This window comes from Gambusia affinis, linkage group LG18 (assembly GCF_019740435.1).
Source record: "Gambusia affinis linkage group LG18, SWU_Gaff_1.0, whole genome shotgun sequence".
Taxonomy (NCBI): domain Eukaryota; kingdom Metazoa; phylum Chordata; class Actinopteri; order Cyprinodontiformes; family Poeciliidae; genus Gambusia; species Gambusia affinis.
Window position 1 is genome coordinate 12,541,168 of NC_057885.1, and position 142,905 is coordinate 12,684,072.

General features: G+C 40.1%; 9 protein-coding genes across 10 annotated transcripts in view; 3 read left to right on the top strand and 6 right to left on the bottom strand.

Annotated features, from left to right (window-relative positions):
• Positions 1 to 1,900: 1,900 nt before the first annotated feature.
• Positions 1,901 to 8,555, bottom strand: LOC122820015 (cornifelin homolog B-like). The gene is made up of 4 exons (XM_044097162.1): positions 8,388 to 8,555; positions 6,154 to 6,234; positions 3,352 to 3,497; positions 1,901 to 2,319 (listed from the first exon to the last, which is right to left on the bottom strand). The coding sequence occupies exons 2-4, from the start codon at positions 6,230 to 6,232 to the stop codon at positions 2,182 to 2,184; spliced, it is 363 nt and encodes a 120-aa protein (XP_043953097.1). The 5' UTR covers positions 6,233 to 6,234; positions 8,388 to 8,555; the 3' UTR covers positions 1,901 to 2,181.
• A 5,245-nt stretch (positions 8,556 to 13,800) lies between these two features.
• LOC122819840 (cornifelin homolog B-like) lies at positions 13,801 to 37,287 on the bottom strand. The gene is made up of 4 exons (XM_044096829.1): positions 37,121 to 37,287; positions 29,007 to 29,111; positions 18,665 to 18,810; positions 13,801 to 14,201 (listed from the first exon to the last, which is right to left on the bottom strand). Exons 2-4 carry the CDS (start codon positions 29,107 to 29,109, stop codon positions 14,064 to 14,066), a joined length of 387 nt encoding a protein of 128 aa, XP_043952764.1. The 5' UTR covers positions 29,110 to 29,111; positions 37,121 to 37,287; the 3' UTR covers positions 13,801 to 14,063.
• Positions 37,288 to 42,323: 5,036 nt separating this feature from the next.
• zgc:194312 (uncharacterized protein LOC794943 homolog) lies at positions 42,324 to 50,142 on the top strand. The gene is made up of 2 exons (XM_044096832.1): positions 42,324 to 43,896; positions 47,352 to 50,142. Exons 1-2 carry the CDS (start codon positions 42,971 to 42,973, stop codon positions 47,488 to 47,490), a joined length of 1,065 nt encoding a protein of 354 aa, XP_043952767.1. The 5' UTR covers positions 42,324 to 42,970; the 3' UTR covers positions 47,491 to 50,142.
• Positions 50,143 to 50,291: 149 nt separating this feature from the next.
• acadvl (acyl-CoA dehydrogenase very long chain) lies at positions 50,292 to 64,041 on the bottom strand. Of its 2 annotated transcripts, none has more exons than XM_044096830.1 (21): positions 63,913 to 64,041; positions 63,566 to 63,653; positions 63,398 to 63,467; positions 62,659 to 62,730; positions 62,476 to 62,548; positions 62,324 to 62,388; positions 62,093 to 62,227; positions 61,269 to 61,413; positions 61,002 to 61,131; positions 60,764 to 60,889; positions 59,987 to 60,185; positions 57,884 to 57,988; positions 57,546 to 57,632; positions 57,206 to 57,268; positions 54,241 to 54,342; positions 53,722 to 53,819; positions 53,157 to 53,229; positions 52,779 to 52,851; positions 52,529 to 52,601; positions 52,303 to 52,378; positions 50,292 to 51,476 (listed from the first exon to the last, which is right to left on the bottom strand). In XM_044096830.1, the coding sequence occupies exons 2-21, from the start codon at positions 63,637 to 63,639 to the stop codon at positions 51,339 to 51,341; spliced, it is 1,977 nt and encodes a 658-aa protein (XP_043952765.1). In that variant the 5' UTR covers positions 63,640 to 63,653; positions 63,913 to 64,041; the 3' UTR covers positions 50,292 to 51,338. The 2 variants fall into 2 exon arrangements, with proteins under 2 accessions (XP_043952765.1, XP_043952766.1); XM_044096831.1 differs by having other exon boundaries at positions 63,878 to 64,025.
• Positions 64,042 to 64,832: 791 nt separating this feature from the next.
• dvl2 (dishevelled segment polarity protein 2) lies at positions 64,833 to 85,269 on the bottom strand. The gene is made up of 15 exons (XM_044097711.1): positions 84,737 to 85,269; positions 77,703 to 77,772; positions 76,114 to 76,268; positions 71,037 to 71,146; positions 70,703 to 70,832; positions 70,351 to 70,441; positions 70,161 to 70,230; positions 69,927 to 70,066; positions 69,701 to 69,777; positions 69,545 to 69,612; positions 69,332 to 69,466; positions 68,596 to 68,727; positions 67,374 to 67,550; positions 67,001 to 67,225; positions 64,833 to 66,339 (listed from the first exon to the last, which is right to left on the bottom strand). The coding sequence occupies exons 1-15, from the start codon at positions 84,895 to 84,897 to the stop codon at positions 65,786 to 65,788; spliced, it is 2,295 nt and encodes a 764-aa protein (XP_043953646.1). The 5' UTR covers positions 84,898 to 85,269; the 3' UTR covers positions 64,833 to 65,785.
• Positions 85,270 to 88,431: 3,162 nt separating this feature from the next.
• Positions 88,432 to 96,561, bottom strand: si:ch73-335l21.2 (RING finger domain-containing protein). Its single transcript, XM_044098308.1, has 3 exons — positions 95,860 to 96,561; positions 91,595 to 91,853; positions 88,432 to 89,376 (listed from the first exon to the last, which is right to left on the bottom strand). The coding sequence occupies exon 3, from the start codon at positions 89,300 to 89,302 to the stop codon at positions 88,628 to 88,630; it is 675 nt and encodes a 224-aa protein (XP_043954243.1). The 5' UTR covers positions 89,303 to 89,376; positions 91,595 to 91,853; positions 95,860 to 96,561; the 3' UTR covers positions 88,432 to 88,627.
• Positions 96,562 to 96,679: 118 nt separating this feature from the next.
• si:ch73-335l21.4 (E3 ubiquitin-protein ligase-like) lies at positions 96,680 to 97,904 on the top strand. The gene is made up of 2 exons (XM_044098309.1): positions 96,680 to 97,173; positions 97,559 to 97,904. The coding sequence occupies exons 1-2, from the start codon at positions 96,723 to 96,725 to the stop codon at positions 97,615 to 97,617; spliced, it is 510 nt and encodes a 169-aa protein (XP_043954244.1). The 5' UTR covers positions 96,680 to 96,722; the 3' UTR covers positions 97,618 to 97,904.
• Positions 97,905 to 98,126: 222 nt separating this feature from the next.
• LOC122820726 lies at positions 98,127 to 101,578 on the top strand. The gene is made up of 3 exons (XM_044098307.1): positions 98,127 to 98,304; positions 98,450 to 98,511; positions 99,343 to 101,578. The coding sequence occupies exons 1-3, from the start codon at positions 98,201 to 98,203 to the stop codon at positions 101,514 to 101,516; spliced, it is 2,340 nt and encodes a 779-aa protein (XP_043954242.1). The 5' UTR covers positions 98,127 to 98,200; the 3' UTR covers positions 101,517 to 101,578.
• Positions 101,579 to 115,860: 14,282 nt separating this feature from the next.
• LOC122820335 (insulin receptor substrate 1-B-like) overlaps positions 115,861 to 142,905 on the bottom strand; it is a 50,621-nt gene continuing 23,576 nt past the window's right edge. Inside the window, 1 exon segment of the mRNA XM_044097662.1 lies at positions 115,861 to 116,230. Within this exon segment, the coding sequence (XP_043953597.1) occupies positions 116,223 to 116,230 (8 nt within the window). The 3' untranslated portion in view covers positions 115,861 to 116,222.

Genomic DNA, 142,905 nt, shown 5'->3' on the forward strand with positions numbered 1-142,905 from the left:
TTTTGTCTGATAAAACAAAATCCAACTGGGAATCATTTACAGCTAGACACACATTGGCTCCTTAAAAGGCCTGATTTCTGTGAGGATGTAAAAAAATTTCTAAACTCTTTTTTTTTTTATCTATAAAATGTACCATTTATCTCATGAAATTTTACTCTGAAATATGTTAAAGCTTATTTCTGCCACTCATGAAAAAAAAACTTCCATCTCATGATCATGACTTAGCTAGTAATTAAACTATCTCTAGATAATTCTCCACCAAAGCTGCTTCTTTTGTAGCTTTCTTATTTTCTGACTTTATGGGATTTTTTCAAAACTTGTAAGACGACAATATTAGTAAATCTTCTCCTGCAGTTTTGCTCGGTGATGTGAGCAACATTAATTTGTTTCTATCAAGCCAAACTTGCCTCATCCGTCTGTTTACAGGAAGCCAATTCAAGTCAAAATATAATTATGAGACACAAGCTGGGCTGTTTTCTTCCATCAGAGTGGCGGAAATGGCTGTCCATAAAGATAAACAAATACATTAGATGGAAGAAGAAAAAAAACATTCAAAATGAGCTAGCTAAAATAAACTGGTTGCATAAATGTGCGCACTTATGCACATAGTTTTCAGCTGAAATACTTAGTCAAAGCAAATTCTGATTCAGTTTCAACGCTTTCTTACATTGTAGCAGCATCCAGCGTCTCGGCAGTATCTGCCTGTTCTATCTTGTAGACGTTCATCAGATTGTGGAAACATTTCCCGTCTGCAGCCCTCTTACAGAGTCCCTAGAGGTTTTCTGTCTAGAGTGGCTTCTGGACTCAAGGAGTAGAAATACTTTTCTCAGGCTGAAGCCAATCTTTCACTGAATTTGCTAAATGCTCAGTTTAACCATAACACTGAGGAATTGTTTCTTTCTTAATCTTCTGGTATCTTGGTTAAAATTGAAAGATCTGGATACAAACTGACAGGTATTTGAACCAGTTCATCACCTTGGGGAAAAAAACACGTTTTTCATTTAAAGTAAAGCGTCACACTTGTCTTTTGTTCATTTTCAGAGTTAGAATGCAACCCAAAGTTCAGTTCCTTTAAATCGACACACACACAAAGATTTTAGCGCGGCTTCGGTGCCACAGGCTGATCAGCTCCATGCCACGCTGCACTGATGCATTAACTAATGCACAAAGGAAACCTGATCAAGTTTTAAGTGCTTAAAAATTAATGTTTGTTCATCAAATCATCAAGTCTGGCATTTCTGTTTAAATTGTCTTATTTCAATGTGCTGTGGTGGCGCAGGGGTGTCGGGTGAGGCACACACACTTTTCTTTGCTGTCTAGTGGATGCTGGCATAATTTTGCATGCAATTTCTGAAAATGTCTTGCCAGATGTTTTCCTCTATATGTTTTCCTCATATAGAGGCCTTAGTACTTGATGCAGCCATCGCAGGTTCAAATCCCGGCTTTGCCCCATCTCTCTTTTTCTTACTTTCCTGTCCTGGCCCTTTCAGATAAAGGTCACTAGAGCCAAAAATAAATTATCTTACTTTTATTGACCTTCTGTAACATTCAAGACGATACATTTTGTTTTTTTTCTTTATTAGTCAGAAATAATAATTAAAATGCCAGGAATTAAACTTGAAATATTTTTGTGTAATAAATCTGAGTGAACATAATGTATAACTTCTGACTTTTTGAGCTCTACCCATAGAAACACAACAATCGTGGCTTCGCCAAAGGACACAAATTAGCAGATATCAAGAAAAGCACTCCTGAAGAACTGAACTTTATTTTTTCTCAGGTTAATCAAATTCACCATACGTGTTGGCAGATGTAAATATATTTACAAACAACGTTTGCAAATATATTGCTTAGTCCAAGTATCACAGCTCAGATTCAGATATATGCAATTAAGTCAGGGTGAAGATTTGCAAAAAAGTATTTTATTGAGGAACAAAAGTCAGAAACGTCAACCGTGTTGCTATAAAACTCAGGCTGCTAAACATGCCAGTAAGAAGCATTCGCTTTATAATTCCAAAACCTTAGAAAAGTAGCAAAAGGAAATGTTGGACTGAAAAGCACTAAACTAGCACATGTTTTAAACTGCGTTGGTTTTTCCTGTAATTATAGCTGCGGTTCACCTGAAGTGTTTGCAGAACATTTCAGACAAACTCAACACGCCGCCTCCGAGTCGGCGGCATGTTAATCTCTGCCGACTTGAGCCGTGACCACGTTGTTGCCCGACTGATTGCTGCCCCTGATCTTCAGCTCTCGATTCATCTGGCACCACACGCAGGCGTAGCAGCACGCTATTTTTAAGCAGTCGTCACAGCCTGAGCCCTGCAGAGAGGAAACAGGAAGGATGGAAAAGGCAAAACATTGTTTAAAAAAAAAAAGAAAAAAAAAGTTGATCTGGGATTCTGGACGACTTTATGACGACGCGAACAAGTTGATGCACACTTTCTGATTTGTTGTCACTCTAAAACGTTTTGGATCATCCAACTCATTCTAACATCACAAAGACAAACAGAGCGAACAGAAAAATAAGCTTTTAAAATCCTGATTTCATTTGTTAAGGGATTTATTAAGCCATCCAAAACAACCTGAACCTATCAACGTAGTTATCCTCCGTGTTTTTAGCAGGCTTAGGTTGATTTTACAAACTATACGTAGTGATTTAACTTTTAAAATAGGCTGTTATACAAGTTTTTAGAGTGGTATAGAAAGTGTCATTTCACTGATTCAACAGGAACATAAACTACATTATTGGTGCTCATATATTCTATATGAAAAGATATATATATATATACATATATATATATATATATATATATATTTTGCAGGGTCTAAATCAACTCCGGCGGACATCTGACACACCCTTACCCTAACGCTAACCCTAAATACCTTCAGTGGAAGATGTGTGTCTCTGCTTTCCCACTGCAACAAACCCAGTGGGATTTTCCTATCTTTAGCTGTGATTGAAAGCTCTAAGTTTGGAGCACCTTGAATTGCTCTTCCTCCTCTCAAACCAACATGTGAAAGAGTGAGGATTTGACGAAGTGACGCAGCCCAGCAGAACAAAACCCGCAACGAAAACAGTGACTGGAAGAAATTATTATATGAACTAAAGCGATCAAACACTAAAATAAAAAATGATGTCAACGAAAAAGAAGCACCTTCACAGACAAATAATGTTGTATGACAGAGGCTGAAAAGACCCATCAGCTTAAATCGGGTCTGGAAAACATCTGAATCAAAGCAGTGGTCCAAGACGACAGGCGGAGGAGGAAACACTAAACTGGAACCATCTGAGAGCAACAAAAAGCTGCTCTAAAAATAAATGCAAGTGCCCAAACAACAAAGTGGCCTTACAGGAATGTTGTGGCGGTCTCTGATGTTGGAGCGGAGTATACAGGACACCACGCCGCAGATGTCCAGGAGCGGCATGAGGCAGCACCATCCGTACTCTTTGGCAGTCTGACACTGCATGCAGGGGAAACAGCAAAACCCGAACAAACCTGCAGGGGAGACAGAGAACGTGTCACTGTCTGATGACCTGATCAGGATGATTTAGGCCACAAAACTCATATGTGACAATATAGTGAACTTCGAAAACCAGATGCAACCATTTTGTCTATTTCTTCTTTGACTAGGCCACTCTGATACACGATACATGAAAAAGGTTTGGTCGCATTATTTACCGTCCACTGTGGAGTTTTACCCAAAAGAAGCTTTAATTTCATTGTATTTGAAAAGAAAAAGCAAAAAGCCTTAGTAGTTTAATGTAATGTCAAAAATACCAAACAAAACAAATTTAGTTTTATTGTAATAAAATCGCTCCACGTTGACGTGATATAATCACATCTCGCTTTGTCTAAACAGCCACAGCTGTGTCTTAAAGCACTCCTGTCTGCACTGCATCGACGATCTTCATTTCTGCTGATATTGGAAACCCACCCATCCATCCATTTTCTGTTCACCCTTGTCCCTTAATGGGGTCAGGAGGGTTGCTGGTGCCAATCTCCAGCTACGTTCCGGGCGAGCGGCAGGGTTCACCCTGGACAGGTTGCCAGTTGGAAACCATTATAGTCAAACGTTTCCAGACCACAGTAATCCTATGGTGCATTTCGAGGATGTTGAAATGTCAATTTCACAACACCTCTGCATTTTCTCACAATAGTTTGACGCAGCCTCCCGCTTGACATTCCTTAGAAATCCATGGAAAGCCAAATCATGTGATGAGAACACGCCTACAATCCCCACAGACCGCCGGTCAGCCATTAACTACTCGGATAGGAAGTTTAGAAGCATCAATTTGATCATTACAGAACTACCCGAATCGTTTGAAATCTATCAATGCACCCCGTGTTACCTTTGTTACTCCTGTAGATTTAATGTGACAAATTACAGAAGTACAGACAGAATGTGTTTACTTCTTGAACAAACGTGTGACTTTTTGGAAAACACGAACTTGTGATGAGATACATACTGTATCTCATCACAAGTTCGTCAGTACGGGCCATTTTATCTGATTGTGGTTCGACGTTTCAGCCAGTTTTACTGAAGATATGCTCATCTTTTGAAACCTCTGATGGGTTGAGAGCCATATTTCACAACAGCAGTGCTTAGTTCACCGTCTTATGCTGCAGATTGCTCCATAAAAAGAGCAGAAAAAGAGCCGTCTTTCTTTTTCTGGCATATTGTCTGCAAACAAACACAGCAAAGGTATTTTTGGTTCCTGTTGTCAGACCATGTGTTGTTACTACCTCTGTGTTTTTACATTACTGTGTGAAAACAGAAGCATCACATAGGAAGCATAGTCAGCATGAGGTCAACACAAACCTTCAGATGTTTGTGCAAGAATGAACCGCTAAATTTCCATGCTAGCATGACACAAAAAGTGGTGGCAAACCTGCGGCTCCTTGATACCGAAATTTCCCACCTTAACTGAAAGCAACACTGACAAAAGCAGCGTAATATGCAGCACAGGAGGTGAAACTTTAAGCTAGCGCTACAAGACTGCAGTAGTTGTCGGCGAAGCGGAGAGACTTTAGGTGATAGATGGAAGCTGAGTCATTTAAGAATAAAATCTGTTTCCATGGTAGCGGCTTTCCTCAATAGGTCTCTGTATTTCTGTCGGCTGCGTTATTTCACGTCGTGGCTTTGAGGTGTTTTGGGATTTTTCTACTGCATACAAAAAAAAAGAACAGAACCGAAATGAGAAAAATCTGAAAGAAACAGAGACTCTTATTAGGGTTTAAATTAATAACGATATTTATTATGGTGCATCAGACCTGCTGTGTTTGACCTTTAAGGTTTAATTTGTATTAATGCGTGAATATTAACGTTTATTAAATGTCCTTGTAGAACTATTGAGCAGAGGTGAACTGCTGAGTAAAATATGCAAATATGGTAGAGGTCACCGCAATGCCCTCAAATATGTACAAATCTGCCCACATGTTTCAAAAATGTTCTGCATGAGACACTTCCACATCCGCTGGTTTGGCAGACGGAGCTCAAACGTTTTCTGTATGTCTGTGAATACATTTTTACTGCACTTATCTAATCACTGTCCTGTTTCCACTGACACGTGTGAACGAGTCGCTTTGAGCAGCTTTAACAGAGTACAAACCAAATCTAAAGACCTAAATACTAATTAATTACCTAAATAAATCAATTTACTAATGCAGGCCACGTCTAACCCTGCAGAGGTGGAGAACTGACATTATCTGGAAAACAGGGGTGAGCTTTCCAACGCAACAGGACGAGTCAGAACGTCTCTTTGTTTTAGTGAAAGTCAGATGCACCTGGAGTTGAAAGGTGTGTATGGAGAGAGGTGAGTCCGTACGCACAATAAAATCTTCTGTCATGAGATTTGAGTGGGAGTGACTAGGCAACGTCACGCTGCCGCTACTCCACAATAAATTCCTGGTTTCACTCAGATAAAAATTTTTCCAACCCTGCTGAAAAACTGGATTTATATAAAAAGGTCAGAAATGTCTTAAGATTCAACACAATGTTAATGCAATTTAAAAACAAGAAGACGGCCGCATCTTTTCCAGGAGTGCTAATCAACGTGGAGGCTGCTCTCCGTTACGTCTGAGCTCATCGATTGATGCTTCCGATGTTTCAATTTGAGGGAATATTTCAGGTAAATTTGTTCTGCTAACTTACAGCCGCTGGTGTCTTTGCAGCAGTCGAACAGGCCGGTGCTCCAGCTCCCAGGGCTGGACGAGGGCGGATGGTAAGCCATGTCTGGAGGAGTCAGAGTCAACATGAGCACATCAGGGAATAAAATTCATGAATTTGGAGCTTTGCATCTTATTGCCACCCCACATTCTTTGTTTTTAGACGTTTTAGGCGGATCTATATACAGTCTCTATCTTTTCTGTAGATATCATTCAGAGAGATTTACAGACATGGTAAAAGAGGAACACCACCTGTGAACTGCAGGGTTGTCTGGATGTAAACCACCAAACCACGTGTTTTGTTTCAATATGTGGATACTTTTGATTTACAACTCAAGCAAACAACAGATTTTTTTTTATAACCACACCAGTCATTTAAACATTGATTAAAAGTTTATCTTTTTAGCATTTCCATTAGTCAGTATTTCTAGCATCTCATTTTTAGCTGGCAAAGCTTTTAATGCCTAAATCAGACCCACTTAGAGTGAAAGTGAAAAGCAAAAAAAAAAAACACAAAAAAAAAACAGTGACAAATAATGGCAGTAAAAACTACAGTAAGAGTCCAAAGTCTTTGTGTCGGATCTATGAGAGGTATGAACAAGCATGATCATAACGGAGAGGCGTAATGTAAACAGGCAGCTTGCATTTCGTGCCAAACTTCAACATGAATGCTAAATATTTAATGGAGCATTTCCTGAAGAGGCTGAAATAACACAGAAACATCAGTTTAGGAGAATAAAATCAACTCAGTGCAGTTTAGTTACAAGTCACCAATTCACAAAGACTATTAACGCACAGGAATCCTGTTTATATTCAGAAAACGTAAAGCTGCTCGGCTGAATCCGTCGCCACATCTGTGTTACAACAGGAGAGTCACATCGCAGTTTGGCAGCACATAAATCTACAGCAGCTGCGTGATTTCATGACGTTGATGGGGACCAGAATATTTGAGGGGCATAGCGAAGTGTACAGCGCCAAAACTGACCTAAATGAACGTTGCATTTCCAGATGGTGCCTTAAGCTGAATGATGACTTTTTAATATCTTCAATCTAAAAAGTTGATCAATTTTGGTAACACTTTATTTGAAGGGGTGTGCATATGACATGACACTGTCATGAACATGACAGAGTCTTTATGAATCTCTATGACTGTTGTCATGAAGTGCCGTTTGGTAAAAAATGACATTTTAAAACAAAGTTACTCTAAAAGTTGCATTAACAATCCATTAAAAGCGCCAACTTTGTGTGATTTTGTAAATAATGAAACTTTAATTCAAAGTTGGCGCTTTTAATGGACTTTCAATGCAACATTTAAAGCAAATTAGCATTAAAAGTCTCATTATTTACTGAATGACACTTCATGACAACAATCACAGACATTCATACAGGTTCCTTCATGTTCATGGCGTCATGTCATGATTATGACAGTGTCATGTCATATCCACCACGTCAAATAAAGTGTTACCAAAGTGTCAAAAAGTCAAAGTCACAGCTGTCCTGGTCATATATTTGAATGGTCAAAATATATCGATTAACAGGAAAACAGAAGAAGCCAAAGGCAAATATAAAACATGGAAGAAATAAATAAAGCAAGTATGTCGCTGCTAATATTAACTAATATTCACTCAATTCACTTTGAAGAAAATCATCGACCCATTGGTTCTTCTCATTATTTCACCGCAGCTACACTGAGCTGGTTTTACTCCTTTATCTTATTTGATATGAATCCCTTTACTTTTTTCTTTTTTTTTTACATCAACGTGCAAATATAAAGACTTTCACAGGGGGTCGATTTATCCACAAACAATCAACTTTTCCGGATTTTATTTTAAAAACAACGATTAGTTAACATTCATCATTAGCTTAATTGACTAAAACAGATGGATCAGTTATTTAGGTAATAGCAGACTTAATACTAGTTAAAATGGTTATAATAAACAAAGTATTTACATATGATCTGTAAAATTAGTCGTTAATATTCAAAAAGGAGCCATAGATAATATTTTGGCGAAGTTTGTAGTATTTAAGTTGATGTTTAATGTTTTGTGCGACATTAATGTGTAATGTCGCACAAAAACGTCGCTGAAAACGAAGCACCTTGTTCTGTGAATCCGGTAAAATGAACACATTCAGCGGTTAAAAAAAAACAAACAAACAAAAAAACAACAACAACGAGCTGTTTTGACTTAAACCCAGGTGTTCCGGATCATTTTTTCTTACCTTTTGATGAAACACGACGAAGGGAAACAGCTCTAGGAATAAGGAGCAGTGATATGGACCTGGACTTTCTGCAGAGACAACCCCTTTGTGACCAAAGCTTGTGTTGAGGACACTTTGTCACGCAGCCCCTGCATAACAAGTCGCCTCCGTTGAAAACACACCTCACAATAACTACTTTATAGTTTTATGTCCCTCTTATCTGCCTCCGCCCACACAAAACTCATAAATTGTTTAAAACAATACACAAAAGCTCTTATGTGGAAAAAAAAAATTCTTAGAAAATGGTAAAGCGGAGATTTAAACTCGTTTCTGATGATCTGCTCATGGTTAAAATACATAAAATCATCGCGATGAGCAAAAAGACCTATTTTTATTTTTATTTTTTTTAACCCTCGAAAGCCAGACATGTTCTTCATTCCTGTAGGGGGCGCTGCTTCTTCTCTAGAAATTATATTTTCAGATCGGGTTTCCATCCATCCACTGGTCTGGACCTGCTGGTCCAGGCAGCGTCGTGCTGGTGAGGGATTGCGGTGTAAAATCTGGACAAGTTGCCTGTCCGTCATAGAGACACACAACCATGCACACCATCACACATGATATTCAATTAACCTAACATGTTTTTGGACTATGGGAGGAAGCCAGAGGAAACCACTAGGTCTAAAATCACCAGGCTGCTGTTCAACCCCAGCTCTTTACTATTTTTAATTGTGAAAGCAGCAAAAGGAAGATATCAACAGAAAAAGGACAAAATCAACCTCATTATTTTTGTTAGCAGCGGATGAACCACAACCGCAATGAAAGCTGTTCTTATTCCACTTTTTACACTGATGCTCCTCTGCGGATCTGTGCTTTTGTTCCATGAAAAATTATGAGCTGTATTTTATCTCATGAGCTGCCTAAAAATCTCATTTAACTTAGCCGATGAGATACGTCAACAAAATTATTCTCAGTCCTGCCAAAATAAACGTCACATATTAAATATGAGATCACTTGGGGGCAGCATTTCATACCTGAAGCAAATAGCATATGAGGAATAACACCTGTGCTCTAAATATCAGTTTGTTCTTGTTACATGTGTTACAGCAAAAACAAAAACAAAAAAATGCTTTAAAGTGTTTTCATGTTATACGTTTTTTCGGTGAAGTTTTGAAAGACGATCAACTTGTTTTTGTGATTTTACTAAATCCTATTAAAGTCTAACAGCAACACATGGATCCAGAATGTGGTTATTCCTATTTTCCTTGTTCAGGTTTCAATGAATGTTTTTGCTTAATTTCATTTATTTAAATCAGAACTCGTTTTTATGTGTCCCTTGGATATTTTTCCTGATCCCAAACATACATCTTTTCAAGTCAACATAAAGAATTACATAAAAGCATTGATATATGGTACAGAAACAAAGAAATTGCAATAACTGATTAAATAAATTTTTTTTAAAGCAAAAGTATGATAGAAGTGATTAAACAGGCTTTTTTTAAAACCTAGAGTTAAAAGTAATGTTTTCAGTCCTGCTAGTTTCTGCTTTTTCTTTAGAAACCAATTTTTTTTTTTTTTTTTTTTTTTTTTTGTTCTACAAAACAATCGGTGGAAAAGCTGGAGTTGCGTTTCGCAGGAAAATATACAAAAAAAAAAAACAAACAAAAAAAAAAGTCAATCTGCAAAAAGATCAGAAGAACGTGACAAAGCATAATGGCCGGGTGAACTGGGCGAAGCTGGGCTGATGGGTAATTAGAGGCGTGGCTCCAAACATCCGAACTTCAACACAAATCAGGACAGTGCAGGAAAACCAATCAGTAAGCTTCTCTAAATTGCACCAAGAAACATGGTGGGATATCCAAACAGGATCACGCTGCAAGACTCTTACGGGTTGTGGAGTGTTTGTCGAGCTTGTTAAGAGACGTTTATCCAGATATAGGTGTGCATATTTGATGCAGCAAAATAATTCCCAGTTAAAACACATTCAGGGCAGGGATGTAAAACACATTTATTGAGTTGTTAGAGAAACCATTTTGGGGCGTTTTTTTTTTCTTTTTTTTTTTTTTAAATTAGATGCACAAATATGGGGGAAAATTTCTGCTAAAATTTGAGAGCACATATTTTCAGTCTGAAAGGAGAATTTCATGTCCTTTGTTCTCAATACTTTGAATACTTGTGCTTACTTTTTCATTTTGGAAGCAGGATTTCATGTCTTTCCTCTCAAAACTTGTAAATCTTGTACTCCAAACTTCTGTTCCCTTTCAAATATTCACAGTTTTCTTTCTCAAACCTTTCTCCTTGCGCTCAAAACTGGTTGGAACAGAGAAGTACCGTCGCCTGGCAACCTCTCAGCCAATAGAATGCAAGTGTTAAACTTGGTGCGTTTGTTTCCTTCTAGTGGATGTGCCTGTGTGGCTACTATGTAGTCTAGAGAGACATCTATCTGTCTGTCCTATATAGGGACAATCTAGATACATAGATTAATAGAAAACCCATCAAACCGATAAAAATCAACAACTATTCTTTTGAAAGAAGATATCATGAAAGAAAGATTTCATAAAAATAAAGTAAAAGTGAAGTTGGCCCCCAGCTTCTTCAAATCAGACAACACTGACCATTAATGGCTTTGAAGACATTAATGAAAGTTCGTGCTAGTTTGTGCACTGCTTAGTGAAAATAAGTGTTGACGATGGCTGTTGATCGTGAAATATGGCCAGCACACGTTTTACTCTAGTCTTACTTTCTGTATGTCAAAAGTACGGTTTGTCTAATAGCACCCTCTGGTGATCGGAGAATAAAATACAGGTCAGCGAGTTTGTTTTGGGAGGTGTTGTACCAGTTCATTGTAAATAAGACCTACTTCAAAGTAAATTTCATCCATTTTAAAATTAAATTAATCATGTTCATAGGTCAGCACCTAAGCATTTCTCACTGAAATCCACAGTTCCAATGTGAACAGATTTTCACGGAGTTTTGATGACCTGTTTTGAAAGAATGCCGTGATTCTTTAAAGTGTAACTACCCTCTGAAAGCCAAACCGAAGAGAGGAGGGGTTGTGCAAGAGGGATGGACACACTTCCTGGATCAGTGAAGCGTCAACTTTCACATAGTTTCCCTTCCAGATGTTAGTTTCACTTGGCATGGAAAAGAAAGTTAACGTGGAACTTTATGAAGAAATTGCTGAGGACGTGTTTTTTGTTTATAACCGAAGACAATAAAATCCGATGAGAAGCTTTGCTTTAGATCAAATCACATAAAAGTAAAAAAAAAATGTATTGTTGTTTTAGTGCCTGCAATAATTAGTCAGATTACTGGAAAATTGTCCAACTCAGAACAGAACAGCAACAGAACTCATAATTTATTTTTCTTCCTCAAAAAGCCTTTTTTTTATTATTTCTTTTTGGTTTTGACATTGCAGAATTATGTTTGAGCTCAAGGAGGTTTTATGGGAGAAGAAAACAAAAGAACTCACATCTTGCTTTGATTATGGCTGAAACGCTCCTCCTCATTTCTCCAGTGCAATACTAACTGAGAAACCGAAACCTAAATAAACTACCCCAAGGATTAAAAAGGACGTCAGAGCAGAAATATGTCTCAGTATCAAAGGCTGAAACATCAATTTCCAGTAACACTTAAAAGAGTCAAACAGCAACGCCCAAGTGTCAATACTTGTTTGAGCCTCGATAAAACATGAAAGTGAGGTAAACTCATAATCATTTGCCAACTTTGTTCCTTCGTGCCGTTTTACAATATGCATGTGAGGCAAAGTTCATGTTTTCAAGGTCTCAAGTAAAACACGCCACTACTTTTACTATCTTACTGCTGCATTTTAGTTATAAACCTATAAAGAAACAAGCCTCCGCTCCATGTGCTTCCCTCCGGAGGTACGTGGGTGTGCTCCCTCCTTTTTGTGTGTTTTATAAATCCATACATCCGGAGAGTTGTTCACCAACAGTTTCACAGTAAAATCTTCCCTGCAGCATCTCTGCCAGCTTAAGTGAAAACGTAAGCTGGTATTTGCTCACCATCTCACATCTGTTCATGGAGGAACCTCTTCTTGATAGCTAAAGTTATTTACTCACTATGCCAAACAAGCAGCAGTTCCATCAGCAGAGGTGCGAACTAAAACTTTTTAATAGTAGCACTGTGGAAGAAAACAGAAATGAAAGTAGTAGAGCTAAAAGTGAATCTTCACTTCCTTTTCCTCAATTATTGGCAAGTACTAGCATTGTAGAAACATTAGCAGTTTTAAATACAAGGTGGTTGTCCAGGGTGACATTAGAAAGGGGCACAAACCAGCACAATGCAGAAAATGTGTTTTCTGTGTTGTGTATGATGTATTTTAGATGTGGAAAATGTAGAAAATCTAATTTCCAAAACAAAAAGCAACAGGTGGCAACAGACGGTTTGGTTCTTGCACGTACTTCCGACTTGATTGTTTGAAAAAACATAAATACTTTATTTCTTGCAAAAATATAGACAAAATAAAAATCTCTTACAACTTTCAAGTTCAAAAAGTGCAAGCAAGAACCAAACCACCTGTTGTCACCCACGGCCTTCAATGGAAATTGCTGGCTTTGGAACTTATATGCCCACAACATAGTAAAAAAAATAAAATAAAATGAAAAACATCCCGTCATCACACCGGATATTTCCCAAACAAAAGGACCCCCACCACACACCAAGTGTGTTCTTAATTACTTAAATCAATGGGAGGGTCTAAAAGTTATCAAAGTAATCTAAACAATTTCAAATGCAAAAATGAATTACAGATTTTGGTTCTAAACTAACTTATGTATATTCTAATTGCCCTAAGAAAAACTAAATTGATAGAACTCACGATTTACAAAAATTCAACATTAATGGCCACAACAGGGGCTGAAAATAAATTCATGCCACACTTGTCAGATTCTGATTTGCAGCATAAAGCTTGCTGTGAGTGTAGTGGCAAAACATGGAAAAGCTCAAGAAGTGTGAAGAGATTTGTTAGGAAACAAACTGCTAGGTTTTCAGAAGTGAAATCCTGGGAGCTAAATGGTTAAACTCAAGGTATGATGGAGCAAATGTACCAGTGTGATTCTTAGATCGTCTGAGAATACCGATGTTTTCCATCCTCTTTTTTGTTTTTTCACATTCTGGATAAATGAACTAAAATGATTTCAAAATGCTATAACTTAAGTTTTCAGGACAACGTGGGAAACCTTATCAGACTGTAAGTAGATTAAAATAACAGATAAGAATAAATACTTCAGTGACATTTCTGACTCAAAACCTTGGCTAAAGCCCAAACTCTGATACTCTGGCTGGAGACAGAAAAGCCTATAAATATGCTTTGTCATCAAAACCTCGTTGCTCAACGGCATCATGAGATAAAACCTTCTGACATACGGGGATATCGGTCGTCATCTGACAGGAGGAATAAGGAGTGACAGCATTCTTGAGACTGGAAGGAACTATTTTATTAAGGAACAAAGAGCAGAAAAATATCAAACTTGTTAATGTGACACCTATGAGGTCTTAAACGGACCTGACAAAACAAAGCAAAGTTGACTTGTTACAAATGCATTCACACTAACACACAGCTTAACAGAAAGGCTTCTCTTTGCATCAAATCAAACTCCGATCAATAACTCTGAATGATGGTGAAATGACAAAATATGAAATGTATGAACCACGTGGAGCCACCTCCATGTCTGCAGGCTAAATCCTGCCGACCTGACTGGTGACCACGGTGGTGGCGGATGGATTGCGGGCGCGGATCTTCAGCTCTCGATTCATCTGGCACCAGACGCAGGGGTAGCACCACATCACCTTGCAACAGTCATCGCAGCCTGAGCCCTGCGGACAGAAAACAGGAAGAGTGAAGTCAGCCGAATTCCCAGAACATTCACTTTGTTGACGATATTTAATCTATTAAGATGTGCCTGGTTTTATTTTTTCATATCTATCTGGGAAATATTTAAATCGTTTTCTATGCTTTTTTTTTTTTTTTACCAGCCAGCGTGGTTACATGAGCTAATGTAGCCATGAAGTTTTTATGTCTTAAAGTGAGTTTAGTTGAAATTTTCTTTTTAATTTGAGATGTTTTTCATTTGCCTATTTGTGGAGCTTATCTGGTACTCTAAAGAAAATGAAGCTTGGTCATCTGAAACATCTAGGCAATGCTACTTGGCTGCCTTTTATAATGCAGCCAATCCAGGAGCGCCATTCATTTTCCTGGGAGCTGATTGGCTTTAAGGCCAGAAGCAGAAATAAGGAAGTCAGTAGACAGTTTCCATTGTGCGCATCAATGCACATTAACATAATTTTGGTGATGCTGTTTTAAGAAACTATCGCCTACAGATTTCAAGAGATGAATCATCTTTCACAAGATCTTCCACTCTTTTCTAATTCAAGTTAAATGGGCAGCCTGTCGATGAGTGTAAAGATTTTATTTTGACTTCATTGGAGCCTTTTATAACCAAATTATAATATGTATATTTTTTCTCCAGAAATCTTGAAGACTTTTCAGAGGATTATAAAAAAATGTGGCTCATTTAAAGGAAATCTCAAAGTAAAAAGGAGTGGCTTGCTTTGGTTTCATTTATCTTTTTTTTTTAACAGATCTGTTCATCATGATAGTTTCTGTTTTTTTCACACCTCTCTGCTCTTGTAACGTTCATGTCGATCAGAGAATATCTTATTTGCATGAAATAATACCACAAACCACTGCTAATGTGCCGCCAACTCTCCAAAACCACCTGGCACACAATTGCTTTATTTCTGCTTTCTGTGCATTCACCCAGAAACCTGCCTAGTCTCACTGACTCGTGAGTCTCTATTTTTTTCATAGTTATATATTTCTTTATTATTTATGTCTCAATTTGTGGAGGGGAAAAAATATAATTTCAGTTTTTGCTGCCTTAAAGATCTCTTCTGTCACTTAAATGTTTCAGATATTAAAAAGAAAGAAATGTCAAATAATAATCCTTTTTTTGTTGTTCTTTAACATCCCTGACATTAAAAAGTAATTGCCATCTTGTTCAATCAGAATAATTATAACGCCTAGTTTAAATAGAACCTGTCTGACTACATGAAGTAGGCAAAAAAAAATTAAAAAGGAGTAAAGTTTGACTGGGTTAATTTTTGTGTCAAAGTGTCCAGAGTTGGTTTTTGCCGCAACGCACCTCTTGGCTTTTGCCACATTTGAATGCTTCAGCTCTTTAACCTTATTCTATCTAGTGTGAGACAAAGACAACCTGAATATATTCAAAATACAGTTTTCAATGCGATATTTCATTTATTAAGGGAGTAAAGCCATCCAGAGCACAAGCTAACGCCATGGCTGCCCTCTGGATGCCAGGCTGCAGACGTAGAGGAGAAGAAGTGACACTTCTCTTCCTAAAGCTGAACCTCTGATGAATTCATAACCCAACTCCTAATCTTTGTTTTCAATGCATTTTAGTTGTTGTGTTAACAGTGATTGTGCTACATGTGTTTTAAATAATAATAATAGAATTATTTATAGCGCTGAGAAAATCACAGACAAAACCTGAAGATCCTTGGTATAAGATGCTGCTGAGTGTCTTCAGTCAGAGGCTTATTCAGAGGTGCAGTAATGCAGACTGCTACAGGAGGAGCTTCCTCCTCACAGCCATGAACAGGGTTTCGCCCCGGGGTTTTATGAGCCTGGCGGGTCACCAGGCTAAGAAATGTTCAATTCAGATTAAACGACATGAACCACTTTCTTTTGGTTTCCCTTTTTTAAGACTTTACAGTTGGCGTTTAGGAATGGCAAATAATGTCTTCCAATAAAAACATAATCAGCTAGTCATATTTTCACATTTCCTGTCAACTTTAAACATATTTAACTCAAAAACATGGTGGCTGCCCCAGAGCTCCAACCAACGGGTTTAGCAAGTTTTCTGCGGGAAACTGTGCACGAACACCAACAACTCCTTGAAGAAACTTGGACTGGTATATGAGTAACAACATTGAATTTTCGTTTGGCTTTAATAAAGTATTTCTGAATTTGAGTAAAGCTTTATTGACCTAAACAGAAACCATTTCTATCAGACCTGCCAGAAAAATAAATCACTTCTGCATGACGCACCCCCAAAAGATCTAAAAACAAAGCAACAAATCATGCCTCGATGTAAGGAGACGCAGATATACATCAGTGTGGGAAGGATTGCAAAGTCACTTCTGAAGCTTTGAGATCCCAGAGAACCACAGTGAGAGCTATTATCCATAAATGGAGAAAGCAGCGTTCCACTCTCTCAGGAGTCAAATTTCCTCCAGAAAGATGCAAAAGACTCATTGCCGGTCATTAACACGCCTGACAGACGTTGTAACACGACTTCAGCTAAAGCCGACATGTGGATGGCTCAATTTGACAAAGAGCCAGAAGCCACATGCTAGAAAACAAAACCTGTGGCATTGAGCACTCAGAGGTTGAAACATCAGAGTTATTCAGTTGGAGCCTCTATTTTATGCTAAAAGCTTTTATGTTTGAAGCAATAAAGAACTTAAAAAAAAAAAAAGAACCTCTGAAGAAATCAGTGAACAATATTGATTATCTTTGCATTTCTTCTGATTTTGCTACTTTGTCACGTCTAAATGTTTCAGATCAAAACCAGTTCTAAAATCATTTCATTCACTGACAAAAAAGAATAATATTGAATCGACGTGAGCCTGAGTGAAAAAATAATAATCAACAAGTGACAATGTTTCAAACTTTTAGGTCACAGCAGAAGCAGTTTGGCTCACTCTCTTTTTCAGAAATCATTTTTAATTCAGCCATGTTTAAGGGTTTTTGAGAATATATCTCCTCTGTAAAGGTGACACCACAGCATCTCATCCTGGAGTAATTTGTCCCACTGGGAAATTTTATTCTATTGTTCCATCGTTCCAGGTTTTGTTTTTGTTATCAACACTCACTGTGGTTTGCACTTGTGACTTTATTCCTCATCTGTATGTAAAATTTCTTTAGATCAGGAGATGATGTGTTGCTCTTTTAGCCAACTTTAGGAACATCTACTTGTGACAAAAAGGCAAAAACAAACTAAAAAAAAAAACCAAAAACATCTTTTCACAGCAACATACATGTCAAACATAGTTTAGGATTGTAAGATGACTTGTTTATGATTGTGGAACAGTTGATTCAGCAGGATGTGAGGGTTATCCAACCCGGCGTATTGTTTGCAGGGTGTTCCCTGAAAACAAACGAGATCAGAGCCTGATGAATGTGACGTGTAGCCAATCAGAGGGCGCGGCGATGGAAACATGGAAGGGAATCCGAAATACAGACAAGAAAACACCAGAATTTTTTTGTGGAAATCAGAAACGTCTGCGTAGTATTTTTTTATTTTGTTAAATGTTAAACTGTCTCCGTTACTTCTTCCCTGTCGGCATGTTAGTTTACTATAAACATTTGTCCTAGAGAGGTTTTGTGAGGTTTTTTTGTCTGAGATCTGAATGTTCCTGAGTGAAATTGATTTGTGTGGTGTTTTGGTCCTGGCTGTAAACCACACAGCAAAACATGATTGTTTTCACTGTCATGCGGTCGCTTAGGTTTTGAAAATCAACTGACAATTTGAAAATCTTGCATGAGGATCAAATTAGTGGCCCCTCTACACGTAGATTACAAATTTACTGTTATTGACCAAGTTACTGGAAAACGTGTCAGTCGCTTCACTGACTGACGGATGAATAGAGCTGCATTTTCTTTAACAGCAAAATGAAAAGAATCCAAATCGGAGCAGCTAATTTGAAGAAAAAAATTCAAATTCAAACACTTCTCATGTCAACAAAACATATTAAAGTCTCCAATAGGAATTTTTTATTTTTTTTTGCTTATCCTGACCCGAAGAATAACTAATTGAAATTCAACTCTTGTACAGATTCCATACGAACCCTGACCGTCATAGTTGTTCTGGTTCAATAAAGTGTATTTCGTTGCAGCATTTCGAATAGAAAATCTCCATTTGAAATGCTACAATGCAAATGCTGGCCTTCGATTGACTCTGGAACGTCACGGTCTCTAGGTTTTCCATGCCTAATAAAGTTAACTATGTTTTCTTGCAAGCCCACGCCGGACTCGAGTGAATCTTTAACCGCTACCGTTTCTGTCATCTATTTCTGATAAATGACTCAAGTTAACCCAAACCCGTTGATACGAAGGGAAAAACCTCAGAGTCCTTCAGAGCAGTGGGTCGTGACGCACAGATGAGGACAACAGTTAAGGATCTGAGTGACTCCAAAAATAAAAAATAAAAAAAAGGATTGCAACAACTAAGTATTCCTGAAGTTGTCCGACTTACAGGAATGTTGTGACGCTCTCTGATGTTGGAGCGGAGTATGCAGGACACCACGCCACAGAAGTCCAGACAGGGCATCAGGCAGCACCAGCCGTACTTACTGGCCGTCTCACACTGCAGGCAGGGGAAACACCACAACCCACAGCAACCTGTTGGCGAGACGGAAAATAAAGCTGTTGTGCTGTAGTGTTGTTTACACTACTCGGGTTCAGAATGAAAATGGTGATCGCAGAATGTGCACCGATTAGATGCCCAGATGACCCCGAGCCAATAATGAAGCCAGGTGATGGTTTGACTCTTTAATCAGCCGGTTAAAACTGGTTTACAGGCCGGATGTGGATTGAAGGAAGGCGTATGCATAAGTGTGTGTGTGTGTGGTTCTACAAAGAAAAGAATAAATACAAATTACAATCCACCATGAATACAGATGCTCATTTACAAACATATTATAATCATATTATATGTCTGTTTCATTAATATTAAAGTTAAGTAAAGCAAAGGAAAGCAACTAAACAGAATATGGTTTACCATTTTAGAATATAAATTAGCTTAGCCTAGCCTTCGCTTATTCTAAAGAAAATCTTACAACAGAAAATGTTCGAAGTACTAAAATACACATATAATGCCACTAAAACATAAATACACTGCAACCTACCATTCATATGGGCCTTTTTCGAACAAAATCCCAAAACCACCTTCAAACACCACGTCTACTGGCCTGCACGGCTTCTCAAACAATGTTTTGGTATGAAAAAGAAATACTACTCACAAACGGCCGCGCCACCTAGTGGCGAAGCTCGGAACTACAACATGGCCTTCAGAACAGCCGCCCCCAAACTTGTAACCACAAGTTTGCAGTTTAAAGTTCACTGTCCATCTGATTCTGGTACTGCAGGTAGTCGGATAAGGCGACTCACTGGTCGTATGTACATGCGATCTTTCACCTTGACCTCTGCGGACCGGATCAAGCCATCAGCTCCCGGGAACACTCTGCTGATCTCTCCAATAGGCCATGAGGCTCTGGGGAGTTGGGGATCCACTATCATCACCACAGTGCCCAACTTGATAGGAGAAGTGTCCTTTAGCCACTTCGACCGAGTCTGTAATGTAGGCAGGTAGTGGCGTATGAACTGTGTCCAGAAGCGATCTGATAACACTTGACAGGTCCTCCAATGTCGCTGGCCAATGAGCTCTGAGTCGTGATATAACACTTGGGGTAGGGAAGGGTCTAGCCGCCCCATCAGCAACAAATTTGGGGTAATCGGGTCTGGGTCAGCTAAATCTGAGGACACGTACCCCAAAGGTTTTGAGTTGAGTATTCCCTCAATCTCAATCAACACTGTTTGCAAGATTTCCTCTTGTACAACCTGCGAACCTATTGTAGATTTCAGGGCTGCCTTTATGGATCTGATTTCCCGCTCCCAGGATCCTCCAAAATGGGGAGCACTTGGAGGATTAAATCGAAACGTGATTTGATATTCTGCTAATTGGGATTGTAAGGAGGGGTGTAGAGCATTAAAGGATTCCTGCAGCTCTTTCTCTCCTCCGCGAAAATTAGTTCCTTGGTCGCAGAGTATCTCAGTTGGTTTACCACGACGAGAGACAAATCTTCTTAAGGCCATGAGAAAGGAGTCAGAACTGAGGCCAGACAGCACCTCAATATGAATGGCACGAGTTGTCAAACATTTGAAGAGCAGGCCCCAGCGTTTTTCAATTCGCCGACCAACCTTCACTTGCATCGGACCAAAACAGTCAATTCCCGTTGAAAAGAAGGCTGGCTGATTCAATCGAAGGCGTGCAATGGGAAGGTCTGCCATCTTTGGATTGACAGGTTGAGCTCTCCATTTCTGGCACTCTGGGCAATTGCGCTGTTCACTCCTTATGGCTTCACGGCCCCTAAGAATCCAGTATTTCCTTCTCAACTCGGCAAACAATCTCTCTGCTCCTGGGTGCTTTAAATCTCTGTCAGCCTGTCGGATGAGTAGTTTAGTGACAGGATGTTTCGGGTCCATGACTACTGGATGAGTCATAGCAAGTTCCAAATCATTACAACGTCTAAGTCTGCCACCTACTCTGATGAGTTGGAGTGATTTGTCATATTCTGGTGCCAGGGTGACTAAACGACTGGACGAATGAACTGGTTTCCCAGTGGTCAACCACTGGATCTCATCTGGGAAACTGTCTCTTTGAGCAGATTTCAGGAGAGTAAGTTCAGCCTCTTTGTAGTTCTCTGCTGTGAGATTGTCACCAGTTGACCCCTGAAGACATTTGGCAGTTTCCTTTAAGAGGTCATTAAAACTGGTAAATTTCTGGGCATCTGGGAGCGGACAGGGTTCAGAGGTTACAACCAAGCAAGTGGCTGATCTACGCTGCTCCTCAGAAGTTGGTGCATGGTGTAATCGGGTGCTCTGGCCACCGGCCCTGCGGTAACTGCAGAAATGATGGTCCACATGCCCACCGGGACTGACATGTGAGGTCTCAGTCTTTGCCCCTAGTTAGATCATCTGCGGGTTGTCAGATGTTGTCACATACTGCCAAGCCCAGATCTGTCAGTTCTTGGATTTCAGCTATTCGGGTTCCTCTGAATACCTTGTAGTGGCAGGAATCTGACTGAATCCATGTTAGGACGGTGGTGGAGTCTGTCCACAACACCACTTTGAATAATGGTAGGGTGAGCTCTTTGGTCAACAGGCTGGCGAGCTGAGCTCCAGTCAAGGCTGCACATAGTTCCAGACGTGGCATGGACAGCTGGCGCTTAGGAGCCACTCTGGAACGTGCGGTCAGGAAGGCAACTTCCACCTTTCCAGCAGCATCTTCTGTCCGTAGATATGCAACACTTCCGTATGCCTGTTGTGATGCATCACAAAAGATGTGAACCTCATGCTGACTATCAGATTTGTCCAGCTCAGGGCTTACATAGCAACGCTGCAAACTTATATTATCCAGATGTTGCAGCTCCTCCTCCCATTCTCTCCATGCAGAAAGCAAATCACTTGGTAACAGCGGATCATCCCACTCGCGCTTTCTGTCCCATAACCGCTGGACTAGTACTTTAGCCCTTGTCGTGAAAGGGACCAAAAAGCCTAGTGGGTCGTACTGACTTGCCAGAACCCGATAAATGTTCCTCATAGTAGGTGGATTACTGTTTAAGGGCCTACATTTATACTGCAGAGTGTCAGAGTAGCACATCCACCTCAAGCCTAGAGCTGGTTCTTGAGGGTCCACATCAGTTTGATTCAGCCACTGTTCACTGTTCTCTGATCTTAATTCCTTCGGTAGATGGCCAATGAGATCTGGGGTGTTGCTGGCCCATTGCCTGAGCTCAAACCCTGCTTCTGATAATAGTGACCGTAATTTCTCCATCACCTCTTTAGCCACATCTGAAGAAGAAAAGCTTTGTAACCAATTATCAACATAGAAGTTCTTCTGAATGGCGTCACAAACATCCTCTCCCTGGTGGCTGTGATCATGGACATGTCTCTGGAGTGCGTAGATGGCACAGCAAGGGGAGCATGTTGTTCCAAACGGGAGCACCTGCCATTCATACACTTTGGGAGAGGTGTCTCTTTGCAGATCACGCCAGATAAAACGTAGCAGTGGTTGATCTTCTGGCAGCAGTCTCACCTGGTGGAACATTCCTTTGATGTCGCTGCTAACTGCAATGGAGTGTTCTCTGAAGCGTAATAGCACACCAAGGAGAGAAGCCCCCAGGTTTGGGCCTGGCAACAGCAGCTCATTGAGGTTCTGGTCTCTGTAAGTGAATGAGCAATTAAAAACCACACGGTTCTTACCGTTATGTGTCACCATGTGATGGGGGATGAACCACGATTCTCTAGAGGCCTTCATCTCTTCTTCACTTACTTCTCTCACATAGCCGGCCGCTATTAACTTGGTGATCTCTGCTTGATAAGCTTTAGCTTTCACTGGATCTCGATTGAGGCGCTTCTCTGTGCCACGTAGACTGGGGAGTACTACTGAAGGTGGTACTTGGAGGGTAGGCATATCACTGACACGCAGAAGGGGAGTTGCATATCGGTTTACACCTTCAATATCCAGTCTGGTCGTTTTTGCCTCCAGGAGCTTCATAGCTTGCTCTTCCCTCCGTGACCGTGTCACTAGCTTCTCACTTCTGTACGGCATAATGTCAAGTTGCCAGAGTCTTTCTACTTGACTTAACAGGTCTGATTTAGGTGAGGTAGCTGAAAGGAAGAGGCATTGTTGTGATTGCGTAGAGTGTCGAGGGGAGGGAACTGGTCCTTGTAATACCCAACCAAGCCTAGTCTTGACTGCAGCTGGACCGCCAGGTGGGCCCAGCCGCACAGGTTGGATGGGGGTCACTAGGTGGGGACAGTCTGATCCAATCAGAATGAGCGGCTGGGCATTGGTAAATGACTGCAAAGGAAGCTTTCTCAAATGTCTATACTTCTGCTGCAGTGCTTTCACTGGGTATGAGTGTGGAGCCAAACCCAGGTCATCTGCTGTGAAGGCTCTCTCGATGGTAAATGTTTTGGATGGTTGACTAGCAGAGGAGACTTTAACTGTTACTGATTCACCATGCAGTGTTCTCAGTCCTTGCCTTACTGTACGTAAAGTAAGACTCTCTGCAGTGCCCTGTAGCTGGAGCTTCTGAATGGCCTCTGGAAGAAGAATTGTCCTCTCCGAACCATCATCTAGTATGGCAAACGTCTCCAGAGTGTGTTTCCCATTTTGCAGCAAAACTTTGCTTATCTTCAGAAGCACTTGGTTGCACCCTGAACGACGGTCCAGATAGAGCACATCAGTAGATGGTTTACTGCCCAGTTCACTGACATGTTCTATTGGTGGTGTATGTACAGCTGCTCTGATATTCACTTCATGCAGGGCTTCTAGATGTTTTCCCTTACATGTGTTACACTGTACTTTAAGTCGACACTGAGCCGCTTGGTGGTGTCGCCCATAGCACTCCAGCAGCGATTGTTGGATTTAATCCAGGTGGACTTCTGCTCCTTTGTCAGCAGCTTGAAATTTGAACATTGATCTAGGAAGTGGAGAGTTATTACAATAAGGGCAAAAGGTTGTGGGCTTGCCTTGGGCTTCAGAAGTGGAGGGGGTTGTGGCTGAGGACCTCTGAGGGGTAGCATCGTGTGTTGAGCCATGTAGCACAGTAGTCCCTTTAGTGGCTCTCTTATCTCTTTTGATACCATTTCGGTCTCTCTGCCTCTCTTCCCCCTTAATAGAACGATCTCCACCCTCTTGAATGATCAACTCATACTCCAACCACTCTGCAAAGTCTCTCAATGATGGTATTCCACTTTTCTGTGGGTAGAGGTAACGTGAAAGCAGCACGCAAGTCTTGGGGTAGCTGTGTGAGTCTTGCTACATGAGATCCGCATTGTAGCTCTATGTGTCCATCTTCCCAAGTTGCTCTAACATGCCAACCAAAGCACGCACTCTTAATGCAAATCTCCTGAATCCTGTTGTGTCACTTGTACGAATATTGGGCTCATCCATAAGCTCTGCTATTCTCTGAAGTGACAGTTGGTGAGGCTGGCCATAATGTTTAGTGAGTGAAGCCATCGTATCAGAGTAGGGGCAGAGTGAATTACTGTATGAGTCAGCAATTAAAAGAGCTTCAAATTTAAGGTGGTCACATAGTACCTGATATTTGAACCTCTCTGTTCGTCGGCTGGGAGAATATTATCAAGGGCGAGTCTTAATCTAGCAAATTGCCTGGGATCATCCTTTGTGAACTCTGGTATAGAAGGCAATGGTCCCCTGTAGATCTTCTCCCTTGTAGCTATGGCCATGGTGGGATCCAATGTTTGGGCAGGGGAGGGCATGTTGGTGTCCAAGCTAAGTCCAGCTCGTGGTTGAGATAAGGGGGTGGACTGTGGCACTCGGGGTTGAAAGTCAGGATCTCTGCTAACAGCAGCTGCGGTTTGTTGTTGTACATGTAGCTCTTACGCTGGCTAAGCTCTTGTACAATGGCTGGTGGAGGTGGAGGAGTGGAGCCCACTGTACTTCCTGAATATCTGGATAGTCACCCAGAAAGGAGATTGGAGGTGGCGGTACAGGCCACTCCTCTGCTGCATTTTGTGTAGATGATACGTTGAGCTGCTCCTGCTGCAGGGAAGAGGGTTGCGTAGTTTGACGTGTGGAGAGCCAGGTGTCATCAGTTGAAATGTAGCCATCTGGTTGCTGTGCAAATTGTAAGCTAGTTGATCTCACCGTGGCAACATTACGATCCATCTGCCTCCTCATGTCTTTAACCATCAACTGAAGTCGATTATTATCTTCTTGCAGTTGCTGCACAATGGTCATGAACTCATGCGGGATGTTGGGTAACACTGGCGTCCGTCTGACAGCTCCAGCAAAACCAGAAGTCTGGGTGAAGGGTGTCGTCTCGGCATATCCCTCTCTAGTCTGACGCTGTTCCGACATAGTGTTTGACGGCAGTGTATATCCATCATATTCAGCCATCCATCCTGGTGGTCGCACAGCCCTCCGTGGACGTGCACCTGCTCGCTCGGGGTCATAATCCATGTTCACACTGTAATCACTCCTATCCGGCTCGAAGGACCATGTGCTGTAGTGTTGTTTACACTACTCGGGTTCAGAATGAAAATGGTGATCGCAGAATGTGCACCGATTAGATGCCCAGATGACCCCGAGCCAATAATGAAGCCAGGTGATGGTTTGACTCTTTAATCAGCCGGTTAAAACTGGTTTACAGGCCGGATGTGGATTGAAGGAAGGCGTATGCATAAGTGTGTGTGTGTGTGGTTCTACAAAGAAAAGAATAAATACAAATTACAATCCACCATGAATACAGATGCTCATTTACAAACATATTATAATCATATTATATGTCTGTTTCATTAATATTAAAGTTAAGTAAAGCAAAGGAAAGCAACTAAACAGAATATGGTTTACCATTTTAGAATATAAATTAGCTTAGCCTAGCCTTCGCTTATTCTAAAGAAAATCTTACAACAGAAAATGTTCGAAGTACTAAAATACACATATAATGCCACTAAAACATAAATACACTGCAACCTACCATTCATATGGACGCACACTCGAACAAAATCCCAAAACCACCTTCAAACACCACGTCTACTGGCCTGCACGGCTTCTCAAATAATGTTTTGGTATGAAAAAGAAATACTACTCACAAACGGCCGCGCCACCTAGTGGCGAAGCTCGGAACTACAACATGGCCTTCAGAACAGCTGTTGAAGTCTATCAGGCTGCACCAAGCTGCAAAATAGTATTAATTGTAGCACATATTGGCTTCTTTAAGAGATAGTTGTGCTTGTAAGTAAACGTGTCCAGTTTATTTGACCAGCTGAAGTGGGCAGGTGAGCAAAGAGTTTGTATAAAACCCCTGAATATTTAAACAAGGAGGAGAAAGCCACTTTCTGTTCTTAATAAATAAGCACAGGATGCTCTTTGAACCTTTGGTGTGCAAAATAAAGTGTCATGCAGGTCCAGGCCATAATACACCCATTCCAATGCCGTTAAAATACTTTGGATATTCTTTCATTCTGACAAATTTATGAAACACAAAGCTGGAATTTAGATGAACTTAAGTAAGATCATGCTCAGTCTTGTACCACCTGCATTAGTCCTGAGTAATTCAAGCAGAGAAAAAATACCAGGCAGACAAGTATGAACACTGGCAGACCACTAGCTGGCCGCTCACAGTTTAGCATCAGACATTTCAGTTTTACGGTTTAAAGGAACTTTGATTAGATTTAGGAAAATCTGTGATATACAATAATGTAATATTGATTGACTTAGAATAAATAAACTTGAATTTATCTTTGCAGTGGTGATATATTTTTGATTCATGGCAAACATGGATAACATGTAGTTTATAAATTTACCTTCTAAAACATTTTAATACTGCATTAAGCAACAAGCGTCAGTATTACTACAGACTTTCAAAAAGCAGATGGTAGCTCCGCCTATAGATGACCCATTTTATTACCATTCAATCTACCTAAATAAATTAGCTATTAGCTAAAAAACTATCTTTATTTTTGTAAAGAACTCAAAATAACCAGCTGCAGAAAGTGGAACGTGTCGGATTGTGGGCGGGGCTTGATGCCCGGCTCCACCCTAAAACCATTTTGATTGGATAATTTAATTCTTCTACTTCCCTCAAAATATCTGGAGAGGAGACAAAACGTTATTTGCCTGAGACCGAACATAATGTGTAAAATCATGTGAAAAAAAAATAAAGTAAATTTTTTTACGTTCTAAAACTATAAATGGAAAATTAAGAAGTTACATGATATTTGATATTTTAATATATAGTGTATAAGAAGGCCTGGATGGACACATTATAAAGTTTCTCTGAACTGTTTGGTCACAACAGTTTATAATCTGTGAAACCTTCATCCTATTAGAATAGAAAGTTGTAGTGATCTAATTTTTACCAACAACTATGACTTTTTTATGGAAAATCTTGATCAATTTGAGTCTCTTTACAAGCTCATTAAATGTTTGTCTTTATGCAGACACTTTTATCCAAAGTGAATTAGAGATGGGTTCGATTGTGGTTTCTGCTTTCCATTCTTCCAGGAAACACGCATTTCCTTTTGACATCACAACTGAGTTCTTTATCTCTTTTTGTTCTCTTGCAGTTTCTTCTTTGCGTCGTGCTCACATGAACACAGGATCAGTCTTTCCATTTAGTTTTGACACATTGTCAGCTTTGGTTTCTCATGTCAGACTGCATGAGTTTGTATCTTTGCTGTTTTCATTCCTGGAGTGATAATAGAGGTAGTGAGGTCAGTGTGATCACAAACTTTCCACTCAGGACCTTTCACATGAGGATTGTATGAGAATGCACCAGACATAAAAAAAAAAAAAATCATCTTTCATTACTGAGCTGCTTCAGATGCTGTTAGAAAACCTGCACACTATTTAATTCAACATTAAACCAAATACTTCTGGATTCATTTGATTTCCCTTTGGGATTTAATAAAATATTTTTGAATTTGTGCAGACAAGTGTATTAGAAAATAATTACGCATGTTTCCATTCTCATCTGCAATTATTGGCACTGCTGGTCAAGGGCGCGTGCCGTCTATCTATAGCTTAACCTGACCCACACGAGCACAAAACTGGCACAAACCTGACCCACATCGATATGCCAAGCGAACCTGATGGACACGGCCGACTAGAACACACGAGGCCCAACAGTGCAACACACACACACACACACACACACACACACACACACACACACACACTTTATGTTTTGAGACAAAAGAAACCTTTTTTCTTTCTCCACATTTTTGTTAATAGTAAAAGGAGAAAAATAATTTAAAAAGTCCCATGACTTTGATTATTTTTTTGTCCTCAGTGGGAAATCTAGGTGCGTACTGCCAGCAGTGATTGTTTTCAGAAGGGTAGGAATTCATTTACTTTACTTTTTTTTAGGTTGATCAAAGTGTTTCAGAAGTTTTCGTTGTTTTTGTTTTACCTTATTTCAAACAAATATCATTAACATGCATAGAGAATATTTAACACAAAAACAAATATCAGAATAGTATTTTTTAAAAATGAATAATCACAGACATCGACAGTGTTGGTGTTAAAGTCTTTCAATCTTCAAAGTGCTCCAGAAGCTTCACTGGTCATCTGTGAGTTAATGTTTCTCTGGGGTAAAGATATGATGTGACACGGAACAACATTTCAATTTAAAATGGGTAAAATCAGCAAATATGCAATGCAAGTTAAGGCAAAGATTTATGTTGATACTGCGAACAGTGAGCAGGAAATGAAAGGAAGAAGAAACAAAAAACTTTAAACGTGTCTAAAACAGGTTTCATCATCAGGCGACAACAATACAAACAATGAACTGGATGGAAATGTGGCTCAATCATTCATGATAAATCAGAATCTTAACAATCCTATTAATGTAATTATTTCCACTGCACCTTATCAACCTTGAAAGTAAAACCTTTTCTCAGAACTAAAGAAGTCTGAGAGAAGGATGCGAAAGAAAACATCTTCAAGAAACAAGAGAAGAAATCCAATTATTTTATTACGGCTAAATATGCCTCAGACTTTACTTAAGACTTAACTTTGTCCCCCCATAAATTACAAGAGGGCCTCTTTTTTAAATCAATGATGAATATGTGGAAAAGAACCTCTTACCCACTGTTAGGCAAAGGAGAGGTTCTGGTATTCTGTGGGCTTCTTTCTCACAAAATTAGTTGGAGAGGCTGGTATTAGGAGGTGTTTGAAACATCAGGATATTCAAATAAACACCTGGTTCACTTTGCCAGAACACTGAATTTGGCAGTGAGGACAGTGAGTAAAATTGGTGGCGGCCGTTGATCTGACTTACAGGTGCCCATCTCGGCGCAGCAGTCGCAGAGGTCGGTGCTCCATCTGCCTGGACCCTGCTGGGTGACCGTCACCACCTGATGAGTCTGGGGTATGTAAGCCATGCCTGCAGGATACAGAGCAGACACCAACACCTTAAAAGAGGAAATGTGTACTTTACGTTTGCAACATGTTGCTCCGCCACAATGTTCCTTTATGAAAAGCACCTGATGATGTGTGGATTTGTCGACAAGCTCCGTTGATTTTCCACAGGATGTAATTCAGACAGTTTTAACACATAGGACACACTCGATTTTAGCTTCACCTTTGATCAGCATACAGTAAAATGGAATGTGAAATGTTTCTGTTCGTTTTATCTTGAAATGAAAGCATTGTAAGGATTTGGTTTTCTCTGTGTTGATTTGAGTTTTTCTGTGTGTTTATTTGGGGTTTCTGTGTCTTTGTCGTCTCAGTCTGTCTACTTTGTCTGTTGCCTTCAATTCGACTCCAGTTACTAGCGGTCTGAGTCGCTGCCTCTGCTCACATTCGCTGTCTGGATTATTGAGACTTTCATCATTAAATCATCATTGCTTTCACTTCAACCTGCAGTTTACTGCTTTTCTCCGCACCACCTACACCCCACTTCATGACATGCATTTTAGAGCCGAGTGAAGAACAAATCTTGAGAATCAACCAAGGGTGTACTTTCTTTTTACCATGACTTTATGTCTACATTCTTTATGTACCTTTGGGGAGTATAAGCCCAAACTGAAGATACTTTGGTTCACTTAAATTAGGCGTAGTTTTCCGTGAAAGATTATATGAAGAAACACAATATTTTGTTGTATGATAAAGTTATCACTTAATATTAATTGCCTGAACCTGTGAGGATTTTAAACATACTAGATGCAGTTTTAAGTGGTTTTCATACTTTGGTTTAATCTGACATGTTAGTTTGACAAACGTGTTTTCTCTTAGTGAAGCTAATAGAAACGTTTTGGAGCGACCGAGCTAGTAAGTCAGCTTCAAACTAAAGGAAAATCTGTTGAGGGAGCTAAAGATTAGGGAGATGGCATAGAGGTTTTCCAAACTTTAAGACTTGGATGAGATGCATTCATCCTCAATGCGTGCTCCCCACGCACTTCTGCAATTTAAACTGTCCACCCGGCACACTTCTCTAAAGTTAAACTTACGTCTATTTACCTAAAAATGTGCCCCACATGTGACACCTGCTACGTTAAGCCACATGTTGTGGTCTTTTCCTCCTCAGGCCATTTTCTGGAAATCAGTCTGTAGTACTATATCTGAAGTTTTGAGGTGTGAGAGTCAACCAAACTTCTTCTCCGCCATCTTTGAAGTTGCCCCAGAACTGGACTTACCGTGTTTCAAACAAAGCTCCCATTTTCATCACAGATTGCCAGGAGAGCTAACATGTTAAACGTTCATTAGAACTTAAAAGTGTGTTGATCTTTGAGAATGTGCTCTTTCATAATTATGCCATTACTTGAAAACCGTCTCAAAACAACAATCGTATGGTTTATCGCAATAACTTCTGAGACATTTAATTAATTAAAATTAGTTATTTTGACCGTCCTACTTTGTGGCCTATGCACACATTCCAAAGCAAAACAATAAGTAAATTGATAAACCGAGAGGAATAGCTTAGTGACCTGATCTCTTTTTTTAAAATAAACAAACATTTTGACTGAACACAAAGCAGCATATAATTGTGAGGTGAAAGAAAAACAACATATGGGTTAGACGTTTTCATAAAAATAAAAACCTGAACGACCAAAGTTTGATTAAAAATCCACGGTAAGACTTGAAAATTGATGTTCATTCAACCTGACTGAACTGTAGCTCTTTGGCAAGGAACGATGGGGAAAATATTTCAGTTCTACAGCGTCACAAAATTCACACTGAATAAAACGTGGTTCACGAAGGAATTGAACCAATTTCCGCTAAATACATTTTCGCTTTAGTTATTTCTTTCTTTCCTTTAGCTCGGCTTCTTGTGGTAGATAATAGTTTGATTTTTTTTTTTTCTGTGAATAATGTTGATCTTGCTTCCCCTAAATTGCATTAAAGGGTTTACTATAGATGCCATGTAAGCTGAGAGAAAAGAAGAAGCTTTCTGCAACTCTAAAGCCACCGTGTCGTGACGGAATGAAATGCAAAACCGATTCAGGACAAACGAGGTGATTAAAAACAAAAATCATTCTAAATGGCTTGTGCCCAACTCTCTCAGTTAAACATGCATTGATCCAAACACAGCTAGAGAATATTTCTCCATCTAACGAGCAGCTGGTGGACTTTCGGTTCTGATTAAGCCACTTTATCCATCCAGACTGTGACTGAAACTGAAGAGTGACTGAGAACAAGAATGGCAATAACTCAGAATAACAGGAAGTGAAGAAACACCTTGAATGTTACAGACGGCAAACACTTCTGCATCGGCATGCACAGAAAAAACTCAAATGTGTTCTTTGGAAAGGAACTAGCAGCTCATACGTCACGACAGATTAACAAAGATAAAAAATAAACGTTTTTGTATAATTAGCAATGCTAACTTTCGAATTGAATGTCTCCCCTGGTCGTTCCTCTTATTCTTCAACTTGATGTTGCAACAACTATCAAAATAAAAAAGAGGAAAAACAGGCTGGATTGGGGAATCCAGCCTGAACTGGTTATACTTCCTTCTGTTTTCTGCCGATAATCTCTCCTCTCAGATTACATGTGGGAACAATTGCTTACTGAACATTTGAACCCAAGGAAAAGTCCAAACTGACACTAAATTAAGCTGATGACTGATTTCCAGAAGGCAGTTCTGCAAGGTTTCCTGGTTTCCACTGTGGAACAGATTCCACCTATTAGTCTCTCTTTTTAAAAGAGTAAACATTTTTAATGAGCAAAAATAAAGATATTTGAGGAAGACTAGATATATATCTGTGGCGCTATGTTGCGGTAAAGAGTGATTTATCTGGTTCTCTCCAGGTAATGTAGCCAGTTTTGTAGGAGCAAAGTTAGGAGAGAAGTTACAGCTCCCTGAAAATTTCTCAACACTCCTGATAAAGCTATCTGGAATAATTACTAAAGATAATTTTTTTTTATTATTATCTATTTGAGATACAAACAGATTGATTTATTAGATGCCTGCACTTTCAGCTTTATTAAACTTATCACATGCTTTTATATCAATTTTAAAAAATTTTGTTTTAGATGATCGAATTTTGGCATTTGTGGCTTTCCATCCAAACTGTTCTCATTTTAGGTTTCGGCTTGTTTAGATTTGAGCTCCTGGAAGGAATATTAATCTGAAGCTATTTTAATATTAGGTAGAAAAAGTGTCAGTCGGAGTTAAGGGAGGTACGCCAGCAGAGAGCTTTGTTCTAAGAGGACAGAACTTTATGAAAAATCTGCTGTGTGGTTTAGATAAATCCAGCCAGCTGGGTCAAGACCTGACAGGTCAGGACATTCAGCAGATAAGACGCTGGTCAGCTTATCTGCTCCTGGTCTCACACAGGCATGCACAAAAAGAAAATGGCACTTCGAATGCTCTCCTAAACAAGTTTTAAATTAATAATGATGTTCATCAAAGGAGCACCTATGGACAATAAGTTATTAATTAGTGAAGTAGCGCACCTTTATGGTCCTGTTGAGACGTCTCTGTACTGCATATAAGTGAGTCTGACTTTCAGTACAAAGCCTTTTCCAGGCTGGAGCTGCTCCTTGTTTCTGAGCGTTAGATTACCATTTGATTCTTCTAATAAAACTCTGGAGAGGACAACAGCCGACTCGCGTCTCTTTAAATAAATGAATGTACAAAGCTACGAAAACAGAGCATCCTTTAACATTTATCAGCTTCCAAATGTTTCCGGACTCAGAAATGTTTGCGTTTGGGATGAGGGTGGAGGGATGGGGTTATTTTTTTATTTTTTATTTTTTTACCAACAGGCCTATTTTGAGAACAATATTCTTGACCATAATTTGATAAAGTGAGGGTTCATATTCTACCGTGTCCTAGTCCAACAGCTTCAACTATCGGCATAAAGAATCAAAAGGAATCTTGAGAAAATCACTAATAATAACCCATGTACCGATGTTGCTAGAGAATAATCAACAGGAAGGAGAGATGGCTAAAAATAATGATTAATCAACCAATTAGGAACAATACCAAACGATTCATCAATTACTAAGATAAATAGAAGCTGCAGTTGCATTAAGTCTTCACAACTTGCAGATCTATAATGTACATCTCTGTATTTTCAAGCACAAAGACCTCAAACTCTGCAGCAATTTCCCCTTTTTTATACCACCCTGTTACCCAACCACTTTCTCAATCCTTTTCCAGTTAAAAGATGAAACAAGGAACTCTGATCAAACTTAAAAGCAATCCAACTTTTACAGCACACAATATCAGATCACAACACTCAAATGTCCACTGGCCACCAACAATGTTTTCCTTTACCTTAAGAAACATTTCTTAGAAGTAGGAATGAACCGACAGCTCTGGATTTAATTTGGTTATGCAAACATATGGAAGGGGATATCAGCGGAGAGACGAGGTTGCACAACCAGTAAAGCAACAGTCTGTTTCCGTAACATCCAACGGTCAGATGGCCAGATGGATGCTGCTCACTACACCATTCTTCTAGCTTTTAGTCTTTTCTACTCATGCAAGTCTTCAACTGAAGAGTACAACCCAGCGGCGTCTTAAAGCACCTGAATAAAATGAACGGATTTAAAGGATGATTTCCAACACTAGTCAAAACCAGTGACCATGTCCAAAGGGCTAAAAACGCCACCAAGAGTGGCAATGAATAAAATATGCTATTATGGTCAATAACACATATTTGACAATGTTGTTTATTTCCTTAACATTTCGACACCATGAAAAATGACCAAACCGCTGAGACTGTTCCCGATTCTCAGGAGTGTGAGTAACCATCAGCACTTAGAGCAAATCCGATGATTCTGATTAAGAAACAAATGACTAAAACATAAGTCATGTCCTTCCAAGCAAGATGTTTATGCCAAAAATCCAGCTGAAATCCAGTGGTTTTCATCTGCTAGTAAACGCCAAGAAAATACAATAGACGTTGCCAGGACCTACTAGACGGTGTTTTTTTTTTACAGGAAAGGTAGAAGGAGCTGGATTGTGTGGTCCTGATTCTGGCAATGCATGCCTTTCAAACAGCTAAATATAATTTTAAAATAAATATGATGATGCAAACGTCAGCTAAGTATGGATCAAGCAGGTGTTTGCTGGCAAACTTTAGGAGCTCCAGAGACGAATCAGAGTATAGGGGTTGTGACTGATACGCCAAATGGTCTCAGCGGGGAACAGCATGACCTGTGATAGTTTCTTCAGTTTGCCCTAGAAAGGGGAAAATGTCCTCATGGGAACTTTCCACAAAAGTGCAAAAGAAGAAGAACCTGAAAAGAACAGAAACTAAGTATGATCCTTTAATACTAAGCTACCAAAGGAGGAGTTGATAACTTCAACAATGTTACTGGGCCAAACGGCACCAGGTGAATGACCAAACCGCACTGGCAACTAAAGAAGTTTAAATATAATCTTCATGAATAGCCATTATTTTTCTCTGTGTAGGTTTTCTTGCATTAAAACATTAAAATAGTTCTATTTTTATGAAGAAACAAGCTGAATTATTCTCATTCAGCCTTCATTTCTAAGAAGTAAAGAAAAATTTATTTTAGCAATGATATGATAGAAAATGCTTTGAGGGAAGTCTTTGGACTCTTAAAAAGGATCCCTGGGTCAAACAGTCACATATTTGAAAACGTTATGTCATAGAAAACCACTCCCTTGCCCTACAGCAACACAAAGGACAACAAGATGCAAATAACCACTGGTTAATGTCAACAAAACACATTTCTGACTGTCTGACTACGACAGAGTCTCCCAGGCTTAACATTGTAAATGCAAGCAGTTAATCATGAAAAACTGTAGAAATGGAGATTTCTGACAGAAATTTTCCAGTTTGTTTTATCCACATTGGTCCTAATGCTCCATCGTGCCTAGATGTGTCGTCTGAAATGTGTTCAGTTAGAGTTGGATGGCACATATGTTGACAAACTGTCTCTTTTTATAATCTTCTGAATGCCAGGCATACCAGAGAATCTGATTGCATACGTGTGCCAGAACATAGTTCCTCTATAGAAGGAAATATCGAGATGGGAATCTGAAACTGCATCCAGTTTATTAAATCAAAACTGGATACAGCATCAAAGTAGGCAAGTAGTCATTCAGATCATCCCCAGCCCTAACCCGACCCAACCGACTCAAAGGTCCTGATACAAAATTAACCCTGCAACACAACCAACACCAGTCCACCTTCGAAAGAGATAGTAAATATGCTGCATGAACTGGAAGAGCGGAACGAATGTGACACGGTGCAAAGGAGAGGCGTCGGGGTCAGAATGCTGACATCATGTGGTTGCATGTTTGCTGCAGAAGTATGATCTGAAATGACGACCTAATACATCAATTATTTACAAGAGAAACCAATCTAAGCTGCAAAGAAACCACTGCCTCCATTAAAGCAGATCATCTCTGTCTGTAGGACATGAGACAGCAGTCCCACACAGAACAAGGCACTGCTGTTGTCACGAAACTGTTTCAAGTCGAGTCAAGTTCATTTACTCAGTACAATCCAGCAACAAGGCAGTTTCAAGTGCTTTACACCAGAAAAACAGGCACCATTTATGAAACAAGCGGTGAACATTACATTTTGTCAGATGCCATCATCAAAACCATAAAGCATGTAAACATCAAATATATTGACCAATGTTCCAGTTATCACCAATCAAAGGCATCTCTAAACAGGAAGGATTTGAGTTTTCATTCAAGGGAACTCAGTGTTTCGACTGTTTTGTAGTTTTCAGGAAGTTTGTTCCAGATTTGTGGTGCGCAGAAGCTGAAGGCTGCTTCTCCATGTTTGGTTCTGGAGATGCAGAGCAGAACCAGAACCAGAACCAGAAGACCCAAGAGGTCTGGAAGGTTGATACAACAGCAGATCTTTCATGTATTGTGGTGCTAAACCGTTCAGTGGTTAATAAACCAGCAGTAGGACTTTAGAACTGGACTAATGTGTTCTTACTGAGTTTTAGTCAGAGCGCGAGCAGCAGCAGCAGCGTACTGCATCAGAAGCAGCTGTCTGACTCATTTCTTCGGCAGAGCTGTGAAGATACTGTTGTAGTAATCAGTGCGACTAAAGATAGATCTTGCGAACGAACCTTCTCCAACCTGAACATTTCTCTTCAGCTGGTTTTTGTAATTCAGTAACATGAGAAAATAGATGATTTTACACATAAAGAAGGTTTATGATGACCTTTAATATAAAGTAGAGATATTGCTAGATCTATCAAAGTAGTGTTTACATTTGCATTAAAGGATGTTGATGAATGTAATGCCTCCTTTTAAAGATACAAAACATATGGTTTTAATAGAAAAACGTGATAAAAATGGTTTACAATGGTGTAAAAACGTATTTGCCCTCTAACTTATCTTGATTTCGCTTTTTTTGCCACACAGTTAATTAAACACATTATGAAAGAAGTAACTCGTTTATTTTGACCTGCTAATTTTCTGAAAATTTAACACGCCAAACACAACCACGTGGATTCATGCAATTATCTAGTAGGAAGTTGGAAGAGATTGTGAACATGTTGCTTTTAATCTTTTAATATATAAACAGAATCATTCTCACGCACATGCAGGCGCTCAATGGTTCTCATTGATGGTTCTCATCATTAGCCGAAACAGATTAGTCAGTCAGAAAATGTTGCCTTCCAACACCGTTTATTACTGATTTAAGCAGCTGTAACAAGCAATTCATTTGCATATTAAATTAACAAGTACTCATGAGATTCAAACAAAGACAAAACAAGCTATATTTCTGATGAAACTTACATTTTAACTAATTTCATGTAACGTAGATTTAAAAAAAAACCACAAAAAAAACATGCAATGTCGGATAAAACGTGAGGAGAAATAAATAAACGCGAAAGTACGTAACTGTATAAAAGCAGACAGAAACTCCCTGAGCGGCTACAATGAGCAGCATTTAAAACTTACAGCGGCTGCCTTTTAGTAGTATTTTCATTATTTCTTACCTTTTTAAAGCTGAATTGTTGGGGGGAGAAAAGCAGCGTGGAGAGCGCCGTGTACTTGCTGGGTTGCTGAGCGTGAACTGATGGAGGCAAATTAAGTTTCACTTTTCAGACAAGAGAGGCAATGGGGTAGGGGGGCCACCTGGAAAACAACGAGGAGGAGCAGGAAGTGGCTTCTCCGTTTAGCTTTTCCTCTAAGATGAAAGAAATAACATATAAACAATAATGTTGAAATTATACTGGCAAAAAATATCTGCGAATGCCATAATTTGTGTAAATGAGTTTGTACTGGTGGTGTCAGCCATCTTCCGTGGAGTAGTTTGATGGAGCAGCAGCTGATCGACGTGAGAGGAGGCAGATAAGCTCAGCAGTTTATCTCAGCTGCTCCTGCACAGGCAGGAATTGTTCCCAAAAACTGCACCAAAATAAGAACAGGGTGATCTCATATTTTCACTCAAGTTAAGCTAAAATGTAGCCATCCAAGAAATTACTCAAGTAGTAACATTAAAAAAGCCAATACGTTTTGTAAAGAAAAAAAAAACAAAAAAAAAAAAAACAACATTACATGTACTTATTGAGCATATGTTAAAATAGTGAAAAGTGTGGTGTAGTAAAAGTAGTCTTAAAAGTACTTTTTTTTCCAGAATAGTTACTCAACTAAATGTAACTAGTTATCTCTGGTAACTAGTTACATCACAGTTCTTTCAACCCAGCAGCTGATGGACTTTATAACTTTATACTTCTCATCAAAGAGGTCAAAGGTCACATGTGGGGTACCCAAAGGTTCAATCCTAGGACCCCTCTTATTCAATATCTATATGCTCCCACTGGCTCAGGTTATAACAGGAAATAATATCAGCTACCATAACTATACAGTTGACACACAGCTCTACATTATGATGTCACCAGGTGACTCTGAACCCATCCAATCACTGAACAGATGCTTAGAACAGATAAATGTGTGGATGTGCCAAAACTTCCTCCAGCTGAACAAAAACAAAACTGAAGTTATTATTTTTTGACCTAAAGAGGAACGATCTAGAGCCATACATTAAAGATCTGCTGCTGTTGTATCAACTTTCCAGAACTCTCAGGTTCTGGTTCTGGTCTTCTCTGGATCCCCAGAACCAGAACCAAATGAGGAGAAGCTGCATTTAGCATCTATGCACCACAAATCCGGAACAAACTTCCAGAAAACTGTAAAACAGCTGAAACACTGACTTCCTTTAAATCTCAACTAAAAACCCACTTGTTTAGAGTTTTATTTGAAACGTAATCAATTACAAAGTTAATGACGGAACCTGACTCAATGTTCTGTGATGATTGTTGATTCTATCTTGCATTGTGTTTTTGTGTTTGATTTGGTGTAAAGCACTTTGAAATGCCTTGCTGCTGAAATGTGCTATACAAATAAAGTTTGATTGATTTGATTGATATAACCACCACTGCTCCCAACAAGCTTAATAAATGTTTATGTCTTTGCTGTTATTTACTCTGTTTGTCTTATTTTAAATAATGTTCTTGCTGTTATTTGCACATCGCAGAAGATGTTTTTACTTTTTAACTTTTTATATTTTGTTGCTGCTACTCAGTTTTGCATCTCTTTGGATCTGAGCTGGGCTTTTTTTTAAGTACTTGTACAGAATTATTTGGCCAGTGTTGTAAATTTGCTCCCATGGTACTTCCTTCTATTCTTATTTTTTTCAGCTTTTTAAATATTTTTTTACCTTTTGATTGAATCTGTATGTATCTTACTGCTGATATTTCCCCACTGTGGGGCAATAAAGTCTATATTTTATTCATAAAATCTCTTGGAATTACACCAGAATATCATGAAAAGTTTAACGTGTTTTGTAAATTATTTTAAAAAGTAGAACTCATATTACACTGATTCAAAGTACACCAAATAAACCATTGCAAACTTAATATTGCGTATCTATAAATTGCATATAAATATATATATCAGTTTTTAATGGGTCTGGTTCCTATCATAAAAAGAGAGGACAGATAACTGGATGAAGAGAAGCAATGATTAGCAGCTGGAACCAGGAGAAAATTGGTAGCTGAGATGAGGTGAAAACAAAATCAATGAAGGAACAGATATAAACCAAAAAACACTACTCTACTGAAACAAGACCAAAACACGAGCAATAGGAATATTTGAACCGAGGCAAGAAATAATCCAAAATGGAAAAACTATGAGAAAGCAAACCCAAACAAAAGGAAATTATCAAAAGAGAAAATAATTGAAGCAAGATGTCCAAACTCTAAAGGTTCATAAGAACACGGGGGGAAACCAAGACATCCATTCTGAGAAACGCTCTCCCTGAACGATCCCCAGGGTTTCCCAGCCCAGAACGGAGACCTGCCAGCTGGTTCTGGGTCAGACTCTCCTCCTGGTGGGAGGTGCAAACATTTAGAAGAAGTGACTCTTATCCTGTACTGCATATGTTCTCACAGCCTCTCAGATACTCTGCAGAACTTTTACATGTAGACTAAACAAAAATATCCTGATATTCTACAAGGCACAGTGTTTCTTTTCTCTTTTTTTGTCACATCTACAATAAGAAATATTGTTGTTTATCTTGTTTGATACTTGTTTCTTAAACAATGTTTTGACCTTTTTGTGTGTTTTGACTTGGCCTTAAGCAAAAAAAAAAAAATAATAAATAATAATAATCATTTTAACAATCTACCTCCAGCATCAAATGTCATTTGGATAATATCAAGTGGAAAGGAGTTTTTTTTCTTAAACTTGTTCTATAGACAAATGATAGAACTTGTAAAATGATCCGTGGCTCCATGGGATGCAAGAAATGCAGTAATTTGTTACAATGGCGCCCCCTGGCGGATGCAGACATAATTACACAGTCAGAGCCGAAGTCAAATTCCTTGTTTGTGTGACCCAAATAAAACAGATTCTGATCAAGCGCAGATGGTTAAAGTACAGGACATTATCTTCATTTTTCAATATTTAATTTTACTTTTATGGCAAGCTTTCCTGAACTCAGAATTACCCTTCAGTTCCTCCCCGTCCTGAAAATAAAGTAAGTGAATTGCAGTGATTTTTGCATTAAGTTTTATTTATTTTTTATTCTTATATTCTTAGCTTCTAAGTCGACACATATATACATAATTTTTTCCTCAATCGTTCCTAGCCTATTGCCTGAAATTCAGTGCTAACCATTTCCAGTGTCAATTTAATATGTAAAAATGATAAATTGACCATTTAATATTGTCAATTAATTTTCATTTCAGTGTCGTTCATTGTTATATGCTTTCAAACAGGGACTTTAAAGGTCATCATTCAATAAAAGATTAGCAATAAAATTATTTTTGCAGTCAAGACCAAAAGACTGTGTTTAGTAGCAGATATATTTTAACTTTAGTGAAAAACAAATAATGTATTTAATGAATTGATCATTTAATTATGTATATTTAGTCGGATAGTATATGTGTTTTTGTGTCTGTCCATCTGTTTCTATCTCTTATACTACAGCGTGTTGTGAACACCAATGACGTTGAAATTGCTCCATCAATGCTGTAACTCTGCTCTGCAGAGGTTTAAACTACCAGCAGGGGGCACCAAGGTGCTTATTCATACCTTTCATGGAGAAAAAGAAAACACCTGCTCAACGATAAATGACCAATGCGTTTCAAATGCATGAAAATTTGAACAGCGAGTTTCTGGAAAACCCAAATATTAGAATATGCAAAAAAAAAAAAAAAAAAAAAGGGGGGGAAAAAGCGTTTTAAATGAGTTCATTGCTGTCATTTCAGAACTGCTGATTCATAGTCAAAACACAAAGTTAGAAAGTGAGATCACAAGATTTTCTAGAGTAATTAGTAGTTAGAAGACATACAGTGGTGGTATTGCACCTTTTGTTTGTTTGTTTTTTAAATTTAGAAATAGTCTAGTTATTTGCATTTTCAAAATTATGAGAGAGAATATGACCCCAAATTACCAAATAAAATCAGTTGGACAAAGTTATTTAACACCAAACTTCTGTTTGAGGGTAAAGTGAGATCAGTGGTTGCACTGAATGTGTGTGACACTCAAAAATAGACTCATTTTTTTGTTCTGTTCTGAGAGGAACGTTTTTCTGGGAAGTGTAGCAAGTCATTAAACAGAAAATGCTACTTCTGACTATAAAAAGACTACCGAACACACAAACTGTATCTCAGCAACAGCTCACTGTATAATCTACAGATAAATCAACAAAGTGTGTCAAAGTTCATCTTTTGTCTTTGTAGGCAAAGCAAAAAGTGTTTATGCACAAAGAGTCCGGCTTGACACTGAAGGAATAATTTTACTTCTGAGGAAGAAATATGGGAGTTTTATTTCTTTATGTGTTCATTTTGGTATTAGTGATATGATTTGCCACAAGAGCTCAGATAGAAATTATTCAGAAACAAGGACATCTTTCCCCATTTTACCTAACAATGTTTTAGATTAAAACTTGTTTAACTTTATTGTATTGGCAAGTTTGAAGACATTATACTTTCTAACTTGTGCTAAAGTGCGTTGTGATTTTCACAAAATTTCTCAGTCCAAAACAAACAAACAAAAAGAAAATTTAACATCAAATGTTTTTTTGTTTTTTTTGTTTTTTTTTTCTTTAAAACTTCTACACTTGTTCGGTGTAGATAATTCATTTAAGGTTTGACCACTTTACATAATTTAGATGTAAGACTATAAATGGTCAAAGATGCTAATAGATTAATAAAAAAAAATTAAAAAAAGTTTTTGTTGTAGTTTTGCAAATTAAACCACCAAAAAAAACTATCTAATGTTAGAGCAAAAACGTTTAATCAAAAAAATATATATATTTTTTTATTTATTGGCATGCTCCCATTAAGCAAGTTTATTTTCAAAAATGTCAAATATGGTCAATGGAAACAGATTGTGTCATTCATTACTCTGTGCAGCCATATTTCCTCACAGTTGACTCCGTACAACTCAATAAGTACTAACTCTAAATTAAATTGTCATGAGAATAAGTCTTTGAAAACTATTTTGACTTTTTATTTTATTTTTATTTTATTTACCCCAAGTGCACATGCTTATCCCCCTCACTGTAGAGCACCCTGGGTGGAAAGCCTTATAATGTGTTTGACCTATTAAGCAGCAACTACCAGAAACGGAGCTGAACAATAAGCAAACTATTCAAAATATTTGAAGAGGGACAACTGGTGTTTTACAGAAGACTCAAATGCAGACAAGCGGGAAGAGGCAAAAGCGGAAATTAGCGGCTGGGATGAGGAGCGGAATGGAAGCCGATGTGAGAAGAAAAACCACAGAAACAAAAGGGAAGAGAAAACCTGAGCAGCAAACTGAAATAAATACTAATCTAATGAAACAAATCCAAAATACATTGACAATAACTGAACTAACTCAATAAAATAAAAATGAAGACATGATCAAAACAACCAAACACCAAAGGATCAGAACACATAAAAACCTTTATAGATTCAATAATCTGTTAAACTAGTTTGACAAAACAAAAATTTTAAAAAATGGGGATTTTTAGGGGTTTTTTTGTGTGTTTGTTTGGTATTTTTTTAAATAAACATACCCATATGTACGTTTAATAATCATCCTCTTACTATTAAAGTTAGTTGGAATTAGTTTGACCAGAGAATTTATTTTTTTTTTTTTTTTTTTTTTTCTGGTGTCAGACTTGACAACACAGACATGACAGACGCGACTGCGTGAGAAAAGAAAAACTGACAGAGCGAGCGCGAGGCGGAAGACTGAGTCAGTCTTCAGTCAGGCAGCAGACGGAGAGGATCATGAGACGGACCAGGTTTCCTTCCCATCACCAGCATCACTCCAGACCCAGCTAAGGAACGATGTCTAACAACACCACGGTGCAGGACTACCCTTGCGTGCGCTTCTACGTGTCCACCCTCTCCTTCTCGGTCCTTCTCTTCTTCAACCTCATCATCAACTGGACCATAGTCCGGGAGGAGCGGCTGCGGAGCCATGCGCGCTTCGTGCTGGTCTTCCACCTGCTGGTGTCCGCTCTGGTCCACCTGGGCATGAGCAGCGTCTTCTACTACCAGATCCACCTGCACGCGCGGCCGAGCCGCACTGCTTGCCGGGCCATGATCACCGTCCTGATCAGCAGCGCCTCCAACATTCTGCTGACGCTCACGGCCATGGCTCTGGACCGCTTCGTGGCCGTGTGCTACCCGATGCGCTACACCTCCGCCTGCAAGGCGGCGTACTGGCCGTGGCTGCTGGGCTTGCTCACCTGGATGGTAGCCCTGGTGATCCCCCTCAGCCTGCCTGTCAACTCGGGTCCCCAGGCGAGGGACCCCGACACTTGCGACCGGAATAAGCTGAAAAAGGGCGAGCTCCAGAAGGTGCTGTTCATCGGACTGTGCACGCTGCTCATTCTCTACAGTTACGTGCGGATCCTGGTGGAGGGACGGCGCCTCGGGGTGCTCAACCGGAGGAACCGGGCCGGCTGCAGGACCATCGCCCTGCACGGCACCCAGCTGGCCGTTTACATCCTGCCCAACTTCGTGAACTTCGTGTTGTACCTCATGTTGAACAAAAACATTATTGAGCGTGACACCAAGGAGCTGTCCGCCGTGGTTATCTTTGCGTTCTTCAGCGTGGCGCAGTGCGTGGCGCCCGTTGTTTACGGCTTGCGCAAAGAGGAACTTCTGGAACAGCTGAATCGTCGATTCCCCTGCTGCTCCCGGTACCTGAAGGCTGTGCTCGGCTGGACAGTGAGAGCCAACTGGCCCCACACACAATCCAGAGGAAGGTATGTCCCGCTCGGTCACGTTTCTCGTCTCTTTGGAGATACGCAGGGGCGTCTCCAGAAAAATTTTCGAGGGATGCCCAGAAGGGCCCTGGGGTGGGCAACCAAAGCCATAATTAATGTATTCATCAACTTATGCATTTTCCTTGTTGCATTATTATTCATTATTATTATTGTGAAGTATTGCTTTGGCACTTAACTTGAAATTCACCCCTCCACCTCATCTGGGCATCTCTTTCAGAACTTTCTGGAACAACTCCTGCTGATTATTCAGCACAAAAAAACATGCCCAGGAGCTGAGGAGTAGTTGGCAGAAGATAAATACCAGAAAAATGTAACATTGTCCTCTCTGCCGAAAGCTACTTAATGGCATACTTTAGCATACTTTATATGAATCACTAATAAAGTTATTTGTTACTTTGTGAGAGAAAGTAAATTGCTCTGAATTGCAAATGCAATCAAATATAAATAATTCTTTTTTAAATTGGTATGTCCTGAAAAAAAGGCATGCGATATTTTGTCAAGTAATTCCAGAAATAAATTAATTTTTTGCATTGAGAAAAACTGCGTTGCATGAATTCTCTGTTTTGCAAGTGATCGTTTGGAATCTGAGGAAATCCGTTCCTCTGACTGGAAAGTGGAGCGTTTACCGTCAGTGCTTAAAGTTCGAATTCAGCTGCAAGAGTTTGTAGCTTCCTGTGTTGCGTTTTTGATGTTTTGAGATTTTGAATTTCTCCAATCAGGAATGAAACACTTAAGGCCGGTCAGGATGACACACACACACACACTTTTTTTTTTTTTTTTTTGGTCAGTAGAACAATGTTGGAATACCATTGGAATGTAGCTTTGTTTTGTCTTGCTGAAATGAACGGTAGTTTTACTGGGAAAAGTAGGACTCAGTTGGTGGGATCGATTTTCCCCAAGTCCAGATTCTTCATAAACTTTGACCAATTTCACACATTTGAAGCTCGGACTTAGACACACATTTTGTCTTTCCCATGGAAGGATTGAGACATTAAAGGGGAGTTGAAGACAACCTGCAGCTGTCACACCTTTGAATCGCCAGGCGACATGGTGACAGCCTCAATATGGCTGACTTCTGCAAGTGTTAGTGGGTGTCTGGGCTTGAGGGTTCGGTCCACCACTGGCAGTTGGTCTGTGTGGTCAGGATATTAAAGGAAAAACTCACACCGATCGCCACTGTGGTGCATCTTCTCACCATTTACACACACGGGCTGCAATAAAGTCTGAGGAGAAGGAAAACATCACCGGACTTCAGCTGAGGGTAGATTTTTTATTTTTTTTTTTCCAATAGTTGTGATGTTTGAACTAGAATAAAACTGTTGTGTTTCCAAAGGCAATTGCCTGACATATTTTATGTGCAAAGCACCATGCTGACGTCCAGTCCTCGCTTCCGCATTGTCGGCTCAAGTTTTTTAATTTTTTATTTTTTAACCGATGTATGTGACGTATTATCACTCGTATTGGTTTGTGGAACGTTATCACTCAGAGAGAAACTCATCTTTGTGGGTTTATGACATTTATATGTTGGTTAAAAGACTTAATAAATTATAGGTGAATTTATGTTCCACCTTCCGGTCATTGCTCTCCTAAATCCTCACTTTCAAATAACTGAAAAGGATTGGTGCCATCTGAGTACAGTTTGGTAAAACTGAGGGTCATCAATGGGTATGTAAATGATTTGGTAAGAGAGGGCCATCAGTGTGCTACAGGCAGTACTAGGGGCACCTGACAGTCAATCAAAACAGTGACTGACTTGCACCAGATAAGAGATGATTCATGGACAGTAGTAGTAGTAGAGGCATGAGGCGGCTACCCAGAATGTAGGGTATACAGATGTCAAAGTGCCTTGATGTGATCCTGCAGAGCGTATCTGTTTTGATCTTGTGTATTTTCGCCCATTCAAAGCCACTGCTGGCTACTGCTGCTTTTAAGTCTCTGTAAGACAGAAAGTATACTCTTGGACCGGCTCTCCTCCGCTGTTGTGTGTCTCCTCACACTGAGCGAGGTTTTGCTGGAGATTTTTCCCAAGTTATTCCTTTCCGCTGTCGCCACATGCATGCTCAGGATGAAGGATTTCTGTACACTTATTGACTCAACTTAGTTTCTTTCGATTTAAATCTTTTGGCAATTCCTGCAGTAAACAGAACATGAGTAAATTGTCTTATAAATATTGACTGTATGGAAATTTGTGCCACTGAATGATTGGATTGTTTTGATTATGTGATCATATAGACCTATTCCTAAACTGATTTAATTCCCGTGGTGCTTGACAATGTTTCTGAGCTGCAGCTTTCTTTATTTTTAGTATCTAAAAGATTAATTCCTGCTAACATTAAGTTAAAGGTAAAGCTCTCTTTATGTTCACTTGCATAAGACACAGCTTTTTAACCATCCTCAGTCCTGCCCCAGGAAAAACTCACGCTTCAAATGGTACCCAAAGCTTAAATTTTTTATTAAACGTAGTTAAAATTACAAAAATTTTATTCCGAACTGACATAGTAATGTTTTCATGCTGTCGTTTTTGTCCAGAAAGACATACAAAATATGGTTAGTGAAGTGCAGAGTGGAATATTTGAGGTGTGGTTTATCATATATATCTTATATATTTTATTTCTATCCAATAATGGATTTAAACATCCATCCGTTGTTTACGTTTGCTTATCCTTGCACAGAGTTGTTGGTGCTGGTGCTTATTTCCATAGGACCCTGAACATGTCACCAGTACATCACAGGGTAATGATTGAATGTCTGTGAAAAAAAAAAATTCAAAATTCAAAATATAGTCAACTATCATCTTATGTAGTAGCTAAATTTGATAGTTGGTTGGCTGTCAATAGGGGCTCATTTAGTCTGATTATCCTGTGTTGAGACTTTGTAGCCTGTAAAGGTGTGATGAGAAGAGAAGTGGCCATTTCCGATCACTATTCCAAATAAGAACGTCTGAAAAATCTCCTACAATTCACATAAATACAAGAAAAAACTCTTGACTGAAAACTCCGATGTCCCTGAAGGGTTTAGCCACCTTCATTACAGCTGTAAAACGACTAATATATTTTTGTAAAGTCCAGTGGGAAAATGTTACACAGGATACTTCCCTCTTTAAAATAAACAATGTTAGTTCACATGAGCTGTCTAAATAAAGGTTCACATTTCATGCAATATTTAGGTCACACTGATGAGCAGACGGTGACATGGCTGAGGGAGAGGAATCATTGACTTTGTCTGCAGCTGCTCCGAAGATTAGTCGTTCTGAAAAACAACGACAATCCAGGAATTTCGAGCGCCTGAAAAAAAAAAAGCTAATGCATTCCGGTATTACTGCAACTGCATCCGATGTATTACTTCAGAAAAGGCTCTAAGTGAATTTCAAAAGAATTTAAAGAGGCAAGTGAACTCACCGCCTGTTTTGTTACCCTTGTTTTTCTTTTGTTCAGGGAGCGAACGCTGACTGCTCAGACCATCATCTCCCTGGAGGTCCCACAAGAGAACCGGGAGGAGGAGAGGGAGCCGCTGCCGGACACCAGTCTCTCACACGACTCACATTCATACAAAGGAGTTATGGAAAATGCCTGATGGGAGGGAGGCTGATAAGGGAGAAGCTTTTGTTTCCAACAGATATTTTTATCTTGTGCTGGAAAAGAACTCGTAAGACGCTTCTCGTAAATTCCTTCATAAGAAAATTGAACAAGGATGTGCAGATGCAAGGGAAAACACAAAGCCAGACCTTGAACTTTCAATTTTTCTCTCATCTGAAGCGTTCTCCAAGGCCAGGTGGAACAGTTCTCTGATTGCAGAACTCATTTTTATGGCTTAGGGGAACCCAGTCCTCCGTCTGAATCCGACCCCTTCCTCCTTTTGGGATTACACTGTCTGGCAAGTAGGATATATCCTAACGTTTAGTCATCTGGATGTTTGGCATTATTCTTACCCTGTGATACCGTAAACTGTGTAACACCTGAAATTCCTGGTCTACTGATTTCCAGAGGTTGAAATCAGCAGAAGGAACTAAAATGACTCCAGACATTTAGATTTTCACGAGAGGAATCAACACTTTGGCCTGTGTTCGAGAAACATCAAAGCACACAAACAACTTAACATGCCTGTTTGTTAAAAAAGCAAACATATTTTGTAAAAACTGCTTTAAGTTATTTGTATAGATTTAAATACGAAATATTTTTACGTTACTTATCTTTTTTATGCGGAATTTGGATATTTTTGACCAAAAGTTGAGCATCAATTACATTTTGATCAAAGGAAAAATACGTTCAAAGAACCATTTCCTTTTTTTTCTCCAAGGGTTAGAAAAAAAAAATTTGCTTAATATTTGGAAGTTGCTTTTCTTTTAGAGTGATGAGAAACAAATGGCAGAAATCACATATAGTCTGCTTTCTGCTTGTTCATCACACCGTTATGCAACTTACCACTTATTTCATAAACTTACTCCCCTTTTACTAACTATTTTCAGCTGAGCCCATAAGCTACAGAACATCTCAAAATGTGAATTTTTTTTTCCTTTATATCTTACTGTTTTTCAAAAATATCAGAAAAATAAATATTTAAAACATTACATTTTATTGTAGTATATTTACTTTTGGCATTGTGTTTCTTCATAAAAAGACAGTGCAACCAACACGAAAGGCAGCTTTCAAATGATTTTTTTAAAGGAACAGTGCTACAATTTTACTTCAGATTAAATCATGATTTCAATGGAATTTAACAAAAAAAAGATTAATCAAATTTACTAACCACATCCAGACTATAACAGCCTGATGTTAAGAAAAAACATATTACTTGAATAGGACCTGTCTGACCACATGAAGTAGGCTAAAAGATCCCAAAAAGCAACAGGTCTGTATGGAAAGGATTATGAAGCAATTTCTAGAGCTTTGGTTCCACAAAATGGCATCCAGGATAGAGTTCCGGTACCAAAACCACTGCTGATCAAAAAGACATGTCATTTACCAAAAAACAGATTGATAATCCTTAAGGCTTTTTTCACTAATGCTAAGGCAGCACTAGTTAGGTTATGGGAAAAAGGATGGTCAACGTCTCTGTATCACTTAACATTCCCTGGACTTTCCCCAACATTCAGAAAACCCATTTAACTTCAAAAAAATGAATATGCAAAACAAGACGGTTTACCTCAAAACAGAAAAGTCAGACATTAACATTAGCAGTTTGTTTTATTAACTCGTGACTAATATTTTTTCATATTCTGTTAGCTTATGTTTGAATACATTTGAATTAACAATTAAAACCTCATTGGTGACGTATTTTACACAAATGTTATATAAAAAGGTCGTATATGGCAGTGGTCCGCGCAAGAAATAATTAAATATGTCCCTTCTATGTATTGAGTCTGGAGGAGCTTTTATTTTGAAAATCCTAAACAGGATGCTGTCCGTTACGTCTTGCGCGCCAACATGCAGCAGAATGAGTGAGAAACAACGGCGTGCTGTTGATAATATCCCAAAATATAATAGAGGAAACTTACAGCTGACTTTACAGTTTCAACTATTTGTGAAATGCATGTTCTCACTTATACAAGCTAAGTATACAACTCAGAAAAATACTCTTGATAAAGGAGGCAGTTTGTACTGATAGCTTTACTGGCGGCTTACCATGTTACTATTAATGGCAGTCTTGTATCTTAACAGAAAACTAAAGATTAGATAGCAAATTCTTCTCAGACCAATAACTGATAAAGGCGCTCAAATTTTAATACACATACAAAATTAGAGGAACTACAGCCTCTAACTTTACGTAAATAAATCTAAAAACAAAAACAAAAAACATGCATGATTTCTTTTTGGTTCAGTTTAACACTGCATGCCTATTTGCTCCTCTAGTCTTCAGTATCAAACAACACAAATTTAGAGAGCCATCACAGAAAGTACCAGATTATTTCCTGGCAGGAAAGAGAAAAGTTGCTTTGTTAGACGAATCTTTCCAAACAATTGCTGACATTTGCTTCAACTTGCTTATCTATTGCCTGGGGTTTACCACAGTGGGGGATTGCACTGCCGCTGCCCGAGTTGACAGTTGAGTTTCACGGCGATGGCAGCACAGGACAGGGGAATTCTGCTCATTGGATGCCGCATTTTGCCTTGTGAGACATTTCTACCACAGCCCGCGTCCGATCCGAGTCTCGCACTCGCAAGACTTGCTCGTACTTCAAAGCACAACCTGTGTACACACTCTTGGCGCCGCGCTTACGGGCATTCCTGCAGAGCGCCTTTTTCCTTAGAAGAGGTGCGCTGCAGAAATGAAACCAAAAGGCAGGCGGGTAGTTTAGTACGGAGAGGAAGTATGTTTTCAACGCTCAGACACAAACGCTGCTAAAGCCTATCGGGTTTTCAAGAAACGAGACGACATCAAAGCTCAGCAAATGCGTGTTTAATGACATGTTAGAACTGCACTGAGGTCCACACGTATTCTGATGAGGCAGATAAGTTTATGGATAAACATACTTTTGGATTAATCTAAGTAGCACGTCACAAAACGAGCGAGGCATATTGTGAGCATATTTAATCACGTAAAACCCCTGCAATGTGATCAAGTGATACACTCAAAATAAATATTAGCATGTAATTATACATATGATAAACCCACAGGCTTCCCAAATAAGAACACACTTTTACTATAAAATGAAATATGCAGATGACAGTACAAGTTCCACGTTTACAGAGGAGGATTGCCAACATTTGCCCTTGAGAACTGGCAGCTGCATTGATGAGTTTTGAGTCGACTCACGACATAGCAGGAACTTCAATCAGAATCTAAGGCAAAAGTTTCAATTTGATATTGTGTTTATAAGAGCTTCACATGCAGAAAGGCCTTTTCAGTACATACAAAGCACATTCTTAAATACATTAAACACAATTTAGACTAGCGTACATACAAAAAATAGAAAGAAAAACAAAAAAAACCCTCAGTTTAGACCCTAAACTGCTTTTTATTTTACAGACGTTCCTGTTGACTGAGTCACATTGCGTTGTATTATTGTTAAAGCAAAACCTGCATATATTCGTACATTAGCTGTGAATTATTGATTGGTCATCTACAGTCTATTTATAAGCTCCCTGCACATATTCAACCGTCTGCTTCATCAGACACACACCAGGAGGAAGGATGTCTTGTAGATGATTCACACTCCCAGTTCAAAAAGCGAGAAATGAGTCAAGATTTTCAAGGCTTAATTGTTAAACTGACCAAAAAAAAAAAAACATAAAAAAAAATAGTGATGTGACTGAAACAGATGTATTATTAAAATGGGTCAATTCTGGCTGGACTTGGCATTCAAGATCGGATTTAGAAATCCAGAAAAGTTGGAGAGAAAAAAACCCAAAAACCTTATAGTTAAATACAGAAATGCGGGTGAGAGAGAGAGAGAGAGAGAGAGAGAGAGAGAGAGTGGGACTTTAGAAACCCAGGGGGTGAGGATGCACCGGGCCGCCGTTCTCCACCACCACAGCAGAGATGGACCGCAAGTTGTTAAAGAGCCGTTTGGACTGACTGGAGCGCAGCAGCTTAATGTCCTGCATGACCCGGTCATGAGCCTGGAGGATGAAGAGGTCATATTCAACTGGTTATTATTTTACAGTAAAAAGGACTAAAGTTAACTTCACAATGCAGCCTTGTAGTTGAAGCTCAAAGAAATGCCAGTTGGGTTGGATTCAGCATATCATGACTGTTCTAGTAATATTTAATCAACTACATTCTTATACAAACCACTGTGACTGCTCAATGCTATCAGCAGATGTGAAAATTCCTTCATGTCAAGGTTAGTAATAAGAAACAAAAAGTGTATTTAAAAACTAGAAAACGGAACCAAAATCAGTTAAAGATGCGTTTTATTTTTTTAATTTATCTTATTATGGTTTGTTTGTTTTTAGATGGTTTAATCAAACACAAATTTAGTAACTGGTTTCTTCCAAGTTAAATCAACCATCTGACTGACTGAATCAGGTCAAATTAAGTCACAGCAGCAGGAAGTGTGATGAAATGACACTTTCACCACCAAGCAAACTATGAATGTTGGTTATTGGCACAGAGGCTCATGGGATATTTTTTGTTTAATTACACCATTTATACAGTCAATTAAAATTTATTTTATTCCTTTTTTCTGTTGCAGTCCAATCATTTTCCACGGTTTCTTTTTCTGAAATTTGACTTAACCATAAAATAGAAATTTGAGAAAAAAAAAAAATAAATAAATAAAAAAAATCTAAACATGAAGTAAAATTCATCCAAGAAGATAAGAATATAAAAAAAAAGCCAGTAGGAATTTATTAGATCCATGTAAATTTAGAGAACCAGAGGTTATAAGACCCTGCTATTGGTCGATTCAGGATTTCCCCCATTTCAACTTGCCGACGACCTTACCTCCATACACCAGGTGTCACACAGCATCTTCTCGTGCTGAGCTGAAGGTTGGCCCTGACTCAGAGAGCGGGAAGCCCTGCAGAGAGCGGGACAAACGAAACAGCTGCATTCAGGCTGCGTGGGAGTTTCTGTGTCGAGTAGGAGGAGCTGAGAGTCGCTCAGTGGGAGTTCAAATATGCAACTGGGACAACCGAAGACAGGAGACAAAGAGAAGACGTTTGCAGACCTGGACAGGACGACCACCATGGCGTAGAGGTCGATGGCGCAGTCGGCGACTCTCTTCAAGACAAACTGCTCGTCTGAAAAAACAAAACATCTCATTTTAATATTAAAAGAAAAATAAGGAGTTAATAAAAGGCTTCAACCCACTTCTATGAATGTTTATATCCTGAAATAACATGGAAATAATCCCGAAGCTAATCTGAAACCAGCTGCCAGGTAAACATTCATTGTCTAAGACCGAGCGTCTCGCTCACCGATGATCTTCTTGCCGTGTTTGACCAACAGCTCCTCGATGACGGCGCCAAACTGCTCGATGGCTTTCACCGTCTGTACAGAGGGCGAACAGAAACACACACTCAGAGGAAGACGCGACGGCTAAAAATTATGAACAAGATCAGAAATTGAGCGTTTAATAAGTGGCCTTTGATTTCCTGTCCTATATCTAGAACCATCTCTGCTTTTGGAAGAACCAACACACTGGGTGGAGGACGTGTTAAAATAACCACTGATCTTCAGTGAGAATCTAGTACCCACTATTTGAAAACTGGAAATAGGACATGATTGAATAATGATTAAAAAAAAATATGCACAGAAAAAAAAAAAAAAAAAACACAACAACCTGCTATACTTACCAGGTCTCCACTTTGTGCCAGGTTAGGGTGGATGCTTCCCTGCAGAGTCAGACCTGTACTCAGACCTGCCTTTCTACAAATGAAGAAAAAAAACAACAAACATTAAAATAACTCTTCTGGTGCAGATCCCCCAAAATGTGCTAAAGTGATCGTTGTTCTCTGTCTGGTGGAAAAGTGCAATTAAATGTGTGAAAGAGCTGATTTATCACTTCAGATACAGCAGAAACAAAAAACTATGTTGAACAAAATAACTGAAATAAAATCGAGATGGCAAGTTTTCTGTTAGTCATAAATAGAAAAGAAATGAGAAAATCTTCAGCCTGTTGGTTTTCTTAGTAAGGGAGTGGTTCTTAAATAAATCGGCTATGTGTTTGAGATTATTCTAGATGAAACTGACTGCGCTCCAGGTAGTAGTTAGCACGTGCAAGGGAAATTGGAGCATAGAAAGCGCTTTGTGCCGAGTTAAAGGCATCCTTATCTCACAGCATCAACAGCAGCAGCTTTTATTGCTGCCACCAGAAGCAGAAACAGAAACAGAGACACGTGGTGCAAAATGTGCTGCAACCTTTTGGCTCTCTTTGTGATTTCTCCTGCTAGCAGCCCGGCGTTGCCTAAGGGGTTCTTCAGGGCCTTCTGCAAGCTCTTCAGCTGGTTCCCGGCATTCTGCAGGGCCGCAAACACAAACAGTACACACGGGTCAGAGTGTTTCTGGGAACTTTGAATGCTGTACTACCAGATTTAGTTGATTTTCTTTCCCCAGATTTTTATCTATAAATAAACCAGATACAACTGTCCTTCCACCCGTAAGGATCTTGAACATCGTTTCTGATGCCTGCACACAGAAAAACATATGGAGGGGAAGGGGGGGTGGGGGAGGTTGCTTAACATTTCAAAACAACAAGAACCCTCAGTGCCCGGAAAAGCATTGAGGAAGAACGGTTTCCAAAGAGTAAGCAGAAAGAAAAAATGAGAGAGAAAAAAAAAACAGACTTCCTCTGCTGTACGTTTCTGAGCCTTCCTCGTAGAGAACTCAAAAACCGCAATAAAAGCTACTGAATTCATTCGGTGAAAGTTCTCACGATACCTGGAAGCCATTGAGAGCCACGAAGAGCCTCAGGATGTCGTTGGTTCCCTCAAAGATTCGGAAAATCCTCAGATCCCTCATCACCCGCTCCACTCCGGAGTCCTGCAGGAACATGTGGACACATCGGTGCCTTCAGTTTGATCCAAGTCAATAATAATAAGCAAAAACAATAAGAGAAATTATTACGCTCGTAGAAGCTTTCAGAGAAATTACATCAGCTGGATTTGCATCAGGAATGCGCAGAGTGGGCTTTTCTGAACTTATCGCAAAGTTCTTAAATTTAATTTTCGCTCAAAGGTTTGTGTTTTTAGCGCATCCTGATAATATGTAATGTATGGGAGAGGGGCAAGTCGTAACAACCAAGAACAGCGTATTGAAAAACAGCGGCGGCAAAGAGGAACAGAGTCTCTTCCTTTAAAGGATTCTGGAGTTTTAAGCAGCAGAGAAACTAAACAGAGACAAATCGAGAAGTTTGTCTCACTTTGCTGAAGTGAAACCTCAAGTCAAAATGCACAACGTGTGCAAAAATATATATATATATATTAAAAAAAAACTTTTGTAAGACAGCACCTAGTTTCACTTATTCAGACGATGATAATCAAAGATGACTTGTATTAAAAGCGCTTCGAGATTAGAATCTCAAAGAGATTGCTCAACTCAGTGTTGAAATTATTAAAGGGAATTACATATTTTAAGATTTTGTAACTCTTAATTTGTCTCATTTAACTAACAGCAACCCCCCCATCAGTTTATCAGAACATGTAAACATTGCATTAGGACTTAAAAAATGTTCTGTTGTGTTCAAAATGAAATGCAAAAATTGCTCTCTTTTGAGAAGAGGACTTAGCAGCAGTCCAGTCCGTTTCCTCCTCCGTCTCAGAGACTCATCTCTAGTTTAGGACAGATTATATGTCCAAAATACATTTCTGAATCAAGTCAAGCTCAATGTTTTGGGAATCCTTCCCTACAACATGTTTTCCTTCCACTCAATTTTCTGTTAATGTTTAGTCTCCCATGATTTTCTGCATCATATTTGACATCAGTTGTCTGTCGCAACGCTCTCATTTTCTGAAAAACTGAAATTTGGGTGTCAATTAGGAAAGACGTATTTACGTAAAAATACGCTTTATGTATTTTTACAATACGTAAAAGGTTTCAGTTTTTCAATTCAACATTTCCGTCATATTCAACATTACTGAGCTTCACCGTTGAGATTTCAGACTCCATTTTGCTGAATTTGCCATCAGATTTCAGCTAAATGGACTTAACTTGAACCGGTTTCTTTGCTCTAATTAATGTGAAAACCTGCAGAACAGTAACACAGTCCACCCCTGCAGTCTGTGCACAGCTGTAGGTGTTGTTCCATCTCGAGGCTAACCTTCCACAGTTTCAGAATCCGCTTCAGCCAACCCCCCCTCTTCTGCAAAGTCGGGTTTATTTTAAGCACCGCAACATAAATGTTTACAGAGTTTCACTTCGCCCACAGATCTTCAGCTAGCAAGCGGCTGTCACTTTTGAAAAGGTTTTGTAAGCTACAAAAGGAAGAAATAAGTAAAATTGCAACACAGCACTGCAACTTCAGGTGCTAAAATAAACATGGCTAAAGTGTAAATAAGATGCTAATTAAAAACACCCGAGCTACTTTTGAGTGCAACTTTAAACTATCGTAAGAAAGCTGTAAAGGTTATGTGTACAGTACCAGAAGCAGGAAAAACAGTGCTATAATTCCCCACAGTGGTGCTGCCTGATTTGACTTTCTTGTCCTTGTTTACACACAGCAGCACATCGACAAAGTTTATAGAATCCCAACATTTAGAAGAAGGGGAAGTGAAAACACCAGAGTGTTTGCCGGGAAACCGTCCAGCATTTGTTGGCCAATTCATGGCCATTAATTCCCGCTCTCTTTTATAAGCTTGTTATTGTCACCCGGGGAAGTTAAGTGCCATTTTACTGATCCACCCATCTTCCTAATATTGACTCAGATCGTATTTACTAATCCTAGGGATTGCCCTGGTGAACCACAGAACAGAATAATGACTCTGCTGCAAACCAGTTCTCAGGTGAATTTCGATTTGAAAGTGACAGCATCTCCATCGGTATTATAATGAGCTCATGAAGCGTTTCAGGGACTCTCAGCATCAGGGGAAAAAAATGGCTGCATCCTTGTGAAAAACCTAATATAAATAAATCGTCTATTAAGGACGCAGCCCTGCATCTCCAACGCCGACCCATTGGTTTAGTTCACACCGAGTTTACGTGCAGCGGCTCTATTTCCCTCCTGAACTACCAGATCGATAGTCTTCGACTTAAAAGCTGCATCATATGAACTTCTTCGCGTGGTTTTCCATGATGATGGGGTACGAGTTTGAAAACATTTCTCCGTCGTGCCTGCTGCTAGCATGAGCTTGTTCTAAATGAAAATCGGCGCTTTCTTCTTTGATTTCCATTTTGACTTCCAATGATTCACTTCCTGCTAAAGAGCCCCCTGGTGGTTGAAGAAAAATCCACAGACGAGCCGCACCGGGCTATAAGCTGCATGATTCAAAGCGTGGGAAAGAAGTAGTGGCTTATAGTCCAAAAAATACTGTATTAAGCTACATTCACCTGTAGGTGGTGCTATAGTAGAAAATAGGCATTATAGCTTGTTACTCCAAAGCTAAAAGTCACGTTAACAAAATTAATCTGGGCAAAGATTCTTAGAAAGATTCTCCAACAGAAGAATCACTATGCCAAAGTTGTTGGTCTGGAATATTTTTCACCGGAGAGCCACACCATCCATGTCGTGGGTGGAGTTTTTATTTGACTCCATCCACGACGCATCATGCAACATTTTTATTTGAATCTCGGCCCTTCTGAGCCAAATAAAACTTTACACAATATGCTGAGTATACAGAACCCAGCTTTTACTTGCAACATCAAGTAAAAACTGATGTTGAACGTGACAGGATGTGGGCCGCACACTCACCTTCATAAAACCCATCCCTCCCATGACCTGAATACACTCATCTGTCACGGTCCAAGCAGCTTCCTGTTAAAGGGAAAACAAACAAAAAAAAAAACAACACACAAATCAGCCACAAAAACTTAAATTCCAGAATTAGATCAACAACCCTCAGAAATCTCACTTCCCCTCCGCTCTTCAGCAGGATGAGGAACATGAATATTGTGCAAGAAGTAATATAGATTCTTGAGTGTTTGCATCGACGCTCAAGTCCTTAAATATGAAGGTTTGCACGAGCCTCCCTGAGTAGAAGTCGATAAAAAGATTATTGTTTCCATTTTCAGACCGATTACTGAGTTCTTACAGAGGCGAAGATCTTGCTGATGGCAGCTTCTATCTGGAAGTCTGTGGCACCGCTGTCCATGTTCCCGCTGATCATGTAGGCCATTGACTGCAAGCAGATAGAAAAAAAAAAAACCCAAAAACTATGAACTCCTTGATTCAAATGCAGAACCAGCCATCAGGGCATCAGACTGTTTTACAACTTGCAAGAAAATTGAGTTTAAATAGAAGACGTTCTGAAACTACCATGAGGAGTCATTATTTAGGACAGCTTTTTACCAAGACGGCTCAGTATATCAAAATAGAAGTGACTCAGCAGCAGTAGAGAGGATGGAAACATTCGTTTTCGGATGGTCTGACCTCGGTCACGTACTGCAGCATGGTCATGCGGGCCACCTTTTCCTGGATGGCTCCGTAGGTGTGGATCTTGTTCCCAAACTGGGTTCTGTTGGCTGCATGATCGATCTGATGGCGAGAAAGACGAGGTGGAAAAATGTGAAGCGCGGTTCGTTGCAACAGACATCCCAAATTAGGTATGCAAAGTTTAAGATGCTCGAGATTCTTAAACCGGCAGGTTTCTACTTCTAGTTTTTGCTGCAAAAGAGAGGAAGTTTAAATGCTGCTGGTCAGAGTGGCAAAAACCACCAAACCCCTCGAAGTTAAACGGGGTGCGACTGAACTTCCTTCAAGCCTCGTCAATAGGAACCTTAAACGGTACTCAGATCTTTAAATACATTTTAAAGGTGAAATAAAAGAGCCTACAGGAGGTTCTGTTTGTTATAAAAAAACACAGCAAGAATGTTGTGAGCTGTGCTTAAAGCTAAAAACCACATGTTGAGAGCATCATGAGAGATACTGCAGGCAGAACACACAGCTATAACATAACTTCATTTCCAGCAGCAGCAACTGGACTCCAACAGTTGTAGGGGTTTTACCTAACTAGAAGGAATCACACTGTTCGGACTTAGTTGGCTCCCATTAAACCATTTACATCGTCTTACTGATAGACACATCCTAGACATAAAACTAATAGAATGCAAAGCATAAGACATTCTTGTCTACTTAGAATAGACTTTCTGTATATTTTCAACAAATGACAGATTTATAAAATGTTCACAATACTGGCGATTTGATCAAGAAATGACAAAAATCCGACCCAGCTACAGGTTAGCTAGCTAATGCTGGGTAGACGAATGAACGGACGGATAGATGGATGGATGATACAACAAATCATCCATCCACATCCTCTTTTCCAAACTCCTCCAGGCCTCACGGTCACCCTGACTTATGTTTTCCACAAAAACCCAATGAAACCAGTAGGAGTGTTTTCTGCCACAGCGCTACAAAATATCACTGAAAAAATACATTTACAATTGTAAATGTATTTACAATTGCAAAAGTAATTGTAAATACATTAAAAATATTTAAAAAAATTTAATATTGCTCCTTCTTCGGGGTTCATAAACCAATGAGCACATGAATATTCAACATGATGACACCTGAAATTCACAAGACGAGACATGATTTTTGGTTCACGAGAACAAGACGTGGCAACATTTGAATATTTTTCAAGACAAATTCAACAACATTTCCCAGTTAGTATTGATAACCTGCATTGTGATTGTGGTGTACCTTAATGTGATGCTAGACACTCAACTAGTGGTCGTTATGGCAACGCTTTTTGCCTCCTTCAGTGTCTGGACAACTTGCAGTGCTCACATATTGTTTGTCTTGTTACACCCCGAGTGGAAAAAATGCTCCCTTTTTGCTAATCAATTATTGGATTATCACTATTACTATTATCATAAACTTTAGGTTCAGAAAAGCTAATTCAACATGAAAACCTGACCTACATCTGACATTAATCCTTTGCTTCTCCACGTTTAGTTTTACACAATAAACAAAATTACCCTCCACAGCATCTTTGACAAAACACAGTGCAGTCTCCTAATATCGTATGAGTAATAGTACATGAGAGAGCAGTCGGTTGAGATTTTCTCTTGATTATGCAACTCTGTTGTGGGTTGACTCAAGTGTCTTCAAGTGTAATATTGTAACAGGATTGCTTGATGTTAAAAGATTTTCTACACATCACCAATAAATGTTTCCCTAAATGCAAAGCAAATTTGACTAAAGCGCAGAGGCTCATGGTGTTCAAAGGAAACATGCTCTCACACCGTCAGCCAAATTTGAATCTCAAGCGCCCGACTGCCACTTCAGCAGAAAGCAGGCTGCGGTGCAGCACGAGCTGGGGAATTTCCCAGCCACCCACAAAGAAAGAAGAGCAAGACTGAAACAAACGAGGGGTGTGAAGAGGCAATACGGACACGACTCGAAGCGAAGGATGGGAAACCTGACGGCCTGTATGAGAAGTGAGCTATGTGTGAAAGCTGCAGAGCTCTGCTGCTGCTGCACGCCCCTTCCTGTCCACAGCATGTTCAAAGGGGACGCCGGCAGACTCACGGCTTTGGCCATGACGCCTTTCATGGTGCCCGAGAGGGCGGCCGCCATCCCGAAGCGACCGTTGTTCAAGATGTTCATGGCCACTTTGAAGCCACCGCCCACTTCGCCCAGAACGCAGTCGGCCGGCACGCGAACGTCTTCAAAGTAAACCTCGGCCGTATTGGACGCCTTGATGCCCATTTTCTTCTCTGGGGGGCCGCTGCGGGGGGAAGAATAAAGACAGGAGCAGCTTTAGACAGACTTCCTATTATATCTACTATTTAGCCAGATTTGATGTGACTTTTATGACATTATAGAAGTACAAAACATTTACCCAGTTTGAGTATTTAATCTTTTTTTTATTATTGTATAAATCAAAAAATAGAACACCAGCTGTGTTCTTATTCAGGATTGAGGTAAAGGATCGTTTTACCATTTTATTGGCATCTGAACAAACATATCAATTACTATGTACATAATTTATGAAAGTCTGGACTCAATTATCTTGGATTAAAAACAGTTCAGTTTATTTATATAGTGTCAATTCACAGCAAATGTCATTTCAAAGCCATGTGATTGCATCATGTTGATGACTTTGCTGTCATCCCTCCTGCTGGAAGAGCAGCAGCAGAAATGAACGATCCTCCACCATCTGCTGGTACCAACGACTTTCTGATTATTTCCCAAAGTTAAATACTTCAATACTTCTCCAGATTTTTAAAATGATGACATTAAAGTCCAGACTACTCAAGATTAAGTCCTGTTCTTAAAGTTAAGCGGGAAAAGAAAAGTGCTCACTGTGTGACTCCTCCAAAGCTCCTCTCCACAATGAACGCTGTGATCTTGTCCTTCATCTCTCCGGTTTTAGGATCCTTCATGGGAGTCTTGGCAAAAACGGTGAAGATCTCAGCCAAGCCTCCATTGCTGTACATAAAATATAAAACATATATGAAGTCAGCAGTAATTAGAGCCCTTCCTGTGTCTAATGTGGTGCTGCCCTCTTGTGGCGACAGCCTGTCCTACAATGAGCTCACACCTGATCCAGATCTTGCTGCCATTCAGAGTGTAGAACTTTCCACAGGGGGAGGCGAGAGCAGTGGTCTTGATGGAGGCGGCGTCGGAGCCGCTGGCGGGTTCAGTCAGGCAGAATGCGGCAATGTTCTCACCTGCACGGAGACACGGTGGGGAAAAAAATGAATTCAAAGAAAGATGTAGGTCGTCTTTTCAAGATATTTGTGTTCTGCAGAACTGCTGTATTTTTGGCTCTGGTTTTGATCCAGAAGTCTGTCCAGATCCTGATCACCTGTGGCGAGTTTGGGCAGGTACTTCTCCTTCTGGGCTTTGTTTCCAAACAGCAGAATTCCCTTAAAGCCGATCGACTGGTGAGCTCCCAGTGTGATGCCGACTCCCAGATCGTGACTGCCGACGATCTCAACCAGGCGAGCGTACTGGAAGGAAACGCAACCATCATGTTAGACTTGCAGCATACACGGAATGGTGCAAATGTTTTAAACCACCAATTTCCCTCTCTTATTTACATCTAAGCAGAGTTTTGAGCAACTAAATTTCCTGTTTTTAAGCTTTTCTTAAATTTTTTTCTCCAACTGCCACCAATTATTAGATATCAAAATTAGACTCTGAAATAGGGCTGCAACTAATAATTATTTTAGTAATAATCGATTTAGAAATAAATTTATTATTATAGATTTATCCATTTATTACTAAATCCATAATAATAGATTGAATGATTATGATTATGTATGTTCATTAATACAGATTATGACAGCCCAAGGGTCTGGAAACCTGCGGCTTTTAAGACCCTCCATATTGGCTCTTGACGTGAAATGATCATTGTTTTAAAATATAAAGCTGGTAAAATAAGAGCTTCTGTTGCATCTTTGGGTTTTCATGCAATATTTGCACACAATCCCAACAGTAAAATGACACACATTGAGCAACAAATATATTTTTTTTCTGTTTGTTGTATTATTTGATTGCAAACTGATATTTCTTACTAATTTTCCAGAAACATGGAAAACTGGAAAGTTTTCCGTTTTGAATTGAGACTTTTGCTCAGTTCTGAACACATCAGATCAGCAGACACTTAGATATAAAAGTGAATCGTACCTGGGTGTTTGAGAGGCCGAGGCCCCCCAGGTCAGCCGGAACCTGCAGGCCGAAGGCCCCCATCTCCTTCAGACCCTCCATGGTCTGATCCTCCACCTTCTCCAGAGCGTCGTTCTTAGCGGAATCGTTCACCTCCTGGAAGACAGGAAGCATGAATGAGCCTGATGAGTATTAAAACAGGTTGTGAGGCTGGAGGTAAAAGAATACATTCTTTAAAGGTTTTTAAATTACCTCAAAAAACTTGCTGACTGGGCCAACGAGCTCCTGGAGGAACTGCTCTTGCTCCTCGTTCAGAGCTAACACACAAACAAAGCTGCACCTAATTATTTTCCAAATTAAAAACCAACAAATCTAATCAAATATGAGGAAAGTTTGGAGCTAACCTTTGGGGAAGGGGAACACTTGAGTTGTTGCAATTTGTCCTTTGAACATGTTGACAGCAAATGATTTGGATTCCTGAGGAAAGAATTAGACAAGACCAAAAAAAAAACAAAAATAAATTTGATTTAAATTTTGTTTTCCGTTTCTTACTCTGGCGATAAAGAGCAGAGAAAAAGGCAGCCTACAGCAGCGACGGCCTTCTTCTCCACTTCAGCAGCAGCATCACTGCCGACCGCTGCAGGTTTCTCCAACACGGCCTGAGGAAGAGCAGCAGAGAATCTTAAGCTTCATCAACACATAACAAAAGCCTTAAAAAGTCCGTGACACTATAATTAGAAAATGTTTGACATGTCCTCAAGCGGCCAACTGGACACACAGGTCAGCAGGAGGAGAGGTGTGTTCTGTTGGCTGACGAGAGCAGACTAGTTTACAGTCATCACCACAATATGAATACTTATTTTTATAACTGTTTCCACAGTTCCCATTCCTAAAATGTGGATATTATTTTAAATTAATTCACAGTAACAAAAACAACATTAACGCCCAGGAACTCTGATTAAAAATATGACAAATATGCATATTTAAATGCATAAAATTGTGGGCCAATGCACCACAAACAGCTAATGAACGGATCAGGTCCACCAAAATTAATGTGCAGATGGAAAATATTTGGACCAGGACACATAAGCAGAGGTCTAGATGACATTATGTCACATAAGAGTGTTATGTTGTGAACTTTTGCCTAGACAACTGCGGTGTGTCACCTTTAATAACTCGGTCATGTGACCAGTGAACTTTCCCCCACTTCCACATAGAGGGCGTTATATCGTCCATACTTTATAGCTCATCCAGTATCCACAAAACAAGCAGACCTTATGAAGTAATTACACCCGATAAAGGGGCAATATATAATATTAGACATACCTGAGCAGCTTGACTTGCGTAGAGCCGACCGTTCGGTACAGCGAGTACTAGCGCAGCTTGGCGCTGACCTCTGATTAACGGGAGCAAAGATAAAACCATGTTTAAGACTTGGTAGTCATTTCAGACAGAAATCAGGAGATTTTACAAAGGTCTGCGGATTTTCCTCACCCCGACAGCACGGCAGGATTCCTGAGAATGGATCCGCACACCGCGGAAGTCTGGCTCACCTTACGAAGCAGCATGATTTATTTTTGTTCTGAAATAAACAACAGCATTTACCCGCCTGAGGCAACAGGCTATCACAAAGTCAGTGAAGTTTAAGCTTAGATAGAGGCGTAAACAAGGTGCCGACACACCGCTAACGGCAAGTGTTTTGTAACTATTACGGTTTTAACTTGTCTTCGCTCAACATCCAATAAATGCACGTAAACCGCCTAGTTTTCTCTGTGAACCATGCCAGAAACACCTGAAATGCCAAACCTGAGTTAATAAACGGTGAAACTTTCTCTTCTCACCGAGAAAATGAGCCGAATAGCCACCGAACCTGATTTTCTTCCGTTGTTACAGCTGCTGTTATTGTCTTCTTCTAAGGCTTTTGAAGCGCCGACTGTCCACCTTTGTTAGATGGCGTTAGCGCCCCCTGCTGGGCAGTCGTATAGAGGTCCTTCATGTACAGTTGGTATTTTTGTTGCATAACAATTTGTTCATTGTGATGGTGAACTTCAATTCAGTCTTTCACAAATATAAAACAACAGTTACACCTCTTCATATTCTTAAGCAAACAAGTTGCATTATTTGAGTCACTCCACAAAAACAATATTGTATTTAAAGTTTAGCTCCTATTGGTTTGGTAAATTACGAGCATTACTATATCACTCTCCTGTATTAACATCTGCCCACTGGTCTCTCTTTTCTCTGAACATAGACAGTCAGTGAATGCAATTCTACAAATCTGCTGTAAAAATCTTTTTTAAGTGCATTTCTTTTTTGCCCCAAATTGTCCTTGTTGGGAGGGATTTTCTTTACCAAGTATAACATTTTTACCCATGAAAGTTTTAATTTACCTAAACGTGTTGTCTCGCTTCTATGGTGCTAGAATGTATTTTAATAATTAAACTCTTGTGTAAATCCTAAAAACCTCACCTGGGATATTTTTTTTTCTGTTTTTATTCATTTTTGGTCAAACAGTCAAAACATTATCTGGGTTTTTCCAAATGGTGTTAACTTCTAGTAATGAATACATTAAGCATCATTTGTATAAGCTTCTGAATTGTAAGATTAAATGTCTCTCTTGTTATTCTGACATTTAGCAAATAGAAAGAATTTCGGTAACACTTGCTGACCTAAACCATAAAAACCTTGGTATGATTTAATAGAGTTTCTGTAAATGTCAACATGTTTCTAGCCACATACGAATAAATCTAAACACACAAGATGGTGAGCTAGTATCAAATTTATTCTGAAAGGCACAAACAAAGATGGTTTTATGAGTTGAAACAGCGCCACACTGTCCATGTCACTCTGTAATGTTGACTCTTCATTTAGCACCTTAATATCTGGATTATACATGATTTACAAAGTCATGCATACAAAACAAACAAAAAAAAAGTTGGTGAATAATGTGAGTCAATAACATAAAAATAAGGACGAGGAGCTGTATCACATTAAAGAAATACACAGAATGTCATGAAAAGGTACCGCCATAAGCACGTGGTGTCACATTCAGAACATCGTGGTACCTTTCAGGTCAGGAGTGATCTGATCATTTCTTGATTCATGTTTGGACCTTTTTCTTTCACATTGCTATGCTTTTCATAGGAGCTGCAGATATTTATGTACAGAGAAGTTCATTGTCAAACAATGTGGAACAACATCTTATGTACCTGGAGTGTTTCACGTCTCAAAAAAGTAAGGCACTCATCAAAAAAAAAAAAAGAAAAAAAAAACAGGACTGGATCCTTCTTCCAGCACATGGTGTACCTAGCGCCCTCTAGTGTTAAACTCTGTTCTGCGTGGCTCCAAGGAGGGCAGATCTGAGATCAGTGTCTCAAACTACAGAGCAGCTCCGCCGGGCTCCCAACGCTGTGCTGAAACTTTGCTTCAAACACAGAAGAACCTGAACAGGCGAGTCTTTCTGAACTGTTAAAGCTGTACTTTTTGTTTTTCATTTAAGCAGAAACTAAACTTACTGGTGCATTTAATCAAACCATATTCAATATCAGCTTGCTTTTTATTAATTTCTTTGTCATTTTAAACCCTGTTTTACCTAATTCATAACCAGAACCCTTCCTCCGATGAGCGGCGTGAGCTCACTGAGCAGAACCGTACACTGACTTCACATGAATAACCAATCAACACAAAGAAAAACAAAATTAAACAAAATGCAATCTACATGACGTCCACAAAGAACTCGCTAGGGTTGCCCATAGCCAGGTGGAACGACTGGCGGGACGCGGTCAGCTCTGGAGGTACAGAGCCCAGGTCACGGGTGGGAGGGGCCCCTGGAGGGCCCCCTGGAGTAGAGCAGGGAGGAGGGGGCAGCGCCTGGTGCATGGGGGCAGCCGACAGCTGCTGCGGGTGCTGGAGAGCGTGGGCGGCCAAGGCCGGGTGTGGGTGCTGGGGCACCATCATCAGCATCATGGGGTTGTAGGGCAGGATGCCTGGCGGGTACGGGGACATGTGGGGTGGCTGCGGCATCCGGTGGTGGTGGGAGCGCTGCGACGAGGCGTGGCTGTGCTCGCTGGGCGCCGACGAGCCGTGGCCGCGCCTCAGGCTGCCGCGGGTGGAGTACTCCGATTCGCTGCCGCTGCCGGAGCGCGACTCGGCGCCGCCGCCGCCATCTCCAGAGGGGGATTTCTCCCCCCCGCCCACAGTGCTGCCGGGGCCCTTGCTGCTGCGCCGCCGCTCGCCCTCGCTCCTCGTTGAGCCGCTGCTTCGGCTCCCTGAGAAAAGGAGGAACAGAAGACAAAACCATCTCACTTTACTGGTTCGTAACGTTGCTTTTTCCAGACCTAAATGTTCTTATTTCAGTCGGTTTGGGTCAAAAGTAGGAAAGTTCTGTTGATCGCTAATTTCCTAAACTATTCAAAACCAATTAAAAATAACGGGAAGCCGTGTATTCCTAATCCAAAAATTAACTAAAAAAAAAAATGCAAGTAACATTCCTTACTTTAAATGTCTTGGAGGTGCCGAAAGTCAAGTCAACTGGGGTTTTGAGTAAATGGTTGGTTGGTTTAAATGATTCTTTCTCAATGTGGGATTATTATTTTATTTTTTTTTTTGCACTGGATAAATGTACTGAAATTAAATTTTAACATTTTATATTAAAAGCATGAGTTTTCATACATTTTTAACCATGCAGAACAGTTGACTGACACAAAATTTGCTTGACTTTGTAAACATGGAGGGTCAGGTTGATCTTTGATGACCTCAGAAAACATTTATTAATATCATTAAAATCATCACATCACAAACTAAACCTTTTGCTGCACAAACATTTGACAAATTCTGTTTAATTTGAAGGAGGAGGAGAGTCAAAAGTCAAAAGAAGAATCCCTAAAACATCTATTTTTGTTTAAATGATAATAAACTATGTTTTGTCACCTTCGCTGTGCTGGCTGCCCGTGCTGCCCGGAGCGAAGCTGTAGCTGCTGAGTTCATGGTACGGAGGTGGCTGGCTGGAGTAGGGATGCGCTGCGTAGGGCTGGTAGGGGAAGGTGTGCATCATGGGCCACGGGGAGGCGCCGGGGAGTGGCAGGGGGGCCAGGGTGTCCTGATCCGAGGCGCCGCTGGAGCCGTCGTTATCGTTCAGCGACAGGTTGGCCATGTCTGGGTAGGAAGTAAAAGGACAGAATAGATTTAACCTACAAACAAATTAACCAAGAGGAGTTTTACTCTTTTGAATAGAACTTTATATAGAACAGAATATACGGTCTGTAATTTCCTTTGGGTTGAGATTCACACGTCAGCGACTCACAGTTCTCACAGTCGCTCAGATCTCCGAACACGTAGTAGCACTGCTCGGAGAAAGTGATCTTGTTGACGGTGTGTCGGATGAAGCCGGCCTTCAGAAGGTTGCTGGCGTACTTCCTGGCTTCCCGGCGGTCCTGGAATCCCTCGATGTGGTGGAAGAGCCACTCCACTACGTCTGAGCCTGAAGGCGAGACGGAGACCGAGAGAGAGAGAGAGAGAGACGATTCTCAGTGACACCCAGGAAATAAACGAAACATTTATCTCCAGTCAGACGGTAACAGAGAGGAGGTTGATGTCAGCCCATTTCATCCGGTCCAAAATCTTCATGCGAATGTCTCGAGAAAACAGAGCATCTTCAATCAGAGGTGTCTTCAAATTCACTGTATTACTTTGTATTATCAGCAGGGGTGCACTTATTGCAGTTTTCTATCAGTCAGCCCTCTCACTGCAGACCAAAAGGGGCTTTTCATACCTCTGCAACAGTAAGCAAGATTTTTAGTTAAAACTTTATTTCACCAGGCAAAACTTTAATGAACAATTTCTTATTTACACCGTTAACCTGAAAGTGCCAAAATGCTTAAAATCCATGGATAAGTTTGCTTAACATTTTTATGTTGGGGAAGGCTTGACATTTTTAACTACCGCCAATCACCCAAGATTAAGGGAATCTGGGGTTAACCAGTCGGTCCACCCTTAATATTCAAACCACTGCAACAAACAAATGGTTCAAATACATCATTAATCACCAAAAATAAGTCAGAAAAACAGCAGATGAAATTACACCACTGCAGACAATAATGAACACCCAGAGTATAAAATAGTGAAACTTCTGTTATTCTAAGGCAACTTCACAATCTCAAAACTTAGTTGAGAGACTCCATAGTAATTTCTTTTAAATGTCTCTAAGCTGCAGGATTTTATGATATAAACAAGTGAGATAAAACAATCGGAAAACAAAATTCAAAAGAAAAAGCACCAAATTTGGGCTAACGTGTAGATTTTGTAATTGCTGTTTGTGAGTCAGCTTGCAGGTGATTCCAATTTGGTACATGTTTCCAGCCAGAACAAGTATTTCCATTTGTAGGATTGGGATTTTTTTTTTCCTCCCTCCCACAGGTCACACGGTTTTAATTCTGGGAACATAATGGCTGCCCTGTAACCCCCTGAGAGCCAAGTTTTTTTGTTTTTTTTTCCTGCAGTAGTTTCTCTTTTTCTTTTCGTCTTACCCAGGAACGCGTTGGGGATGGTGATTTTAAGCCACATGCGATCCCTGACTTCCAGTCCCGACTCCGGTGAAGCCATGGCCTTAGCGACAGAGGCCATGTCAGAGTGCAGCGACAAGTTAAAGTCATCAAAACCTGGAGGGAAACAGAAGCAAATGAAGCTTTACGATTTCGATTTTTAAAGGTTCTGTTGGCTCTAGTGGCCTTTATTGAAAGTAGTTCAACAGGAAACAGGGGAATCAGAGAAGGGGAAGACATGCGGCAAATGTCGCCAGGCCGGGAATCGAACCTGCGGCTACAAGGACTAAAGCCTCAATACGTGGGTTGTGCTTTGCCCCTGCGCCACCAGAGCACCCCAACAATTTCAATTTCAAAATTCAAAAATACTATATATTGGGAAATTAAATAAACCAGTCGGGATCACTTTACTTTTTTACATTTTCAATTGACGCCATCACAAAACATCTTGATGAAAGAAACTGCAGTTTGCAGTCGTAACGAGACATAAATGTATAAAAGTTCAACAGAAGCTAACACAAACCCACACGGATTCAATCAGATCGAAATCAAAAGGAGAAGCAGATCAAAGCAGCTAGCACTTATCACACAGACAGACAGACAGAGGTAAACAGGATTTATGGACTAACATCGTTAAAAGATAAAAGATGAACGAAAACAAAACCAGTAGAACTTGCGTCATTCTGGGTTGTAAGTGGACCGAGATGAAAAGTGCACTCACGTTCAGTCTCAGTCACGGAGGAGGAGGAGGTGATGGTGCTGAGAGAGGAGCTGCCCGGATACGGAGGGTAAGCCCCGGTCATGGCCACAGAGTGGCTGACCCACGCCGCGGGGTCGATGGGTCGGATCGGCTCATCTGGCAGAGGAAGAGGAGGAAGAGCTGACCGACTGCAGCGTTTATCTACCGGAGGACCTGAGGGGCTCGTGTACTCACTGCGAGGCAGCGTGAAGTAGCCCTGAGGCGCCGGGTCCCAACATTTGGCCACCGTCAGTATGATGGGTCTGCCAAAGCCAAAAAACACCAATCAGTTCAGTTCAGTTCAGTTAGAGGCAGAACCGGACGCATCCAGACTGGAAATCGGCGACTCACCCTGGTTTGTGTACGATCTCTCTGAGAACTCGCACCGCGTCGTCGTTACTCATGTTCTCAAAGTTGATGTCATTCACCTTCGATGGGAAAGAAATTTTGTTGAAATACTAAAACAGTGTTGCAGATTCATCTATTCTGCTTCTGTTATTTTTTTATTTATCATTATTCGAGGTTTATAACAGAAAATATTAACAGAATCAGCCGTGCATCATCCATCCCTGCAGACCTGCAGCAGCATGTCTCCGGGTTCGATGCGTCCGTCCGCAGCCACAGCCCCGCCCTTCATGATGGAGCCGATGTAGATGCCGCCATCCCCTCTTTCGTTGCTCTGGCCCACAATGCTAATACCCAGGAAGTTGTACTTCTCTGCATTGTTGAGACATCACAGCGGGCCTTTAAAAACAAGCTAAAGAGTGAAGCTTGTCATTCAACTGAAATATTGCTATCACTGAGTACCGACCCATGTTGAGAGTGACGGTGATGATGTTCAGGGACATCGTGGAATCTGTCACGCTGCTGAAGGACGAGGCCTGACAAAACAAATTGATTCAATTACTATATTTCTGTTAAACTTTTAAAAAGTTCAAACCATGTAAAAAGAAACAAAACACTAAATTTGTGGAAGAGGGTGTCGGAAGTGTTTGTTGTACCCTTTCCAGCCGCGGGGGGCGCTGTTTCCTCCGCCGGCGGTGTCGTTTCAGAAGCCTGGAGGCGGTGCTCTGCTCTGTGGCGCTGCTGAACCTACATGTTTATAGATCAGGAAAAAGGACAGTAGGAAGGTGATGAGATCCTCTCCTCAAATGTGCTGCAACTCAGAGTAGAAAATGGAAAAGCAAGAACACAAACAAACTAAAGCTACTGAGATTTAGCAAACGTTGTGTAAAGTTAGAACTTGATCTTTCTGATGTTCTCCTTTTGTTTCTATTTCAGTGATAAACATGTTGATCCAGACTGTGTAGTGGGATTGTCACAACGCAACAAGTTTCGCCCTTCGCCTTTCACCTGCTCATGGTGTCGTCATCCTCAGAGTCACAGAAGCTGGTGGTGTCCAGCTCGCTGCTCATCACTGTGCTGGAGCTCTCGTACCCTGCCAGGTGGCGCTCCAGGCGGCTCTGACCGTTCATGCGGGGCCCTTGAAGACAAACACAAAACGGGAGAATTTATGCCAGATGAAGTTTCATGTTTTCATGTTTTCCCTTGCCGAGTGGAAAACATTCCAGTCGAACATTCCCTGATTCTATCTGCCAGTGTTTGGAGGGTGGAGGCGGGCCAGATCTGGATAAAGCTCGATTATAATGGATTGTTTTTGTGAGCGCAGAGATGTGCAGTTTCTCACCGTGCTGATCCACGCTCTCTCTGTGGCGGGGTCTCTCCCTCCTGAAGGAAACCACGGACTCGGTTTCAGTCTGATCGTCCAAAGTCTCCACGCTGCCTGTAGCGTTGGGACTGCAGATAACAAAACAGACATTCGATAGTTGAACCGTTTTTCTGCCATCGTTCTAAAGTTTGCGGCTGCTCCTGTGCTTCTTTGAGGATATTTTCAAAGTTCAATAAACCATTTCGGGTCACAAATGATGACCTGAAAGAGAGATTAAGCTTGTTTTTTTTAAAAACACAGCATGCCTGACGGTCAGCTTTTAGTTACAGGCAATGATCCAGTTACCTGTCACTTCAATGAAGTTTTTCACCTCTGATACCAACACCTGATATGATCTTATCATATTACAACAAATCCAGAAACTAAAGCAGTCATCTCCTCTGGCTTGAATCTCCCGAGAGGATCGGATAGCCGCAGATCCATCGGCAGCTCAAGTATAAGCGCTGTTTTGGTATTATAATGGAGACGAAACCCGATTCCAGGCACAAAGGCAAATGTTGTGCTAAATGTTAAACCCATGCAGGTAATTCCATCATTGTGTGAAGAAGGATCCATTATCTTCCACTTCACTCTTTGGGGCCTTCCCCCGGTATGATTTCAGGTGTGTCCTACCCAGTGACGTGCGGTGAGGTTCATAGCTGGTGAGGCACTGACGTCATCAGAATCAGATTTGCAAATAGATGCATAGATTGACAGCAGTTTACAGGTTATGTTTCACTTCTGCATCCTTACACATACAAACTGTAGCTCACAAAACACACATATTATCTCCTGCTTCGATTGAAAGTCCACTTGAGAAAACTTTTTTAGTGTTGTATTGTAGTCATCCATGTCGAAAGTCGGGATAAGCGAGAGGAAAAAAATCACTATCTCTATTATAATCTATCGCTGCACTTGACTTGCTTCCCGAATCGTTTAGCCTAGCTCGCTGTCACTTACTCGGCAGTTGAGGAGTGAACAAGATTAACGCCTGGGATCTTGAGCGCCTGCCATGAGGCAAGAGAACTGCCTGCCTCACCTCGAACCTGTTCTCTGCCGTTTATAATCGCTCATTACACGAAACACGTTACACAAACACAGTTGGTGACAAAAAGCACTGTACATTATATACATAAGCTAAATTATTGGAAATAAGTTCACATATTAAATTTGTTTAAACCATTTTATTGCTATCACTAGCAGCCAGCGCAGAGCCAGGGGTTGCGCAATCCAAGGTGAGGCAGAGCTCGCTGCTGCCTCACGGCATCGCTTCCAAGCATTTGAATGGGAAAATAAGAAAATTCAGCGATTTTGAACAAATGGTTCAAGCTACATGAAAAATAAATATTTTTTAGTACAAACCACCGGATGAATATAACAATTTAAATTACTTTATGATTATATATTTTCTTTCTTTCCATGATGGCTGGTGAGGCACTGCCTCACCTGCCTCCCCTGACCGCACGTCACTGGTCCTACCGGCAGTGATCCGTCTTTAAGAAACGCTCATTAACTGAACATAACCAAAAACACTCAAGTTGTTGCTGCAAATTAGATATGTTACACTCTTGTTCCAATCCATTTACTCCAGAGGGAAGAACTGATCTGAGAATGATGTCATGCCCAACTTACCGGTTTTCCAGTTACAAGCTGGGAAACCAGTTGCATATGCGCTCGGTGATCAGGCTGTCTAACACCTTTGGTCACAATGCAGCCCCATTCAATGACATGGTTAAATTCTCCATGTGCTCTCCAGCTTCCTGCCTGTATTTACATTTTGCTCCCCCACCCTGGACCACCTGAAAAGATTACAAGCTGAATCTGTTATCTGATTCCAACCAACAGAAACAAACTAGGTGTGAAAAAGCTTCTTAAACGTCTTCGGACTTTTCCACTTTAACGGATTCTTCAGATTTGGGATTGAGGGAAATTCTTTCCAACATAGAAATATTCACTCAGTCACTGATCTGCAGATTACCCCTTTATAATATACTCTGGAAAGCAATAAATGTCTAGACTTGAAAATTGTTTAGATTTTAAATACTGCACTAGTACATATTTTCCTAATAATAAGACGTTTCCTCCGATTTAGAGGAAGATCCTATAAATCATGCTTTTTTGGGGGGGTTTTCTTCCTCCTAAAAATTTTCTATGAAGGAATAAATCGAGAACAACTCAAACTAATAGTTGTCCTGTAAACAAGAATATGTAGGAAAATAAGAGGATAGTTGGAAAACAGCACCTTGCGTCTGCGTGTTAGCAATGAAAGACGTTTTTCAACTTACACTTAAGATTGTTTCAACATCACAGCGAAATAATGAGTTTTATAAATAAATGCATTATATGACGACAAATCCCTAACTAAAAAGCCAACAGTTGTGAGATTTCTCACATTGCAATAATCTTTTTTGAATGCAACTCTTCTGAATTGAACCGATGGTCATTAATGTTCTCCTAAAGCCTCCAAAACTTTTCCTTCAGAGGCACGTTTGGAGTGGTGTTCAGTAGTGACTTTCTGAAGTCTAAATCCGTTTTAATCGTAATCTTTAGCTCCAAAACCAATCATATGACTGGCTGAACGTGGCAGTTGTGTGAGTAAACCTGCTTAAGTTTACCTCAGTTGGCTTTTAGACACCTTAAAGCTCGCTGCTACCAGGACTACTGGTGTGCAGTGAAGCAAACGCAGAAAACGTGACTCGTGTTGAATCATTTTCTTTGGTTGTAGTTTAATATTTATAATGTCCGCTGTTCAGAAATGTGCAAACAAAACCAAACCCATTTGTCTTTTGTTCAGTCCTACTGAACAAAACACCGGTCTCATTTATTGACACTGGCCTGATAAATATGCCTTTAAATAAATTATTTTAATTGCAGAATCTTACAGTGAAAAGATCCAGAACATATGAGTTAATTTAATATGAGTTAATTTATTTAGCAGGAGTAAAAAATTATATGAAATACTTAAGAAAACCCCTGCAATTAATGGCCGACCTGCTCTGAAACCTAGCAGAGCTAATAGCAGAGCTACTTTTTCATTTAGCGCTTTAGCATTTTTGCTAACTTTGAAAAACATTTACCACACTTAGATTTGGCTAAATAAATTTTTCTGAATAAACTGAAAAACACAAATTTGAAATTGAAATTCATTCAACTGAAAGTTTACAAAACAGTCAATGCCTGTGTTGAAATTTTGTTTATGGAGTGTTACAAATACTTTACGCGTTCATATTCACGCTCTTATTTTGAAGGGATTGAAAACTATTCACATTGTGCATAGTTTTCAAACAGAAAGTTGTTGTTTTTTTGCATGCTCCTAAAATAACTGGCTTATGGTTGTCATGGAGACTTGTTTATCCAAATATGCCCCTCTTGGCCAGAGCACTACAACAGTGAGTTTTGTAGAATTTAACCTATAACTGTGAATAGTTACAGCATTTTTAATATGAACTTTTTAAATAATTGCTCCGACTCCTTAAAATTAACACACATTTGCTTTTCCTGAATAATAAGTTCTCTTATCTTTTAAGAGTGCATGAGCATACATTAAATTAAAAAAATGTCTCAGGCACATTTCATTTAAATGGGGGTAAAAAAATATCTGTCTTTTTGAAAAGAAATATAAATAAATAAATTAACTGCGAGCGTCCTTAGCAGTGTTGGCATAGTTACTTTGAAAAAGTAACTTTAATCGGACTACTGATTACTCCTTGAAAAAGTAACTTAGTTATATTACTGACTACTTGATTCATTAAAAGTAACGTTTTAGTTACTTTCAGCAGCTGCTAACAACAACAACGCTCCGCCTCCTGTGAAAATCACATTGAGCTTTGCCAAAACTTAATTGTAAGTTATTTTATAATGGTAACATCAACAATGTGTCTCCACTGATAAGGTTGAACTGAAGAGGAGATTGTACAAAAAAATAAAAAACGTGAGTAATTTGTGTGGTCCAAGTGTTGTCTGGAAAACTCTAAGAAGGATTTTAAAGCCCCCGCCCTCTAAATCCCCCCAGCCTCCAGGTTCTGCGTTACGGCCCTGCGTTTGGTCTCAAAGCTCAGCTCCCAGATCTCCTCCTGCAGCTCCACAACTCAGATGGCTTCACAGATTTGTGACACTTATCGTAATATTAATAATTATAATGGCGTTAAGTTTCCATTATAATTATTGCCAACTACGGACACATTTATTCGTGGCTGTTTTCACGTTTATTGCGCTGTTCATATTGGTCTCGATGTTTGCAGTTTTCTGGGCATGAAAAACTCGACGTCATTCAGAGGTAATACATTATCTTGACATTAACAAAGACACAGCGGGACGGATCATCGGGGAAATGATGGACAGGGAGAGACTGACTGAAACTACCTTAATGACGGACAAATTCTTGGATTTATTATGAGTCTCTGCTTATTTCCAAGCCCAAATGAGCAACTTCACGTTCAAAAACGAGCCCAAAAAGGCGCAACCCGCCGCTCATTAAATTTGCAAGCGACTTAAAAAAATAAAGCCCAAAGCCGCTTATAATAATCGGACTTGGCGACAGAAACTGAAAATAGTTCCAGTTTTTCCACCAACAAAATCTTCCTCCATTGTTTACATTTTTGTCGCATAGAGACGTCGGTCACTCGACAAGACGAGTAGAGGAAATACGATAAATAACAAAAGAAGATAGTAACGCACAGTGATTTTCATAAGTAACTGTAGTCTGACTACTCGATTTGAAATAGCAACGCGTTAGATTACTCGTTACTGAAAAAAGTGGTCCGACGTCAGTAACGCGTTACAAATTAACGCGTTACTGACAACACTGGTCCTTAGTATGGATAACAAGGGTGGCTTCAGGTAAGATCAGTTACAAAACCTCTGCAGTATTCTGACAGGAACCTGATACAGAGAGCGTGAGCTGCTCAAGAGTTTCTCTGTCAAAGAAAGAAAGAAAAAAAAAAAAGTTTACCCCGAACTTTAAGTACAAGGTCTGGAAAATCTTCATGTCCAGCCTCCAGGTCATGTCCTACAGGTTTTACTGTAGAGTAAATGAGAACAACTGTGCTTTGCTTACTGGAAGGACGGTGGTCTGGAGTCCCCAATGCCCCCTGTCCTCTCTGCGGGTGGGGGTGGGAGGGGCGGTGGAGGTGGTGAAGGCTGGGTGGTTGTTTCCACAGGGGGCACCACCGCAACTGGAGGCTCTGCAACGGGAGTCTCCGAAGACACCAACTAAGAAAAGAGAGATACACAGAACAAGTTAGAGACGAGTTAGAGACAGGACATACAGAGTGACAAAAAGAGAAAATAAACCTATATGTTGAAGCTGAAAGTGAGAGGAGTGGTTGAGAAATTCAGAAGACTGAAAGGAGGAAGAGGAGGAGAGAGGAGGTGGAAGGAGGGGAAACGTCTACCATGTCAATTACTTTGACATAGAAACACTCGACTCTTTTCAGACAAACGTCTCAAGGGCAAACTGAAACGCTATCCCACACTTAACCTGTCTCCCTTCATTATCCAGCAAAACTGGCCACACACACAAACAGCAACAATTAGGATGAAAGCCGCACAGCCTCAGATTACAAGGCGCATAAAACAGACAGACAGGAAGGGAATGAGACTGAAAAATGGAGGGATAAAAAGTTTCAATCCGGCGGTCTCATCACTTTGACGCTGCACAGGCGCTCAGCATGCTCAGACACACATTACCGTGTATTAGTGTCACGAATTTTAAAACATTGACAGTAAAGCGGTTCCTGAAAAATGAGCTCCGTCTGTAGAAACGATCCCAAATGATCAGCAACATGTGGACAGACGTCCCTGCATGGAAAGATTTCAGGGATTACTGCTCCAGTCTGCAGATCACATATCAGCTCCTCTGCTCTCCAACCTTTGTTCTCCTTTTCCTTTAATGTTTTTTTTTTCCTTTTCAATCTTATGCACTTAACAGATGCTCCGGCCCCAGACCTGCGTTTCTAGGCCAAGTCTCAATGTTCTGTCTTTGTTTGGATCCAGCTGCAGGGTGGGGTGAAACAGCTGGGACTTCCACCAGAGAAAAGGAAAGTATTACAACAGTTCTTTTGGCAAATCACTTTACTGTAAGAGTTCACAGGCCGTGTGACATGGAGCTAGAGCATCATTGGACAAAGACAGAAACAAGTTGCCATCTTTATGTCCAGCAGGTAGGAAGAAGCTGTGCTCAGCCAATGGAGGGCGTTTCACTGGAGTTAATTAGTGATGAAACGTCAAAAATATGTGGACTTTAAACTAGATTCAAAGGGTCTGCAGAATAACTTCAATACCAACAGTTCAGACGCAAGAATCTTCCACGAAATCACAGGCAAAAACTCACTTATTGCAATATTCAGATTCCTTTCTCACTCCCCTGGACTAGAAGAAACAATTCTGCTCTGACTCTGTATATTGTTTGACATTTATGCTGATTTCCATCCATCCATTGTTTAAGTAGAGATCCTAAAACCCTCTTTTCTCTTCTCAAGGAACTTCTTTATAAGCCACCTGAGAAATGTAACTTCTATACATTCAGTGTACTTTTAATACAAAAGCCTTCATCCAAAATTCAGAAATATTTGAATAAAAGCCAACAGGTGTAGGTACGAAGAAAATTATCAAAAAAAAAAATGGAACAAGTTCATATCTTCTTACCCAGGACACCACTCTGCCGTTAAAACAAGGCAACTTGGCGCCATCGTCGGAAATCTCTTCCTTCACCACCCTGGAGAAAGACAAAAAGGAGAGGAGAGGTTCAGGAAGCATAAACTGCTCTGTTTCCACAACATTGGTGATGGATGAATGTGGCCTCACAGTAGCACAGCTGAGCAGAGGAACATGTTGCTCAGAAGGAGGACAGTGAAAATGGAGGGAGACAAAGAGCCGACACGTCCAAATAAATGTATTTGTCTCAAACCAGGAACACGCAAAGTGAAAACATGACGAAGTGCTTCTTCTTGCAACGTCGTCACGTCTTTCCTTTGAGGCAGCGAACATCCATCCATCCATCCATATTAACAGCAAGCACAGTCTTGATGCACGTTTGCTAAAGTATTACCAAATATTACACTCACGCACTCTTTGCAATTGCAACACTGCAAATACTGACTAGTTTGATACATTGTGAAGCTCAATCTGAAACATAAAATGTTTTATATATATATATATATATATATATTTATTTATTCAAGCTGTGCAAATAAACAATAAAGCAGGGGAACTGGTGGAAAAATATCAATTTTCCCTTATCAGAAATGGCCACAAACAAAACTACACTGGGTTGTACGATTTGTTCTAAGAATTTAGATCTTAGAGGAAACAAGGCAATAAAATAAAAATGTAATATTTTAGGGAAACAAAGCTATAAGATTTTGATTTTTATTTTTTTGCCTTAATTTGATGTCGTATACAATTTTCTCTTTCCGGACCCAGCAAAACAGTTGAAACACTGGGTTCATTCAAATCCGAGTTGCTTTTGATTAATAATACATTGATCAATATTTTTGATCTGCCTTATTTCTGTGCTATGCAAAGACAACAATGAGACTTATCTGGATAAATAAATGTAAAACAAAATCAAAAACATTCGCCGTCAGGAATTCCTGAAATCAGCTAAAATGTGTTAAAACCTGTAGAAAGTTTCTCCACTTTCTTATTATTATTCTTTTGGAACAACAAATGAATTGGTCATTTTATTGGTTTTGCAGAGGCGTCAGACGGGCAGCGGCAAGACTGGACGCGATCATAGCCGCTCTGAACAATGCGTGTTATCCTAATGGAGGCGGCGGCTTTCACAAGCATCCCAGAAACAGTCTGGTGCTGCGCTAAAAATATGCTTCTGGTCTATTTCTGATGGGAGATGTGTCGAACTGCACACAGCAGGCGAGGCAGACAGGCAGTCGGACAGCGGCAGCGCTGAACGTATCGAAAGAAAAAGATGTCAAGCAAACTTACTTCATGCAGCCACTAAAATATCCCACAGGTGTCCTTTGATTTTTGTTAGAAAAATGAATAAATAAATTATTTTGTCACTTTCTGTGTACGCTACACTTTATGTTACTCAACTTCCAGGTGGTTGAACGGACTTCATGCAGAGTTGCATCACGTTTTTCTGATCCGTATCTTTGTCTTAAAAAATGTCTCCCCAAACAAATGAACCGGGCTCTATTGTTTTTGACTGAAAGAGAGCTTCTGCTCATTTCATTCAGGTGGATTTTCAAATCACAATCAGAGAAATTACCAAATAACATTTCTTTGTTTTGCTCGTCTTTCTTTGGAAGATTTTGTGGCCTGATCAATTTGAAATCATAAGCTTACCAAATAAAAAGACAGACACTTTTTTGTTCTCCCACACTGTCTGAAGTTAAATCAGGAGCTTTTCTTGCTTTAAGTCAGTTAAAATTACTACGGTCATTTCTATTTGCTAACTGGGATAAATAATTTAGGGAAATTCCGACATAAAACAAGAAAGTTTTGGTCTGATTTAACTTCAGACTGTGAGAAAAAAGAAGGACAATGTGTCTTTATTTGGTGTATGTAAACTTTTGGCTTCACGTCTGTATGCATAAGATCTATCTAACTAAAATAAGCTGCTTGCAAATATCAAAAGGCTCAAACGAAGAACCCGCCGTGCGTCCTCCTCTGTCCCATCAGAGACAAAAACATCACTTGTGAACTTTCCTGCGACACAACGTTATTATTCAAACATTTTTCTCAAACACGATTACAAAGAGAGCCTCTCAGCCGATATGCAGCCCATTTAGTTGTTTGAGGATCAATCGGCCTCCACTGGGCTTTTGTAAGCAGCTGTTGATTGCCGGTTTAGAGAGTGTCAGCATAAAGCCAGCTTGTTGTGGGAACCGGTGGGAATCTGCAGCAGGAAGCTGGAAGACAGTAAGCAGCCACTGGGTGCGGATCCACAAATGTTTCCTTCATTTATTTAACATTCATGTCTAAACCGTCAGCAGCAGCCGTTACGCAACAGTTTTTCCTTCCTTACTACTTAGCCTAATCAAACAAGTGGAAACAGCTTCAGACAATAAAACAGACATAAACATGCATGTCCCAGAAACATATTATTTCAGTGTTTAAAAGTATGAATGTCCTAAAATCCACTCCGCTGCCATTCTTCCAGTCCCCTGCAGCCATTACATTCCTCACACTCAACATGCATCAGCTTTCTAATAATTAATCTTCCTGAAACGGCTCCCTGATGCTCTCCCTGAGCACAGAGGAAGATCCAGAGACTCCAACTGAGCTCCACTCTCCCCCCTATAGACAACGACCCAGACAACGCAGCAAATGGCTGGGATCCCTCCCCTGGTGTTCCAGCGCCGGTTCTGGATCCCCCTCCTCCCCTCCGCCACACACGAGGCTCTGGCCGACAGCTGGCCTCGTACCAGGGCAAATGAAAACACACACTCCTCTCCCGGGTCGAAGAGAGAGGAGGGGGAGGGGGGAAAAAATCCCTGCTTCGACTGGACAGCTGACTCGGAGCTGTGTTTGAATTTTTTTCGTCTGAGCTCAGTTGGAGACGTTCGGATGAGTGAATCAGACCTGGCAGCCGGGTTTGAAGTAGGAGGCGGTTGCTACGGCTGATTCTGAGTTTCCGTACTCCGCTGAGTGGGTCGCCTGCTATGTGTGCAAACAATCGTCCGGAGTCAAAAACGGTCATGTAATGTCGAGTAACACAGAGGAAATCTGTCAGTATTTAAGCTGGCTGATCGTATCATGATAGAAGCGTTTCACATCCGTCGATATTGATAATTGTTGATTGTTTTTCAGTTGTAAATATCAGAAATATGGGGTAATTTCTTCTGTTTTATCCAGTTTTTATTTCACACCTTTCTTTTTATTTTTAAGCAGTCATTAGGGTGTTGTTGTGCAAGTTACTCAACACACTGTTGCTAGGTAACCGTAGAGTGGGTGAGTTAGTTGATGCCACCAGCCTTTCTTAGTTGGACCGTGAGAGGTTCAGTCTCTAAAGCGTTTACTCTGCGTACATTCCCCAGAATGCAGTGCAGTTCTGGAATGTAGTTCAGCGAATATTCTATATAGTGAATACTTCATCAGATGTACTATCTAGTTTTATCACGACAGTTATTGTTGCCGAGTTATTCTCGGGTCCTACCTTCCATTGGAAGCAAAAATTCTCTTTTAAATGAACACATTAACACAAAGTCTTTCACAAATACCAATTTTAAGTTCAGTCCTCAACGTCCGTCCATCATCTTCCACAATTCAGGGTCGGGTTGGGTCAGGCTTAGGCTCAGACTTTCCCCTCCCCCGCCACTTGGGGCCAGATCCTCCAGGGAAATCTCATGTTGGAGCCCAGACAACCTGCGGAGGAAACTCGTTTTGGCCGCTGTTATATCTGCAGTCTCATTCTTTCGGTCACCTCCCATAGATGCGTGAATACCGTTAGATCGACTGGAAAAGCAAAAGATTTTGCCTTTGAGCTCAACTCTTTCTTCACCATGACAGACCGGTACAGCTCCCGCATCACAGCAGATGGCGCAAACCACGGCGCCTATCGATCGTTCTCATTCATGAACAAGACCCTGAGTTACTTCAACTCCTCCAGAGCACCAAATAAAGAGCTATACAAGAGACACTGGCACAGCAGACGGAGTTTGTACTTTAAAGAGGAAAGAGGAGAGAGTGCTAAGTGTGTAGCAGAAGTGTCCGTTGTTTTAGGCCCTCGTGTAAACATTCACTTTATTCAACATCACTATAAATGCTTGAAGAGTTTACCACCATTATAAAAACAAGATTTGCAGGAATCGATTATGCAAAAGGAAATATCCGCAATCAGAAATCAATCTCAGTGGGAGAAATCACAAATGGAGCTTTGAACAGAGATGAGAATCGAGCAGAATAGCATAGGAAAGCAATGGCCTGGTTTGTATTCTTCATGAACGATAGAAATAAATCATAAAAGTACTCAAATCTCATGTATAATTCCATTGTTTATTTCCTGACTATTTTACAGCCAATTTATTGACTGCGGCTCCGCATCCATGACAGCTTATTTATGGATTTAGGACTGTGATCAAACCAAAATACCTCTTAAAAATTGTGATTTGAAAGGGTCACAAGGACAGTGAGTGAAATGGTCTTTTAGTTTTTAACAGAGTAGATTGCAACTTTTCTGTCAGTAATTCCAAAAACACAACAATAAAAAGGAGTCGGACAAAAACCTAAGCTGTGATGTGGCAAATCAAAGATAAATGGCATAATAAATTAAATACCCATCCAGACTTGTAAAATGTTGAAGTCAAATTGTATTCGTTTCCAAATTTTTCAAGGATGCGTCAGAACCTTGTGTAAATATTTTCAGAGGTAGAAAAGACTAGATCAAGATTATGATATTCAGTTTAATACAGTATACCAGGCAGACCATATGGGTAGATTATATATAAGTAACATTCAAAGTGATTTAAAGTGCTCTGAAAGCCTTTTTACTTGATAAAGCCAATATTTACAAGAGCTGCAGAACATATCCAAGAAAAATATAAACGTGCACAATAATAATATCGTAATGATAGTCTACTATATGTCAGTTTCTGTGTCTTTATTACCTGCATCTGATTAAAATAGCGGCCCCAACTGGATGAACTCTTACAACCCTCAATGTTCACATTTTATATAGATGATAGCACAAACCTTTGACAACAAATCATTTAATGAAAAGGACTGAGAAGAAGACGTTTAAAATAAAACTAAGATGTTTACAGTTGTTTCAAGTAATAATTTATACATTAAACCTTTAAAAACAAAACAAAACAAAAAGGTTTTTTGGCTGGCCAGCCATTCAGAATAAAAATCAATGTATTGACTTGCAGCAGTCCAAAAAGGTCAACTTAATTATATTGGAAAGCTGCAGCAACAGATAATCTGCTGTGGGACAAACAGAAATCCAGTGTTTTTCTGAGAAAACATGGAAGTTCATTCATAAACTAAATATTCTGCGTCTTCAACTCGAGTGTTTCTAACCAAGGGCTCAGCATAGACTTAACAAAAGGGAGAAAAAACCAAAACAAGAGAGGCAATTTATAATACTCTGGGTATATTTACGTTGTCAACAGGGACTCTTACAAATGCAGCAGTAAATAAACCTCTGATGTGGTTGATGAAATGCCTCAGTCTGTTGCATAATCACAGAATCCTGTGATGGGTCAAAAATCACAGCCACAAACACACCGATGGTTGCATAGATAACGGCAGTGACCATGATTCAAAAACTCGGAGTGATTGAAAAATTGGGATGACAAAACAAAGAGCAAGATGGTGGAATATTACATCCTGTTGAAGTACAGGACACCCACAGTAATCAAAGCTACAACCAAGAAATTATAAATTAATCAGATTTACTTTAATACCTCCTCCTGGAGTGTTTCTCAAACTTTACTGGATTTCATAAAGATTTTAAAACAGAGCAACACAAAACAGCGGATCATTGTGAAGTAGAATCAAAGAGACGCATGGTCTTCTAAAATTGTTGAGGATTGAAAATCTGAAAAGTTTGTAAACAGCCACATTCCACAGTAGTTTGTTGTACTTTCCAAAAGTTTGGCGGGTTTATGTTGACCAAGCTTGTGAATCTAATGGTGTGTTTCAAAGTGTTGCACTGGTGCAGAGTTATCAAATAAATGTGTAATTCAATACATTTATGTAAAAAATAAAAATAAAAAAATAAAAAAATAAAAAGGTTTCAAGTCCATTCAAAATGATCAGATTATTGGATCGTATCGGACAATAATAAATCACAGATGTCTGTAGCGGTATCAAAAGTGAAAAATGTAGATTGGTATTTTTAGCACATATAATATATTACAAAATGTCATTAATTTTGTGGTTATCAAGCAAGAATTTTTTTATTTTTTTTTTATTAAAAGACGTATGAATAATCTCCTGTGTGGGGAGTGCCAAGTCAACCTAGTCTTAAAGTAAAGCAATCTTACACAATCACAAGCTTGAATTCGGGTTTGCCTCTGCAGCCCTGGTGCCATCCAACAAGGGGGGGGGGAAAAACCATCCAAAACTACAATGCATTTAACTGAAACCCTGAGGGTCTCACCGGGTGAATAAACCACAAACTCACATTCCTCTGCAGGAAAATGCACAGCAGCCACACAGGGGGAGAGAGAGAGAGAGAAAAAAAGAGAGAGAGAGAAAAGAGGATTAATTGATAGAGGAGACAGCTATTTCTCAGAGAGGGTCAGGAGAAAACCAGGGAATGAAAGGATGGCTGGCAGGCCAAAGTGTTGAAGAGGTAGGGAGGAGGAGGGGGGAACCCTGGCTTCAGTCCTGAAGGAAAGAAAAGGCAAGGATTTCACCAGATGATGGGCTCAGGGAGGAAGGAAAGGAGGGAGGGATGAGGATTAGGGTAAAGAAAAGCAGCAGGAACAGGGAATGTTTCCCATTGTAATGATGATGTTTAGTGAGAAATGTCCCAACCTGAAGAAGGAAAGGATGCATTTCCAACACTCTTGGCATCTTTTAAGAATATTTTTATTTATTCTCCCTGCAGCTACTGTTGGAAATACCCCTCCGATCTCTAATTTGGTTCAAGTTTAAATTCCTGCTCCTGCTCTCAGACACTTCTCGTGTATTAAAACTACCTTTCATGGTTTGCCTGCTTGTGCATTGCACGGAAAGCATTAGAGAGGAAAATCAGAGCAGCTCACCCAAAGTCTTGGTCCATAGATTTGAAAAAGAATTTGTAGTTTGGCTTGTTGAGGACCTGTTTAAAATCCAGCAGGGTGATATTTTCTGCAGCTATGGGGATCTTCACCAAGTACGGGGTCTCCTCTTCGTCGATGTGATAGATGATTTTGGTCTCCGCCATCTCTGCGCTGGTTAAAAAGCTGGACCTTTTCCCGAAGAGATAGGCTACGAGGGAGCCGAGGTAGCGTTAACTTTGTTGGGGACTCAGCTAGGTAGCTAACGAGATGCAGCGCTGACGGGACGGGGCCGCTGAGATTTTTCAGCCCGAGCCCACGGACACAAAGCGTTGAAAAGTCCTCGCTCTAAACCTCCGTGGACGACTTCACGCTCGCGCCGACGCTCCTTCCCTCCGTTACCGAGGGGCAGAAAACGGCAAACACGCTACATCCACACGGCTAAAACTTCCAGCAACTTTTCCCCCAACAAAAACATAAAGAGGAGGGGGTTGGGGGTGTCTAAAAACTTTTTCACCGCTCGTTGCGAGCCAACGCGGCGTGTGACGTAAAGACGTTACCCCCCCCAGTTGTTTTTTTTTTTTTTTTTTTACACGCTGTCCCAGCCATGCTCCCAGGTAGGGAGTTCAAGGAGTGCCAGTATACATATTTTAAAAATGAAGATAAAAAATAAAAAAGATGCCGTAACTAGGTGAAGAAATCCTCAGGGATAATGGAAGGCTAATAATACGTTCAGGGGTGTCCAGACATTTTGTCCATTTTTCATTAATTAAAAAAACCCAAAATTCAATTTAATGTGTTTTATTTTATTTTTACCTGCTAGCATTGAACTAAACAGACAATATAAAAAATAAAAAATAAATAAAAAAAAACAATGTTTGAATTTTACAGAAAAGAATTACAACTTTAAGTTTGAGCACACAAACAAGGAATTTGACTGCAATTCTGCTTTGCTCCAAATGAAGACATTTGGAACATTTTTAAAAGCAGAACAAATATAGACATTGGTATACAGACTTTGGTATGTATGTTTTCTTATTGCAAATCAGGCATGCAACTTTTCTACTGTGACAAGAACAGAAAATGGGTCACTCATACCTTCAAAAGAGTTGCTGTAAATAATCACGATCTACTTTTGTCTGATTTAACGTAGAATTTGCTGGATGTTTGTGGTACAGCCAATTCATTCACAGCTGCTAGTCATTTTTTTGTTTGTTTCAAAACTTTTGCTATATTGATAAAATATATATATATATATACAGATAGTTTCACAAGGTTATTTGCTTTTCATCTTTTTGTCCTTAAGTATTTTATTTGCTTTAGTGCTAAGAAAAGTGTGACATTGAATCTCATTCAGAGTCTGTGTATATAATTTAATGTTAATTAATTTTTTTTACAGTTTGAGGATATTCTTTCCTGAATTGTATTTTTAATGCATTTCACTTGATGAAGATATATACGTATGCATTAATAAACTATAAATCAGTTTTTTGTGCTTATCAACTGTTTACCTAAATGGTTTGGAATTAAATAACCTTTTTTAATCACGTCTGATTACTAATTGCTCAAAATGTAGAAAACGGGTCAGAATCAGGATTGCTGTAAAAATGTTGCATCCTGGGTTTGGATAATACCCAGCCATTTATGGTGTAAAAATAAAATTAGCTTTTTAGGCGGCAGGTTTTATATATATATTTAACAGACATTTTAAATACAAAGACTATATAAAGGGGTTTAAAATATATTTATTGAATATTGGTTTTAATAAGAACTGAAGTTGACAACTGCAACTACCAGAAAGGGAAAATATCTTCATGCATAATATGCCTATATTGATCTTTAAAAAAAACGTTTGTGTCTAAAACATGAAGGGAGAACATAAAATGAACTGGGGTAATAAACAACATCTAGCAAATGTCCTTCTGGTGGGTTACGTTTTAATGTCTACTGCTGCCAGAAGACAAAAAAAAACAACATATTTTTACTGTAGCTTTCAAATATATACCATAATATAATATATTCAACCAGTAGTCTGTGCTTAATGTGGCATTAGGAAAAAAGGACACTCTAAGGTGTCTCTTAGAGAAACAACAGTTTATTGGTCCTCACCAGTCGATGCTTTGGTTATACCCAGGTCTATAGCTAATGATAGTTTTGTTACAGACATGAGATGATGGCATTTTTACAAAACTTAAACTCACTAAAAAAATCTTTTAGCTCATTCACATAAACGAGCAACAAAATCTAGAATATCTCTTACAAAATTACTGTTACAATAGTCAATATTAATGCAATATGCTCCTTATAGCACCAGATAAAAGTGTATTTTCAACCAATCATCTGCCTTATGTTCAATTTACTGACTTCCTATAACCGCTAGCTGTGCTGCAAACTAACAGCTTCCACATAAAGAGGAACATGTGAAGATTCAGGCGCAGCTTATAGTTAATATGAGTTAAAATACTTTCAAATTAAGCTTTTTAATTTCATCAGTGTTGTTTAACCAGTTTAATTTGAGGAGTAATTACGGGCACAATTTTAATTTTCATGAATGTAGAGTTTTACCAAAGGTAAAAAAAACAATAAACAAATAAACAAACAAGAGCTCAGAAAACCCCACAAACAAAAAGTTTCAGAGTTCTTCTTTTTTAAAAAAAATAAATTCTCTCCTTAGTTTTATAATAATTTAAAATTCCTCAGAAAATCTAATTCCAATTATTGAATTTAATCGGGTTCCAAATATTAGTATGTCTCATAAATGTGTTTCTCTTAAACAAATAAAAAACACTCAAAGCACAACACACACACACACACACACACACAAAAGGAAAAGTAAGCACAGGAGGATTATCTAACAATGACACTACAGAATCACTACTGCTTGTCAGAAACTGCTGTTCATATTCATATTGTTCACCTCAGACACTTTTAAATGGGTCTCAGACCAGATAAACATTGTAGTAGTAATAATAATCATAATGATGGTGATGATAATGACAATTATCATTATAGCATAAATGAACATCTTTGTTTTTGGAAAACATATTTCTTTTGGATACTTTGCAACATTTTGTGTAGGTGAGGCAGAAATCCTTGGCAGAGCCGTTCTGGTACAAATACATCCTTTGTTATAATATTATCAATAATCACATGTTGCTAAATAGGAAGCTTCACTTACTGGCCACTACATTAGGTTCACGTCTTTAATTGATTCTTCACTAAGACTGCAAATCAGTTAATCATAAAGGCATCTAGACCTAACATAGAAGATCTGCTGAAGTTCAGAACGGGAACAAAGAGGTTTAAAGTGACATTGAACATAAATTTTTTTGTGCTTGCTATAGTGGGGGTTGATGCACAACAGAAAATGGTTTGAAAGAAGGAAAATATCCACTGAGAGGCGGTTATACAAAAAGGCATTGATGTCAGAGGAGAAAGAGCAGAGTGGTTCCAGATGATAGAAGGACAACAGAACATCAAAAAGCTACTTATGAACTTCTTTTAATTGCCCTAGTCATCTCTGTGTGGACACAGTGTACCCATCTTCTGATGGCTACTTTGTTCTCATCAGTAAAGCACTTTTGGGATGAACGTCAGACACATCTGCAGCAGCTGTGATGATATAAAGTCAATTTAGACCAAAATCTCTGAGGAAAAATTCTTGCGAAGAGTATCTAATAAAGCAGCCAATTAAGCCCAAGAACAAATGTGTAGAATTTATTACAGTTATGTGACACTAGAGGGAGCTATTCATCCATGTAAGATAAAAAAGGAGCAAGAGCACCAACCATCCACAATGAGGTATTTACGTAAATCATCAGTCTAAACAGAAATCACTCACATATTGTCTTTATGTCAGGAGTATCTGCTACCACAGTGACCCCACCCACCCACCAGTTAGAACTTCCTGTTGAACAAGTGGGGTCCAAACACCACGCCGACCACGCAGGTGATCACAAAGAGCACCCAGAATATGACGGCCAGCAGCTGCACGCACAGCAGGGTCCTCCGGCTCTGCTGTATGACCTCTTCCTCGCCCACCAGGTCTGCGGCCGGGCTGTACAACCTGTCCGGGTGCATCTGCTGCACCTGCAGGCTGACGGTGGGCAGGATGATGAAGTGGCTGTCCCTGTCGCCTCCGCTGCTGCTGTTGGTGCCCTCCAGAGAGAGCACCACTCTCTGGGTGACCGTTGCCACACGTGTGGAAACTGTTGCCGGCATCCGGAAGGCCGTCACGCGGGGCAGCCTGGACATGATTTGGGAGTTGCAGGGTAAAGCGAGGGCGTTCCCAGTGCGCAGAGGGGTTAAATGGCGGCAGAGGGGACAGGGAATGGCCTGTGGGCCGCCGCGGGGGTCAGCGGGGTCACAGGGGTTGAGTTGGATCCTCAGCAGGCACTCTGTGCAGAAGACATGGAGGCACTCCAACATCCGGGGGCTTTTGTTATACTGGTTGTACTCCTGGTAGCAAATGGGACACTCTAAATCTACAGCCTCCTCGGGGGTGGTGCTGGGGCAGGGGGCTGCACTAACTGGTTCCCCCTGCTGGGACCCTGGAGCAGCATGCCCCGGCATGCCTGGAGGACGGATGGACACAGCTGAACTCTGAGGAAAGGTTTGGATGAATCTTTTCCAAAAACTGGGAAAATCTGTAATGAGAAAAGTAGTTAGAAGTGTTCCAGGAAATTATAGCTTCTAACCAGCATTTGGTCCCCCTGAAGGGCTTCTTTGTTTAAACAACTTAAATCAACAGATTTACATCATGAGTCACAGCATTCCCCTTCTTAGCCCTTCCGCATGCTGCATGTGTGTGTGCGTGTGTGTGCGTGTGCGCGTGTGTGTGTGTGTGTGTGTGGGTGGGTGCGCGCGCATGACTGCACAGGATGAAGAAAAGAAAAGGCGGAGTTGTGAACAAAAATTAATAAGTCACTGAAATCCTTTTCCCACATGTGTGTCTGTGTTGGCGCACGTTCACCGGCTTTTGGTTTAGTCATCTACAGGAATCGTCCAATGACTCATTCAACATGAGAAATCTTGGGGGAAGGGCAAACAGTTTGAAAGAGTTGATAAAGGGGACTTTATGATTACTGGAAACGGGGAAGTTCAGTTTTCAAGTTGATCTGAGAACAACAGAAAGAATCTGGTAATTTATGCTTCATTGATTTTGGTGCAAAAAAGTTTGATCTCCAGTTTATCAAATTTTCTTGTTATCTTCAAAAATGATCTTTTTCAACAGTCCTCCAGGATTCATGAAAGGTCTTTCAACATTTTTCTTTTGGATTGGTCAGCTGTCCTGACCATGACAGGATATGAATGTGCTCCAAAGTAAAGAAACAGAACTAGAAAAAGAAAAACAAAATAAAAAGTGTCAGGCTTGGCATGAACACTGTGTGAAAGTCATCATAAACAAACCCTTGTTTATGAGTTGGTTTATACATTCCTGAAAATAATTCAGAATGACAGAATTAATGCTGAATCCTGTCCAAATCCACCAGATTCACCACCTCAGTTATCACAACAAACCTCCAACATCAGAACCTGCTAGAGTAAAAAAAAAAAAAACTTGCTCTTTTATGCTAGTGGCAGATCGTTACTCTCTAGTTTTTGTGGATGTTTACATCTTTAACTATATTTTCTTCCACAGAACACGACCACTGACAACGACAATGAAATTCTTGCTTTTGGAAGAGATTACTTCATCATTTTAACCGGTGTCATGTCTAATATGTAACTTAGCTTACAGTAAAAACTGTGCTTGCAGACTTCACTGAGCTTTTGCGCCGACTGAATGGAAACACGACAAGCGAGCCGGCTGTCAGATGAAATAATGGAAGGGTTCGCATATGTTCTTCATTATCAACAACTAAACGGGGAAAAGTGGGTCCCAGGTGTCTAAACATGAGCAGTCACAGACTGTGAGGTATGATTCAGTGTTTGGTATATGTCAAATGAAACAGTAAGCCAATGGGGTGACTGTCCATGGCAAACTGGAACATTTCCAGTCGCTGGTTTTATAAGGCCACAGATCTTTAAAACAAGGATTTCTTTTCTCTTTTACCAAGTAATTTGATAAAAAATCTGCTAAACTGAAATAGTTTGCAGTTGTAGGAGGGATTCGAATTTTAGAGGATTTACGGACCTCCGGACTTTATGGGTCTGTTCCCATCACAGAGTTGAATTTGTTTAATTTTTAACAAGCCAGTCTGACTTAACTCTTATCTGGTAAATAATAACTACTGCAACTCTGTTTTCATATTCAGTAGATTCGGCTCAGTCACAGACATCCTAAGTCTGACATTTCTTCATAAGTAAAAACTGAATGGACACATTCATTGTCAAAAATGACTTCATACATCATAATCTATTGTAAATTTGGACTCTTAATAATTCAAACACCTTGTAAGCAGTCAAAAACAAGCTCCAGGTGAATGCATTTGTTAATGCATGACGATAAGGTAAAGTTGTGTCAATCCTTTGAATTTCTGTAGAAATAAGCACATTGCATAGTTTGTAGACTTGTTTAGCGTAGATTGAAACATCTGTGCCTGTTGTTTGTGGTTTGCTTCCAAATTTCACATGGGAACAACCAAAAGCCAATCTGGTGCTGATGGTGGTTGTGGGAGGGAGGATTGTTGCTTTGGAGATTGGGTCTCCTTTGCATCACCCCATGGCAACCTGAAGCTTTTCCTCTCACATTTCAGAGACACATCTGTGCAATCAGAGCAAAAATAAACTACATCACATGACCTAATGTGTTTATTTCTTAAAGAAGAAGTGACTAACTGTGAGCGCAAAATGACATGAAGTGGTTGGATTAAAAAGAAATGGCATCATCTCTTCTTTGAAGCAGATAAAATGGAAACTCACCTGCAGCAGAGCCTTTTGATCAGAACTCTCTTCAGTTCCGCCTCCCAGGATTGGTACTTTCCCTCTCACACACATCCATAAATCTTGTCATGCTGCGACAGATCTCTTCTCGCCTCTGAGTCGTCAAAGCCAAAGCTTTGATATTCCAAATCTACGAGCCTGAGCTCGTGTTTTTGTTCCACCTCACCTGGTTTCTCTCCTCTTCTCCGTCTGGTCCCTCATGAGGTGTCTCTTTGGTTGTCTTGCCAGTAATTAAACCCTTGGTGATGACAAGGTAACCGGGACACAAAGGACAGAAAATGACAGATCGGAGTCTCTTTATCATGACTTAAAGTGCTCGGCTCGCACATTATGTTATTACGGTTCATCACAGTCAGCGCTTTGTGGTTTAAAAGTGTGAAGCAGGGAGTCATTACTGATATCTCCACTTTATTGTGTGCTCCTGTTGATGTTGAGACAATCCTTTTTAATAGTGCTAATTACATGGTTTACTTTAAGAGGATGGTTTGGTTTTGAAATTATCCAGGAAATGTGACAAGATTTAAAGTTCCCTGAAGCAAGGAATAATTCTACACACATTATTAAAGAAGGAAGTATGGAAATCTCTCTTAGACTTCAAAACATCTGACTCACAAAGTTAGCGGGCTAAATAATCTTGATCAGGCCGCCAAATAGGATCCGAACCTGCTTTGTGGAGCAGGTTCTGTGAGAAATAAAACCTTGCAAAAACAGAAAGAGGACTCGAGATCGTCCTACATGTAAATGGAAGCTAGAGTTTCAACCAAATGATATTTTCTTACTCTCAACACACATTCAGTGTACTTACATCTGGGTTTTCATTATAAAATGTATTTACAAATAGGCAACTGAAGAAAGGAAGGTCAGCTTGGAGTTTATCACGGCTCTTTCTGGACTATTCATGAGCCGTGTGAAAAGATGACTCAAATATGTGGAACGTTTCACGTGGAGGTGTTGACATGAAATGAAAGCAATGGGGCTGAGTATGAGTGCCAAGGTACGTGAAGAGTAAGCAGCAAAGTGTAAACTGATTAATTATTAACATCTGCAAAAAATAGGACAACCTGTTCAGAAAAGCCTGGCTGTGTTCTTATTCTGTCTGGTTTTTAGACAACTGGCGACATAATCAAAAATGATTTTTTTAATTGTTTAAAATAGCTCTTCCCATGGTTATAGTTTAACCTGTTTATTTAAGCAGGGTTCTGTTAAGAGGTGAGTCAGAATGTTAAATGCAGCAGGAAACTCTCCTATTGTCTTTTTTAAGTGGGGTTTTGTTGATTGGAGTTGTATTATCTTACCTGCATCAGATTTCACCAAACAGATTACATTTAAAGCTTTATCTGTCAATCAAGACAGGAGCAAAGACCAAATCCAACACCAGTTTCAAAATATTATAATTGAATGTCGACTCTTTTATCCATCCGTCTTTGAAGGTTTTGACAAATCCTGTGATGTACTGGCAATCTGTGTAGGCCAGATGTGTTGAACTCAAGGCCTGGGGTCCAAATCTGGCCCGCCACAGCTTTTTATGTTTCCCTCTAGACTCCAAATTACATCAACAAGTCCCTCCAGTTTTTCACAAATCCACAAAATTCACACAGAATCAACAGATCCCCACACTTGTTCTGATTTTCCTGTTATTTTTAATCAAAATTGGCCTAAAACGTTGGGTTTAACTGACTGCTGCCCCAGCCTTACTTAATGTCAAGTTATACCAACACAGTGATTAATAAAATGTTACATCTAACATCACACATTGCCGCAAATATCGTAAAAAATTCCTCACAAATCGTTTTAAGTTAGCACCACAAAATCTGTGATTTCTGACTGCAAAGAACAACAAAAATCAATCACAAAGTCCTGGATGGACTGATCAGTGTGAAAAGATGTCCAATATTATTTCACTTTAACAGACACTTATTGAATGCAATAAGCTATTCATTGATAATTTAAGAATTTGATTGGCTTTATCAATAAGTTCTGCCACAACCGGCCCTTTAAAAACATTGAGAGTTTTGATATGGCCCAAAATGAAAATGATTTTGATAGCCCTGGTCTAGGCTGTACCCTGGCTATTGCCCCATGACCACCACAGTAATCCCCAAAGTCCTGCAAGGGTTTGTGGGTATAGTCAAGTGATGGATGGAAAGACACTCACTGTTCATAATCTACAACAAAGCCTCATTTTGAAGGGTATCAGTGGACTTCCACTTCAGTTAAAGTGAGGTTTGAACAAGACAAAAACCCAATAAAGCACTATGGGCTTGCTTGTTTGATTTCCAATTGATTTATGAAGACTCGTTAGGAATTATGTCAACTTGAGCGGAACTTTGAAAAGCGGTTATTTTCCTACAGCAGTGATTGTTTATTGGAAGGAAGTTAATTTGGAGGCGGGTCTATACGCCTGGGGTAAAAATAAAAAACACGTCATTCAGCTTTCAAATATCAAAACATACAAAAGAAATTGTTTGATCCTCACTGGATGTTCTGATAACGAAGCAGCCTAAAATGAAGAACAACGTGTGAGAACTCACTTTGTGGTGTTATTTATTTACCCTGGAGATCCAAGGAATACAAAGGATCCACATATTTCAAAGCAATTTCAGACGAACCCATGGAGATCAACATTATCTGAGTTTGGAAACTTTTCTAAACAGTTGCCAATCTTGACTCACAGGAGCTGCACCCAGAGACAAGACAGGGCAATTCTCAGAAAATGCATCTAAAAAAAGCCCAGAACTACACCTAAAACAAGCCCCGACAAGTTCAACAAGGCGATAAGAGAACACATGGAAAAACAGTAACAGGTTTGGCTGGTTTAAAAAGGTCATCACAACATGGTCTGGACTTTTTTCTGAAAGCACCTTCAGTTCCACCTGAGCCTCCGAGGAAACATATTTTGGCCATTACCCAAAGATCCTTATCAGCAACAAGCAACATATAAGGACAGCAACGCTATACCTGCTGTCAAACACGGTAGTGGAGGTATAATGATTTGAATTGTTTTGAAGACACAGAACATTGAATTGACTGTACCAGCCGATCCTAAGATAGTTGGAAGGTGTACTACCTCTGCAGTATAACTTTGTTTTAGTTATATAGTATTAAATATAATGCCTTGCATCATATTCAATATTTAAAAGACCAGATTACTTTTAAATATTTTTTTTCCGTGGACTTTAAGTACTGCTTTGGAAGACATGGCTAATCTGTCACATTAGCTAAACATATATTACATGTGTTTTATAGTGACTCATAAGAAGCCTATTTTTTCATTACATAGTCTTTTGCTGCTTGGTTGGCGTTATTACAGAATGGTCTAGATGGAGAAAAATGGGTGGAAAATGTTTTCTATCAAAGAGCAAAGAGTGTAAAATGATTGTTTAAGCTGAACATTAAGCTGATATCAGAGTACCTCAGCGAACTCAGATCTGAAACTTGTTTTGAAGACATTTGAGAAGCTGGTGAAAAATACACTGTTCAGTTTGGCTACAAAAGAGACAGAGCGGTAAGGGCCATCTTTAACATAGCTTTTGAGCTTTTAGAGGCAGCAAATCACCTTATTTCTTTATTAATCAAATATATTTAGATTTTTAATTATATTATTGACTCATGTTTTCAGTGATAAAATTAACATTTTTATCATTACTTACTATGCAATCACTGAAGATGTGGATGAATGTTTTTCTGCTGTTTTTGTTTTATTCTCTGGAGTTCAGCAGGGTCATGGTCTTGTCCATCTTGTTTTATTGTTTTCTTAAACACTAACGATCATTAAAGTCACCAGGGTCACCACTTCATGAAATCTGCTGACGGTGGATAAAGTTTGTCAGATGGTGTGAATCATTGTTGATTTGAACATTTAGGTTGCAAAAACTGAAATATTGCTGATTTTAGTACAAACTCATATGTCATCCAGCCATTCAGCAGAAAACACCTTGGAACAGTAAATGTGTGTAAAAAGTCGCACTATGCCTTTATCATAAGTTTTGCTGTTTTAATATTAACCTAACCTTTAATGTTTTATTTTTGCATTATTGACTATGTTCTTTTCATTCAACCTGCTGAGAAAGACACTTATTGTTAACCAAAAACGTTGCAACACTGCCGGACTTCCCACTTACTTTATAACTCTTTTCCCCAAAAGTTTTCGGTTTGTTTCTTTTTACTTTTTGTTTTTAATAACCTCCCTTTTTTTTATTGTCTCTCAGCTTGCACCCGACATGACCGAACAGACTTACCCTTACCGTAAGTTCAGCTCTGCAAGAAAGAGCAGGAAGGCACCAAAAAAAAAAAGCTCTAAACAAAAGATCTGAAAAACATTGTTAGATCTGCACACTAAGACATTCACAGGGCAACGCGCACACACAAACACACGCCCACACACACAGAGTGCTTTTAGTTTGTGATTTTTGGCCTAGATCCCAGCGGATATCACCATGAAAGGAGTTCATGATCATGGTGGAAACACTGGTAGGAGGCGCGATGGCTGGAGGTTTCTGTCTGACGCATGTCTGGAGTAAAACTCCCTCAACGGGGTCAGGAGAGAGGACGGACATGTAGGGCAATGGACATTACGTCATCTTGACATTGATTATTGTAGTTTTTGAGTCTTCATTTGAAACATTCGTAGGACATTCACAGCTGTTTGTGGCCAGGCTTTGTCCACTGAAACATTTAAAAAGAAATGTGAATTGAATAAAAATGTTTAAAACCAGGCTTCGTTAGCTCATGTCATCGACAATGATATTTCAGAACCACTTTTAAAGGGCTTACATAAGTGTTGATTTAGACGTCTATTCTTTTTAACAATATTTAGACGAAGCAATGTCATCTGTTCAGTTGTTTCTGTGAAATTGAACTCGAGGGATTGTGTTTATGCCTATGAGTGCGTTTGGTAATGATCTATAAATGGATAGAAAACGGTCGGTTTAATATCCCACTGGGTGTGTGGAGATCGGTCACGTCACGCAGTCCCGTAAGGTTTCGTTGCGTCATGTAACTTTACTCGTCCAATCTAGTCCCTCCCGTTCCGGGGAAGAACTATAAAAACGGAGCGAAGGCTCCGACACCGGATCATACACAACAGTAGAGAATAAAAACATCGAATATGATCTCAGAGATTGAGTGCGGAGTTTGTTACCGGACCTACAACGCGGCTCGCCGCTGTCCACGGGAGCTCCACTGCAAGCACACCTTCTGCGAGAGCTGCCTCCGGACTTTGAGCCGCCCGCTGCTGCCGGGGGCGGACCGGTCAATAGATTGCCCGCTGTGCCGACACAGCACCCCCCTGACCGCAGAAGGGAACATCAGGACCGAGCTGAGGGTGGATGAGTCCGCCCTGGAGCGGCTGATGACCGCGGGGGTCCTAGACCGGGAGGAGGACCCGGACGACGAGGAGGAGGAGGGCGGAGAAGCTCCAGAGTGTGAGGGGGAAGTCCCAGAGACCGAAGCCGAGGATAATGACTCTTCTGCGGGGCTCAGAGGTGGGAGGCTCCGGCGGTCCTGGATCAAAGTTTGGAGGACGATAAGCGGCAAGAGCTCTCGACAGAGACCAAATGGTAAACAGACGATTATTTATTGGTAGTTCGTATTATTATTATTATTATTATTATTATTATTATTATTATTATTATTATTATTATTATTATTATTATTATTATTATTATTATTATTATTATTATTATTATTATTATTACACCATTAAACAGTCATTTAAATAGCTCCTTTATTTGTTAACATTTCAATTGTAATCATTAGGTTTCAATTAGTCTGGGGTATGAAAATAGTTAGTGAAGATCAATGAAGTTACAGCGTGATGTAAACATTCGTAGGACAATATTGTTTGGCCTTAAATGCCCAGTTATTCTAACTTAGATACAAGCTACTTTAGTCTTCTGAAGCTTCATTCCTGACCTTGTCTTTTGTCTTTTGTCTGTTTTACAGATTGTATGACCACTGATGATCTGAGGAACATGGCCATGATGTCCTGCTACATGTTCTGAGCTGCTCACAGACCCATAACGTGATATTTATTGTTACAGCAGCACTGGATGAAGATCATGAAATCTTGCTGGCAAGACACATGGACACATAATAATTATTTTTAATGCTTTCTTTCAATGGTCCACTTTTATTATTTCACTGCCAAAAAATGTTTGCTTTAAGATGCTTTAATGATCCTCAAGTGAATTCATTTAATATTTATTTTTGTAATGTATGAGCTATATTTATTTATTTTTTACAGTACTGTATTTATAAAGACTAATAAATTGCTTATTGTTTTAAATAATTGTTGCTTGTTTGTTTGTTTTTTTTTTGCGAGTGCATGATACATTTGGAAAACTTTGCATGAATCAACAAGTTATAAAAAGTAAAAAACATTAAGCCTTAGAGTTAATTTAAAAAAAACAAAAAAAAAAAAAACAAAGAAGAAAATATGATCAATAATGAAGAAAATTTTTTGCTAAAATGTGATGCAAGTAGCTCTAATATGCTGAGTCTCCTTGATGTGGAGACTCGGACTCCAATGCCAGGTGAACGGCATTGACTCTAATCAGCAGCAGCACAGCTTCTGAACAGAGAGGCATGAAAACACGACTGCTGCTATTTCCACGCCTTTCTTTTAGAGTATCATACAAACCTTGGCGGGAGCTGTCAGCCATGTCTGGCAGCGTTGTTCTCTTCTCAAGGTAAATGGCTGGTTTTAATGTTTCTTCAAGCTACATTCACAGAATTTTAAACTATAGTGGCAATCCTGATTGACAACAAAACAGTTCTGGAGAAAAGAAATGGGGAGCCTCAAGGTGTTTTTTCTCTCGCTCTCTCTTTCTGCAGACTCTTTGTGGGGATCTGTGCTGCTGTCATACTGATTGTAATGTGTTCACATGCTGCAAGAGGTGAGCATGAGCTGGCCCATATCTGTTTCCATTTTACCAATGCTAAACTGTAGCTTCAGAGGTGTTCTGATGTGTGGAAAATGAAACTGATTTCTAAGGTTTTGTTTGAAATTTACAAAATTTTCCACTCGGTTAATTTATTTTTCAAACGGGTTTTAAACTTTTAAAACAAACCTAATCTCAAGGCTCTTTGCAAGATATGCAGCTCCGATTAATTCTGTTGAGTCCAAATTTGGTTAATCTCACTTCAATCATGAAGTCAAATTCAAATCTGGTTTTGTCCAGTCCAGATCGATCTAATCTAAAATATTGGACCACCCATCATGGTAAAGTTGTCGTAATTAATCTAAATGAAGTGGGTTACTGAAACGGACTCCACTTTTCAACAAAATCCACACATTTACAAGTTCATCAATGCTGAGGTTGGGACTATTCCTGAAATGTGAGGTAGCCTTCATTATCTCTCCTCAAACCAGTTTTAGTGGCTGTTTAGGATCATTGTCCTGTTTTTTTTGTTTGCTTTTTTTTACCCACTAGTTCATGATTTGAGCTGCAGAAGTGATTAAATCCGCAGTAGCAGGGATGAATTTATGTACTTTGTCATTTTTAATAAGAGAAATGTCAATGTAATTTAAAAAAAAAAAAATTATTGTTGACACTGAAGTTGAATGTTAACTGGATGACTAATGGGTCACATTAATTACTACAAGCCCAAAAGGAATGAGTCATTCTGATGAATGTATGTAAATGTCTGACCAGAACTTTATCCCCAGTTTAATCATCCAACATTTAATAAATAACATCCATTTGTTGTATTCTTTTTTTTTTCAGCCAGTCCAGCAGAACCTACAATCCAAAAGACAGTGAAGTACAGCCTCGTGAGACGACTCAATCCTGAGCAACAGCTTCCCTCCTTAGCTGGTCAGCTGGGCAAAGAACAAGAAGTCCAAACACCAGCAGACGCCCTGTCGATCAGCAATCATCAATTCTATCCTGTCCACTTTACTCAAGGTAGTTTTAGTTACATTCAGAACGGCCTCAATAAGACGCGGCCTCGAGTGAAGATAATCAAACTACAGAGAGGTGGAATGATGAGGCCAGCAAGCGGCGTTTTCACCACTCATTCCCCATACAAAAGACCAGGGTTTGATGAATCCAGAATTCCTGACAACAGTCTTCCTCAGAAAGATGAAAATATGTACAACTCTAACATTAACTGGATTAAATATCCAAAGAAACCTGGCAGCAAAGGAGGGATCCGTCTGACTCCCTTATCAAAGGGAGATGAAAACAAGTCTGCAAGAAAGTTGAGTTCTGTTTTTCCATCTCAGACAGGTAGACTTCAGAGTGCTCAACTTCTAACCCAAAGGTGGCTTGGCAGGGACTTTTTGGAAACAAATCAGCTTCCCACGGTCAGAGTCCAGAGCGGTGCCAGTAGGATGCAACTAAAAAATGTCTTTGACTTTACAAATCAGGCTTGGGGTGGTGTGCAATCGCTCAGCAACAGTTTAAGCGTTATTAAACGAAACTCAAGCCAAGAAAAGCCAACATCCATCTCAAAATTTCCACAGAACCAAAACTCTATAAGCAGTAAAGAAATGCTAGGACACAATAACATCCAGTCGTATCGCTTTAAAGAATCTCCAGCTCAGATTTACACTGTGAAGAATGTTGAGCAAAAACCTTTTAGAGGACAGAGAAATACTGCTAACTGGGCCCAGAAACAGTCTGGGACACAAGAGAAAAGTAGATTTATTTCTAATCTCAACCATTTTACTAGCACAAACCCAAACAAAGACGAATCTGAAGCCCAAATAGGTTTTGGTCGACGTCAGGTCATTTTCTATCCCACTCCACACAAGGCTGCAGCCCCTGCACCAGGTTTTTTGCATCCTGTTTCAGAGGACAAGAATCAGCTAAATCTTGTCTCTGTAGTTCATTCTCAAGGTGGTAGAAAGGCATTTGGTGTACTGGACCGAGTCAACGTGACTTCAAGAGAGCTGAGACAGGAGTACACAGCAGGTCAGTCTGTTAAAAGATTTCATCCACTAGAGGGAGCCAAAGCTTTACCTCAGAGAGCAGACTCACCCGTCAAACCCAAACCAAGTTTCAAAGGGTTTGAACTCCTCAGGAGCTCTGAGGTCTCCAGACCCAAACCCATCAGGATTTACAGATTGTACAATCAAAGAGACAAGGAGCCAGGTAGCAGTGGTGACTTTAAAATGCCTCCAAAAATTGCAAGAGCTGATGGCTCAATCTCAAGATTTGCATCCAACAAGGCCCACGTTCTTCAGGGGTTTCTGCCCAGTAAAAACCAAACTGTAGGCAGTCGCAGCAGAACCAACTGGACATATGCAGCATGGATTTCTCCGATAGCCTCTTCATCTTATCTGAGCTCACTAGAGCAGTCCACAGATAAACCGAAAGCAGCTGACGGAAACCAACCTGCCGCAGAGGAGGTGCCTAAGTTCAGGACCCTCACCAGCCGCACAGTGAGGGGCAAACGGGTGAAGCTGACCCAAACCGGCAGCAGAAAGCTCCCCAGACCCATCGCCATCAATTCTACGGGCAACTCGGTCATACGCAGGCTGTCCAGGGTGAAAGCCGTCACGTACGAGGACGTCCTGGGAAGTGCTTCGTTCAGCAGTGTGAGGTCTCCGGTTCGTCATCAGGATCGTTTCCCAAACATGACGACTGTTCAGGGAGAAGGCTGGAGCTCAAAATCGGATGATGTCAAGAACACAAGTGGAAGTCCTAAAGCAAATGTCACCAACGAGGAGACGGTGAGTGTTTATAGGAAGGAAGAAGCAGACAGTGAAGTAGAAACATCAGATTTGTTTTTCGAGAGTGAAGGAAGTGGGAATTTGGATTTGTCTGACGTTTTATCAACCGCCTCAGAGAACGGGCCAGCAGGAAATGACCTGCTGGAGCTCGACTACCTCCGAAGAGCCACTGGCAACGTCTCCTTCAAATCACTGAGTAAATCACATCTGGAGCAGCAATAGAAATGTGCTGAAGTGTTCCCTTCTTGGAGCAAATCTAATGAATAAACATTTTTGGAAAACCACACGGTTGTTTTTGTTCTTTGTGCTGATGAAGCCTCAACAAAAAAAGGAATCCACTCTTTGATTTAAGTTTGGAAAAGGTGGTGCAGATCAGAAAGACAAGCTTGTTTTTGTACAATTTAAAATGTTAAGTTGCCAGCAGGATTTAACTGGGCGGATAGTTACTGAATGGACAAATGGACTAAATAACCATCAGTTGGTTATTTAATCCAACTGATGTAATAAGTAGCTTCTCATTTCTTAAACGACCGTATTGAAAGACACATCCTGTGGTCATGAGAAAGATGTCTAAGAACGATCAAAATGTGGGTTTGCATCAAGCAGTGATTGCAAAAGCTACTGAGACTGAGTTGAGAACTTTTCAACGTTTCATTAAAAACTGGAAGGATAGTGGGGAACCATACTCTGAATAAGAAATGTGGCCAGAAAAAACCCCCTGAATGGCCTCCATTAGTGTTCACTTAAATTCTTGATGACATTAAAAAGAAGACCACCAATGAGTGAGATTAACAGGAAAAAACTGATAAAATTTTTAAAGGAGCAGTAAAGTAATGTGTAATCTGATGAGTCTTCCTCTGGAAGAGAAGCAGATGAAGAGCTCAACCCCCCATGCCTGGTGTCTACATAGTGCAGGGGCAGCACTATGATCTGGTGTTGCTGCAGTTAATCAGGTTCAGCGCCATCATAAAGTCAGCTGACCCATTCAAATCATCAGGGATTTAAACGGGTTAGATTCACCGTCAGTTCGATGACATTGGATGAAAGGTTCAATGTCAACAAGCCGAAGAGAACTAATTTTATTCTTATTGGAAAAAAAAGTGTCCACTTTTATAATTTGCACTTTCAATGACTTTACTATCAATGATTAAAGCGCCAGCAGCTTGACTGCGCTTGGAACCTTTTTGCAGTTTCATGTCTTAAATGGACAGCGGTACACAGCAGGTAACATACTGGCCACTTGCAACTGCTCCACAGAAAGACTAATTTCTGCTACTTCGGGGAGGTTTTTCAATGTGGAGATGTATTCATACCTGCAGTTGGTCACTGGAGCTAAGTACAAGACAGATTGGCTATAAGGTTGTGTTACTGTTTTTAATCAAGAAAATGTAGGAAACTATGGGGCAAGACTCTTCCTGCTTCCTTTGCAATGTCTTTTTAATTTAATTTTATTGTTTAAGAAATGGTTTTAATTCCTGGATGTATCTTTTTTAATGCACTTTTCTTATGTTTTTCTTTCTGAGATTTTAACTGTTAAAAATATAGGAAAAAATAAGAGAAAGCAACAGCTAGACAGAGCATTTGACTTTATTTGCTGATCATGATCATTTGTGCACTGTAAAAAAAAAAATTCCACAGAAAATAATCAAAAATTTCAGCAACAGAACAAAGAAATGTGTTTTCCTTTCAGCAATATCTTGCCACGGTATTTTGATAGTAACTGTTTTAAACCTAATAAGTTAAAAGGTATTCTTCTAGCTTCATCGTCCTGACCGGGAAGTTCAACGCTTCTAATGTTAACACCGTTGGACAGTTTGCTTCCCCTTATCTTCCTTTTAAGGCAAGTTTAAATGTATTATAAGTCACAGAAAATTGTCACAGTTGTTAGTATGGGTGCCTTAAATTACTAGTCCTAGCAGCAAATGAACGTACATTCTCCGGATTCATGCTATGTGGTATCCTTGTTGCATCCAGAGGGGTGAAACCCATCATCAGGCCCCACAAGCAGATTACTGGAATGCTGGAAAAGATTTTAAATCACCATGTGCTGTAATTCACTTCTCATAAAACAACGCGTTGTTGTGTTTTAAACACCACCTTCCAGCATTGACCTCAGATTTCCTCCTCCGCTGGAGGAAAATCAAAACCTCTGTAATGAGGGGAAAACTATGGGTCCGCCGAGGCAGTCTGAGTATGACCTCTGCTTTTTTTTTTTTTTTTTCCCTTTTTCTTCAAGGATTTGCATGTAATTATTCCACGTAATGAGGCAAGGTCGTTCTAGAGATTTTCTTTTTTATGAGGTGATTATATTCCCCTTGCACAGGTCCTCATTCCCATGCAGGCAGCTGCATAATTCAGTGACCTGACACAGATGTCATGGCAACATTGTTGCTCTGTAACTTTAAACAAGTTTACGACAAAAATAAAAAAACTATATATATATCTAAATGTTCCACTAGATGGCGCAGCTCTTTCATTTTTTTCCCTCTTCATTTTGCACATGGCGGTTCTCGTGATCTCCTGTCCTCATGTGTTTGCACAGAACTTGTCAGTTGAATGAAAAAAAAAAAAATCTGCATACAAGTTTAGCATTAGCAATCAGTATATGCAACAATATTCTGAATTAAAATAAATCCAACCTGTCAAGTGTTAAGTTGATCAGATAAAGTTTATCCCAGCCTGACCTTTCACCTTTGTCTCATTCCTACATTTTCAAAAAAGAAGCTTTGCTCTGGTCCTGATCCACAAAGGGAAGAGGCCCCCAAAAAGCAAGGATTAACCCGCCACCCACCCCTCGAATGCAGTCATCCCCATTTGGTCACAGTGGGAAGCACCTCTTTCCCATAGGTTGGAGAGGCTTACAGTGTTATGTTGTGGGGAGGTTTCTGTGTCTGGGCATGTCAAAGCATTGGCTCCTTTAAGTTCCTCTCTTTGTGTAGCTGGATTTTTTTTTTCCCCAGCCAGGTTCTCACAGCTTCTCCTAGCTGCATTCGTTCTCACCTGTAATGTTCTCAGCCTGAGTCTGACTGAGATTGATCACAGACACTGTGGAGTTGCGAAACAAGCAGCCCCCCCCCCCGACCCTCCCTCTCTGGTTCTCCTACTGTGAGGGGAATTCTGCCTCCCATGTGTCTGTGGTTTTCAGCGAGCTTTCAAGGAAAAGTAAAACACAGGGGCCTCCCAGACTCCCTCAGACCTCCTTTGACATACTCCCACTACTCCCTCCTCCTCCTTCTCCTGCTTCTTCTACTTCCCCTTCTCATTTTGCCCCCCTCACACACTCCATGTGGTACGTTTTTATGGTTTTGACCTCCCTTCCTCTTCGGAGCAGCCACCCGGCTTCGGAGTGACAGAGCTAATTTTGCACGTCGTGTAACACGGGCACTTCCATAACGGTGGCAAAGAGTCTCTGGTGAAGACTGAGAGTGAGTGTTGGGTGGGTGGTTGGGACGTGGACGGGGAGGGAGGCCAGGGCACAAAGAGAAAGGCTTTTTGTTTGGCTAAGTACACTATGTGAAAGAGGGGGCGGTGAGGAAAACGGGAGCTGGAAATACATTAGAGGACGTTTGCGTTGGCTGTGGTATTTGCGGCTCGGGTGACTACTCCACACGGGCCCGTCGGATTCGCATGTGCGTCGACTCCACGGCGGTGCTGCTAGCCCTAATCCCTGCAGAGGTGGGACGAAATCAGATTATCAGAGGTCACCGCTGGCATTTGAGTTGAAATGACGGGAAGGAAGCAATTTTTCAAGGGAGGGAACAGGGCTGACCTTAACATTCCCACATCAGCTGTGGGAACAAAAGCTGCATCCATGTCCTACATCCACAGCACTTCCTGTGGCCCGAGCCGAGCAGGAAGTCATAAAGGCAGGAAGACTTCCTGTATTGTTTCCAACGTTCAGAGGTACAGACAGTACTCGGATGGAGAAATCCCTGGTTCTCGTGATGTAAAACCATAAAAATGCGCAACACTTTTATGGTTTCTCATCCACACGAGCCAGCCAAGATGTCTATCCAACAGCAGTTTTATGCCACCAATTCTTTTTTTTCCTTTTTTTTTTCACAGCACTTAGCAGACCCGTTAATGCATCAAAGTGGCTTTAAAACGAAAGCTGCTCATCTGGACACATTTAATGAACGTTTTTCACATCGGCGTATCTTATGCAAGGCACAGGGTGTCCAAAATCATATCTCTTATAACAATTCGGTTCCTCTATATGTCATAATATATGTTTACTTTTAAGTGCACTGAAGAAATCCTAATGCTGCCTTATTTGTATTTGATTTAATGACATCACAGGAGTTAAGTTGATTGCTTGTCATTAGAAAACCTCATGGTGGAAAAGCAACTTGTCAGATTTGAAAGTAGATCTGGAATCATTTGAGTCTGTTTGCGCCACAGCTTAACTCCACTGACCTGCAAGTCTTGATGGTGGTGGACAGTGTGTTTACTTTGTTTTATTTTTTGTTTTATCTCTTCTTTTTTTTATTTTATGTCAGAGTAAATGGAAATGGGACTGAATACAAAATTTCTGCTACAGTTTTCAGATGTTACCTTTGGAAATGTGCGCCTTCAAGTCATATATTGTTACATATTGATTTATGAATTCTTTCTATAGATAGATAGATAGATTATCTTAAACATTTCAACAGAGCAAATCAGTTGCCATGCTCAGTATTATTGCGTGATATTATTGTAACAATCCGTCCAATGGGGAGAAATTCTCCTCAAACAACAGTCTGGATCTTAAGTTGAGCTCTTTAAAGATTTCCCCGTCCCCACTGGCTTAAGAGGTGACAACTCTGGGAACCCGAATATCATGTGAAAGTGATCAAAGGCACCAGAGGGACGTTACATGCTCTCTGTGGCATAAATCACATGGTTGCATGCAGAAGCCGAGAGAACGGGACCCTATGTAATGCTACAGGCACAGCAGATGTGAAAAGTGTGTACATGCTGTCACAATGCCAAAGTTTTGTGACATTCTGACAGAAACACAGTAAAGATAAAAGCTGTAATTACCTGCTAGCACAAGTCTGCGCACTCTTACAGGAATACTTTCAAATCCAACGTCGTACGGTCTTTTGTTCACACCTGCCATCGTTTATAGGCTCAACCTCTAGGTTTAGCTGTGCAAGTAGGATTTTCTTCTGACATTTGCTTCTTTTTTTTCTTTTTTTTAGCTAAAGCCAAAATTTACAGAGACGTTACAAAGGACTTATCTCAGTGTTTATGTCCCTCAGGAGGACAGTATATAAGATGAAGAAAAACAACCTGGAGGCTGTTCCAAAAGTGATGAAAAGAAGTACTAAAGAGGAAGCAGGAATGTATCCTCCAGATGTTTGGACTAAAGGGGAAAGATTACAAGACAGAAGCTGCGTCTTTCAAATAAAACATCCAGACCAGGATAAAACCTCCTGAAACTTTATGTTAATGTCAAATTCTTCACACATATTCAACACTGTGCATTACCAAAATACATCAGCGGCAGCGTCATGCTGTGTGTTTGTCTCACATTGGAACTGGTCGTTTGGTTTGTCATTTCTGGGTGAAATTCTGAACTGAGTGTCTGGCAGAAAGCTGAAAATAAGCATCCAGTTCAATAAATAGCTATACAAGAAGAAATGTTAAGATTGGAAATGACCAAACCAAACATAACACCTGTTTGCTCTCCTGAAGAGGACTGTTGATAATTTGATAGATGTGGGAATCTTGCAAGGTGGAATCTGAAAATATTGTCAAGTCGAGGTGCTGCATGCTCAGAAACTACCAAAGAAGACAAAATGCTGAAACAAACCGTGTCCACAATTATGCAACTTTTATCTGTTGTAAAAGGTCAACAGATTGCTGCTGACCTTTTACACTTCCTCCTATAACACACTTGTTTTTCAGTTGAATTGAGAAAGATGTCTCGTTAAAGACGCAAAAATGATCTCATGGATCCTCTAACATTTGGCTTTTAGCAAAGGCGCGGACCTGTTCTTATGATAGCTTTTGAATCGTCCTTTCTTTGTTGCGTAAATCTTTGCACAGAGCTAAAAAAAAAAAAAAAAAGAAAAACATCCCATCTGGATGGGGAGATGATAGGGCAGTGGGTCCATCTGTTGGCCTGAGGCCAGCTCACCCTCTCTGTGAATGAACTCCACGTCCTCTTACCTTGGCTCCCGTCCAGTGTCCCTCCTCTGCTTCCTTTTGCTCCTCGTTCTTGGACGGAGACGTTGTCACCTCAGCTGAGGCGAGCCTGTCACCACGACAACCAGATGGCATCTGCGCCCATTTCTCTGCCAATCTTGTCTTTTTCTTCCTCTCCTTAGACAGTGCAGTGCAAAAGCATTCACTCATTTGGATCTTTCTCATTTTGTTGCCCAATACAACCTCGTACTTAGGATTTTCTGTAGAATGACACAAAGTGGTGCAATACAGCGAAACGGAAGAATAAGCTAATTTTATTTCCGCAATCATTTTACCAATAAACATTGGAGTAGCGTGTATGTCCATCAGAAGAATCTGACATTCATAAATAATTATTCATTTCATATTGGACTAGTCAAAGTCCAGACCTAAATCCAAGTGAGAACCTTTAAACCGTTGCTTACTAACACTTTTTGTCCAATCTCACTGGTTTTGAGCTGCGGATGGGCAAATCAAAACTATCTGAAACCACCTGCAACTGTAATTGCATGGAAAAGTGCTGCAAAGTGCGAAATTATAGGGGACTAATGCGCATCCCTCTTTTCGATTCTTATTTCTATGAGATGTTTAAAACCACTTTTCAGCTTCCTTCCACTTCACAACGCAGCACAACTGTGCGGTGTTTCACCAAAGTCCTGCTCAAATACGTTTAAGCCCGCAGTAGAAGCGTTATAAAAACTGCAGTTGTTGAGGGAGGCTGCTGAATAATTTTGCTGCATTTGTCCTCAGACGACTCAGATGTAAATGTAGGCTGAAAGAAGACCGTCTTTATTTCCCCTCAATAAGCTCACTTGTACATTCTGCATACTTTGAAAAGTATCAAAGTATCACGAGGAGCGTTCCTGCTGATAAAGTTTAAATTCATTCACTAATTCTTGTATGATCACATGATGCAAAAGAATAAGGAGGGGTTGGCTGGGGGAAACTAGATGATCTATTAAAAGTAGGGCTTGAAATCCCCCCTGTGGCACTTCGCCGTCTAACACATACACTGTGACTGAACAAAAGTTAAGGCAAGACGAGATCGTAAAACAGGAGATGAGAGGCTTCAGGTGTGTGTGTGTGTGTGTGTGTGTGTGTGTGTGTGTGTCTGGGTGGGGGGGTCGTCTGTCGTGCAGGTGCTTAAAGCCTGTTTATCGTCCTCACAAAGCAGCAGTGAGGGGAAGCGGGAGCATCTGCAGGTGCAGGTGTGGGCTGCCTGTGTGTCCTCGTTTCTAATTATTCCTGCAGTGCGGTATACAATCACTCCCAGCTTAGGTTCAATTACCATTTGAGGGCGAGAGCGATACAAGATCCCGTGCAACTTTGGGGGGAAAAAAAAAAAGAAAAAAGAAGGAGGCTTATTTAAGTTAGCCGGTATCAAATAAGGCATGTGGAAGGTGTTAAATTCTCTTTTGGGGGGCGAGTGATTAAAACCTGTGGCAACCTGCCAGGCTGGAGTGAAAACGATCTTATCTGCGGGAGTGGCTGGTGTGACTAACAGAGTTCAAAAGACTCGTCAAAAACAAATAAAAAACAATCAGGCCATTTTGTTTTCCACATTACAGCGGGACATCTGTGCTGTGGTGGTGGGATATAAGCGTCCCTTTGTGGCTCTGCCACTTCATGCAGATGTTCACACTTCCCTTCTTATGAGGAGCTGTCTGCTCCAGTCCGCTGCTCTGTTAGCTTTTAATTCACATTTATAGGCCTTGAATTAGCAGCAAGTCTGACCAGACAGCTGTATAATAAATAATAAATAAAAAAAAGAGAGAGAAGTGTTTTCCTCCTTACGCGTTACTTCAGTTTAGTTTCCAGTTTAGAATTTTATTATCAGACAAAGATAACCTGAGTAACTCCAGAAACTATCCAACCCAACCTGGTATAAAAAGGTAGCTACTCTGCTGGTTAAGTAATGAAATTACAGCGATTTACCACAACATTTAGACAACTGAGTTCAATTTCACAGACTTGACTCCTGAAACGAAGAAATGATTAAAACAGAACCTGCGTGACAACGTGAAGCAGGTTAAAAGTCCTCACAGAGCAACTTATGCTACAATGTAAAGTAGTTCCAGATGAACTGCTTTAGATTCATCAGTCTGAGTCTTAAAAGCAGCAAAACAGCCATTCATTGTAATATTTATGTATATTAGCATCTCAGTCAAAAATTACAACCATTTTGGGCGTCCAGGACAGTTAAGAGTTAATTCAATTAGCCAAATACTTTACTGGCATGCAGAGCCTGAGAGCACTGCCATTGAAATATGATATCTCACTAAATTATGTATCCAACCAGTGAGATGTAAATGCGACGTTGCCAACGTCGGTGCTGTGAGAAATGTGATTTGATATACTGTGCAGCTCCAGTTGGTGCACTGGTCTTTTTTATTAAATGCTGTCAATTTTACATATTTCTGAAGAAATACACACTTCTACCAGAATGCTCTTCTCTCGTCTCACAAGCCAAAGTAATGTTTTAGTTTTGGTTGTTTTTTAAAAAAAAATTTGGGATAATTGGGATGTTATTTGGTAAGTGTGAGCTGGAGCATTGTTTTTTTTTGTTTGTTTTTTTAATCAGCAGTGGACTTAGCTTTGGGACTTTCATGAACGTCCTTTTTGTTCTGTTTCTTTCTTATTGCTGAATTATGACTTGAACTGATGCAAATGAGACCTTCAGTGCATTATGGGTTAATCTGGATTCTTCCGTGAACTCTTGGATTAATCTTAAATCTCTCCTCTCCACCTGGGATTCATGTTTTCTCCTTTTGTGGATAACTACTGATATTTTCTGAAGACCCAAAGCTTTAGAAATTGACCTGCTTCAGACTGGAAGATATTAATGATTTTTTTTTTTTTAAACAGAAATATTTTCTTCAAAAAACAGATCAGGCAAAGGAATAGTTTTCTGCAGCACTGACCCATTGTTATTTAGGGATGAAAAAGCATGAATGGACTTTCGATTAATTGTCATTTAATGGTTTATTAGATTATAATTAGATCCACTTAGTTAACTAATAACCTTTGATTGGACCTTCTTTTAGTGTTGTAATTTGTCTTCCATCAACTAGAGCGTCGACATCTTTAAGTGGAGTCAGTTGATACAGAAACAATGATGGTGGGGTCATGCCAGAACGAGAAAGAGAAACAGAGCAAACAGAGTCTGTTGTGTGATGCAAAATGCACTTTGTGCGGTTCTGTTTTGAAATATTGATAAGCTTTATAAGTTGCATGGCACTGCAGCAGCAACTTCTCTCTCAAAAATTACTGATTTGCTAAGAAAGTGAGGATAATGTTAGAAATACAAATACAGAAGGAATACAAGAGAAGAATTGTAACATGACGGAAAAACCGTGATGCCAATAAGCACGGTTGATTTTGATGACTGTTGAGTTAAATCGTTTTAACATTTCCACATACAGTCCAGTATGAACATTTCTCTGTTCATGGGGAATTAAGTGTTTAACCAAAACTAAATTATACTTTACAACTTAATTAGTTCCTGTTAGGTTTTATTAATACGTCTAAGTTTAATAACATAACAAAACCACAATGTTTTGTTTATCTATTCTGTATTCAATACATGTGATAAAACTGTAATATTTAATCTTTTTTTATTTAAATCAAACATTATGAAAACGTTAGCCCTTTATGTTAAAGAAAAAAACGGTCAGCCCTCTAGATTCAAGAGAAAACTCTGGTTTTTGAGAAAATGGCTGCCTATCAATTAATCACTGGTCGATCGATAAACTCAATCAACTTCAGATTAACTCAATCGATGACTTGCAGGTGACAGGTGTAATATTCTGCACAATAAGCAAATGCAAGCTACACGATTTAAAGGTGAAAATAAACAACCACAACAACTTTTGTTGAATGAGTTTTGTTTTTTTTTACTTTTAGGTCAGCTTTTTTTTTTTCGTCAAGCAACAGAAGTAGAACGCTCTACATCAACACTAAATTTTACAATATTTCCATTCAGTACCATCCCTCAGGGGGCGCAGCAGGAGCAGATAAAACAATTCAGTCCAAGCAGCAGCACCATTTTTTTCTGCACATCAGAATATCTAAAAAAAACAACAACAATGCAATGAGTGAGATCATACAGCCACTTAAACTGCCCACCTGCACCCCTTGCTCTGACAGAGCTCCACCAGGAACCTTGCGGTCGTCGAACGCTTTGCCACGGGCAGCTGCAAGGAAATGCAGGGAGTTTGACCAAGTTTGAACGGCTCTCTGAAGGGCAGCGTTATTAAGCCTAATCGTCAGGTCGGAGAGAAAGTCTGTTTACTTTTTCTCTAGGCTAAAAGTACACTGGGGCATTTGGCTGAAAACGACGCCGTCACCATATGAGAACGTCTCAAAAGTACATTACAGTTTCGACTCATTTGTTTGCCCGTAGGGTTTTGCTGGAATGACGTCTGCCATCAGGATCAAACGGTTTCTCCTTTCCTGAATTATTCGGAGCAATTCCAGCCACACATCCCAGTCAGCTCAAAATTAAGCCGCATTGTTACGCTGTAGAGTGTGACCGGTCTGAGAAGGTTTGTGGACTTATAGGCAGGCAAACACATGATATACGGTGACTTGAAAAAGTATTTAAACCCCTTCAGCGTTTTTTTATACATTTCATGCTATAACCACAAACTCCAATGTGTTTTACATGGGATTCAGCGTGATAGACCGCCAGAAAATAGCGCCCAAATAACAAATGTAGTAAAAATGTTATGTGCATTTACACACAAATACACACATGTTCATCATTCAACGTCCCTAAATTAAATCCAGTGCAGCCATTTGCCTTTACAAGTCCTTAATTAGTAAGGAAATGTAGCGTGTGCAATTTAATGTAAGTGCGTGGTGGAAAACTAACACTGCAATTCCTGAGCCAACCACTGCGGAACATGGTGGTGGCAGCATCATACTGTGGGAATTCTTTTATTCCAGCAGGGTCAGTGAATCTGATCTGTGTTGATTTAAAGGTGATGGAGCAAAATGCAGAGAAATCTACTAGATGTAGGAAAACCTTTGAGACGGAGGTTCCCCTTCAAGCAGGAAAACCATAAATACTGTTACCAGGGCAACAACTGAGACGGTTTAAATCAAAGAGTATCTACGTATCAAAGTGGTCTAGACCGAAGTCCAATAAAAACACTTGAAAACTGATGTTTTCGAGCGTTCCCTTACTATGCTGAGACAAAAGCCCATGCTGCACTTCGCTCAATTTCACTTTTAAGAAATCCTGAAAACTATTTTGTCTTTCAGTTCACAGTTATGAAATATTTTGTGATGGTGTGCTACATAAAACACCCAGTAAAACACAGTCAAGTTTGAGGTTGTAACAGCAAAAAATATGAAAAACTTCAATTGGTATGAATTATTAAGAAAGGCGGTGTACATTTCTTTATGCTAAACAGACATGTATTCTGACTTAAGTTGTATATCTCCATGGTGGCCTTTTCTTTCTCTCCATGCATTTTTTTTTTTTTACAAGCCTCCAGTCAAAGTCATAGGCAAATTCAAGGTTAAAGCATACACAAGTCTCCCACAGTGACCTTTATCTCAGAGAGAGCCTCATGAGCCGACTGTGGGCAGAGATATGCGAGAGTAGCCTCCCGTCAAACAGCGACAGAATGCAAAACAATCAAAATGTACATTTCAATCATAAAACAAAGCAAAGTGTCCCAAATTGAGAACTGAAGGTTGCTTCTTGAGGTGGTGTCGGAGACAGGAGCAGCACAGTTTTGCTGCTGCTGTGTTTTGGCACTGCTGACAACGTGATGATCAAGTCCTCGGATCAAGACCACGACAGATGAATTTTACACAGAACAAACTGAAGCAAGTTACCTTTCCGCCACAACTGTACAGCCGAGAAATAGACACAAAAATAGACATGTTATACTCTGCTATGACAAATGTATTAGTGCTATGTGCTAAAATGGGGCAGAGAGAAAGAGAAGGACAGATTAGGAAATGGGACAGGCACTTCAGCGCTTATGCATAGCGAAGATTAAAGTAAAGAGGCAAGCAAAGAGGAAAGGAAAGGGGGAAAAAGAAGGAGTCGTTAAGCAGGATTTAGAGGCTAAAGCACTTTCACTTTGACCAGTTTAAAAAGACAAATGAAACATCCTAAAACAGATTGGTGCTGTACATTAACAACTGAGAACAACTTGGCAGTCAGATTTATGCAAAAACAAAACGAGTCCTAGCCCATTTACAGATGCTAAAATCAATATTTGCTGACCATACAAAGCTAGCATAATCATGGCTATTGATAGGAAACTGTCCCCGGCTCTGTGTACGGTTTGTTATTTAGCATCCTGAGACGAACGGGATTAAGCGACTGTCTAAAGCTAATAGCACTAATGGGATTGTGTCACTCTATATCAGGGGGTCTAACCCCGGCTGTGGTCAGCAGGACAGTGAATTTACGTCCAGGCTAATATGCTAATCTGAGCCAGCTGGCTTTAAGCTAGAGAGCAAGCGGCACTATTCCCTGCTACAAGTGCCATTTTCTTTCAAGCCTGTGGATTTGAACACTTTTCATTTATGGCTCACCGAACAGCAAATATGAAAGTAAACAGTTAAACAAAGAAAAAAAGAAGTCAGGAGAAAAAGTAGAAGCATCAAAATGCAACACATGGATTAGCAGAGAGCTAATGGCAGCTTTGCTAATATTTCTCACAGTAGGAAAGAAGGCTAGCACGTTGCTAGTACCGTTTACATATGCATTCATGTCATATTGGAGTTATTGTTGTAGCAAGTTTTTTGTTTTGTTGAGAACCTTTCATGCAGACACAGCTAAACAAAGTAATAGTTTGTTTCTAAATTCTGACAAAGTTCCTATAAAACTATAAAGAAACTTAAAAAAGTTTAGTTTTAGATGCCCACAGACAAATAGGCAATGCACATCAGCATGTGTTAAAAATACAGGTCTTAACTCACCCTAACAAGGTCCGGTCACTCCTCATTTTCAGGCGTTGTAACTTCAGATCAAACTACGAATGGCTAAATATGAGTTATTTGTGTCACCTTGGTGAACTTCAGTGCTTGTCCAATCTGTAATAAACTATGGCAAGCCAAGAGTGCCAAACGTTGGTATTGACTGATCATTTAAAAAATAAATAGAAAATACAAATCTTCTTTTGACGTGCATTAGCGCCGCATTCCAGAATTTTTTTTTTCTCTATTAAAACCAATAATATTTTAGTAAAAAAATAAACTAACAAAATCAAGACCCGAGTTTGTTAATTAAATGTGATTAATCTAATTTAAATAAATTAATAGACTGTTGAATTGTCTTACATTCTCTTAAGCGATAGCGCTGATTTCCGTCCTAGCATATATGCTAAAATTTTACTTAGAAATGCCCGATTAAAAAGTTTATGGCAAAATATACTTTTTACAAAAATCGGTGCAATACAGATAGTTCTCCTTTTTTTAACCACTCACAAACAAGTGACTCTTTGGAATTACAAATACTTATTTTCACGAGTTACATAAACGGTTGGAAACGTGGTGATACTGGGAACCAATGATTTTCTGCATTAAAGGGGTTCATTTGATGAATGTCTTTTGTTCTTTCTTTACATCCTTTCTTCCGATAAATGTCAACACTGGCAGTGGTAGAAGTACCCGAAAACCTTGTTAATTTAAACAGCTAGCACCTCAGTAAAAATTTTTTGTATATATATATATATATATATATATATATATATATATATATATATATATATATATATATATATATATATATATATATATATATTAAATGAAAACACAGCCCTGAGTCTTTTTAAGTATTACTAATGAGATATCACTGCTGATATGCACTTAAAGGTAAATAACATTTAGTTACTTTGGAAATTTAATGCAGATCATATTAATTAGTTTTTTCAACTCAAGCTGTGACTCATTATTAACTTAACAAGTTTAATATGCATACATATCTTTTTTTTTCTTCTTTTTTTTTTAAGAGGAAAGGGCACAACAAAGATCCTACTGGACTAAAACCAAAGCAGATGTAATCCTCTCTGTCTGGAATTTTAGATGGCATATTTGCTAAAAACAGGACTGTTTCTGATTAGAGAAACTTTAAATATTTTGTGTATAAAAATCAGTTGTTAGCGCTCAAACGTTCCAATCTCTTGCATTGATCCTATATGACATGAACGCATTGGTGGTTTAAAAAAAAAATAAAAATGCTACTGATCTCTATCAGCACCATCAGCTGTAATTACATCAAGTCAAGAATGAAACAACAAAACCCAAAGCTTTAGCTTTTAGAATGGCTACAATATGAAAATGAGGCACTTTTTGAGCAGCTATGACTTATATATTTTCTTTTTTTTTTTTTAAACATACCACTCAGCCAAATTTGTACTTTTTTTTTGTCATTAGAAGTTTTTTTTTTTTTTTTTAAAAAGAAAAACACACAAAAAATCCACTTTATTCTCCATTCTGTACCGTCCTCTGATTGGCTTTCACTTCATGAAATGAGAGCAGCAAATTACTCTTTAAGAATATCATTTGGCACACATCCCTGTAGGTTTGCTCAACCAACCGGATGAAAGCGAAGAGGAAAAAAAAAAAAAAAACAAAGAAAGAAATTTTCCATCAGTTTATGTCAAAGTGCTTCAGGGTTGCATCCAATCCAGCAGCTCTGTCCGTCTGATTGGCTGTCACAGGAGGAAAAGGTGGAGCATCGAAGCGCTTTGAGTGATACCAGATTGTCTCTCTGAGGATGAATCGCTGACATCAGCACTCTGCAGAGGAAGACAAAGAAACACAATCGGGTAAGATGTGGAACAAACAATAAAACGGATATTCAGAAGATACAATTTGTCAGGTTTATTACGACGAGTAATGTTTGATATAAATGTCTGCTTACGGGTTCTGGAACTTAGTGTCCCAGAAAGAAAGACTGAAGTTTACAGGACGGTCAAACAGGCAGTAAAAGAAAAAAGAGATTCAGATAGGAAGAGAGATAAAGGGGGACAGCAGATACAAAGACATCGAGGACACCTACTGCTACAGGCAGTCACACAAATGTGAGCTTTTGACTTCAGGCCAGCAGGGAACAGACATTCAGATCGGATGGTGCGTTTTTCAGGCCGTGCGGCTACGTGACTACAGTGCAAGAGATAGAAGTGCACACGTAGGTATGCACAAAAATGTCATCCGCAGCAAGAATTTGAAGTTTAAACAGTCATCCCCAGCAGCGTTGATGAGATTAAAGTCCCGGTTCAGAGGCTAAAAAACAATCACATGGTGTCATGAAGCCATCTGTCAGTCTCACACACAATAAACCATCAGAGGACGTCCTGGCCAGATCTTCAAAGTGCTAAAATATTTTTGCAGATAATACTCAGTATGTGCCATCAAGCTTGCAACTTGCACTTTCGGGCTAAAAACAGCAACGTTGGAACTTGAAAATGCATTCAAGGCTTCCATGAAGCACAGTGAAATGGAGAGAGTCTGAAAATGCATTTCATACAAGTCAAACTGAGAAGAAATGAGGCACAATTTGTGGAAACGTCCAAATGTACATGAATGACGATGAATGATTTGAGGACTGATTGTTTCTTTTAACCGTGTTGGGCTGAAAGTTTAATGCTACGTACGCAACATACGAGAGCTCCTAATTAGTCAGATTATTATCAACTTCCCTGGCATTTCAGTCACTTTAAGCATCCAGCATGTTAAGGTGAGGGAATCTTTGTTATTGAAGACAAAGCGGCTGCATAGCATGACATGAGAAATTACAAATAATTTAAGTAGGAATGGCACGTATGTGCTTTGAATGGATTTCTTTCCTACTTAAAATCACAAATCTTTTTTCCACTTAATGAAAGTCATTAACACGTTGCTCTGAGGTCTGATCCACTGTTTAAGAACATTTGGCCAAAAATAGGAATGATGACACACAATAAATCTAGACTAAAAACAACTATGAGTCGCAAGAAAACGGAGAAATTGAAAGTTTATCCCCATTCATGCTTCAAAGCATGTGTCCCTAACCCATATCAGAGATTTACTCAACACAAAATAGACAGAAAAAAAGCCTCTTTTGTCAATTTGTTTAGTATATAACCTGCTAATAACCAAACAGAAAGTTGATCGGTGCGTCCTGAGTTTTAAGGTTAATGTGAAGCAGACACATGAAAAACAAAAACACTTCAAGCGTTTCCATGTCTGTCTGTGAAGCAAACAGCAGCAAACAGCCGTGTCTCATCCTCCCAGCATGCATTGTGTGATTATCACAGCAGCATTAATAGTAACAACTGCATTCGAGGAGATTTGGACGTGAAGTTGTTTACATTTTTGCTCAAACTTTTTCATTACTGCAGTATTTTTGCTCAAGGCTCTCCTCCCTTCTGGACCCCAAATGATATTCTGACTGTATGAGTCCTGTCTTTGTCACGTCTGACAGATCCGCTCCCTAATTTGGTGCCGTCATTGTTTTTCTTACAAAATGCCTTATAACTGTTATCACACAGTCTGACAGATTTTACAAAAGAGCGACAAGCTCCTAAAGATCACGTTGATGTTCAAGCTGACGCGTCTCTGAGTGTAATTGCTGCTGTGAGCGTCTACGGTTTTAAAATTTCCCATTTGGGAAGTAAGCGAGTGGCTGCTTGTGCAGTTTGTATTGCAAACAGGGTTAAAAGCAACAAGAATATGGCCCAACTGGACTATTTCCTTCAGAACGCAGTGACTCACGGTGAAGGAACTCCGTCTGTTTTGGCCAATCTAAACAACATCATAAAGTTACTGAAGAGACCCAGTTCAGAGAGAGTTCCCTAAAATTTCCCAGCAGCACTCGGCTCTCTAATTGCACCAGGATACTCTATATTTATACCCCTCCTTCTCTCCCAAGTTTCATGCAGTGTGCTATATTTAGCCCCCCCCCTGCTCTTGGCGCAGGCGGTGGCCACCGGCCCGCCTGCCGGTCCCCGGCGGACTGAAGCGGAGCACATCGCCTCCCTCTCTTCAGCAGAAATAACAACAAGCCATGAGACTGGAGGACCCCGAAGCGACGACAAAGAGGGAGACGTTACAGTGCCTTGAAAAAGTATTTACCTCCTTATGGAGCTTTTGCGTTTTAGGTAGCTTGAATGGTTTTGCGGAGTTTTTAAAGTCAGATGACGGCAACCTGAGCAAAGCCTCCCCAAATTCAATTGTGCAAAAACAAACAAAGCGATTGCCTCAAACCTAAACACCGCCTGTGTCAACCTTTTCTCCAACAGCCGTCATCGAGTGTTTGTGATAATTGCCAACGAGTTGGTTGCATCACTGCGGAGGCATTTTGGTTCTCTCTTTTTCATGAACTGTTTTAAAACAGAAGATGGTTTTCAAACACCAATGACCTATTGAAGGTTATCCCAAAGCATCTCAATCAGATTTATGAACAAACTTTGACTAGGCCACCATAAAAAACCTGTTTTGCAACTTTTTTCTTTTTTTTCTTTACCAGTCCCAGACCATCACATTACCACCATCGTATTTGATGATTGGCAAACCTGGTTGTGATAGTTTTACACCGGCTACAACAAGTTACACTTTTTAGTCCACAGAATATTTTCGACAAAGATCTTGGGGATGATCAGGATGCCATCTGGAAACATGTTCCTCTTGGTTAGGAGTGGTGCACTCTCCCAAAGATGGCATTTTTTTGCTTCAGATGTATTTTTCTTTTGTGATCTTCTGAATGTGGATGTTGGAGAAATTTTGGCCAATCCAGGGAATAATAACAACTATTGCATGTTTTCTCCATGAATGGACAATAGATCTCAATAGAGTCACAACAGTTTTTTAAGCCTTTCCTTCCTGAATATCTCTAGATCTTAATATGAAGTGCTGCCTTTTGAGATCTTTTGCCATAATTCATGCTGTCAGACAGCTTCTGTTTCAATTATTTCTTGATTCTGCAGGGGTTTTTTATTAGGCAAATAAAAAAGTGGTTCATTTCAGATATTTCCAGATATGCAATTTAATAAAATCGGTTGAAAACTGTTGGCTGCATTTACCCAGGTTATCTATGATATATATTATTTTGGAAACTTTCAAGAGTGACAAGAAAAATTTATTGTTCGCGTTGCAGCGTAATCCTGTGGCTAACACAGGCCTAATATTGACCTTTCCCCAATAAAAACTTTATACAAATGGATAACAAAATAAAAGCTCCTGACTGCCTCACATGCTACAATTAAACGTTTCCTCCCCCGGCCCCACTAATCAGGTATCGGCTTCTTATTTTCTCCCGTGGCGCTTCGCACATCGATCTCCTTCATTTCCCCGAATCGTTTCACCATCTGTGGGCAAATCAATATCACAATGGCCTCGTGCTTCTCTTCCTCTTATTCCTGCAGCCAGACAGTTTAAATCAAGACGTTTGACAAGACTATCTGCCTCCGCAGTCCTCGTCTCGCCACTTTTACTGCTCCCTGGCTCCGCTGGTGTGTGTGCGTGTGAGACGAACGGCTGCTTAAAAATTGAAAGCCACCCAGTTCTCTGGTCGTAAATCCAGCGTGTCAGTCTGTCATTTTCCTGCCGCTGCAGCTCCCCACATGACGCGGAGCAGCCCTGAGCAACATGAAATGAGTCACTGTGTCCACTGGTCACTGCAGTCGGCTAAAATTATATTTCGCCTGAAAAGAAACAGGAGCAGACCGGCGGTACCGCACTCCATCATTGGAATCGGAGGTATAAGCACCAGCGATGAGGGGAATCGCTGCGAGTCGGGCCGTTTGTGAGGGAATGAAGGCGAGTTCTACGAACCTCACATTGGAAAACGATGCAATTCACCTCCCAGATGATTTGTGCTTCCCATTCAGGCGGAAAATTGTGTGGTTTCAACCGGCAATCTGAGACCTGTTTGTGAAAAATACAGACTCCCTCAAAGTCCAGGGATAAGCCGTCCATGACCTGTGATCCACAGCAAAGGATTTCAGAATCATCACAGGATTAGGAATGAAATAAAATCTCTCCAATCAGCAAGTTTTCCAAGTGAGCGACTTCACTTCTGAAACCATCCAGAGCTGCCATTGCAAAGCTTTCCAAGCGCATTAATACTGCCTGAACTTTCTTATATTTTTTTCATATCACAACCACAACTTCAATACAATTTATTGGGATTTTGCGCGATAGGCCAACACAAAGTTACGACGTCATTTTAAACCACAAACCATGTGTGGGATAGTATCAACTTTCTGATGTAGCCGCTCTGGTCTGGTGAAACCAAAACTACGTACTGCTTCTAGGTTTCCTGTACTGTGGTGTAAAATAAATCTTTATAAAAATAAAAATAAAACTCATCATCCTAAGCACACCATTCCCACAAGGGTGGCAGTGTGATGCTTTTCTTCAACGGGGTCAAGGAAGAAAACAATGAAGGGTGAATTATAATCAATATCGCCACAATACGGCGGCTCCGCCCATTTGCAGTTCAGTATTTGTGGATTGTCCTGTGAAGTGTTTCACTTCCTGACTTTCTGAAGAGCATAACAAAAATATATTTTTACAAAAAAAGCAGCTATGGAAGCTGACAGAACAAGGCGCGATGCTACTTGACACACCATTGACTGGCCAATCAAGGAGCTGCATTTTATTTTCCATGGCCTTGATTGGCAGCAACCCGAAGAACAGGAAGACTACTGACGTTAGCTTTAGCAGTAGTGCTAAGATTAAGGTTTCCTGTATTTTGTGTTTGAACTATTAAAGTGTGCAGACATAAACACTTATAGAGGAGGTCTGAAGTATTGCTTCTAATTCCCATAAACATCGAGGATCCACGGTGTTCAGCAATAATATCTCGCAATTTGTGTGTAATATATGCATCTCGTAATTATGTTTCCTTAATGTCATGCAGCCAAGGAGAGTGGAAAGTAGCATCTCCATGGAGAAACATGGTGGTAGCAGCATCATGCTGTACCTTCAGCAGGTACAGGGAAGCTGGTTAGAGTTGATGTGAAGAAGGACGGAGTTATAAGTTGATCAAGCGATAGAATGGTCTAGCTAAAGTCCGTCACGTTGGATCCCAGTAAAAAAAACAAAAAAACAATTTGCGGATGAAACATGACACAACGTGGAAAAAAGTCAAAGAGGCACAGATCCTTGTGCAAAGCTCTGCATGCTGCACTTCATTAACTCGTCTCTCCTGTGAGTGGATTAGAGGCGCAACCTGAGCCGGGATCCAGCACGAAGACAGCTGCAGGAAGAGAACTGGCAACCCGCGGGACGGCTCCGGTGTCGCCTCATTTCATTTCTTCCAGAGACTCCGGGAAGTCTGTCTTTAAGGGGAAGTGTCGTTGTTGTTGCCCTCTGACCGTTGTCGCTGCTTGGTCGCGAATCTGGGTCCGACCGACGACGACGACGTGGCTGAAACGACACTCTGCCCGAAAGTCTCTCCGAGTCACAGGGGTTCGAAAGTTGCTTCTTCACGGAGGGCGTCAGCCGCATCAGCTGATGGTTTCACAATGCTTGGAGTCAGTGCCAGAGGTGGATCAGTCTCTCTAATCCCCGCAGCAAATAAAAAACTCATCATCCTCTTCCTCGTGTCACGTCTCAGCTCAAACTGTTTGATTTTCCCACATTAAGTGTCTGGTTGAGGCCAGGCAGTACAAAATAACTTGTATTTTTGTCTAAGCTGAAGTATGAAAGGCTCAAATTCTGGAAAACTACTGAGGTTCTCAATTAGGAAGAGAAGTAGGGCACAAGAAAAGGGAAGAAGTAAGGATAGGAAGGAAGGTAACAAGAAAGGATGCAAAAAGGACAGAAACAAGTGTGTTCGGACACAACGATGGAAGAGCGGAAGGAAGGAAAAATGACAAGGAGGTAATGAACTAAGAGTAGAAGGAAGAAAGGATGGGAAGAGTGGAAGAGAGGAAAATTATGAAGAAAAAAGTAAGAACGCAAAAAAACATGAAAACGACACGAGAGGAAGAAAGGACATAAAAGGAATGAAAGAAAAGAAGAAAATAGATAATCGGACACAGACATCAACGTTTATTTTTTATTTAACCAGGATAAAAACTCTTTTACAAGAGCCACTTGGCGAGTGGCAGCAAGACAATTACAAGTAATTTCTTTCCCTGTTCTACTTTTTAATTTTCCTGTCCTTATCCGGGCGTCAAATTCCAAGACCTTCACGTCATGAGCAGGAATTCTGCTCCAATAAAGATCAACAATTGAAATTCATCTAAGTGAGGCTTTTTTTTTGGCAATTTGTGCTTCGCTGTTTTAAAGTTGATGATCTGGAAACTTTTAATCTGGGGTATAAACAAGGATTAACACGGAGGCTTACTTCTCTCAGCCACTCTTCAAAATGGGAGTCCGTTTTAAAACGGATCCCGTCCTAAACTTGCCAGGATCTACAGTGGAAAAAGGATGGAATTTGTTTTTTTCCCCCCCACACAGAAAATGTAAGACCAGTTGCTCTTATGTTGCCATTTTCATTTAGATTGTCCAATTTATAAACATTCAACAAATTTAAAATAATTAATGTTGACATTATAAACAGAGAAAACTGTTTAAAAAAAAAATAAAAAAAACAGGATTTTTGCAAAAGCAGGAAATTTCTGAGCCGTCGGAAAGTAAATTGTGCTCGATTCTAAAACGTTTTTATTCAGAGAAAGGTTCAGTATCACATCCTGACTTCTGGTTCATTATTCTCCAACCCCAAAACAAAGTCTAGCAACAGTTTGGTAGCAACCGCTTGGATCCTTTAAGCTTGTGCTTAGCTAACCTGTATTTTTAGCAGGTAATGAAAACCGAGTGCTCAGCTAAACAGAACCAGCAGGACGACAACGGGCCTCCGATTGTTCGCCGAACCAACAGGAACGGCTTGTTTGGGAAAAGACAAAAGCGGCATCAGTCGTGACCCGGGGCCGCTCACCTCCGCAGAAAGAGCCGGAGTCGGCGTGTAGGAGCAGCGATTTTCAAAACCTGTCGGCTTTTAGCAACACTTTCACACTCGAAGCGGAGGCTGATGAACGCAGCACATGTTCGACATCCTGTCGCATTACAGTCCACGGTGCGTTTCCATACATCGCTGCGCGCCAGCTGCAGTGGAAACCAGATTGCTGGGTGTTGAAAGGCGACTGGTATGTGCTCTGACTGCGCTTTCACACCCACTCTGTCCTGTCTTTGACTCTGCCGCTGTCAATCAGGCCCCGCAGCACCTACTGCAGCTGTGCAGAAAGCTTTCAAACCGGGAACGCGTGAATGTGCCACATACATTTGCATGTAATACAGCCCAAAAGACTTAGTGGGTGTATCATCAGGAATAGCTGGAATTGAAGGAGGTGGGGTTGTGAGGGCTGAGGTCACTGTAACTTCTAGCTCTACCTTTTATTAGGTCGATGTATCGGGGGAAACAGAAAGCACCAGCGGCTTTAGATAGTTGCCATCAGGCTGCAAATATGACAGCGGGAAAGCCCGAGGGGTGTGTTACGGCACACAGAGGAGCAGGAATGTGTGGGGTCAGGAAGAGGGATAGACAGAGCAGCCGAGTCGGAGGGGGCGGGGGAGCAAAAGAGGAGAATTTGCAGGAAAACTGCGTCCAGAGTTCCCATGATTGCCTCCACATTTGAGTGTTGTTGTAGAAGTGAGTGTTTCTTAACAAGCCGTCCTTTAACCAGCTGGGCAAACGGCCTGTAAGCAGCAAAGAAAACACAATTCTCTGGAATTCATCAATTAATCACGATGAATGGTGATTATATGATTGTTAAAGCAATCGTCAACTAATTTAGTAATCGATTAGTCGCTAACTGGTGTATACAGACTCAAAATAGGCCATTTGCTGAAAGAGCAACAAAGTAATGAAGCCAAAACTATCCAAAATATATATGCATACTGTAAAAAGCAAAAAAATAAAAATAAAAAAACTTTATCTGTAAATATTTTCTCCCTGAACCTCTTTGATTGGAAGTTTTAACTTCACCTGGTTCAAATTCGAAAACTGTAAAAAACAGTTTCTTTTCAGAGTCACCTAAATATTAAAGTTTATAATTTAACATCCATTTGTGGCTGAAGAGCAGGACAGTGAATCGTGGTGGTGGTGGTAGCGTCATGCTGTGGGAGATGTTTTTCTTTGGCGTTGAGGGAAATATGGATGCTGGAACAAAACCTGTTAGAAGCTGCTAAAGATTTAAAGTGACAGAGCTCCACCTTTTCAGCAGGAACCCAGAACATTCAGCCGCAGTGGCAGCAGAAAGAATGGTTCAGATTAAAAGTCTTAAAGTCGGGCCTGGAGGGTCGGCGTCCAGCAAGTTTTAGATGTGAGGTCACTTCAGCCTGCCTGATTCAAATAACAGGTTAAAGAGCAGGATTTGGAAGGCCTAGTCAAAGTTGAATGTATGTCGAAACTGGATACAGTCGTGTGACTGAACAATTCTGTGTTAATCTCAGTCTGTGGATCTGCAAAGCTGGTGGAAACAAACCTCCAACAGACCTGCAGCTGAAACCGCAGCAAAGTGGAGGCTCAGAACAAAAACACAGCACACGTTTCAAATTTTAAAGCAAACCATTACAATTTGGGGTTTTAGTGTGAGAAAATACAAATAAGTTGACGGGAAATGAATAACTTGCATGCCGCTGTTTACACTGCTGCAGAAGAAGACTCGGCCGTCCCAAAAGAATATCTGTTATGAGACAGGAAGAACAAACTCCCGAGTCAGAGCGAGCTGCATCTTGACCTTTGACCAAAATACCAACGATAAGAGCGCAATAGCTCCCAGAGTGCCAATAAAGATTTCCATTTATCTCGCCAACAAGCTGCATCATAGATTTTCTTTGCCGTTTCAAAAGTCAAGCGGAAGACGATCTATATAAAGTCGGTATTTTCTGCGTTGCACAAACTGGCTACTGTATTGAAAGCTGCCACGGCACGGCGTGTTCCTGGACGGGACTGGAGTGTTTTTCTGGAAATGTGATACCTCTCATTCACATACCACCAGCACACTCACATGGCTCTTTGTCTGCTGATGGCAATCTCTGATGATTTGTCTATGTTGGTGTTGCTCCACAAGTTCTGCCACTAGGACACACCCCACACACACACACACATCCACATTACAGCGTCATGTTGAGAGAGGTGATATACGGACTGATAGGATGAGCAGGTGGGGTCTCCACTTCTAAGCAAGGCCTCTCCCAGAAAGTCAGATCGCCCCAGATCTGACACGGATGGTGGCACGAAACACAAGAAGCTGTTGCTCCATCTCGGACAGGGAGGAGAGCCGCTGCGCCGTCAACGCTTTAGAGCTTGGCAGATTCGACCACAAACGTGGCTCCTCTGATTTGCCTGCACGTTCAAACCTGCACGCAGGAAGGCAGACTTTTACAGCTACTGACTTAATATTGTTTCATTCATTTAATTACATATTATCAAATGCAAGTGCGCCTTTTTATGTGCTGGAAAAGAAACGTGGAATGCATGATGACATTTTTTCTGGGTAACCACACAAACAGTTCTGGATTTGTTGAAAACTTCACACTATATGATGTGAAGCCCGAAGCCAGAGGATATTTAAGCAAAAGTAGCAGATTAACCCTTTCATGCATCGCGGCCACTGCAGTGGGAAGCTGTCTAAAAGCCTTTCTTCTCGTGGATTTTTATGTTGTAAATGAAGTTTATTTTCCACTGCCAGAGAAAAATAAAAAATCCAATAAATCCAATATGGCAGACAAACGAACAAGCAACTGAACATTATCCAGTCCCAACTTCTACTTTAGAAAATATATAAAATATGGCAACATCAAGTAACCCCTAAAGACTAATACTAGTGATGTATTTTCCTAACAACTTTGTATTTGAAGAAAAACAACTGATCACCTACAAAAAAATATAAGAGTTTTTGTATTTATTTTTTTATTTTTTTTTATACCGTAAGAAAATCCCCCCCAAAAAAAATAAAATTGGAAAAAAAATCCTGACATAAAGGATCATAATTTATGCCTGAACGGGTTAAATTAATTTACGTGGAAGCCGGGTTATTCCTGGTTATTCCTGGTTATTCCTGGTTAATAACATTTACAAGTACAAATCTGAAAAGTGTGGCGTGCCTTCCTCAGAAAAGACATCTAAAATGTGAAGGATCCTGAGAGTCAGAGTTCAGGAAAACCTCTCTAGATATTTGTCCTCCTAAAGAAAAGCATCCCCACAGTATGCTGCTGCCACTACCATGCTCTAACATGGGGACAGTGTTCTGAGGGTGAAGGACTTAATGCATGAGAAGCATCACTGCCGTATTTCACTAGTCAACAAAAAAAAAAAACATGATTAAATGTGGTTACTATGTGCAGTTTCATGATAGAAATCACACTTCTTTAAGAAAGTGGAGTCATGAAGAAGCGTGAATGATTTTCAAGAATAAAACTCGGGTATGATTGCTGTGCCATGCGGTCACAGCCACACAGTTACCTAAAAGAGAAGTAATAAATAGCTTTGTACCAATAATTCTTATCGTTGTCAATGAATAATTGTGATAAAACTCTCTAAGTCCACATTGCCCACACCTTCCTAAAGCAGCACGTTTTAATACTTGTCTTGAGCATTTCAAGCCTCTTTTAGCACATTTTCGGTTGCAGCTTTAATACGCAATAAGACACGTTTGTAAAAAGATTCACACAAAAGAGAGGCAGGCATTGCAGACTGTCGCCAAAAATCTGGGTTATCTGCCTGTTTCTGCACAGAAACTGACATTTTCTTCTCACACAAAACCTCCATCCTTCTTCTCCTCTTGGGATGATGTTAAATAATACATTTGTTCCTCCGTCGCCTGCTGACCTGAACTGACTCCGTGTGAGGGAGTCCGGCGCAGCAGCAGACGACCGGTTCTCCAGCTGCCGTTTGATCTCCTGAGCGACCGCGAGGCCGCTGACGGCGCGTTTAGAGGTCGCGTCGCGTGCGTCCCGAAGCCGGCGTGCGTTTTCGTGCGACGCCCCTCGGCTTACGCTGCGGCCTCATGATGCGTGTGTGTGTAATTATTCAGAGTGAGGCTTTAGCTGCTTTCTTTGAAATGGGGTCCAGTTATATTAACCCGGTGAAATATTGAGCTCTTTTCTCATGGTTACAGAGAAACTCAATGATTCTCTCAAACCCGCGTCCGGCAGCATGTTGCTTTCCAAACGGTGGGGCAGATCGGTGTGTGTGTGTGTGCGCGTGTGTGTGTGTGTGTGTGTGTGTGTGCGTGTGTGTGTGTGTGTGTGTGTGCACATCGATATCAATGCAGACTGTGTTGGCATGCAGCAGGGAGTGAGTGGGTTGCTTGTCGGACTGTCTGCAGACAGGAGACTTGGTCAACATGCACAGCAAATATTTATCCAGGACGCCGCAGGAGGCTCTGTCAGCTCCTCTTCTTCTCTCCGTAGAAGATCTCCAACCTTCTCTTTTTTTGAACCCCCTCACTCCTAAAGTCGTGGCACAATTAGTGTTAGCTTATCACTGGAGGACAAAAATACAGCGTGGAAAAATAACTGCAGTCTTGCAATGTTCTTTAAACGTTGCAACGATCCATCCAATGAACCTACCAGTTTATTTGTCCATCCATCTGTTCATCCATCCATCTTCAGCAAAGTCATAGTGATGTTTTGTATTTATGCTTTTGAAACCGTCTAGTTCCATTAATGTTAGTTTGGTCTTGTTTCTAGTGGCAATATCTTAGTACACTTTAAATAAGATAAAAAGTAACTTTTCTGCAAGATATGCTAGTTTGATGTTAAAGTAAATTATTCCTTAATATTGAATTAAAAAGCCCTGGTTTCACTGACAGATTGTCTCACTTTAAACATGGGAAAACGTCTTGCTATAAGTGAAAAAAATAATAATTTTGAATCAGTATTAAGGATTAATTGACTTAAAAGAAGCTCCTATTTTGCTGAAAAGTTACTTGTAAATTACTTTTGTGTCATTCCAAGTGTACTGTGATATTTGCTCCAGAAACTAGACGAAAATACTTGTTGGGATTTTGTGTTTATGTGGTGTGGAAAGTAACATTTTAACATACATTTTTTGCGGGAAAGCGGGAAAGAAATAGGAGTCACTGGCTATAAAACGATAGCAATGTTGCTTATTGACACATTCAGACGACACGGCAACTGTACGCCTGCAGTAAAAGCCACAGCATGTGTGTAGTAGCCAGCCAGTTTTAATTTCTTCAAACAAATCATTACTTGTAGATTCAGAGCAGAATCCATGCAACAAAATCCCGTCGCCCCATTTCAGATTGTATCTGCAGGCTTGAACTGTAAACCAAAATGAAAGAAAAGGCTACACTATCCTTATGAAGCTGACTGTCATCACATGTGCACAGTTGGCAAAAAAGAAAAAGACAAACCCTCTGCTGTCATGTAAAGTAAATGTGATCTGCTGTAAAAAGGCATGCAGAGGAAACCGCTGAGAGGTGCAGTGAATGACTGGACAGAGATGGAGGCTCAGACTAAAACATCTTTTAGTTTGAGTTCAAGTGACTCAAACGGTGACTTGTTGTTTACAGACAAGTCGTTAATTAAGATTGGACGATCATTCAATATCAATAATCATTGATTTGTCTTTCGAAATACTGCCAAACAATGGTGGCGTCACTTTTTTAATCACTCCACGCCGTTTTTTAGTTGCATTTGTAAGCATTTATGAGGCACAGTAGTGAAACCTTAAACTGCTGGTCGTCGCTAGGTAACCAAAGTTGGGAGGGGGAACTTGAAAATGCTTGTTACCCGGGAGGTTGTTGCTAGGTAACTAAAACGTGAGTGAGTTAGTTGAAGCTACCAACCTTGCTTAGCTTGCTGTGAAGGGCTGAGCGGTTGAAGCCTTTCCCCTGCCTACATCTCCCAGAATGCTGTGCAGTTCTGGACCCAAGATCAGTAAATATTCTATGTATTGAATATTTAATATTGTACGTATTATTTATTGATATTGATCACATGCCTTAATGTTTGTAATGTCTGCTGGGACACAGCTAATCTATTTGGATGATAAATGTAGATATGGATTACGGCTAAAACAATTAATCGGATTTATCATGATGAACTGATTATTGAAATAACTATCAACTAATTTAGTAATCAAATAATGATTAAATACAGACTCATAAAAAAAGGCCATTTGCTACAGAAACAACACATCAGCGAAGTAATTATGACAAAACTGTGCAGAATATATACAGACATTTTGGATATAAGATAAAAAAAAAAAGAACTGTATAAACGTTTTACCCAGAACTCCTCAAGTGGCAGGATCTTTTTTTTTAGCTTCAGCTGAATCAAATTATTTAAGAGAAATCTCCTATTAGGTACTCTTTGTTGTCTAATTATAAAGGGGACAAATAAAGTTGCAAGGCACAGGAGGGGTAAAAGGTGGGTGGAGGCTGCTGGGGACACAAAGTTCCCGTTTCATGTGAATTAACCGCAATGTGACGAAATCAGCGTTCCGTTCCATACGGGACGTAATGATTCATATTCAGATTCTGCTGAGGCACCAATAAAACGGAACCAAAACGGAACCAGACGCCCCGTCCCCTACTAGTTTAGACACAAAAACACATCATAAATATAAACAATTTCATTCATTTGAGATGACACTCTAGAAGAAACAGAAGCAGTAAACAAGGCTGATGCCTTCCTCTCCCCCCCCTCCATCTCCTCAATGTGCAATTTCAGCTTGTTTACTCTTGAACAGGTATGACTAAATGAGTAAACAAGAGAGTTAAGAGCATTTCATTTCCTCTCTACTGCCAATTTGATGCTGCTAATGCTCCACTTAGGGCGCCGTGACGCCTGCAGTGGAGAGGAACATTGTGTCAACGGCTGTGGAGAGGTGAGTGTGAGCGAGGAAGAGGAAGAGGAGGAGGAGGAGGAGGAGGTCTTCGTGTTCTCGCAACAGAAAAGCGACAGCAGGATGTTTCCCAGGGATATAAAGCGGCTTGTTGGATAGGAATACTGAGCCGATGTACAGATGTCGTCACTTTACTAAATATGGACAGATGAGTTCCTTTAAATTAGATCATAGAAAAATGTGTGCACCCTTAACTATGACGTTTTTCCTTCCACCCAACTTTCTATTAACCCTTCCAGGCGATCCAGACAAATTTCCGCCACATTTTGCCCCATCTGAAAAATTCCAGCAGTTTCTGAAAGGGGAGAAGTTGCGCTTTCCAGCCAATATCGGGTTACTACGGTAATTTTACCCCCGCCGTTCAGGAAGGGATATTAACCTGAGATCTCTAAATAGACGGTAAATTGCAAAAATAACTTGCTAGGTATTAAAAGTTCCAGTTGTTATGAATAAAAGGGCAAATATAAATACTCGCAGGACATTTGAAGAGCTGCATGGAATTAAGATAAGCAAAACATATCCAGGCAGAGATTTTAAACGTAGGACATAAAGGGTTTTATTGTCAACAGCATCTGAAACTCTGAGTTCCTTTAAATCAAGACTAGAACCCACCTGTTTAGAGTTCCCTTTCATTCATAATAATTCATTCATACTAGTGATGACGGATGTTTTTATGATGTAAAGCACTTTTGAGCCGCCTTGTCGCTGTCTGAAATGTGCTGCACTAATAAACTTGACTTGACATGCATGCACACTGTGTACCACATTATTATTCAGGTACATGCAGTAAAACTCTAATATATTTGCCCTGCTTGAGGCACTTCAACCCCTCTTGATGCCGAAGGGTCCAACAGTCGTGACACCACAACCATTTCTTTGCAGTAATGTTGAGACGCCATTTGGTCATGTTCTGTGTTTGGTTTAAGTTTTCAACGTAAAGATTTCAATCAGTAATTTGTTCTTTTTGTTGGTGTTTGTGCTCATCTCTAATTGGTTATTTTTTATTTTTTAGCTCAATACCTCGGTTCGCTAATCTGTTTGTGTTTTTAACATGGGATTTTTCTCTTCACCTGAATCCGTGGTTCTCACACACATCGTTCAACCAGACATAAACCTGTACAGACATTTTGTTTTCAAACTCCACTGACGTTTATTTCACACTTCAGGTCGCAACAAAACAAACTACAAACCATCTTTACAGTGAAACGCTTTTGTGTAACAGATTTATTTATTTTTTCATTCATCCAAACTGCTTCCCCCCTCCAAAGGCCCCACACTTTAGGACCACTGACCTAAATAAAGATGCTCAAATTACTCTGCTTTTCTCAATACTGCTTCCTCAATTACAGCTTTGTGCAACAAGTTTGGTTGCAGCCAACAGTATAAACACTATTGTTTCACCTTACTGATTTTTTTTCCTTGTACGCATTTCCTGACTTACGGGATGAAAAAAGACCTCTGCCTCACCTGAATCGAATGTTTCCTCCTCTTTCCCTTTTAAAGAGACTAAGAGAAATTGGTTCTTGATGGTTCTTCAACAGTCTAATCAGCTGGTTGCCGATGTTTGCAGCACGTCTTATTTCTAAGTAGGGAAATGTTTCCATTTAGCCCTAAAAGCAAATACATTCCCCTGGTTTAAGATACAAAAACATGGATTTCAAGCCAGGTAAATCCCAAGGCAAACTGACACCAAGCAGAACCAACACCTCTTTGCTTCGACACGCCCCTTCCTAAAGTACTGGAGTCATACTTCTCCATTTTTAAGATATAAATTTAAAATCCATAAATTGTACAGGAGCTTATTGTTCTTAAAAAAATTGCACTTTCAAAATTCTCTATTTTTCCAGACTTGGATGCTTAGATTATTTTTTTGGTTGGGAGATTTGTGCACAAAATAAAATCTGAACATGCAGAATTTCTTTCCATGCTCATCTACATCTGGAAAATGATCAAAGAAATCTGAACTGTTTCAGTACCTTGAGAAACCCTAAAGAATTCACGATAAAATATTGAAACATTTAGGGATGGTTGATGAACGCACTGACAGACAGAGGAAGAAAACCAACAGTTGAATGGTCAGACAGATTGATGGACACAACGATGGACAGATGGATGATTGTTTGAATGAATGGACGAAAGTTTAACGACAAATGGATTGATTACCAGAATGATGGATGAATGTTTTGCGTACATAAATAATTTGAGGAAGAGACCAATGGATCGATGCTTAGAGAATCTGGAGGTTTTCCAGAGTATTTCTTTACTTTCTTAACACAATCCAGCTTCAGTTCAACTCAGTTATTACTTATATTAGCGTCAATTTGCAACCAATGTCATCTTGAGGCACTTTCAATTCAATCAGACACACATTCCAACTCATTTTACTTATCAAACAGTACAGAGAGCTCAGTTTATAATTCAAACAGGTTTAAAAAAAGTTTTCCGCCCCAGCAGATTGCATCAAGTCATTGTCCTGCAGTATTCACCAGGCAGGTAGCGACAGCAGTCAATCGCTTGCATTGTCTCCAACTCAACCAGACCTTGAAAACACTCATCTCAAGTTAAATCCCAGATTTTTCCGGGCTGGTGAAGAGCCCCGACGCAAACACCGTCTGCTAAACGCTGCAGTTTGAGCGATTCACGGGACAAAAACGCACGCGCTTTAAATCAGAGGGAGGCCCGGCTGCGGCGCTGACGCTGAGGTGAGGCAGCGCTCTAAAGGTTAATGACCGCTCTGCAGCCAGTAATGGTAGCGGTGAGCAAACACCTCCGTCGCTTCAAACGGCGCAGTGTTGTGAGTTACGTAAGGCGGGTCTAGGTGCCATGTGTTCCCTTTCTCGGTTACCCTTCCAAAGCAACTTGTCCCAGATGTGCTCAGGTGGTGTGGAGGCTGTTATGTCGACTCGTAGCAACGCACACAACTCTGCGCGTGTTTACACTGGAAACTGTCAGCCGGGGCCCTGGTTTCTTTAAGATTCCTGTTGGCTTCCTGATCGCTGCGCAAACAGCTGAACATTGTGTCAGGGTTACGCAACTGAAGGGGGTCTGCATGTGGAAGTTCCTCCTATAGCTTCCTCTCTGCAGGCCGCTGGAGTTGCGCAATCCCAAACGAAGTCAAAGACGGTCCCGCTGCTCTCAAGGTTCTCAGGTTTTTTGGGTTTTTTCTACTTCTTCTTTTAAAAAAATAAATAAATAAACAATGGTTTAGCTTTAGGTTTTTAGAAAACAAGACAATCTGCTTAGCCTTATCATGCATTAGCGATTGCTTTGTTTTGCGCTATAATGTTTCATTTTAGCAAAATGTTAGAAATCATGAATAATTGCAAAAAAGGAGATTAAATAATTTGACATGAAATTTATTTAAGCTATTCAGTTGTACTAAATTTTGGCTAAAAAATCTATTAAATAAATAGACATGAACCTAATCAGTCACTTCTGATGTAGATATAACGTTTGCTCAAGTTCTCATAGCAACGGCCTTGAAACATTTTAATAACAAGCCCATAAATACAGATTCTGTGAAGTTTTAGTTTTCTTCTGCACATACTTGTGAGTTACTCTTGAGATAAGTTCCCCAGATTTTACAGACTTCTAATGTCTGGATTTGTTGGGAAAGTTCAGATTAAGAAATCCAATCCGGTTCAAGCATTTGAAGACATATTCCTAAAAATAAAATAAAAAGAAAATATTTGTTTCCGTCCCCAAGGAGCATTAAATTTCTGCAAATACTTCTGGCTCAGAAACAAAACAAAACAAAAGAAGAAACGCAACTCAAGGCAGGAAATATTGTTAACAAAAACATTAAAAATGAAATAATAAAAACAACAAAAAATAATCCGCACGTCATCCACTTTAAATTGGTTTAACTAAACCCAATTCAGGCCGTCTAATCGGTCCGAGAGGTTAGCAGTGAAGCTCAAACAGGTGGAAGAAAAAAATAAGGATTTCAAGGCGGCCCCACCCGTGAGAATAATTTGACCCCCAGCAGCGGGAGACCGAGTTCCCGCTGCTCTGTCAGCAATTCAGCCGGCCCCGGGATCAACTCTGACCTCCTGTCGTCCCGAGCGCCCACCGTCTGGTTCACCCGGCCTCGCCGCAGCTCAAGTGGCAGCTCACGCGAATCGAAATACGAGCCCACGCAGCCACGCAGCCTGTGAGGTTGAGTAACTGTGAGTAGAACGGTCTGCATGTGAGAAGTGGCTCGTTAGTGGACACTAATCAGCTTAGCGCTCCCCAAACGCCCACCGGCGCTAAGCTCTTTACAGACAAACCTAGTTAGAGAGGTAGATTTTGATTGATGCCAGGGCTGGGAACACACACACACACACACACACACACACACACCATCCAAACACAAACAGATCATGCCTGAAGCAAGAGAGGAAACAAGGAGGCGGTGATGGTGGCAAACACCTGAGGCAGCAGAGAGAGGAGTTTGATGGGAAGAAAAAAAAAAGAAGTAAATGCTGAGAGGGAGAACAATGAGGGAGGGACACAAATAAGAATGAGTGTGTGTGAACAGAGAAAAAAACTCCCTCCTTCTCCTCTTCGTCCTCCTCCTCCTCCTCCTCTCACCCCAGTGCACTCAGTAACCCCGGCAGGTTGGTGGGTGGCAACTCCGTTCTTTAAGGCAGCGCCCGACTCACTCAGAGCCCAGCATACATCCCATACCACGGCGCACAATCGCTGCTCTGTAGCCAGGATCACTCTCACACACACGGAGCTGGAACGTCGCCCGGATAGCGCACGCGGCTACACACAGATATACACACACACACCTCAAATGTAGTGGTTTTCATATGTCAATTTGCTTTTCTTTTTTTTTTTGTTTGCCATAAAAACTTCTCAACTCAGATAGTTTGACCTATTATTAAAGAGTGCTACCTGTTGAACTGTTACACCTTTCACGTTTTTTTCATGGGATTTTATGTGATAGATCAACAGAAACTGCAAAGTAAAAGAAAAAAAAACATGTTCTTATGTATTCTACAGCTGTAATCTCAAGCATGGTCTTTATTTGTATTTACTCTGGTACCTCTTAATAAAATACAGACCCACAATTAATCCATGTAAAATCTAAGTAGATATATTTCAGATTTTTCGACATCCAATATTATTCTAAACAAATCACAAACTCTAGTTTACAAGATCTATAACATATAACTCAATTCAGCTTCGACTTAGGTATTTAAGTTTCAATTAGAGCTGAGAATTACTGTGTAAATAATGAAATAAGTATTTCTTCTATTTTCTTTTCTGATTGTTTTAATTTATTATGTGAATTCATAAAATAACAAAGAACTGCACTTGTGCAGATTTGCAAAGAAAAAAAACCTAACTGTTTACCAGTCAATTAATTTTGAAACAGTTGAGAAATTAGTTTGGAAACCTAAAAAAATGAATTATCGGAGCCCCGAGTGTGACGATGGAGGAACAGAGAATTTTTAAATCAGAGTTTGGGTCAATCTATCTGGAACATCTGAGCTGTGAAACTGGATTTTGGAGCAAAGCAATGTCTGTAACCACACAGGCAGAGGTACAATGGAGTGTGTAGATCTAAGCATCGAAGAGAAATGGCCCAGTCAAAGTTCAGACTTAATCCAATTGAGAATCTGCAGCAGAACCCTCTTCTTCTTCCAGTGCTCTAAATTGTCTTGGTTTATCTGATAAACTCAAATTAAAATACATTAAAACTTTGTGTTTATATAATTTCAAATGAAAATCTTTTGAAGTGTTTTCATTTTTGCACAAAAGCGCCGCTCACACACCGGAGTGGAAAATCCTTGGAATATGATTGTAAGAGAGAGGGAGAAAAGGGGGAAGTCTGGATTTAGAATAAAAGAAGAGGGCAAACAAAAAGTCTGCAGGGGGAGAAACGAAGGGGCAGGAAGAGCAGAGAGAAGAGGGGGGCAGCGGAGGGCAGATGGGTTTTGTGGAAGACAGAATCGGCGAAACAGTTCGGACAAAGGAGAAAATAGGTGTGTGTGTGATTGAGACAGAGGTAAGGAGGTGAAATCTATCCATTAGCCGAAACGCTTTTGGCCGATTCCCGCTTCCTGGAAGGTGGTCCAGACGATCCGTCTGTGAGTTTCTTTCCCACCAAAAGACTTGAGATTTATGTGTTGTCATGCAAGCGAGTAAACCAAACGAACCCAAGATGTGTTGTTGAAACTAAAACACCCTGAAGTTACAGAAACAAAGACAGAATCAGAAAAAGTAAGTAAGAAAGAGTGCAGGTGTGGTTGGCAATCAGTCACGTCCAGTGGCCAGTTCAAAGCGAGAAGATCTCACACACACACACACACACACACACACACTTTGGTCCGTCCAGCGGCGCCTCCCGGACTGGCCGAGCTGCCAACACAATTCACTCCCCTGCATGCGAGTGCATGCGTGCCAACTGCATGTGAATAAGGCACTAGTCAGTCAAAACATGACTGGAGTGCTGAACCATTAGTTGAGGTTTTACTACCTAATTAGCATTTGGATGGCCGGGCAGTTCACCAGCACAACACAAAAACACATACACACAAAAACAAAAAGGGCCGCAGTCGACTTCCTGTGAAAGAACCTATTCACTGGCAGCTCAACTGAAAGAAATGCTTTTTTTTTGGGTTGTTGCTTTTGCCGGACGAGGGAAATTAGGAGAATTACTGAAAATTAGCTGCTCTGGTTCGGATTTATTGTATCTGAAAATACTAATTTCGTCTATTTTTGAGGAGCTGCATATGCGCCCAGAGGTGTGTAAAGCACACCGGGTGGGGAGGTCACCATCCAACGATCAAAGGCTGACAAACAGTAGCCGAGTGCAAAAACCTGAGGAGGGATTTTATGGGAACGAAGATAAAATAAAAAAATAAAAAAAATTTAAAAAATGCTCCGGGTCAATTCGCCCCTCGGTGCTTCAGCGATAACGCCGGGCTGTTTGTGCGTTCATTCGTTCGTTCCTTCAACAATGCGAAGCCTTCAGCTGAGGTTTTTAATTACACCCACAAATCAGACCACATTTTCATGACATGGCTGCTAAGGATCTTTAAGCCGTTTTAATAGGATACCAGAAAAAGGGCTTGCTTGATCTAAGTTTTTTTACCTCTGAAAGAAGCATAAAGTAAAGTTGCCCTCTCCTGACCTGTTGCTGGGCCGCTGTCAGTGCCATCTATCACTCCTGTTAAGGTAACTTCTCATTGAAGCAGGTATTTGTTGTACATGTAAGTTAATGTGCCAAAATCTGAATGACAACAAATACCTTTTTCAAATTTCCTGCTATTCTAAATGATTAGAAGATGAAGTCAGATAGTTTTGCTTAATATTTTAAATAATAAAAGACATTAACACAGAGTTATAATTTCACCTACTCTCTACTTACTGTACAGTGAAGGCCACCGCAGTCAGAAAAGGTTGTGAAACTTTGTTAAATCTATTTCTAAAGTATGTTTAAACAGGACACACAAAATGTAATTAGCAAACAACCCACGCTTTATATATTTTTCTATTTGGAGCAATTGAACGTGCGCCATAACTGTATAATAAGCTGGTTTCTGGATTTTCTCCTTTTCAATTTTGCAGTATTTAATGAGGCTCAGCTTCACCGGGCTAACTGGATAATAAAATAAACTCACAGATTAATCTATTTTTACAAATGATCCCCAGAGAAAAAAGTTATCCGTTCTAGTGCAGTAACTTCCTCCGCACGGCATCGTCGAACTGCGTCTTTGAACAATCGCTTCATCTGATCTTTGATCCGTGACTTCAGAGGGAGTTTGTGCACATGTGCTTAACCTTGGCGAGGATTCACGGCAGTTATGAATTAGCAGATAAAGACGGTCTCTTTGCAACAGTGCGATGATGAATTTACGGTGAGGGGCATCCACCTGTGAGGCGGGTAATCGGACCGGGTCGAGGAAATTAACCTGATCTGTTGGCGGTGGAGGAGTGAAAGAGACAAAGAGGGAGAGAGAAAAAAATACTCAAGGTTTCATCACCGGTTTTCACCAAGGCAACAAAGATTTGCGTCAAACAGTTTCTGTGGAGTCAAATATTTTCTGTCCTTTATGTTTTTGATGCACAAGTGAGTCAGTAAGAGTCAACGCAGGACTGGCGCACACTGACTTCATTTTCTGCTCCTCCAATCAGCAGGATGAGTCAGGTTAGCCAGCAGAAAGGTGCGTGAAGCAACCACGTACTGCAGATTCAGACTCTATTCATCACGCAGAACCAAATAATTCTGTTTCTTCCACTGCATCAGAATCAGCGCACTGTTAATTTGAAGCAGAAAAAACAAACCCAAAAAATAAGGCTGCACAATAAGCTGAAAATACTGATATAACTGGAATCGAGGTAAACAAAGTTTTAATAAAACCATTCCTTCTCTTTATTGTTCACGTCTAAATTCCTTTTGACAAGGTGCCAGAGAAAGAGGCAGCGGTTTCTCTCAAACAGTTTGAATCAGAGTGCCGAAGCCCCTCCCACACTAGTTGCTACACACTACCAAGGCTCCACCTGTTGCTCAATTGCAAACATACTAATTCTACTTGGAATTATTTCTGGTCACAAAAACTCAGTCAAAGTGTGAAAGATAAAGTAGAACTATCTTAAGACGACGCTGCGTCTGATCACGGGTTGGTAAGCCGGAGAAGCAGGTTTGTTCAGCAGCCAATCGCAGGCTCAATCAGAGCCAACTAATTCAGGAGCTAAAAGCAGCTGACAGTGCTAAAAAGAAGTACTTGCCCCTCTTGCAGACTTCTTTAGTCTCGGTTTTCTTGTCACGCTCAACAGGTTTTGGTTCTGTTTCACTAGCTTGATCCAGACCTGATAACCTGACGAAGTGAAACTCTTTGGAGGGTGAATGTCCTGCTGTATCTGGGGTAAAACTAGTGCAGCATTCAACAACTCAAACACGGTGGCGGTAGTGTGAAGGCCTGGGACTAATTTCATTTAACTTATGGAATCATGAATTCTGCTTTCTAGCTCAAAATCCCGAAGGGGAATGTCCAGCTGTCTCTTTTCTCAAGCAGGCTTCCATGATGCAGCAAGACAAAGATCCAAAACACAGCAGCTAGTCCAACAGCTAAAAACATATAGATGAAAGTTTTAGAGTGGCCTAGTCAAAGTCTGGACCTCTATCTGCGGCATGACCTTAAACACGACTCTCATGCTTGAAGACCCGACCCCATCTAGAGTTGAACTGGAGCTCGGCAAGGCGTCAAAAACAATATATCGCGATAAACACATGATCGATACCAACAGATAATATTCTATCAATAATTTCACTGAACTTCAATCCAGAACCGCACGGCATTCTGGGGGATGGTAGGCAAAGGACAGACTTTAGCCTCTCAACCTCTCATGGACAGCTAAGCAAGTTCGGTGGCATGAACTAACTCACTCGCTCTTCGGTTACCTAGCAACTCATTCATTCTTTGGTTACCTAGCAACAACCTGTTGAGCAGCGTGTAGCAGCTTTCTATAGGTTTCCCCACTGTGCCTCATAACTATATTTATTAAAATAAAAAGAGTGAAAGGAGAAAATGAGAACAACAGCTCAAGAGGAAATTATGGATGAAACTTGAAAGGCCACACCACCAGTTTGAAAGTATTTCAGTTATTTGAAACAAAAAAAACAACTAATCAATAATTATCAATATCGACTGATATGAGACTCTTATGTCGTGGTTTGTTTTTCAGCCATATGGTAGATTGAACTAAAAGACAGCAGTTTTGAAGCGTCTGTTTAACTGCTTTTTTATGGCAAAATGATCATATTTTGAAGAGAAAAAAAAAAGAAAGAATAACAGAAAATTGATGAAACTGCACAGATTTGTATTGTACGATAGTTTACAGCTGCTGTGTAGTTGTACTGTTGAACTCCGGATGCTGAATTCACCGGGTCACACAGACCTTTGCATATTTACAACAGTGCTTGTCGTCAGACCGATCATCCGTCACAGAGCTATTTGTGTGCGCGTCTCGGTCTCAGCCCAGATTACCCCTCCATGCCTCAGATTTCCCTAATCACACCGAGTCAGAAGACCAAGATGAAACGATGATGTGATCGCATGCTCTGTGCCAGGAGCCTTCGAGCGCTCCGGCATTTACAGGTGCAGCGCGCGGACGGACACACAGCCTTCAAGGCTCCCCAAAAAACCCAAACAGCGGTTAGCTGTTCCCGGGCGTGGAGTTAGTACGTCACCTTCTTGAGCAGACCACCCAAACAAATCAAGACCGGACTTCAGAGAAGGACGCATCCTTGACTTCAACAAAAACACGCTCCAGCTCCCTCAAAGGAATCGTTGGCAGATTTGCTCGGTGAAATTATCCCACAGACATCTAAATACATGTCTGAGGAATAAAACAAAGATAAACAGAGGAATATGGAGTTTGTTGGGCCTGGCAGCCGTCCCCATGCAAACACATGGCTTTATTTTTGCTTCACTCTGTCTGGGTAAATCCCGTTGTGTAATGCTGTAATTAGGCTAATGAACGAAGTTTGAGCTTGCAGCACATTTCCATTTTAATATGAGTTACATAATCATAAGACGGTGGGCTGAGCCACCCAGACTATACAATCAATTATACCAAAAAAAAAAAAAAAAAACCACAACCAGAAAAAGAAGAACGTTTGAAGGATGAATTAAAGTCTACGCTAAATAAACACAGCATCTAAATATCCAAATCAACTTGCATGAAGCGCTTCAGGATTCAGAGTTCTACCAACCCTAGATTTAGCCACCACGTGTTCAGTCCTGCTGTTTCTGCTGCACATCTGTATGCACTTACGCTCTGCATTAATGTGAGCGGGGCTGTGAGTCACTGTGCTGAGCGAGGCATTCTGCCTTCAGCACAAAGCAAGACGTCTCAGCAGATAAACAACCACATGTACACGTAAACATACAGTACAGACCAAAGGGTTTGGACACACTTTCTCATTGAATTCAATGAGAAGGTGTGTCCAAACTTTTGGACACACCTTCCAAAAGTTTGGAAGGTGTGTCCAAACTTTGGACACACCTTCCAATATATATATATATATATATATATATATATATATATATATATATATATATATATATATATATATATATATATATATATATATATATATATATACACATGCATTGCCCTGAGTCTATTTAGGAGGAGGAAGAGGTCACATCCAATCCTCAAGCTTGTGTTTTATGTAACACTACTAGCGCTGTCAGTCTACACTAGCATCGGCGGGGATTACACACCCTGCCAGACGGGTCTGTCGCACACAGGCAGACTGCTTTCTGCAGAGTAAGAGCGAAGAGCGCACTTAATGGGCTGTTTGTCACAGAGCTGCAAAGCACAAATGTGTTCAGCTGATAATCATTTCACTTTTCAGTGGCTACATGAAGACATAATGATTAAATACAAGATTGCCACTTCAAATTTCAAACGTTTTTTTAGTCTCAAGTTTCGAAGTTTATGTCAGATTTAAGTCTGTGTCGCCTCAGCGAACTGAGGAGGTGTATGACACGTTTGCCTTGTAGCATATTTTAAATATAGATATATATCAAGTGTTTTGTTCTCAGATGAACAGGAATAATTAACATGTTTCATTCTTTTCAGAACATTTCATTCAACACAGAGACAGAGCTGCTATGAATTATTTATTTAGCCTGCAAAGAGGACGTAAAGTTCACCTCATTGAAAAAAGAAAAATGCATGTATGCACAGCAAAAAATAGAAGAATGTTGAATTGTTAATATTAATTGTTAGTTTTAACAAAGAAGATGAAGTGCTGTTATTTAAAAAACAAAAAACAACAAACTGTGCGTGTCTCTGTCATGTTGTAGTTAATGTCCACAGTGTAGTTTCTCTGCAGATAAAAATGTTCTGCTTGGTTTGATATAAAGAAATAGGTTTTTTCCTGTCCCTAAATTTGTTGAACTTTACGAAAATGAGCAGCTTTTTGATAAGAAAACAAAAAAAGTACCTATAAGAAATTAGAAATCAAAAAAGTACCAGATGGGTGATTGACCAAATCTCTTGATACCAACTGCAGGTGTAAAAGCTGTGATTTTGCTCAAGGACTGCATTTTGTTAAACCCAATTCATAAAAACAACAAACTGGGTTTAATGAAACTTTATTTTACTCTCCGTCTGTTTTCTGCAGCTTCCTCGCAAGCTTTTTCTGCACTCTCCCCCTGCTGTCTGGGAAAGCAGCTGAAACTAAACATCACTAAATATTAGTGCCTAGCTAAATTAATGAAGCATGAGAACTCTTCCTATAGGCTTTCTTCATATATCATTAACTGCATTAAAAACTCTCTGTGAAACATATCAAAACAGAAAGCTACTGGAGTTTTCCCAATATAAATTGCATTTATTTTTAACAAAATGATTGTGACTCAAATCATGATCTGGAGATCTCTAGAAAATTCAGTAAATTACCTGAAAATAAAATGAGTACTTAATGCTTTTTGGAGGGGTTTCCCCCATAGCAAAGCAGCTCAGTATTTCCTGTGGCTGGGAATAAATATTCCTGGCTTAAATCGTTTGCCTCAAAGTTAAATATCTTTCTACAGCAGGCATCATTTAGAGTGAAACAGTTCACTTCATTATCTTAACCATGAGGTTCCTTTT

What these genes read in the sequence shown, in the direction of transcription:
- LOC122820015 (XM_044097162.1), bottom strand. Translation starts at nt 6,232, where the DNA reads ATGGCTTACCATCCGCCCTCGTCCAGCCCTGGGAGCTGGAGCACCGGC. An exon ending in CTGCAAAGACACCAGCGGCT is followed by an intron (nt 3,498 to 6,153) that starts GTAAGTTAGCAG and finishes TCTCCCCTGCAG; the next exon opens with GTTTGTTCGGGTTTTGCTGT. An exon ending in GAGACCGCCACAACATTCCT is followed by an intron (nt 2,320 to 3,351) that starts GTAAGGCCACTT and finishes TCCTCTCTGCAG; the next exon opens with GGCTCAGGCTGTGACGACTG.
- LOC122819840 (XM_044096829.1), bottom strand. Translation starts at nt 29,109, where the DNA reads ATGGCTTACATACCCCAGACTCATCAGGTGGTGACGGTCACCCAGCAG. An exon ending in CTGCGCCGAGATGGGCACCT is followed by an intron (nt 18,811 to 29,006) that starts GTAAGTCAGATC and finishes TCTCGCCAACAG; the next exon opens with GTTGCTGTGGGTTGTGGTGT. An exon ending in GAGAGCGTCACAACATTCCT is followed by an intron (nt 14,202 to 18,664) that starts GTAAGTCGGACA and finishes TTCTGTCCGCAG; the next exon opens with GGCTCAGGCTGCGATGACTG.
- zgc:194312 (XM_044096832.1), top strand. Translation starts at nt 42,971, where the DNA reads ATGTCTAACAACACCACGGTGCAGGACTACCCTTGCGTGCGCTTCTAC. An exon ending in CACACACAATCCAGAGGAAG is followed by an intron (nt 43,897 to 47,351) that starts GTATGTCCCGCT and finishes TCTTTTGTTCAG; the next exon opens with GGAGCGAACGCTGACTGCTC.
- acadvl (XM_044096830.1), bottom strand. Translation starts at nt 63,639, where the DNA reads ATGCTGCTTCGTAAGGTGAGCCAGACTTCCGCGGTGTGCGGATCCATT. An exon ending in TCGGCCTCTCAAACACCCAG is followed by an intron (nt 61,414 to 62,092) that starts GTACGATTCACT and finishes GTTTCCTTCCAG; the next exon opens with TACGCTCGCCTGGTTGAGAT. An exon ending in AGCTTTGGAGGAGTCACACA is followed by an intron (nt 60,186 to 60,763) that starts GTGAGCACTTTT and finishes TTCCCCCCGCAG; the next exon opens with CGGCCCCCCAGAGAAGAAAA.
- dvl2 (XM_044097711.1), bottom strand. Translation starts at nt 84,897, where the DNA reads ATGGCGGAGACCAAAATCATCTATCACATCGACGAAGAGGAGACCCCG. An exon ending in GATGACGACACCATGAGCAG is followed by an intron (nt 70,442 to 70,702) that starts GTGAAAGGCGAA and finishes ATAAACATGTAG; the next exon opens with GTTCAGCAGCGCCACAGAGC. An exon ending in CTCCGTGACTGAGACTGAAC is followed by an intron (nt 68,728 to 69,331) that starts GTGAGTGCACTT and finishes GTTTCCCTCCAG; the next exon opens with GTTTTGATGACTTTAACTTG.
- si:ch73-335l21.2 (XM_044098308.1), bottom strand. Translation starts at nt 89,302, where the DNA reads ATGCCGGGGCATGCTGCTCCAGGGTCCCAGCAGGGGGAACCAGTTAGT.
- si:ch73-335l21.4 (XM_044098309.1), top strand. Translation starts at nt 96,723, where the DNA reads ATGATCTCAGAGATTGAGTGCGGAGTTTGTTACCGGACCTACAACGCG. An exon ending in CTCTCGACAGAGACCAAATG is followed by an intron (nt 97,174 to 97,558) that starts GTAAACAGACGA and finishes TCTGTTTTACAG; the next exon opens with ATTGTATGACCACTGATGAT.
- LOC122820726 (XM_044098307.1), top strand. Translation starts at nt 98,201, where the DNA reads ATGAAAACACGACTGCTGCTATTTCCACGCCTTTCTTTTAGAGTATCA. An exon ending in AGCGTTGTTCTCTTCTCAAG is followed by an intron (nt 98,305 to 98,449) that starts GTAAATGGCTGG and finishes CTCTTTCTGCAG; the next exon opens with ACTCTTTGTGGGGATCTGTG. An exon ending in GTGTTCACATGCTGCAAGAG is followed by an intron (nt 98,512 to 99,342) that starts GTGAGCATGAGC and finishes TTTTTTTTTCAG; the next exon opens with CCAGTCCAGCAGAACCTACA.